Source organism: Sinohyriopsis cumingii, chromosome 1, assembly GCF_028554795.1.
Source record: "Sinohyriopsis cumingii isolate HCF-2022 chromosome 1, ASM2855479v2, whole genome shotgun sequence".
NCBI lineage: Eukaryota > Metazoa > Mollusca > Bivalvia > Unionida > Unionidae > Sinohyriopsis > Sinohyriopsis cumingii.
Window position 1 is genome coordinate 40,153,162 of NC_142961.1, and position 144,179 is coordinate 40,297,340.

The following is a 144,179-nucleotide window of genomic DNA, read 5'->3' on the forward strand; positions in this document are numbered from 1 at the left end:
ACGAGGTAAAGAACTTGATGCCTTGTTACAGCAAAACTTAAAAACAGTCATGTTAGTACAGCAGCTGTTTGAAATGCAAACGTGTCGGAGCTCCATGTATCACGGATCGGCTTGTAGCCGCTGTTGACACTATGAGTCTGAGTTTCGTAGGCAACCATGGCTATGCTGTTTTAAGCGTGTTCCACGCTGTTTGGCCTGGGAATAGTCACCTGATCAGGGTCAGATTCATATCTGTGGCAGTCCTGCTGTTTCAGCAGAAAGCGCGTTGTCGCGAACAGGAGAGCCAAACTTTTACTTGAGTTTGTCGAAATGTTATCTTGACAGCTGCAGTGTATGAATTGCCAGCAGTTTTCTTCCAGTCGACGAGATGTGGAACGTACTTACCGGTCATGTCATTAAAACTAGTCCGGAACGAAACGCCATCCCGCAGAACCGGTTGAACAACAGTTCGTGGATCAGTCCTATCTCTGACTCTTTGTCTCTGTCTCTCTCCAAAACAGGTGATCTGCACTTTTCCTGATACCAGCGTCAGGAGAAAAAAAAAATGTAACAATGTTTGACATATTTTTCTTAGTTGCTTTAAGAGTTCAATATAACAAAGTGTTTTGATGCTTTATGGAAACTTTACAACATTGTTACCTCAAGACATGTGCTGGAAAAAAAAAAAACAACAAAAACATGACATTTCTTAAATTTGTGATATGCGGCAAATGTTACATGCAGTCAGTCGACAATAAATATAACGCTACCTTTTAATGAAATTAATGAATAAAAGAAAACAATGAACATTTCTCACATTAAATATAGCATTCTCTTCAGAAACTCAAGGTAAACTCTTATTAATTTTTCATTGTTGCATAATATCGCAACAAATAACAATAAAAAATGCTGCCACACGTTTCTGTCGTTTACTACTATAATAGTAATCTCTCTCTCTCTCTCTCTCTCTCTCTCTCTCACACACACACACACACACAGAGAACACTTCTTTCCAGGCTAGAGAACCATCCCTTCTGTCGTCACTCAGTACTGTAACAAAGTGTAAGTGTGTCTTTGTGCGTGAGTATTCGTAAGAGTATGTGGACAACTCCAACTTAAAATCCTTACCCATTCCCCTTCGTATTTATGTGCGTGTCTTTGTTTATGTGTGTTTGTATATGCTTATTTTCTTATGTGTCTATTTTTTCATTTCCACCTGAGAACCCTTACCCAGTCCCCTTCGCATGTATGTATGTGTCTATGTTTTTAAACTTCACATAGAAACCCTTACCCATTACCCTTTAACCCATAAACCCTTTTGTCCCTAGAAACCTTTTGGTCCTTCAGATTTCATTCCCATGTTAAATTCCCCTTGTCGTTCGATAGACCCTCCCTGCTAAATTTCACATGTCGCTCTAGAGACCCTCCCCTAATTAAATTTGCCTAGTCGCTCTAGAGGCCCTCCCATGTTAAATTCCCCTTGTTGCTCAAGCCCACCCCCACCCCCATCAAGTTTTAATTCCCCAGAGGCCATCCTGTCGCTATAGTAGCACTTATTACTGTTCACATGTTCTTTGGTTTTATACAGACAAGAGAGAAACAATAAGAGTTATGTCCCCTCTTTAATTAAATGCCCCGATTTAAAAATGAACAAAACGAAGTTCCTTGATAGGCGTGATTCTCGTTAACAGAGGGACAGATCTGTGGGGAGGGAACTTTCTTCACAGTGGTTAATGTTTCACTTGTTTTGGTCACATTTCGATCTCTTCATTCAAGCGTCAATCTTTTGGTCACAACAGCTCATTTAGAAAAACCTGTAATAGAAGTAAAACGAATACACTACTGAATACGAATTCTGAACTTTCTGATCTATTGATTGGATCAGTCGGATGTTTTCTCACGTATGCGTGAAAAAATCTGTAATCGTGGACGCAGTGATAAGACGATTGTATTAGTTCCATTGATAAGACGACTGTATTAGTTCCAGATGAATTGAAGTAGCAATAGAGTGAGAAAAGGAAGCACTAACAAAATTAGTGAGTTAGCTCGGAGAGGGGATCATTGACCTTTGATTCATACAGACACCTGACAATCCTTTGTGTTTATTTATGGCACATTGAAACTTTCTTTCTGAGAATTCGTAATGCAGTATAAAGTGTACGAAGGCTATGATTATACACACTATCAAGTTTAATGTTTTTAAACTACCGTGTAAATGTCTTTCAGGAATCTATTTTTAAGCCTAAACCTACGTTCTCAGCTTCGATTAAGTACTACTTTGCTTTAATAACGTGCCTGTGTTCTTTTAGAAATGATTTTCACTTTGTTTTGCCTTGCATGTAGTTTTTAATATTCTTGTCGTAATTATTTATTCAACGACTCACGTGAGCTTCCTAGTATAGTCCCATTGAACTGAGGAAACAGACTCTTTACACAATGTTTAAAATAAGATCTTTATTTATAAATGTGTACAGTATACTTTCTTGTTGATGTCGTTGTGCATTTGTTGACTCTGACTGTGGCAGCTTTCTTTGTGGCTGGGTTTGTAATATACGCACCGAATCGGACCCGATGGAATGACTATGTTGACAATGGCATTGGTACTTCGCGACTTTATACAGCGATTCTACAGGTCGTATTTGGTTAATGCGACAGTGTGTGAGGCGGCTATAATTCGTTTAAATTTACTAAAGAAAGGAGGCTGAAACGGAAAATATGCCACTTTCGCGGTATATATTTTGTCCGCCTGTTATAGACAAGCAGCATCGTATGTTGATGGTGCTCTGGGAATAAGTCTCGAGTCAGAAGCAGACGTTGCGACGGTTCTGTCGCCTCTGTCGTTCTCATGGAAAAGATAACACTTACGGCGAATTTCTAGAAATATTTTTCATTTTCTCCTTGTGAGCTCTGACTGTTCGGCAGACTTTTAATTCTTTTTCCCCCCTCTACTTTATTAATTACATCTGAAATGTATCCTTTGCCCGAGGCAGTCAGTATTTCATTTTAATGGTTGTGTATTTTCTCGACTTCATCGAGGATAAGCTTTAACTCTTCCTGAGAGATAGCGCTGTCTTGTAGCGTCTTAGATCTGTGGTCCGCATTTGTGTAGAGCTTGTTTCGATCGGGACAAGGATTTCATCGTGGCCTTTATCTTTCATGGATATTGGGATATTGGCCGGCTGATAAAATTACCAGTTACATAAATCATACCACACATTAACGGTAGACGGTTCATGAGATATTTAAATTTAAATATCCAAATGAAAAAATCCCCATGGCCATGTACAGCTTGAGCAGTTTCCTTGACTTAAGTCCGCGTGACCTCACAAGAGGAACCTACATGTTCAGCACGATTGTTCATTCCTTGTCGAGTCTGAAGTTTTTATTGATTGTTTCCCGATTGCGTCATGGTAAGGAAATATGTCTTTGTGGATGTAGCAGTAAGAATGCGTTTTCGCCATCTTCACGTCACGAACAATTGAATAACATCAATCGCCAATTTCTTCATCAACTAACTCTCAAATAAAAATGTACAGTATGAAATATCGAATTCTCTTGCGAGAGAGAGAGAGAGAGAATATTTTCATAATACATACAATGCTTACATCACACTGATCAAACTAAATAAACAATATTGTACACTGAATGAGGAAGTTTGATATGCAACCGCTATTTACTATCCCCAACCCCCAACTCCCACAAGAAAAGACTAATAAAATAAATAAAACGCGTGATCAAATTATTTTAGGTAAATGTTGATCTGTTCATATACGTGTCTTTTGTGACTTGTTCCTTGTTCAAATATGTCTGACTCAAGCAAAGGTATCGACATTAAGGTGCCATAATTGGCGACGATGTTCTACAGGAATGTTAATATATTACGGAAAAAGACAACCGTATTTTTAAGTCACAAGAAGGAGTGAGATAGAATGTGAGCAATCGTTGGGAAATGTGCTACCGCATAACAAGTTTTCATTATTCTGAATTAATCATGATTCTGAGGGGATGCAAAATTGAACTACATGAACAAAAAAGACAAGGCAGGAAGAAATGGAGAATAAGAAGGATTAAAGTAGAGGTCTAAAAGAGTAACTTCGCGCGGTCTCAACAATACAAACTTATAACAAAAGAATCTTTCGATTTTAATATCAGATGAAAGTGAAGTTAAAAATTTAATTACTGAATCCTCGCATTTATGAGAGAGAGAGAGAGAGAGAGAGAGAGAGAGAGAGAGAGAGAGAGAGAGAGAGAGAAAGGGAAAGAGAAATAGATAAAAAGCCAAAGAATTGCCAAAGGCAGACACTAAAGCAATAGATGAATATAAGGGAATGTCAGCCTTGCGGTCTTGTGCTCCCTCCACAGCATCTCTCTTTCCCCACATTTTTATTCATTTCAGCAATAAATTTAGCTCAGTATTTACAAATATCTGTCAATAGCTATGATCGAGGCTGTTAAATATGACGCTCCAAATAAGATGTCTTCATGTAATAAAAGTGACATCGTTCCCAAATGCAATCTAAAATTATCAAATAAGAATTGTCAAGGTCATACTGCTAATTACTGCCATGTATGTTAGATGGCTTCGTGTAACATGAAAGACACATATACATGTGTAAAATTAATATAAAAGTGTTTTCGAAAGTTGTGTTTTCTAATCCAAGATATGACCGACATAAAAACGGTTGATACTTTCTTTTGGTATCTAGTAATTACTCTTGCGCATTAGGTTTGCACGTGTTATTGTAAAGAAAATGGTTCTGAAACAGATACTGGTTCCTTTTTGTGGCCATTCTAGCAAGATTTCGACACGCATGTCAGTGCTAAACATTAACATGGGCGCAATGTTGTAAAGGAAATATGTCACAGGAAGCCATGCATAATTATTAATGGATTGCCCTCTCTCTCTCTCTCTCTCTCTCTCTCTCTCTCTCTCTCTCTCTCTCTATATATATATATATATATATATATATATATATATATATATATATATATATATATATATATATATATATAGTTACGAGTCTATGCTCTTAAAATAATTAACAGAAAGGAGTGTAGACAACAAGCTTTGTAAAATATACAAATAATTTATTTCCCTAGAAGACAAATTGAAGAATTAGAAAGAAGAAAATTAAATAAAAAGATAATCAAGAATTAAAGACACAAGTCCTAGTAATAAAAAGTCCAGAATGAAACTCAGTTTTAGTCCCAAAGAGATCCAAAATAGAAGACGATGACGTGTCTGTTACGGCCTACGAAGAACTGATGTGTCAACAGTCCGGGTTGAATCACATAAATATTATTCCAGGTTTGAATTCAGTTTAAATTCCAACGAATTTGTTTATCCAAGAATTTTGCCAGAGCACTTTTGTATTTCCAAAGAATATAATCACTTGAATACAATAACTTGAAGAAAATAAAATTCAGCCCAAACTGGACACAACATAAAACAACTTAAAGTGCTAGACGTTAAATCACGACTGGTAAAATCTTCACGGTCACAAGATAATATAGTTCTCTGCTTGACCTCAGGTCACATTAGCATTTTCTAAAAACAACCATTACCTAATGAAAAATAACTTTCTAGAATGGTCTAATGAGCATTGTTTACTTACAACGCAATAACGTATAAAATTCACGTGAAATCTCCAAAACCCTGACCCTGATAAACATATTTACCACTTTTGTTTACCTGAATAATAATTTGGCTAAAACGCTCATACACATTGAGTATACTGAAGCTATTTTTAGTTGTTTACATAAATGAAATAAAAAATAAATAAAAAAGTCACTCAGATCAAGCAGAAATGAATTCAATTTTCGACAAGGTCAATTCCAGCAAACAATGTTACATTACAATAACATGTAATGAAATAAAAAAAATTGTAAAACTAACAGACAAACAATTAAATTAAATATACATAACAATATTTAATTTAAACAATGTTGTAAACCTTACGCAAACTTTTTTGGTACTTTAGTTAAATTCACACCAATAAGTCATGCTACTAGCCAATTTGAGGTTTCTCTTGGGACGTCGCAATCTCGCGTATGCGTGTTGAGTTGTTTACATAAGTAGCTCGGCTGCTTCCGTGAATTCCGAATTTTAGTGGCCATTAATTAGCCATATCTCCTAATCCAGTGAACAAATTTGCATCAAGTCTTCATAGTGCACATGAAATGTCTTACAAATTAAGATTTCCGGTTGTAGTTTATAGCATTTAGGTCAACAATTAAAAACTGTGATCTGAAGGGCAATAGCAATGGGGCAGTTATGATTGTTGACAGTGCTACAGTGTGCCCAGAGACACATCCGTCACTATGGTGCCAGCGTATTCCTCTGCCTTCACTACACGTGTGCACATTTTTGTACTGTGTGAGCTGCTGTTCAGTCTCTGCTCGTGAGAGGACACAGCCTCATAATTATTTTACAGGAAAATGTCACGAATCTTAGATTTCTAGGTATAGTGACATTGAACTTCTTCTATAATTAGTGTTGTTTTGAAAGTATAACGGACCTGGAGGGATGGCGGCATCACGTACCTCTAACTAGTAAGACTGAGTCAGTTTGCTTGATATCACACGATATTGAAATAAAACGGGTTTCAACACGCCAGCCAACAAGATTTTCAGATACCATTCACTCCATTCGTAGTTTCACCGACTGTTTGCTTTTGTGGCCAGTTGCAGTGGTGCAGCAGAGCGCGTCTCTTTTCCCGTATTACCCTGCTGGTGAGACAAATGATCGAGGACCCTACATACCCCAAAGGAAAGGTTATTGTCGGGGGTGTTTCGCCAAGTAGCTTGTGGACAATATATATTAGCAGTTGCGCCCGAACTGTCTTGTGGGCAGTAACTTTGAATATTAGTATGCATATAAAGACTATTAGTATACATATAAGAACTCTTAGTATGCAATCAAAGGTCTATTAGTATGCATACATATGCATAGTATGCATATGCATATAAAGGACTATTCGTATGCATATAATGGACTATTAATATTCATATAAAGGACTATTAGTATGCATACAAAGGACTATTAGTGTGCATATAAAGTACTATTGATATGCATGTAAAGGACTATTGGCATGGAGATAAAGGACTATTTGTATGCATGTAAACCTATCGAGCGAAAGAGTACAGCTGTGAAATATTAAATTTTAATTATTCAGTGCTAAGTGTGATCGCTGTCAACTTCTAGATTTTCACTTTTAAAATTGTTCGTAAAAACAGCTGCTTAGATTATGGAATGAAATGAAAACTTTATTAAATTTCAAATGTTTGAAAATGTCATTTGTTGGTAAATGTAATAATCTCCAGTAGTGCTCAAGTCAAACCTCAAACTAAGTTCACTTTTGTGTGCGCTACGCTTATACTAAAAGTGCACACGACTTTGATCGCTGAAAATGGTATACATTGAGTGAGCAACCGGTGCATTTCTAGTTAACGGTAATGGTGTAAGGTTTAGCTTGGGCACATGTGTAATTATAAAATATATTCAACATATTTGAAGAAAATTAAGAAAATTAAACTGAACTTAAAATTAAAATACGTAAAGAATTATTATATAAGTTCTCTTTGTGGCCTTTTCAACATGAGTTCCATGAATTCTTTCACTTAAGCGTCTATAGATAAACGGGACTAGATTTTATATACCGAGTGAGTAATAGCTTTCGAAATTTATTAAAAGCCTGCTGGTGTTTTTCAATCCAAAGGAAAGTTTTATCTCAAGGTGAGTCAGGTGAGACAATGTTTACAGTAAGGCGCCATGGATGCACGAGTTGACAAATAATGGGCTCCATAGATTGAGCAAACTTTCAACTCAAGAATGGTCAGATCTACTCGTTATTACATAATAGGCAGCCATTTCGGCACTTCGTGACCATCTGTTCAATTGGTCTTGGCAGCCATTTAAAATCTAAACTGGTAGCCTAATATGAATTAAATAATGCATCTCTGTGCCATTTAATCAATCGTAAGCTGTACTGATATCGGATGTTTTCTTCCGTTTTAAAAAACAAAACAAAAATCCCCAGTAACTTTTGGTGCATCTTACAATGGGCGATAACTCTGAAAAACAGATTACTTTTACATGCTTAATCCAGAGAAATGAGTTGTACATGTGAATGGATATTGACAGTCAGACGTTTCAAGACGCCTACGTTTTGAAATCAGTCAATTTCGACAAGAAAGAGGCCTGCATTTTAGAGCATGGCCATAACTGAAAAGCTGAAATAAAAGTTAATTAAAGCGAACCGATATTCGCCTTGATTAATCTGCATTTGCTTCGAAGAAAAATGTGAAAATTAGACGGCAGAAGTGCTGTATAAAATGTGCATGTATTGCGTGATATTTTAATTTTAATGCTAAGTGGTTAATATCCTAATTGTTCCATGCACGACACATTTCTCATTTCATCTAAGTATTTGGGATGTCAAATAATTACAACGTGGTTTAGTCCATACATTATACGGATATCTTCCTGCAGATTATAAAATGAAGGTTTTAATTCATATTTCTTAGATATTTATTCCCGAAAATACATTTTTTATTGGTTATTTTATATTTTAATGTGTGGGTGTGAAGTGTCGAAGTTTGAATTACAGAAACTTTAAAGTTGAATGCATTGAGCAATTAAAGTCTTATCACAGTTAAGCCAGAAAAGTCTTTCTGAAGGGTCACTTCGACCTTTCTTCGTTCATCTCTCCCCATATAAGTGTAAACTTCAAAAGGAATAGCATTCCGACCCAGTGAAATTGACCGGGGTATCTTAACACGGTCCTTAGAAAGTTAACATTTGAGCTACCAACCCTAACCGCTTGGTAGGAACCTATGTCCACTTATCATATTTTCAAAGGGAAAATTGTCACGCATTGTCGTACACAGGTTCTGAGCTGTCTAAACTTGATGAAAGGAATTATTTCTTTGGGAAAGATTAGGGAATCTTGCATACGATTGGGTATAATAAATTAGGGCGTACACTTTAGAGCAATCTGACTTTAAAGTGACGACCCTATTGAAATTCTTTAGTCTGTAAATTTCCTAGAAGAGGAAATTTAGTCTCGACTTCATGGAAGCATAAAAGTGGTTAGTGCTTTCCTCGTGAAACAAGGAAGGGACCAGGTGATCGTCGTGTAAAAAGAAAAGCATGTTTAGTTCTAGGACGCACAAGGCCTGAAAGAAAAACAACGACAAGGTTGCTGTGACTAGGTTTCTATATTATGTATCGTTTATTCAATTCATGGGAATGTGTTGATAATAGAGATGTTATGTAATTTATTTTACTCAATTTCATGGAAAGTGTTGATGATATAACTGTTATGCAATTTACCTTTTTAATTTTACAGTTATTAGTTCATTGGTAGAATTGATTGATGCGATCCAAATGTTCATATGTGTAGGATTTCATATGATTATATGAAATAACTTCCTCTGTTGTTAGGACGATACAGATCATCGTGAGTTAGCGATAATTACCTAAGTTTGTAATGCTTGGATAATCTTGTAGTTAAGGAATGCCGTGAGTTACATTTCTTTTGAATTTCAAGCAATAGTAATCGAACATGTAGTAGCATATGTAAATTAATATGGTAATATTTGGTAGACTTGCCATTGGAAGCGAGGTCAATGTCCTACCGTACTAAGTCAGAATTTACGCGGCGTATGGATAGCAGCATGCTCTGAATAACTTTAAGTGAATTGTATGAGCCTCTAAATAGTAGGTATACAGTATTATGGGGTAAATTTGTCCTTTAAGGAACAGCTTTCTGAGAGAAAGACGAGACACTCCGAATACAGGAGTACGGGGAAAAGAAAGAAAGAAGGACGAGGTCAGAATAAAGGGACCAGGAAGTCCATGAAGGGCCGGGACATAGAACTTAGGAAAGATGCACTATGAGACGTTCATATACTGTCAGACAGGAAGGTGATGCAATCGATCGTGAACCTTGCGCTCTTTTCACCTCTCATTATGATGATGTAATAAATCCAAATTGGACACACCAGTTAAATTCTACTTAAATAATCTAACCTGATTTGGAATTGCCGTTTTTAATTTGTTCTGATTAAATTTGTTATTTTCTTGTCAAAAGGGGGCTCGTATTGTTTATTTCTTCCCAGTATTCTCGCTCAGTTCTCTGTTGAAATTCCAATATTCTTTCACTCCCGCTGGGCTATAATATCGAGGGAGGTCATTCTCTGGATAACGCCAGCCAAACCAAATTAACCACCCCTCTTTCTAAGAGGGCGACGTTGCAGTGGGATTTATGCCGGATTAAAGAGTGTCCAGCAATATTACACTGGATACATTCCTTGCAAACTAAAGTATACTCTTTTAAGCTGTGAAACACAATGCTTGAAATATTTAAATTTCGTTTAAACTTTTTGTGCAAAAATACTATTCGCATGATTCTGATGTGTTCTTTTTTGAAGGATGTCTGTCAATTTTCATGAATAAGCAACCGCATTTAATTATTGAGTGTGAATTAGCTCTTGAGTCACATGTCTAATCTAACCATCCGGTAAAATAAATTTAAAGTATGAAAATTGGGCAATGTCAGTTGAAACACTTAATAGCCAACATTTGTATTTCCGTTAATTAACGCTAAATATGCCTCATAAGAGGCTCTCCATGGACGATATTTTTATGTCCTTTAGTTTACACTAAATGAGTGAAAAATAAACCCAACAAACAATAGCTGAATAAAGTGGTAACAACCGCTGATGTGGCCTAAGTGGTTAGAGCGTCCGCCTCGGATGCGCGGGTTCGAGTCTTACAAACAATTTTTAAAATGGTACTAGCTGCTTCCTCACTTGGCGCTCAGCATTAAGAGGTTAGTGTTAGGACTGGTCGCCCTGGTGTCAGGATAATATGACTGGGTGGGGCATGATGCTTTATGTATGCGGCATGATGCCTCAGTGCAAAATATCAGTATAAACTGCCACACTGCAGACACCATAGAGATATGGCTGGAGAATTGTTAAAGCTACGTTAAAAATCCAAACCACACACACACACACACACACACCTAATAAAGTGGTAACTAATCATCATATCATAAGAGATCACGATTCATTTAGCAAAGAATTTTCGCAGGGTCCTTTATTGGAAGAAATACAAAATGGTGTTGTGGTATGTTATGATATTTTCTCAATCGACAAGAAAATGCAGCTTTAAATTGTTCGAAAAGGACAAGCTCTTACTCAAGCGCAAACCACACGCTTTCCTGCATAGCTCAACCATTTCAGTCAAGTCGTCTATAAATAATCTCAGATGTCGTTGTATGAATACATATAATAATAATGGGTTTTGATGTGTGCACCACATATGATGCTAAAAAGGGCGACAATCTTCTACGTGTGACCTCCTCTCCTTCCGCCGCCACAATGTATCATGCTAGCAAAAGTAGTTTCGAGTTCAGGCCAAGTTAGACAAGTCGGGATTAATTTCGTGAACGCAACGATGATGTTTTGCATTACAAAGAAAAAGCACATTAAAGTTACATTTCAATTACTAATATTACGGATAAGAAGAGAGGCGTCTGAAACTGACATTTACCTGTTGCATATTCTGCTCATCGTGCATGTCCCATTCATTCTTGTACGTGCCACTGTTAAAAGATGTTACTTCATTTTAATGAGAGAACATATGTTAAAAGTTCTTAGATTCAGAGGAAAATATAAATATTTTACATGTTTTTTCTTGAGAGGAGAGATATTTGCTTGAAGCGAGTGAATAACGGTTATATTTTATCGAGTGGGTGGGAAAACTCAGCATTTGCGTTTCACACCCACGAGGTGAAATATTTCAATTATTCACTTGGAGTAAGCAAATCCTTTTTATCTGATGGTTAAACGGATTGGTTAGCAATATCTATGAGTAGACTGAAGTAGAAGATTTCTTACTGTATCCAGGGCGATAATATTAGCGGCGTAACGTTGTTTTTTTTTCTCTTCTGTGAATCCCCACAAATTCCTTCTCAAATAACGGTAAATCAGCACATGAAAAGTAGTTGAATAAAAAGATCTTTGTTCTTCTGCTGCCCGTCCCCCACTCCGACCATATTAACCATTACACCACGCAAGCGTTTAAAAAAATCATTTCTAATTTCCTGATCATAATGTTGTCGACACGGAAGTGAAAACAAATCTGGTATTTCATTTCAGTGAAGTCATCAAACTTGTTTTTCCAATAAAGAATGGCCTAGCAAAAAATGAACAGAGGATATTTCCTTGTCTCGAGTGAATAACACGTATTTCACTGAGTGCATGAAACTGCAAGAGTTTTCTTAGCTGTAATGTCAGCTGTTTATCGTCTATGCTCATTTGTGTTTGTCTGTATTCATGCACGAGATATGATATACTTTTTCGATTCGAGGTAACAAAGCATATACTTGGAAAAACTGTCAAAGATGCCCATAATGGGATTCGAAGGCGGTTCTCTGACGTGGTCGTCATGTATCACTCCACTAAGCAACTGAGAACATGGTCGATTAAATTCTGTGGTCATAATATTATCGATGTCTGTTGAACATTAGTTCCTGGGTTAAAAAAAAAGTAACGTCGATAATTCACTTCAATATTATTTCTCTTGGAAAGTCCACTAATTCACGGACTAGCAGAAAATAGAAAGGGATAAATAGTAGCAGTGATACTCATCAGTTAAAAAAGGAATGCGAATGATTTCTGAACATTATCAGTGAAAATCTGAATCTGAGTGTCTTTGCAATAAAGGTTATTCTCCTGATTTCATTGTGTACGTTTGTAAGCTAATTTGTACCAATATACCGTATATGCTCACTTCTTAGTCCAACCAAACTGCAAACAACATAGACCCTGATAAGTGCGTTGGCAGATAATAATAATAATCATAATAATAATAATAATAATGATAATGAGGACTTTGCATAGCGCCTAATCTTTAGAAGCTCTAAGCGCTTTACAACATTAGACAACACCTATAAGATAAAAAACATATATAATGATATGATTACAAACACAAACACCATGAAATTAGAAAATATAAAAAAACATGCTGAGAATATTTAAGGTAGGAAGCATTATTAGGTCTTTAAGTTTGTTCTTCCAGTCGAAATAAGTGAGTTTTGAGAGCACTCTTGAATGTGATCACTGTGTCTTTGTGTCTAAGTTCAGTGGGCAATTCATTCCACGTTGCTGGGCCCTTGTATGCAAAAGAACGCTGTCCATATGACTTTGTTTTCATAGTGGGAATAATGAGTATACGATTGTCAGAAGCGGGGCGTAAGTATCTTGCTGGTGTATACACATGGGTGAGGTCGGATAGGCATGTTGGACTAGAGTCCGTCAGTGAAACGTAGCTCAGAAAACAAATTTTGTGTTTGGTTCTGAATCGAATGGATAGCCAGTGTAGGGTACATAGCAGCGGGGAGGTGTGCTCTGATTGTGGTACTCTAAGTATGATCGGAGCAGCTGTGTTTTGAACTTTTTGAAGTTTCTGGAGTAGATACTGAGATGAACCAGCCAGAATTGAGTTACAATAGTCCAGTCTTGAAAGTACTAATGAACACACAAGTGTTTTAGTGGCATCAACTGAAAGATATTTGCGAATTGAGCTGATGCGTCTCAGCTCAAGATTTGCAGCCTTGCGTATGTTCATGACATGTTGGTGCAATGTGAAAGTACTGTCCAGAGTAACACCTAGGTTTCGTACTGATTGTGTGAATTTAACGTTGGTGTTGGTGATATTTATTGTTTGAGGCAAAGGATGTGAATGAGAAAGTCTTTGTGTTGTAATCAGAATGGCCTCAGATCTGGGTCTGTGTTCTTTTTTCTCCTCATTATCCTTAATAAAATGCAAAGACACAGATCTGCAGGAGCAATATGCGATAGCAGATCTTGGTCTTGACTAATAAACAACATTATACGATAAAGGTTCCTTTATTTTGCAAAATGTTAACATTACAAGCTTTATGAAATTCATCACCGATTTCTTCTATGGCGAATAATTCTAAATTTCTGTCCGACACATTCACATTTTTCTACTTACAGGTTTCGATAGGGATAATTCAAAATGCGCATTCATAGTACGGACTCTTTTTTCAGATTACTCACTTTGGGAAACATGAATTTTCGGTTGATAGCAACATTTTGACGCGGTTGGAATACAATTTATGAAGTTAATAAAGATCTGTTAATCTTATAAATAGCAAACTGCCCACTTGTCAGTCTTGCCGGGAAGTAAACGTCATGTTAGTAAGACAAATTTCGCTCAGCTGGTGCATTATGTAGTAGCTGATGCTCGGGGTATAATGACTGGCCTGTATCCCGTTGAAAGTTCGAATAAACGACAAGTGACTCACTGGTGGTAGACAGGTGGAGTCTTGTGATCCGTAAATTAACTTATTGCCGTATGTCATTCACACCATAAGATGTGTAGAGATGTTTGGTCACCTGACTAATTTTTTTAATTATTTTTTTAAAAGTTTTTTATTTCTTTTCATAGACGTCGCGATTGTAAACGCAAATATCCACAGTGCAACGCGCGGGCACCTTATGCCACCATTTTGAGTCCCTAACAAACCTTTCTCAAAATTAGTCATCACGTATATTCAAGATAATAATCTGATTTAATTGCCGATAAGGACATTTACTTAATCGAAATGATACATAGATTATACTTGAAATTAAGTGCCCCTATGGCACCAAAATAAAACTAAAACTGGATGTTCCCTGGTTTATATAGAAAGACAGAAAAGTGAAGTCGAACCGTAATCGTGCATATTGCTATTAAATATAAAAGCAGTCATTTCTTTTTACAAACTGACAATATTGACATTATTAAAAAATATTGTATGTGATGTTCCTACCCTTGTCATCATGAAGGAGTATTTCCGGACAATGAACTTTGGGATACAAGATCAGTTAAGGAAATACAATTTCATAGCATTAATATTATGCCAGAACCTTAATGAACAAATACTTCTCGCGAAAACAAGTGCTTGTGCCAAAGACAGCTGTCAATCCAATTTTAATTAATACGTTAAAATATTGTATTGGTGGCGAATATGATGTATGGAGGATGATATTGAATGAAAACGATAAATGTTCAAAGAAGCTTCATCTTCAGTGTATTAAAATGAAACATGTGCCTAACGGAACATGACTTTGTGCCGAATGTCAAAACCGATTATTCTTGAACTGCTTTTAGAAATATGAAATTATTTATTAACGATTGGCTTTTTAACTTGAACGATAACCAAATGATTGGTTTCAGCCCATGACAATTGAAAATCATTACATGTTTCTACTTGTTTCTGTATCCATTTTGTTTATGTATCCGCTTTTTGATGGATCTCTTTGTTTATTATAGAATAACAAAGATGGTTGAAATTTCAATATATTGCTTGAAGGAAAAAGGGGAAAAGTCACGCACTCGGTCTCGCGTGGTTGACATGGACAACATAACGTGATCTATTATTATATCCTTAGGCACAAAATGAGACGTGCGTTTATAATTATTTGGGAAGAACAATGTTTTTAGGTGCCGGTTTGCGTGGCTAGGGAGTCAAAATGGCTGATATAGAAGTACACACGTTTTGTGACGTCACGTGAAAACAACGGATGCTATAGCTGGCAAATGCGTGGTAGCTTGTCGCATTGCTTGGCCTAATGTCCGTCACCTAGACAACTCCCGCTATATGTAATATATCGTTCTGTTTTCAACGTTATTCGATAATTGTGTATGCAATTTTTAAATATGCACTGCAAGGTAAACTAATATACATCGAATAAGTGTCAACATAAACTATTTTGATTTGATATGATGTGTTATGCTATTAGTAGTATAGTAGTTCACTCTGGGAACAACCGGGTCACTCTAGGGACAACGGGAATTTAACATTACGTCGTGCTATTCAGTGGCACTGCGGGGCACGAGAAATGTAACCTTAATCAATAGGTTTAATATTTTTTTCCGGTCTTGGAACAAAGGGAAAAGTAATTTTTGAAATGTCCTTAGATTTATCCGCATGTGCCGATCTTGGAGAAGGGGAAAGGTTATGTCAAAAAGGGTCCAATGGTTTAACACAATCGGCCAGTCTGGAGACAAGGAAAAATATAAAGTTAACCATCTTCATAGGTTTAAGATGACAAGCACCTACACCTAGTGACCAGCACCAAATACACATTGTTACTGACTATCAAGCACGCTTACCAATCATACCTACACTACTGATCAACATACAACCTTAATGGCCAGCACTCACATATACTAACAGCCACACCTATTACACAATATGATTACCCAGCTGGTTATCTTCTTCCCAATCCCTCGTCGGTAGCAACGGTAAATGCAGACACAATAACAGTAGCCACAACCAGACAAACGGACATCACAGCAATCCTTTAGAACCGTTGGAAAGGATAATTTGACATCGAAGAAAAGAACAATCGAACTACGAATAAGCTATTTTATTTAGCAATGTGTTGTTTCCTGGCAAAATTACCTGTAGCAGTACCATTGGACCAAAAAGCTCACTGTGTAGTGGTTTTTGTAGAAATCATTTATTTTACTCAAAGCCTTAAATAACATAGAATATTATTTTTATTCTCGACATAATGTCTATCTAATTTGGAAAGTTTACAACGATCAGTTTCTTAAACGATCAGTTTCTTAATCACAGCAGAACCACCAAGACGTGTACTGGTCGAATACAATACACTCTCTTATCCCTTTAACAACCGATTTTCCTGTCAGAATACCTATTTCTAACAAATTTGCCCCACATTTGGCTGGTTATTCTGTGTGGAAATATAGTCCTTACTGCAACAAAATATATCATCATTCATCATCATCATCACCGTCATCATCATCATCATCATCATCATCATCATCAAACAAAACAAGAACAGCAACAAATTCAAGTGTTTTTCATATCCCATCGAATTGAACGATGTACTCAATTTGATGTTTGTGTATTCCGATGCAGTCGAGTATAGTATGATAGTAAGCACAGTTGTTCTTCTCAGAGTAATTCCCTTTAAAGTGGATTCTCCAATCACTACTAACGATAAAAAAAGAAACACCTCTCACACTCATGGAGAATGTTTGCGTCCCCATTACCTTCTGTCAGAAATCGCATGTCGACAGTGAATATTAATATAAATGAGATCTCGGAAAAAATATTATATTTTCCAAAGGAAAAATCGCCGTGAAACCATATTTTCGAAATTTTCTAACATCACCCGTTACTGTTTTAAACATTGTCCTCGACCAAGTTCATCCATTCTAGCAAGGTAGGTATGCATATATTGTAATATAGTTGTGCACATCGGACAAAGCTAAAACGATTGGACTGTACGCTTAGAATTTTGATTAGGATACGACTTTATCGGAATTAAGGTTAAAACAAAATTTAAATCATTTAAACTCATACTCCATTACATGTTTTGAGTTCAAAATGGCTAAATTCACAGAACAGAAGGCAGACTTTTGCAGAGAGAATGACCCTAGGTGTGGGAAGTTTGTAACGTTAGGGCTAGATATATGTGTGAACCTTCCTCTTGGCTCTATGAATTTGTTAATGTGGGAACCGGATATATAAAAATGTCTTGCTCAGCCGATAAATCTAAGAGCTGTGCTATTTTTTTGAAGATCCTTTTCTTATTTTTTCAGCAATCTCACCTTAGACCAAACAGTTGGTATACATAAAATACTCGCAACAGTAATTTTCAATTTGCTACCGTCTTTTAAAACAAAATTTGAAGCGGTCGTACAGCACCCAACTTTGTGCCATTTCAAGTTTAGCTTGATAGATTTTTATTCAGACATTTTTCAGCACAACATTAAAACAAATACCTAATATAACATTCTTACATGGTAGTGAAAATGTGTAAAAGGTGTAGACAAGCTACATGCATTGCAGCTGCACATGCCCTACATTCCGAGCGATAATCAGCTTAAACACACACACAGATAACACATCCGCGCTGAGTAAAACGATAAATCTTTGTGCAAAAATTAAGTTTAGATAAACTGTTAGACAGCTTTTCTGTGCACGTCACTAATATAAAGGTTCACATAGTGTGTATGTATACATAATGCCGAGAAAGCGGTGAAACATGTTGTAGCTACAAGGCAAATATTTATGCCAGTGTATGCGTTAACATACTTGTTTCGTACTTGCAACAATAATTTAACATGAATGAAGACTGGTTTACACACTGCTTTCATTCTAGGTCAGCTATTGATAAAAAAACATTATGTGCCATTCTAATATTCAACACATAGTACTAGCACAATGTACCGTTATAATTGTATTGATTTGTGCTACATCCTTGTTCGGAAAGCTACATGTAATACGGTGAGTTATCAAGGCGCTTATTTAATGATGTATTCGCGTATAATTTAAGGCACTCTGTTAACGACATCTTTGCATTTTGCATCTAAAGTATCTTTGCCTAACGCATAAGTCTGCCTTCTTTCGAAGATGTTATGTTAAAAAACTAGAATAATAGGTTAGCTGTAATCTGATGTAAGGTAACTTCCTAGTTCACTACTCGGTATTTGAAGCGCTCCTATTTAGAAAACAAAGAAAAAGAAACAAAGGTCAAGGGAAACCAGTTTGCCCCTCGTTTTATGTTACATCCCACCATCCAATCCCAGTAATATTTTCAAATTGGAAGGCGGGACTATAGTCGATCATCAGAAATATAATCACGTACTCACGACCAGCTGCTCATGATATTTAGGAAGAAAGGAATACTCAACAGATATCGTTGCAATGACAGTGCCAGTTTTCAGTAAGTAAATGATGTAGCATTTTTTCTCAAATTATGTAATAGCAAACTACTGTTAATCACATTTGAATGAGTCAGAATTGTTTGCCTTGGAGCAGGTATGCTTTCCTAATTTCCATATTCAGGCTTTTGCGTTTGTTAATTACAATATTAAAACAAGACATTGCAAATATTGGACACATAGGACGACACAACTTTGACTGGAATGGACTGTTCTAGAAACCAGGAAAGGACACTAACCTGTCGGTCTGATTGTTTCTATCAAGATCTTCCCGTTTGTTTTGAAATGCTTAGAAATCGACAGTGTTATTGCCCCCTTGGCAACAGTCAGGTTATAAATCATAAAACAATGAATGGAATGTCTAAGTTTTGTGCATTTTTATATCTTTGATGCTTTTTTAAAAATAAAGGGGGGGGGGGGCAGGAAACGAGGGATTTATTGCAAATACTGTAGCAGCATATATAAAAACATGACATTTTCTGTCATGACTGAAGTACACATTTTAGAAACTTCATCAGAGATGCTTATTATTTTGTTTTTAAGTAACACGGGAAGAGGTCACTGATTTTGCTACCGTTGTCGTTATTTATAAGGGTACTCTTCTTTGCAAGGAAATATAAACTATAAAATTGTTCCATAACTAAATGTTTAGTTGTTGAATTAATGACGGCACGGGAACTTTTCAGTGCATGCAATTTCTTTCAACCAGTTACCATGACGCTGAAGAAAATAACCAATTGCTAAGCATACATGAATAACTGGCTGTAAGGGTAGTTTGAACCAGCTTGGACAAACTCACTCATATAAGGTACTTCCGTCTCACTCATATACAGGACATCTGTCTACAGATGACAGTTTGTCCGCTTTAGTGTCTTTCTCAAAGGGTTTCACCGTAAAGCGTAAGCTTAGTAGTCTCTGTAACTTTTGTTATTGATTCCACATCCCCTTATCATACAATATACCTCACATAGAGCGGGTAGATCAAAAAGCAACGGGACCTTTCTGTGCGTCTAATATCAACATCTTGCAAATTTCAACATCTTGCACATTTTGGAACCAGGTCGGATAGGTTCTCCAACGTTTCGCGTATACGTCCACATGGAAAGAGAGAAAATATCTCATCTCGAAAGTCCATATATAGGCTATCTGTTTTTGCAGGTTTGGTTCTATCTATCTATCTATCTATCTATCCGTCCGTCCGTCCGTCCGTCCATCCATCCATCCATCCATTTATCTATCTATCTATCTATCTACAATGAATAGATATGGAATGGAATAAATGGTAGCCATATAGTCACAGACAAAAAGTAGAAGAGACAATTCAATATGTCAGTGAGGCGAATTCGCAAACCAATCAACCAACCAGCATGTATCGATCCATCAATCTCTCTGTCCATAACTGTACTAAATCGCATGTAAAAATATTTATTGACCAGTAGGTTGGTTAATTGTTAATTAATTAATTAATTAATGTATGTATGTATGTATGTATGTATGTGTGATTAGGATTTTTAACGTAGCATTAACACTTTTTCAGTCCTATCGCTACGATGTCTGCACTGTGACAGTTTATAGTGATGTCTAGCACTGGGGCATCATGCCACAGACATGTAGCATGATATCCCACCCAGTCACATTATCCTGACACCAGGCCGACCAGTCCTAACATTAACCTCTTAATGCTGAGCTCCAAGTGAGGCAGCTGTTAGTACCATTTTTGTAAGTCTTTGGCATGACTCGGCCAGGGTACGAACCCACGACCTCCCGCTTCCGAGGCAGACGCTCTAATCACTAGGCCACCGGAGCGGTGTATGTATGTATGTATGTGTGTATGTATGTATGTATATATGCATGTATGTATGTATGTATGTATGTATGTATGTATGTATGTATGTATGTATGTAGTTTGGTAGAAAGATAGTTTAAAAAATTTTGTTTCTGCTGCATACATTCATTAAAAATGAACGACATTTCGGTAAATATAATTCATTTTCAGATGTCATTGAGGGTGTTGCCTAATGGATTATATTTAATATCAATTGTATTTTGGCTTACATTTCGCACTGTCGTCTCCGTTTGATTAAACTCTTGTTGCTTTCAATCTATTTGTCTTTCTTTTTTCATGCATCCTTCTTCATTACCTTTCCTTCATTCTATTCATCTGTTTGTCAGACAGTCAACTGAAAAAAGCAGATTCATCCAAGAGCGCCGTGATCCAATATTGCTTCCTCAGGTATTTCATAACATATCTTGTTTTCATCAATTGTATTTATCTTTAGTGTTATTACACAAATACCTGAGGTAGAATAGATCGACTGCAAACACATGTACTAATAAATCTTAATGAACAAAGTTGCGTCTTTAACCAGTGAATAATTACAGACCTTATATCGAATGCAAAGCGAGGAGATAAATGCTATTGACGTTTTAACGGCCCATATTAAAATACCGAAAGTAACCTCCTTTTTTACAGTATAGGTATCGTATGTTTCAGAGGGAACGTGTGTAGGTCGTTTGGTACAGAGGTAGAATGCGATACTCGTATATGTATTTTTAAAACTGTTATTTCCGATACAACTTAAACTACTTTCAGGTTTTGTTGCATTTTTGTATGCTGAAGTGTGTATCAAATGACACAATGTGACTATCTTTCAGATATTCAAACACGTCGCCGATTTCTTTTCTAATTTTTGTATTGCTTGGGCGCGTTGAGCCACTCATAACTTGTATCATCATAAATGAGAAATTTCCAACTTTGGCCCTATGTAGGATTTAAAGACCTTATTTATAATTTAATTTATTTGTAGTTTTATTTAAAAGTAGTTTATAACTTGACTAATCTGAGTTTCGAGCGACTACGCTTTCATTACGTCACGCTGTGAGTAGGTTATATTCAGTTCTGATTGGTCTCAGGACGTCTGAACTTGAACATGCAATCTGACGAGACAGGCACACTGTCCATATTATAAAACTAGTCCCGGCCTATTTTTCGGCAGTCAATCTTGTGCATCTTTCATTGGCGTCATGGCAGTAATTTTTCTGATGGCACGTTTAAGTATTTTGAGAACTGGATATGTTTCTCACCCACCTCTTGTCAGTGGCGACACTAGGGTTGGTGTCAACAAGTGTGGTTACTCATGGTATCACCCTCATGGACCTCCTTCCTGCTCAAAATTTAAATCTTGTATGGAATGTCATGCGGTAACTCATGGTGTCACCCCCCATGGACCTGCTTCCTGCACAAAAATTCAAAATTTTTATATACAAGTATTTTGGTGTCACCCAGCTGATGGTGTCAGCCGGTGTGGTCTGCACCCTGATAGTGACGCCACTGCCTAATATTGCTCTTATGATCTGTGTTTGGAACAGGATTCCTAACGTTGAACTGAGAGAATGGTAAGTAGAAACTGACTTTTGCATCTAACACTGTTCTCAGAGTAATGAAGGAATGTATGGTAGAGTTACAAGCCCTTATCTCTCAGCAATTACAAGTTGCATGTGAGCGTAAATTTATCCCGGCAGTCAAAATTCGCAGAAGAGTCAACGATGGCGTGATAAATAGGAAAATTTATCAGCTCTAAAACATGTCAAATATTATGGCTGTGTGCCATCAAAAACTGCAATAGCAGCAATATATCAAGGGAAATGCGTGGAAGGAGGTTTTTGGATGTTTTGTCTTTTTTATTGTATGATTGATAGGGTCCTATAACAGAACGGGTCATGACGATAATCTGAGGTAATTATGTCACACGGTATGATAATTGTTTCCTTCAGGTTATTGCTTTTTGTCAACATTAGTCTCGCTCCAACCGCCTCTGCTCTAAAATACCAAAATATATGCGAAAAGAGACAAAATAATAAACAAATTAATGAATAAAATTATACAGGTATGAGCTAGGGCATCGGTCCCACTGTTTCAATACATTGTATTCACATGTGCGTCGTAAGGGGTGGGCAATACATGCGATCATCTTGGGCGCCACTTTCCGAAGTTTGTTGTGTTTTTTTCATACATGTAACCGAAGTGTGCCAAACAACGGGATAGTTAAGGTGTGATATATTTAGGAAGGAAAAATTTCAATACGGATACAAACATATAATCAGGTTGGAACTTTCCTAAAAATATGAAATCTAAAATAACATAAGTACAATTTTAGTTTGTGTGAGAAACTGAAGTAAAATGAACCATAAAAAGTCTGATTTATTGTTACGTGACATACAATCACATATTAAAATAACACATAATATATAAACGAGAATACAAACTTTTATATTTAATTACTATGATCCTGTGGGGTTGTACCGAATATGAGTAGCGTGATGTTATCACCGTACTTAGACTTTAGTGGGTAAAACTGAATTCGTACACATACAAGTCATTCTAACACTGCAGAGCGGTTTGGTAAATTTGATCTCTTGTTTTTCAGTCTTAGTAGTACCATCGTCATGTATTGATCAGCAGATTATGAACCATCGGCTCTAAAGATTGGTTTATAAACTAAAAGCTATCTACAAACCTAATCCATCTTTTCACATTTATTTATATACAACCCCTCATGAAGTCTTGCTACATAAAATATATTTCTCATCGTTATTCAGTAGTTTTATAACCTCTTCATCTGGAGCTCTTGTTTTGCAAATGTCTTGATAAACAAGTGGCTGCCATATCCTGACACGTTACGAATCTAGAGTGGGTTATATGTTAGGAAACGAAACTTCCAATTACTTTAGTTATTATCAACCACTCTTTATCTACTGGCTTTACAGCTGTGTTGTACGGTTTTTTTTGCAGTTCTTATTCACTGAAGTTTGAGTCATAGATACGAGAATCACGTTCTTGCCAAGTGTTGAGTCTTAGATACGAAAATCACGTTCTTGCCAAGTGTTGAGTCTTAGACACGAAAATCACGTTCTTGCCAAGTGTTGAGTCTTAGATACGAAATCACGTTCTTGCCAAGTAACGTTTACCAACTATCCTGCTTAAGCTGTTCGGCTTGCCTGTTAATGCTGAAACATGGCTGTGGTAGATGTAGTATTATCAATCTACCCTATCCTTTTTCTTTGCGCTAATTTTCAATTTAAATTTTGCAAGAATATTTTCATTAAACCTTCATGCTTTGTAATTTTAACGACAGTTGCCCTCTCAAACGGAGTTCTTAAAGATACTGTAACAACCGATTTGTTATGTTGCAAAATATGCACAACAGCAGCTTAATTTATTGGATTGATTATAACACATTCTTGCACAGTAGCTTGGTATTTCAATGAAAAAATTATTTTAGTGCTAGCGTACTTGAGAACTGTAGTGGGAGAGAGCAGCAGCTTTTTAAAGAATTTGCGCTTGATAATTACGCACTTGAATTCAAAGGTACTTATGTAATAAATCTGCTTACAAAATTTGAGATTAATAATTACTTTTTCGAATGTTCTAGTGTTAAATTTAATATTGGTTATGTGATAAATAATGAATGATTTTGATTGGATTTTGAATATAAGGCCGAATTTCTTTCTACATTGATGTTTCTCTATTACCGCTCGGACAGCTACATGGCAGGCACTGTCTGCACCCATATTTCCAGACTCTTGTTCACATCACATGACCACGACCTTAGCTAGCCAATCGATGCTTGTCTAGCTCAGGGCTAGCTACGGCGGTCACCAAGTCAACTGTTCGAACTGTATAGAAAGAAATGCCTTTGAACACAAAATTTAGACAGAATCAAGTCGTCCTCTCAAAAGTCCGTGGTGTACGTGTTTACTCTAAATCTTATTCGTACATTGATACCCATGATTTCGTAGAAATGGACAAAACGGAAAAGTGAATTTCGATGCGAGTTGAGCGAGACTGCAATTTACCGATGATGCAATGAATTGTGATGCGGTTCAAAATAGTCCCTAACAAATTCATACTATTTCGCATATTAAAATAAAATAAAAAGTTCTGCATAGAACTGACAACAATGAACAGTATCATCAATTCTAACTTACTGTTAAAACAAACGAATGTAGACAAACATGTTATTCTTCTGAAGTGGTAATTGATTCTATCACAATCCCGAGTCACACTGCTTCAGATGGTCGAAGTCTCTAATTTATGGGATAACAGCATATTTCTGGCTGATAAATACCATATTTTAGAAAGGTAATATAATTTGTTTCTTAAACTACTCATGAAAACGTGCAGCATGATGCACACATGGTCCAACTTGGAAAGAAGAGGGCACAATAACATGAGAATGTTTTTCACAAATTGTTGACCTTGCAGGCCTTGTAGAGTTGATGCCATTCGCCGAATTCCTTTATACGCGTCACAACAATATGGAAATACAAAGGCCAGAATAAGCGTTTATACTCATATTTAGTATAAAACACAGAGTACACATCCATAGAAAATATAGACAGCGTTCTAAGAAATAGTGGATAGGGGTGGGTTATACCTTTAGGAATGAAAAAAGCTGTTGACATCTGGTATGCATTATCAGTGATGAATTAAAACGATGTGATCAATGCTACAGTCTCATAGATGAAGCATTATTTCATACCGCAAACATTTAACTTGAAATCTTGACACAATAAATGAATAATAAACGATAATGCATGGAAAGTTCCATTGGTAATACCATAAAGTTATTACAATACCTTTGGTGAACGTACATTTTATAGCTTTGTTTTGTTTCGCTTTTGCTCTTGATTCTGTTATTTTCTGCGAATCCTGATTCTTTACCAAGTTGTAAACTATATAGGCAAAATTACAGATTATAACAAATATTGTTTAAATAATACTTTTGATATTTCTGTTTGCAAACTATTGAATGTAACAGACAGTTGGTAACTTAACAGAATTAAACGATAATTTTAGAAACATATATTCAAAAGTTAGAGAATGGTAATCACTGGGCGAACGGATAAAACAGCTATTTAAAGAGGGCTGTGTAACGATATTATTATAGCTATCGACATGATGGCAACAAATCTTGGTATGACCATATAAACTTGTGTACAAGATTTAAGTGGAGGTGTGGTGGAAGGACACGTGCATATTACAGGTGGTAGTGGTTGATGTAGTGGTGATATAGACACAGTCTGATCGCAAATTAAAATGAGGTATGAGAAAAGTTGCAGATTATTTGTTAAATTTTGTTAAAAACAACAATGCAGTTTTGCCTAGTATTGGAGAGTGCTACCAATTTGCTTTTAACATTCGCAGGAAATGTTTTCCTACCAATTATCCGATAATATCAGTTGCTATTTGTTGCATTAGCCAGTTTGTTCTTTGGAAATTTATTTAACAGCGTTTGTATTTTGGTAACAAAAAGGAACAAAATGAAAAGGTTCTAACAAGGTCAAAAGTTTTAAACTTTAAGCTATTCAGTTAAGCTATTAACGTTTTGGAGCTATTTAAATTAGTAAATTACACCATCCTCTGGGTCCATATATTCGTTACACCATGCTTTATAGTTCTTGTATCATTTTTTCTATACATGTCTTACCGATTTGTCAATATTTATTCCCATTTTAAATGTCTACGTTGACCAGTTAATGTTGTTAAAATACCAAATAATGCTGTCAGTATTCATTGTCATGTCAATAAGTAGCAAACATTTTTCCAACTATAAACAGCATAGGTTATGGTCATTGTTAAATTGAAATTCTGTTGCTGAAACCTTATTGCACATGTTTCATCTGAGTCATATTCCTCGTTACCCAAGATTAACTTTTCAAACAAAGCTTGTACATTGTCTTGATCAGTAGAAACAGACTGCATAATATCTTTTATGTTTTGTATTTGACTACATATTTTGTTGCCATCTAGTTTCCCCAGTTTGATTGAGCTGTTTTTTGAAATTTTCTTGTCACACTGTGCTCTGTTACCGTTTTTCAATAGTCATTGTAAACTTACGAAGTAAAATTATATTTGCTTTTGTCCATATAGTAAGAAATTAGTTTCAAGGTATCACAATTATATCTTGTTTGTGATTTACTTGTTATTTTAACTTGGTTAAAAACATCTAACCAGTTTAATATATTAAAGTGAGTTATGGGACAAGTGTAAGGTGCTATAAATGCTAGTGTTCTAAATCTGAAGTTCATTATTTATTTATCACCATTGTTAATACATTAATTAAATCATTATCTTTGTGCTTATAACGTTGTGCTCTCTGGTAATTTTATATGTTGATATATCCTCGATGCTTTGGCAAACGATATTAACGTCTGAAACTTTGAGCTTCATCATGAAACAAGAATATAATAAAGTTCAAATGCAGGAAAATGTATAGCTGTGAAGGGATCAGAAAACCGCACAAGGAACTGCATCATAAGCATGGTGTATTCACACTTCACAAGCTTCAGCCTTCTTCAACTACTGATATAACGAGTGATGGGTTGAAAATGTGTCTCATCGGTACTCAGACAAAAACAACAGAGGAAACCACTTCTTTTGACTAAAAGCAAAAGAAACTGAGGAGTAACAGGGAAATAATAACTTTTTGCATCAACATTATTGTTATCTTCAACTAGTTCATTGTCCTTTTCATCCAAATTGATAATTAAAATATCTTCTTAAATTACCAAGCTCGACTAATGCGATGTCTATTATTATGGACTGCTCTGTTGATTATCTTTTTATATATGTCTCTTTATATATTGTTGCGAAATTCATATTCAGAAGATAAATATCTGTTTTACAATCCACAGTGTCGTGTAAGATTCTTAATCCATATCGTGCATTACTCGAATATCACATTCATGGTGTTATTGACATCACATCGTGCTATGCATGAAAGAGACTGGTGGCCGTGTTACAGAGATACCTCAGGATACTGAACACTTTAGTTTGGCAAAAGTATTTGTTCAAACCCTTTTTTTGGTCAAGTTATTTACAATATCATTCATAGTGATATTTTCCCAGTATAGTCTAATAAACCTGGTGTATGTGATATTTGTATTTACATCTCCGTTTACAGCTTTTTGAGATTCTAATGCTTATTTGTTGATTATGGACAATCGGTGTTGGAAGATATTTTTTAAACCAGAGTATATAGCTCATTTCGTGGAGTAAATGCCATAATGTACAGTATTTACGTTACTTTATGACAGCATACATACTTTTTCGTAAAGTAGACTCTCCCTAATTTCTCAGAATTGGGAATTCGCCTGGTAATTTTTAGGTATACACGTTTAGTATTTTGAGGTAGGAATACTGTTTTTATCAGATGTCTGGTCGTGTTTGGTACTGTATGTCCTGAAGTATTAATGTTCATTTCAAAAAGGCTTACCCGTGAATCTACAAATGTGAACCAAGTAATAAAAACATGCCAGCGCGTAATTAGAGCTTCTTGTGATGTGTGGTCACTGGGTGATCAGAAGGAAATTATTCATAGTGTTTGGACGTTTAAGAACCTTTCAATTCAGTAAGGTCCTTGGAAATATTAGAACACATGGGACACACTTACAGAGGTGTTTGATTCGCTTGGTTTGTGACCCCTGCATGTAACAATATTAATCTAACCCGATATATCTTTCCCTCTGTCTGTATGTTTGTCTGTACAATAACGATGGACAGACCACTTACAGACTACAGAATCAGACTAATAAAAAGGTCCGTTTACGTACGTGTCTACGTTCCTAACTTCGTATATAATTATCAATGCATGATAGTTATTAACTTTTTAAAATTTAGAGAGCGTGCTATCTATGAGAATGAACTACACATCTTCCTGGTCAAATACATTATATTCGTGTAATATTTTAATTTTGTGTTCATGGTTGGGTACAGGCGTCAGTGATTCCAGACTCGTCACATTAGAATGGGTATGACGTCGATGATTTTAGATTCGTCACAACAGAATAGGAATCACTAGTCTCTCTTTTCACATACCGAGATGACGCTATGAAAGCGGACAAGCTCATCCCAATGCTTATACAACGTTGCATATTGTATGTTTGTTCTTTCATTACCCGAGTGGCCGAGTGGTCTAAAGCGCTCTTCGTTACGGATCACTGCCATCTCACCTCTGTCTGCGGCGGTTCGAGTCTAAGATTCAGCCAATGTGGGCATGTGAGAAAGCCTGCCAGTAGCTTCTCGTGGGTCCGTGGTTCTTCCACCACCATTAATACTGGCCGCCATGTATAGCCTATCGTGCTGAAAAATGACGTTAAACCCCACAACAACAATCATTACTGTTTTCATATCGCTAAAAGTGTTCATGTGTCTGTGGTGCCCTGTACTATGGATTAAGCATCTTTCATGACGCATTCTAGTACATATTTCTGATTGAAATAGGCAAATACACATTTGTCACTTTGACCAAAGTTAAAGTTGTAAATACAAAACACTTTATCTAATGTAAAATAGCTTAGGATATAAGTAGTGGGGGTGGGGACGAAGGACCTTGACTGCACGAACCAACTTCAAGGTCGCATATGGGTTGGTGCCTGCAGACAAGACGATTGTTGCCGTAACTGGGTTCTAATCTCTGTAGGGAGCGATCGAAAATATTCTCTGAATTGTAAGAAAATAGTGTTCCTTAATATATAATATTTTCACTTTATATTATCTCTCACGTTGTATTAGGTCTAGAGAAGCAGATGAGTCAGATGTATATTTATACATATCTATATTAATTTATACATGTCTTGATTTTATGACATGGCAACCCGGAATGACTGTGTCTTCTATGAGATTTAATTGCTGGGTAGTCATGCAGTTGTGACTGTTACGCACGAATGCTTATAGCAGAGACGCTGTTTCATATTTTTATTAGGATGTGTTCATGGTCGCGTGGATATTGGGGTATTCTTTATTAGCAACGTTATTTCTTTTAGGAGAAGGTTTGAAATAAAAGCATTACTAGAATCACATTTGTTGGTGTATGACTTTAGTGTTGTAAAATCAGAAATTACTGAAAGTATCAATACGTGTTAGATAAAAGAATGAATAATTTTAGACTATAAGATGAACCAGAAGAATTAGGAAACACAGTCATCGACTAGTGGATGTCGCTGGTGACTGAAAGCGATAGCTACCTCTGATCTTAGACGGTAACTCGCACAGAACAAAATACAGCAAATTGGAACTGAAAACTTCCCTACGTTAGCAGTCCCCATATATCTCTGGTAATACAGTTTATTGCTCATTTTCGCATATTAATGTCCACTTTAGTAGTGTTATGATAGCGGTTTGTATATATTTCTTACTATTTTAGGTCACAGCCTTCTACATCTTCCATGACCTTGTCCTCATTTGACGCGCGCAAGCCCACTTGGGAAAGTTAGAAAGTGAAAAGTCGCAGCATACGACGATGATAGAACCTGGTTAAAATATTCTGAAATTTGCAATAGTGCAACGAAAAATGATAGTAGTATAGATCATTAACGCCTACTTTGAATATCTTAACCGGTTTTCAGTAAAACACCACATACGTCCCATGCAAATATATATACATGTGTGTATATATATATATATATATATATATATATATATATATATATATATATATATATATATATATATATATATACATATACATACATACATACATACATACATATATATATATATATATATATATATATATATATATATATATATATATATATATATATATATATATATATATATATATATATATATATATATAATTCCTTATGTAGCTTTATTTAAAGCGCAATAACGAGATGTAAGCGTTTTGTTTGTGAGGGGGTAATAATCTATTTGATTTTTTTATCTCGTGCATGACAGATATTTTGACATGCACATTAACTTGATTTCTGGAGAAAATGAAAACAGTCTGGGTTCCATTTCAATCCGCCATTAGAATGTGCTCATAGGAAATGGAATTGGGTGATGAATATGTATATGATATAACCTGTCAGATTTTGAACTTCACTAATAATTTTTCGACCGAATTAAGTGTCATAGCTAGAGTCTTTTGAGAATATGTTCTTTAATGTTCCTTTAAGTTCTTTATAATTTTAAACAAAATCTTTAGCGCTCGACTGTCTCGAGAACCATATAGTGCACTGAAAGAAAAGCGACATTGCAATCTCTTTAATAAATGATAACGTTTAAGCAAATTTGATACATATACTAAATGAATGGGTCGTGTGGGTAAAGGGGGATGGGGATGGGGACAGTGTGTTGTGGTCAGATTGAAATAGGTATATGATTCGGAATAATCTTAGATCAAAATCTCAGTCACTGATATTTTGATTTTTTCACCTCTAAATTGTGGTCTAATATCATGTTTGGGAAGAAGAAAAGAAGATTACAGATTTGCACATGCATATCGACATTGATACTGTACGTTCAGCAGGACTGGTCGTGCAACTGTTATCTCCTTATATCAGCTTTCCAGTACATGAATAAATACAGACATTAATCATTACCGTAGGGCATGATTGGTTACATGGCATTTTCCTATCCGAATTTATATGATATACACCTCATCCGGCTACTCAACACCTCGATAATCTGATATACGACAAGGGTCAAGAGTACTGTTACCGTTGTGACGATATCGAAGAACGGTTGCAAAAGTATTCAGTTATCGTCGCAGTGCTAAAATGTTGAGATGCAACCGTAACTTATGTAAGGATAAATTTACCGATGCAAACGTATTTCTAAAACTGGTATTATTGCAGTTACAGGGTTAATTTGGTACCTTTGCAACGGTACAGGTAATTTTGATCCTTTTTGGCATGCCATAAATAACTTAAATATAAGGGAGTAACCGTTCTATGCCAATCCTGACATGTGAACTGAAATATTAAAAACTTGTCAATTACCACAACTCGGAGGTACTGTTCGTGACACCTATACAGATTATTGGAAATAATATGATTGGCTCTGTTCCAAACCGAATTCTGCATTCCACATTTATATCATTAATAAACAATTTGTTGTTTTTATTATGAAATCTTACAGAGGGTGTTTATTCTGGTATAGAACAAAACACATTTAAAATTGATCTCACTGACTAAAACATACGAGTTACACGGGTTTGACAATCTTTTGTAGACACGCTGTGATTCAGAATGAAGATGCTTTGGTTCTTCCTAGTGCTGCTTGCCCATACATGTTTGGGATCACACTTTCGTGGAGGTTATTTTTTCTGGAAGCCGACAGAGAATCCAGGGGAAGTAAGCCATGCAAATCAAACAGAGGATTATCTGATGATCTCCATATCTCTCTGTTTAATTTTAGTTGTCGAAAAATGCAGTTTGAAATTAGAATTTGTACGTACTTGTGTCATTGCTTAATTAAGGCACGGTTGTTCTTGCATGGCGCCGTATTGAAAGATAATGTAAAAATAGACTATGTGCGTTGATGTCGATCTACTTTACTTGCTGATACGAGACGATTAGTCAAAAGTAACAGGGATACATTCATACATACATTTTACACTGTATCTGCACAACTGTAACTCAGAAAAAAATGATTTTAATATAGGGCTTCGTTTACAACTGACATATTTGTACTCTGATATTAGGAAGAAGTTTACTTTTCTCAAATATTATGAACTTTAGAAGCTTTGTAAAATTAACAGATTTAAAAAAAATGCAATATCGTTAAATCCATCTCTTTATCTAGTGAAGCGAAAATTTGGTCTACATTACGTATTAGTACATATTTCATTTTAATGAAAACTATACATTATACTTGTTTTTAAATGTTCATAGTCCTTCTTCGGTAAAGAAATGTTTTCTTTATTTCTGGCAGATTGATATTACCTACAGAATGAGTTGGCGACGAACGTACAGCGCTAGTCATTTTTGTGACGATAGAGACATAAGGAATAAAACGCTTAAAAGCGGAGAAGGCAGCATAGTCTGCTTTGATGGATGCGGGGCAATGAACGTTATCACCCCTCTTAGCTACTATTGTACAGACTACAGCGCCACAGAGGATTGGTCGACGGGAATCAGGAGCCTTCAATATAATGTGTCGTCTGCTAATTCTACTATCGTCTTCGGGTAATTAACAATTGGTCTGCTTTGGGAATTGTAACATTACTGAGTAAATCATGATATTTCAAATTTCTGATGGAAAACATGGACACTTAACTATATAATAACAGAAGATGAGTTTTGCTTCCTGCTTGATCTATTACATATATACTTTCTAATTATCAACTCTTGTAATTCTACGATTTGTCACATTTTCAGACTACAAAAATCGAAATTGCTAAATTATTTTGCCAAGTTCAAGTATTTGTAAAGTCACGTGAACCCAGTGAACGGTACGAAAACAGAAAGGTGCAAAATAAAAAATAAAAACATGTTTCATGATAAGGTAGAAAGACTAGTAAGAACATTTAGAACATTATGGAACTGTGAAATATGGTACCAACCTGTGTACTGACCCGGTAACATCGAAACGATTGAACTGTTGTGTTTAATTATTAGAACTCGAGCTCGTTATAATATAATTTATCAACAGTAAGTTAAATTAACCTTCTTAAAGTATAATTAAATCATAAAACTCAATTTTAATAACAGCAGCTGGTGATACGCATGGAATCATCTTGACATGGCATGAAATGGTACGCAGACGAAGAGACGATTGATGGACTGTTAGAAAAGGTATGAAACCGAAGTCAGAAACTGAATATATACGGCAAGGTAAAAAACGGTACGGCAACAAAATGTGTCAGACGTTACAAGTAAAATATATTTTATTTTAGATTTACTGGAGGTGATTGGATCACGCTACTCCAAGGTGGTGGTTCCTGGTCTATGCGCGCTTGGACAAGTTTGACAATCCGCACTGATACCAAACGAATCAACCATTCTCCTGTAACCAGCGTGTCCCCTATTATCCGGGTTGTTCTAGGATGCAGACTAACAATCAGCCTCTTAGGTATAGACAATAATTACTAAATGAAGTAAGTTCTACAACATTCATTCCGAGGGAGAATAGACGGAAAATAAACTTCATTCAGCATTACCGTTACAATTCAGCGTACCTAATTTACGGAGTGTCGTTCATCCAGGATGTACATATAATATTCAAGGAAGCTTCTCTGATATCTGCTTCTTTGACAGATGATGAAACTCATATCTCTCACACCGGCCAGCATTTTTCCCCAGTAGAGCGTTCATATATATATTGACCACATGACAACTAGCACCAAACAGTTTCGCATGATCAGCTATGGAGTACATTTTGATTTGAAGTGACGTACATACTTTATTTCCATGTCGCTTCTTCGTTATTTACTGTGGAATCAAGTATTTATGACTTCATGTCGTATGTAGAAAAGGGCTATTCTAAATATGAATTACATCGGGTTCTAGACAACGTTTTGTCCTACAATGTGAATGAAAGGCTTTCCATTTTCTCCTACCTCTAGTGAGTTGGAAGTCGATCTTTTCCTGGTCCACTTTTTGATTTGTTACAATACTTTATAGAATGCAATGTCCATTGCCTTATATAAATATTATCTTGATTGTATTTAGTATATGTGTTTTATGAAGATGAAATCGATTTTGTTGGTATTTTCATGCGGTACGGGTTCAGAAGGTGGTGTGACTATAAATTGGTGGTGGATTAAGGATTAGCTTTGCTTTGTCAATGACATTATCAATTATTTTATGCATTTTCTGATGAGTCTGAAAATGTATAGATACTAATGCCTTTTTAACTGTAGTATGCTTTATTTAGTGGGTGGTTTCCAAGGTGAAATGTGGGTAACGTGAGAAAACTTGTTGGTGATTCTTTCCGTGTTTTTTTTCCGGGATTCATCCTTCGTCTAAATATACAGGCCGCCATATATGACATATCATGTGCTCAAAAATGAAGCAAAAAACCCCACAAAAACCAAAGTGAGAGGGTAAATCACTGTTTTATATATATATATATATATATATATATATATATATATATATATATATATATATATATATATATATATATATATATCACATATGCATAAACGTTAAATGAATTAAAATGAAGAATTGGATTTGATCCTGAATTCTCAGCTGTACGTAAGTTGGTTAGCTACTTATTACAGACCATCAAAAAGTCGTTAGAGGAGCTTGACGTTAGATATTGTTGAAATGTATCTTGTTTCTTCATACTTTGCTAAGATAAATCCAAGGCGGATATCCGCATCTTTGCTTCACTTCATTGCTCTAAAATATATCTACAATAAGTAACTTGGATTGACCGATTCAACATGTTCGAAGAAGGGACACCCATGCATGTGTAAACTGCTGCCCCCCTCCCCCATCTCATTCTCTTGTCTGATACAATGCATTGCTTTGTTTCCAGTAAAAAACTTTTCAGAGTATGGTGTAATCTTCGGATTTAAAAATGTTAAAACAATTTACTGTAAGGGAGAATAGAATCGACGATCCAGAAAAAATTGTGAACACTATGAAAGGTGAAGCATCTGTGATTGCCCTGTTGTAAAAAAAAGGAGTAACGCCACACTTTATTTGCAGATAATAAACGGAAACAGTGTAATGCTTCCTACATTTGTATATTCTAATTCTAAGAGTCGACCTATATGCAAACTTAAAGCTACCAATTCCAATTTACAGCAGTGAACAAACTATCATTCATACCAAAGATGCATATATTTTTATTTGTAACCATTGAAAGTTGAATAACCTATTGAGTAAAAATGTCTATTTTAAACAGATACTTTCTACCATTCGGAGGGCCAAGTTAGCAAAAGACCTTAAGTAGAAGGTACATGACAACAATCAGTTCAGATGTTCTCTATGTGAACAGGGTTAAGATTACAATGCAAAATTTTCTTTGATAAGATGGAAGAAAAACAAATGATATCGATATCCAGGGTTTCGTATCTATCTTTATATCTTCTCTTCATTGTAAATGTATTTCGATGACTGTAAATCAGGTGTTGCTTTTGGTAAATTCGTTTTTCTTGTTCAGTTTCCGATGCTGATGGTGATAGAGTGCGTTGCAGATGGTCAACTAGAGGTTCAAATTTTGATGAATGTGCTGGAATTTGCAATTCATTTCCTGGTGCCAGTCTCAATGAGGTTGTGATCATTTATAAATATTCTGATTTTGACCTTTAAATTGATAAAGTCTTAGCCACATATTAAATAGTACCTATCTTTAAGTGCGTTGGCAACTCCAAAAATAAATAAATAAATAAATTAATATATATATATATATATATATATATATATATATATATATATATATATATATATATATATATATATATATATATATATATATATATATATATATATATATAGGATAAGCCAAATTTTAGAGTTGATCATGAGTAAGATTCACCTGTGAACCATTTTTGTTAAACATTAGGCATAAAGAATCTAAGATTTCAAAATTCATTGAATATCTGTATCTAACTAAATTGTGTTATTTTATATAAATTAATTTATTCATCATTTACTGATCAGACCACCTGCACAATCGAATACACAGCAGCAGGGATTGGCAGTGGTTATTATGGCGTCGCAGTCCAGGTCGAAGATTTTCCAGTTTCCGGTGGAACAGTTCCATATAGTAGTGTTCCCGTTCAATTTTTAGTGCAAATATATTCATCGACACAAGGCTGCTTTAGCCTTCCAGTGTTTCTCCCACCAACAAGAAACAATGGGGATGTTGAATACCTCACGGATAAAGTTTTGTTTTCAGACAAGATTATAGCAAAAAGCAATTCTCTGAATGGTCGGTAATGTATTCTTTTTGTAAAATTCATGTTAGAAATACGGCAGTCCTTCTAGAAACCCAAGTGTATGACATTTCCAAGTAGTTCAAATTGTTTTATACTGTTAATGCAAAACTAAACACTTTCGGCACGACGTCTTAAAATATTAGAATTCTGGTAGGGCAAGATAATTGTTCGCACAGGAGTTTTTCTTTTAACTGTTTCATATCTGCTTTATTTCTGCTGTTTTGGAGCGTTCTTTATTTTCTAATTTGTAACCGTTTGTAATAAATTCCCTTTAGTTTTATTCGCAAATCTGAAGTAGTTATATTTTTATGTCTAGATAACTTTAAGATGCTATCCAAGTGCCATTTTGTAACACAGATGTATATAAAATATGCGTGTAAATTTACGTCGAATCATAATGTCAGATATTGATTTTAGTTTTCGCTGTAGTGTTGATAGATAGCTGAAGTTCTGTAATGTTTATGAATATACTTCTGAAGTTATGCTGCCATACTTTTCAGATCCAAAGTGTTTTATAATATGTCCTTCAACCCTTTTAGGTTTTTAATTTTGTTGAGGAACACGGACAGTTAGTGTGCTCTGATTTAGCAAACAGTTTAATAACAGGAACGTAAAAGAAAATATTACAAATTTTATTTCCAAAATATAATTAACAGCTATGGTGAAATAATATTGATTACGAATAGTTTATCAAGAATCGTTTCATTTTAATAGTATCATGTTCGATAATATACGTACACTGCATATAATGTTTATATACCACGATCGTAGCACTCATTTCCTTAAATTTGGGTCAAAATGACTAACAAAAGTTTCTCTCAATTGGATCTTTGCTTTTTTAAAAAATTATTCCATTTTTCTCCTGGAAATATTTTCCTTGAAAATAATTTGTGCTAAACGACAACTATTATGTCCTTCTAACACATTATGTGGCAGTGTTCTTTAGATGACTGAATCAAAGAAATGAATCTCAGCTGTTTAGATGCCATTAATACCGTCTCTTTACCGCAATAATGACACAGTTTCATTAGTTCTTAGATTGCTTTCAAAGAACTTCCCTGAAATCGAAGCAAAGTTTAAAAGGATTCTAAAATACACATTGAAAACAAATAGAATGAACAGTTGAGATTAAAACAGCCACAATATTCCTCCTCCAAATGCGGTTTCCCACGTTTGAAAAAGACAAAAATTGCAGCAAGTATCATCATGCTACACTGTGTTGTTTTTAAAATGTTATAGTGGCTGTTGAGTAGTGAACAATCTCTCAATTAACTCGAAGTAAGGGAGACAATTTGTTGTTTCAGCATTACAGAAATCACAACCGTTTCACCGGAGGGTATGGCAAAGTCATCCCTTGCAAAACATACGGATGTAGAGGGCGCTTGGTATGTCAACATCACCTGGATGCCTAGTACAAAAGATGTTGATCAGTCATATATATTATGTTTCTCTGCGACAGACGGATCAGGGTAGGCAAACAAAGGTTTTAAAAGGTGTACACATTCCTTATGAGAAACAGGCATGTAGAGATATATAGACTTAGAGATAGGGGCCATGTACGCATACTCTGTCAAGACATATTGAATGGTTATCATCAGACACAGACGATATAAAATATCACATTTCTGACGTCATACTTTTACAGATAATCTATAACATCTATAAAAATATATTCGTGTTTATTTTTACGTATAAAAATATTTATGCATTATTGATGTGAAAATCATAGCTAGGTAAGAAATTTGCTTGATTTGTTTACTGAGTAAAACCGGCTTGGTGTATAATGTTAAAAAGTTCTACTGAGTGCGGCTACCACAATCAGCAATTATCATAGAACAAAGGAACAGGAAAACAAGAACAAAGGAATAATACTGAGAAGAGGAAAAGAATAGCAGCCCTCCAAGCCGTGAACAAAGAAAATGTACAGAACAAAGGTATTCTCGAACAAAGGAACGATAGGAACACGAAGTAAGATCGTAATATAGTCCTGTAATTTAAGCCTGCGGGCAATTGCATTATCTGTGCTGTTTTCACGTATTTAAACTCATTACTCTTAACACTACCCTTATATATTTCTATGTTCTCTTAACTAACAATAATAATCTTATTCTACTGGCGCCATTATCCTAAAACAAGTTCACTTTTTCTTATCTCCACTAAGCAAAAATAAACTATTTAATCAAGAGTTAAAATCTTATTAAATAAATAAAATTCAATCAATACCTACATCAGATAACTGATAACTCTACCTTATTAAAATATTAATAAGCAATCCAACGTACATAGGAAATTAAATAAGACAATACTATAAAACCAAAAGTTACAATAAAAACCATTAATTGAAATCAGTCTATACACAAAGTTAACTAAACCTAAAATTATAACTATCCAAACCTAAGGAATTTGCAAAAGAAAGGTCTCAACTTAATAGCAACAAATCATTATTTCCACTTAATCAAACAACTAGACAATATGGCTCAAAACAAGTATACAAATAAAATGGCGCTCGACGCCAGAAAAAAAAACAATGATAGGCAAATTAACAATATCAGAAAAATGTCATTCACCAACCAAACAGAAAACAATTTCCCAATACCAAAAAGGACAACTAGACACTAGCTTGAGCCCTTCAATAAAATATATCCAACAAAAAAAATCTAACATTCACTACCATCTCCCCGCACAATCTGTTAATCGCAGCAATAAACGATCTTGATCCAACCTCACCTATAGACTTCATGTGCCCTGATCAGATATACGAATATGAGAAATTAGATGACACAATACCCACACTATACGTATATACCAATTGGCATCCTGATAAGCAAAGAACCCAAAACCACTATTACACCACCCAAACTACAGCTAAACCAACCTAATGTAAACGATTCAGCAACCAATCTAAACGTAACAGCTCCAACTACAACTACACGCCCCTCCACAATCAGTACCATGGTGGGATGATCAATGTCAAAAAACACATAGAGATAATCAAAAACCACTTAACAAACATAAACGAACAAGAGACTCATTAGATGTTTGCCAATATAAAGACAAAGAAAAACACCTTAAAGGGATCATAAAACTAGCCAAAGAAAAAAACATGGCAACGTTTCTGCTCCAAACTGAACCTCAAATCTAACTCTAAACAAGTATGGGATAAAATACAATCTATCTGGGGGAAAGCTATCAACTTAACACCTAAGCTGAAATATGCTACAACCAACCATGACAAAGCTGACCTACTTGCTAACCATTTCTCAGCCATGAGCAGTAATGCCAATCACACTAGGAACTTCCAAGAACACAGACAGAAAGCTGAAACCACACTTCCTAACCTCTTTAAAGACATAGGGTTCAAGAATTCAGATTTAAATTCCGAAATCACCCTATAAGAATGGAAAATAGCGCTAGGGTCTAAAAACTAAACCTCACCTGGGAAAGATCAAATTGGATATATCATATACAAAAATCTTCCAAATAACATTACAATAACCATTATAAAACTTGTCAATCAAATTTGGCGATTTGGAAAACTACCACTAGGCTGGAAACAAGCAATTGTCATCCCAATCCCTAAACCGGGTAAAGACCCTAATACATTAACTCGTATCGTCCCATCTCCCTCACTTATAGCATATGTAAAATGAAGGAAACAATCCTAGCCAACAGATTTAAACACCACCTAGAAAGTAACAAACTCCTATCAGAAAAAAATGTGGCTTTCGTAACAGGCGCTCTATCACAGATCAACTTTTAAGACTAAAAGTGAATATCAAACTTGCTTTCAACTCCAAAAGAAAGTCAGGCAACTTATAGCAGTCTTCCTTGACCTTGAAAAAGTGTTTGATCTTGTCTGGACCAAAGGATTGATTGCAAAATTCAACCACTTCCTAGGTATGTTCTTCGATAATCATTTATCTTGGAAACACCAGATTGAACAACTAATTCAAAATTGCAATAACGATATTAATCTCTTAAGAAATCTTAAAGGGACCACCTGGGGAGCCAATCAAGAAACCCTATTAACCATCTATAGATCACTTATACGGTCGAAACTAGATTATGGATGTCAAGTTTACAACTCAGCGAAACAAACATTACTGAAAAAACTGGATACCATCCAAAGGAAAGCATTATCTGTTTAAAATGGCGCTCTACCATCGACATCATTGGACGAACTTCAAGTCCTCACCGGTGAACTGCCATTAAATATAGGAAGACAGGAAATGCTCATCCGATACTCCAATCGATTAACAAATCACCACGACTAGCATGCTACAGAAGTAAAAATTTGCAAATGCAACAAACCGTTTAGCCGCAAACTAGTTCCTAACCCACCAGGTGGCAAACAAATCCTAGAACTCAGGGAAAAGCTGCCAACACTTGCTCTACAAGAAGAGTACACTCACTTCCCTGATCCCGCCATTTGCACAAACCCTATCCATAGGATCAACACTAGAGTCACCAATTATGGAAACAAATTGGAACAAGAATCTCCACTGCCAAAGGCAGGATACTCTACTCAATTATAAGAGAAACCAATAGGTTCATCAAAAAACCCAAAGTGAACAGCCTGGACCAACAATTTATCAATCGCATCGTAACCGGAAAAACAAAATTAACAGGACGTTTTTGGCAAACATCTAGGACCCAAGTCTGCTAATATCAATTGCTATCACTGCAAAACCATTGAAGACCTGCCACATATATTCAATAGCTGCTCAAAATATCAGGTAGCTAGAATGGAATTTCAAAAAGCTCCACAAAAAAGTTTGGATCCCCAACCACTTACCCAGATTTCCTTAAAAATAACAACCCCAACATAAATCTGACCTTCCAAAACATACTTAAATTCCTAGACACATCCAAGCTAAAAGAAAAAATATAAAACACCCTAAAAGCATAAAATAAACAACCCCACCTCACTTATAAATAAATTTCCAATAGCAGATGGGCACCCTCTACAGGTCCTGAGGGACCTGAGTACTCAACAAGGGTGTCCCTCTAGCTTAAACTAACAACCTGTAAAACATACATAACCCACCCAAATGCTCTCTAAAATCAGATTAATATACATAGACAGACTGGCGCTTTTAATACATCCTAGGGACCTCGATACTCAGAAAAGGTTCCCGTGTTCTTAAATCCCAAGGATATGACTTAAAAATCAAAAAAAATATTTTAATAAAATCTTTTTCTCTGCTCTCATCCTAGCTCTAACATGAAAGACAGCCCAAGTAATACTGCGGCCTAATTATATGACACAGACCATACTAACACTAAAACAGGACAGAGTTTTCCATCCAATACAGCCTAGCTCATCTTTAGAATAATTTCAGACACAAGAACCAAAACTCAAAGTTCGTGCAAGTACATCCATTTAGACCAGTACCCTGGAATGAGCTGACTCCTGCCTGCAGATGGTCGCCTGTCTTCCTGGTCACTACCTCCCTTGCTTCAGTCGGACACAAATAAGCGTGCAACGCGCGCATGAAACACCTAACATAAATAAAAGCAAATATAAATGAATAGAGAGTGGCACTATGGTGTCATAATCCTTACACAATACTATCAAGAGGTCTACAAGAACTACCCAGTCCAGCAGCTAGTAGAAGCAGCTAACTACAATCTTACGCTACACAGCTACCATTTCCCCGACATTAACTGAGAGGAAAAAGGACTGTGGAGAAATGTAAAGAAACAGAAGAAAAACGGGGAACTTCTGCTTATAAAGCCCACCTAAAGGTTACCAATGTTGCCTCTTATCCAGGGAACCATTTTGGCTTGGTATCCCGTTTCGATAAAACTGTTATGTACACTAACTTGATCCTTAAATCCACTGGTTCAAAATTCAAACCCTTTATGACCTAACAGCGACCAAACTTTTTATATGTCGCTCAGACATATTAGTCATTAAACATGTGTAGGACATCTACAACGTACACTATGTACTAGAATTTTTACGATTGTTATGACGTAGGAAAAGTTTACAACTTGTTTTGATTTGACCCAATCGCACAGGTGGCTAACACATTATTGGCATTTTTGATCGTCCATTAGTACAACTAGACTAAATTTGACTAAGTACGGGCTGGCGTTCTTGGGAGTGCACACCTTAATGGCTGGCTTGCCGAGTTCCTTGCCCTCTTGCCTCTCTCGGACATCGTATAACGGCAGAGATGTGGAACAATTTCCACCCGCCTAAAGCTAGGTGTCCCGACGTGACTTCATCGTTGCGACCAATCACAATGGGCGTTACATACTGCTTGGGCGACACATAGTACAGTCAATAACGGACTGAAATCAACTCTTTGTTAACATGAGTGTGTGTTGGGGCCGATCCCACTCATGAAAGCCCTTCTTTTAGGTCGTTAGAGACATATAGCCCTACGACCTGACGGCTAAATTAGCAGTGTTCCTTGAGCACATAAACGTCTGGAGAATGTGGCATTAATTCCTTCCCCCAGGAACATTTAGCATCCCGCTGTGCGGGAATACACCCGTTGTACATGCCCTTCTGGGCGCACGCGACGTAAATCCAATTAATCAATCCATCAAAATAGCTACGTAACATTTAATTCTTATAAGGATTTCAAAATGTGTAGAGTTTATGTAACATTACATATAAACTTTTTGGAAACGTCTTAGAAATGAATAAAAGACACGCGAGCTCATAAGTTCTCATTCATTTCAGACTAACAAGCGAGCAGAGGTGTATATTTCTAATTGTCACTGCAGGTGAGTCATCCGAATACTGATGATAACCGGTACTATTTTAAACTGTAAACATAATTTACACAGTAATATATTTCTAATCAAGACAGATTATCCATTTGTACTTGATGCAAGACAGATATTATTATTATTATTATTATTATTATTATTATTTTAATATTATTATTATTGCTTAAACAAGGGGAACGTTGACTGCTACTGATACAACTTCTTCTAGTGTTGGCGTCACCATCATCACCACTACCCCACAACAACAACTACTACTACACATATTACGACTATTATAAACTACAATCTGTTTATCTTAATCTATGTAATAAATGATAAATTATAAAATAAACAACAGCAATACGTAGAATATGTAACCGGTTTCGCTTTAATGCTTCATCAGACTGAATTCAAACTGAATTCAATAACATTGCTTACGTCATTAAATATGTTGTTTCTAAGTGATCAATGAAATAATTAATATGACATAAACAAGATGAAGTCATAGCTTACATTTTTAACCTAACTGTCTTATACTTTAACGAATAATTGACATGGAGATATGCATATACAGCACAGATTAATGATATTTTAATGCATAAAAATACATAAAACTGGATCTTAAAGATACATATATCTCTATTGATAACTATCTCTAAAATTTATGACTAAATAGAGATAAACAGTTTTATTAATATTATTATTATGTATAATGCACACTTATTAAAGATATAGAAAATAAATAAATAAATAAATTTAAAAAAATAATATGTTATATCTTGATGTACTATTGACGAATATATAACAAATTTAACAAAACTTTCCATACTTTGCAAGATTTCTCCTTCCAACCTATTATTAAAGCTGATTCTGAGATGGAACGTCTGATAAAGGAAACCTACTGGATTCACCGTCTTAATACGGTATATCCAAAAGGTCTGAATTCAAAATACGACATTCATTAATATTGTTTTGGTTTTTCTTTCTTTCTTCTGAATTATGTCCCCTGTTTACAATCAGTTAAAACAAAATGTGTATTATTCTACTTTGCAGAATAACTTAATTAGTGAAAGTATAAACTAATATCAAAAACATAAGTTTGCTAAGTCTTTAAAAAGTTAAGTTCATTTGTAAATTAATTCTCATTATATTATGAATAATTATTTATAAAATACTTGATAGTAAGTATTATGCACGCCATAATTTTTTATTATATAAATTGAGTTCTGATGAAATATTGAACGTTCGTCAATAGTACATCAAGATAATATATTATTTTAAAAAAATTTATCTATTTATTTATTTTCTATATTTTTAATAAGTGTGCATTGTACATAATAAAAATATTAATAAAACTGTTTATCTCTATTTAGTCATACGTTATATGTAATAAATGACTGATCAGTGATCTTTTTACAGAATCAAGAACTGAATGTGATAAAGGGTACAAAACGCCAGGTAAGCGCACTGTGAGTATTTCAAATTACTATTATTATTTCACTTCGATGATACACCTAAGGAAACCCTTCTCCAAGGTACGAGTACTATACGAAAAGTAGCTTTGAACGACTAATAGCTTTCCAACCCATTTACTTATATTGGTGTCTCAAATGGTGTAATAAATTTAGTAAGTAGCGTAACAGTTGTGATTTGATTTTGAAGGTGAGAAACGTTATCGTTTAGGGTATAAACATATTATTTTCAGCGTTTTGGTGTCTCCAAATATTGACACCATCACCGTTGTAAATGTGTTTGTATGTACCAAAATGCATAATATAATATAATATAATATAATATAATATAATATAATATAATATAATATAACAAAGATTTTTTCTAAGGCTAATGTATCGTTATATTATTTGCTGTGAAAACTGTTGTGTAAGTTAATCTTATTAAACAATTCGAATGTGCAATATCCAACATAATTGTTGCACAATTTTGATAAAGTTATAAATTTAGCATTGTGTAAAGCTTTTACTATAAGGACCTCCCCCCCCATACAAATCAAAATAAATGTGCGATAATTACTGTTTCTGTATTTCTGATATAATATTATAATGATATAATATATAATACAACATAGAATGCTATACGAATCAAATATTTTCACACTTGCAGAGCACTGGTTTGATGAGGGACAAGGCTTACTAACTGGTAATGAGACTTGCACTCTGGTTTCATCTGACTACAGTGTTCCCCTGTTCCAGTCAAGGCACACGAATATTTATGCAAGTATCGATTGATGTGTCTCAAATATAGCACAACTTGCATACATTGTTTTCAAGCTTTTGTGCGAACGTATAAATGAAGTTCATCTCTCATGGCTACACATTTGAAATATGTCAAATATCTTAATACGGTCTATATGCATGCAGATGTACATTGATACAATGATATCGGCATATGTATGCATGATTGAATTTTATATATATATATATATATATATATATATATATATATATATATATATATATATATATATATGTATGTCTGTGTGTACATGCTTAGACAATCTCTGTAACGATTTTTCTCTTTTCATAACCATTGAACATATCTTAGAAAAATATACAATAATTCTATCAAATTGTTTAAATTGTTCATATATTTAAGTACAAGAGATATCGTCCCTTTGATTTGATACGAAAAAGAACTGATTTGAAGGAAAGAAATGAGTAACTTTTAAATGTTGTTTCGTGCATAGTCGGATCTATACAAAGTGAATATTCATTATTTTCTTCAGCTATGTTTCTTTACATAATAATTTATATATTATGTTAGAATAAAATATATTTTGCTACAGATCTGATATTATAATTGTTGCAAGTTGTTGCTATATTGATCTAAGACTTAATCTAAAGGTCGGTTGATCTCATGGAATGTTTGTGAGTAAGCTTTACATTTTTTTCATTCCAATAACGTATTTTGATTCTGTATTTCGTGAATAGGTGTGTGCCAATGGCATTGTTTCCTTTGACCATCCCTTCGAGTCTCCAGGTATTCAACACGAATCTGTTCTGCTTGGAAAAAGTATTTTGGCACCCTACTTGACCGACATAAGTCTACAAAGTTTGAAGAATGGAGGAAGGGTAACCTATAACATCCACAACAGAATCACGACGAAATTTAACCCATCGGACTTGAAAGAGGCTGCAAACAAAATTAAAGATATCCATAAAGAGTTTAAAAGCTTCGACCCCCAGTTTCTTCTAGTTGTTAATTGGATTGAGGTTGCTTCAAAGACTTCTGGGGTAATATGCTTTTCACAAGAAAGAAAATAGATACTGTTTAAGTGTGTACAATAAAGCATCATGATTATAACGAAGAGGAAAACGTAAGGACCATAACAAAGAATGACTAAACCCATGCAATATACAGGTTGCACTTGCTTGTTAAGTCGAGTCTAACTGCAAAAAGCAAAGACTCTGACTTATCGTCGCATAATGAGCTGGCAGCTCAAGGTCTATTTTAGTTTGCTCTACTATTTACGTCTATCAAACTATATGAACCCAGATCTGCCGGTACTTTAAGTGCAGTTTTAAATTGTAATCGACCTATAAGCTCCTAAAAATGGAAAATTGAATATGTTTTGATATAGTAACGACAATTAAATAAACGTCAAGGAACATGATTCCATTCGTGTAGTGCTCATGACTGATTATGTTTTCAGTTATTTATTGTAAAATAAGTTAATGAGTTCAATGATAATCAGTTTAAGTTTGATCAGCAATAATGTTTGACTGATACTCGATCTTGTTAATGACCTGCTCGAAATTAATACTATTTTAATTTACCATAATAAAATGAAAAAAAAATGTTCAGCATCATCTAATCGTTTGGAAAATATTTAGTATTTACCGATGTTAAAATCATCAAATTGTATGAGCTCTTTGTCGTTGATATGCTTTATTAATGAGTAGGATTCCTATTGATACCCGAATGAGTTGTTTAGACACTTAAGCCGCTTAGAACATCCTTTTTAAAGCATTAAAATTCACATCTAAAACATTATATGGCATGTTACCGAATACACAAGAGTCCCTGTTAATCACTATTCAATCATACTATTGCTCCAATAATTTCGTGGAAACTCAGCGGATTCATAGCCAATAAGAACCTCAAAGGAGTGAAACATATTCATTATCGCTACGAATGATATATCCTATTTGAACTCAAGTCTTGGCTGAATACTGTTCTCTGAAAATAAGTTTCACTTATTCCACATGGACTATTGATACAATTTTGGAAACAATTAGCAGCGAAAGTAAAATTGAATTAGATGAAGTTGAAATAAAAAGTTGAGATATTAAGCTTACGTATGGCTATGAATCTATCGAGTAAATAACCTCATTGCATGTACTTAAGGTACTTTAGATCTATATAGACTCCAACGAAATTATAGCAAAATGTGGAGCGATTTTAGACTGTAATTCATGACTTTTATACTTTCCTCCTTTTTTTCTGGTCTGTGTCAAGTTAATACGGTAGGCGAACCCATACAGTACAAAATGACGTTTTCTTGATCGTATTTATTTGAACAAAATTTGATTCAATTTTGCACTTTTAATTAGCGTTTTCAGTGTAGAGCTCACATGCATTTACTGACTGATCAACTTGGACTTGTATAAATATACGATGGTGACAACATTAAAGCTTGAGGAATATGAGCCCGATGTACACGACCTGATTAATAAAAACCATTCCAATTGTGTCGTTCAAATTGTAATCAAACACGCCTGTGCAAAAGGTGAATTTGAGGAAGGTGCTTTTATAAGCTTGTCGCGCTTATGGGCAAGTAAATATGCAAGACAATAAGCATTACCAAATATCTAATTCATGATGACATTTTTCAACCAACCTGTATAAAGCGCTGGCAGTGGTATGCTATGAATACTGACATGTTAGACTGCGCTAAAGCTGTCGCTCAATTGCCAATGTTTGAAGTTTGATTTGTTCATCAAGAGCCTTATCACAAAGTCAAGAATATATTTATTTACAAAATCCTGATTAAAAAGAAGAACGATTAAATAAGTCAAGATTGTTTTGATTTTCCTTGTAAACCTTATATCATCAAAGCAGAACAAATTCAGTCAGAAAACAATCGAGCAGGAAGAATAGTACTGGACTGTATAATAATTGGTATCACTTCGCGATGGAATATAATTTTTGGTTGGGGTCAAAATTCATCTCACTTCAATTAGGAGAGTTTATTGGGACTAACAATTTCATCTTTCGTCAAAGCTACGTTCTTTTTCACTGCAATACCTAGATGACCCCGGCACGATAAATCAAGAACGACATATGAGAACAAGGTATCCTTAAGAGACGGCAATGGTATAATACATCAAAATACAAATTTCTCGTTTATAAAATCATTACTCTTGAGTTTAAATTCAGCACATTAGATATATTTAGAATTAAAGTACCTGCAGTTTTATAACAATGAATTGGACAGCAATGATTTTCTTTTCAATGTATTCGAAAAAAAAAATCTCATTGTGAGCCAGATTACGTTCCAGAGACATGTAGAATCACCACGTATATAAAAAATAATCGATTAAGCATGTTATGAATATAAATCTTCACGAATTCAACAAATATGTTCACTTCTAATTTCTTTTGTTTCCTCAACCAAATCTCGGAATTTATGTTTTTAAACTTTCTTCACAGACAATGACCTTCCAGCTTATCTTGGTCACAGATGGGGTTGACACATTTGTTTTCTACCTTTATGCGCCAGTAGCGATGAATCTTGAGAAAGGAGACGTATTCATTGGGTATGCTGCAAAGTCAGGACAGATCCACAAAAACTACATGTCGTTTACAGACCTCGCCTATAGGATCGATGAAAATGCAAAATCGAATGGTAATATCTTCATTTTATCTTAGATAAATGCTGGAAACTTTATTTAGGAAGTTGTTATATTTGCACTGACTAACATCTGTAGACTTCGCTTAATTTTAATATTTGCGTATTTAGGCAATCATTGATTTAATTTCTTTCTGGTATTCCTAGTGATTAATGGATTTATGTGTAAGAGTAATGCACCATATTGGAGGTTTGAATTTGAAGGAACCAGTGACATGTTTGGTTATTATTTGTTTTAAAAACTCAGTCCAGCAAACGGTAAAATAGATAATAGAGAAGTTGGAGCACGTTATAGCTTCTTATGTAAAATTCTGCCCATGTGTTTAAAACTGTTAAGTATTAGGAAAATTATACAGAATCATGATCCAAGTAACTACAGTGGCTCCGCGAGGGTTCGATGGTCCGGGAGGTACTGATCGTTAGTGGCACCCTTACCGAGACGTCGCCTAGGGTCAGTTTCGATTGTGTCCCCACCCCCCAGTTAGCCATAGGAAATATATTTCTCCTCGTTGCCAACCTTTTTCATGGCCCCTCCTACCAACTAAATATAAGCGTTAGGACGAATCGCGCCCGTTATACTAAGGTGAGGTGAAATATAAAATTTTCAGTTGGAAGAAAAGAAGTTCCGAACTTTAACATCGTATAAACTGGTTTAGCGTTTTAGTAACCATACCGGTAATATGTTCTATTTTGAAAGATATATGTTTTGTTCTTTTAATTATTTTTTGTGAGACTTGGCAAACTGCTAAAATCATCGGCGACTCTTGTTTATAAACGTATTGCATAAAGTGTATAGAAAGAGAGAAGCTTGTGTTTCTAGTGTACTTTGATTGATGATATAACATTTTGCATTTTTAACAGTTCTTTAAATAAGTTCGTATTTACAGTATATTTCACACATCGCTATAATATGTATCATACTATTCCATATTGGCGTGGTTTATTCAATCACAGAACCAAAAATAATAACCAAAATTCCAAAATGAGAAAGGCAAGAATATGTAATAACATTTCATGAAGGTATTAAATATTGAAGAAAACTTCAATATTCTTTAAGGGTATTGCGGACTACTTCATTACCGTCTAACATATCCGTCAGCCCAGACTCCAAGTCCTCGCCAAATGTGCCTAGACTGGTACCTTTCTGAGAGGCTCAGCAGAGATGCATATCACGACGGAATGAGAAAGATGCCTCTCTGTCCATGCAATCGTGGTTTACTTAATCAAGACCAGTTCTTCACAAATGGGAAAGTTTATAAATCAAGCGGTGCAGATTGCACATACATCTTACCCAACTGGCAGTTTCAACCTGAGAACTCTGGCAAGGTAAATACGATTCTTGTCCTTGTACGACAGTTGACACAATAACCCATCAGCTGAAGAAGACGTCGGCTAATGGTGAAAATTTAAGAATAATCTCTCAATGGGCTAATTTCCTTGACTTCATATAGAAAAAGTCAAAAGTGTTACCATCTTGAAAGAAAACTGAACGATTTTATAAGGACCATTTCGTTAATAAAAATGTAAAGAGTGAACACAAACATAGCTACATGATCGTCAAGAAATGTAGAGTGCACGACTAATTCATTTCGATGCAATTGCGATTTCCGAATAACACAATTAAGAGAAAACCTTTCATAAATAATATAATTTAGTTTGGCGTTCAATGAACGAAACGGAAAGGATAAATAAAAAATACATTGTTTTACTTTTAGCAGCACGGAATTGCAAGAAAATGGTCATAGGACGTTTTGAAGGAAATATTACAATGCATTTGTTATTTAGGGTGAATGATCGAATAATTTATCATTCAATCTATCAAATTGTGAACAAAGACCTCTCTGTATCTGTCAACAATTTCAGATGTGCTGCTATAACGAACAAAACGGTTTTATTAAAGATGGGCCGTTTGGATTTATTCGATATCACAGAGACACTGAGGCAAACAAACACAAGAAATTCGACCTTGACATGAAGTCGGCATGTTGCGACAAAGATGCCAGCCTCTGTAATCTTTACTACGATGTTAGACCCCGAGGACATTGCTACACTTCTTTCCCTTCATGGCACAGTAAGTTTGCCAAAACAATCGAAAATATGATTTTGCAAGTAATTTCAAAAATATTCATTGCTGCAAACATTGAAACTTTTCTGAGACATTATTAATTGTTCCTTATAGTTCTTTACCCTTCATACACTTTCACAATTATGCTCTTGTAGCAATGTATAAAAATATTCCCCTTCATAAATAGCAATATTCACCTTCATACATAAGACTATTCACCTTCATATATAACAAAATTCACCTTCATATATAACAACATTCCCTTCATATATGACAGTATTCACCTTAAAATATAACAATATTTACCTTCATATATGACAATATTCACCTTCATATATAACAACATTTACCTTCATAGATAACAATATTCACCTTCATAGATAAAGATTCTCATTAAACAATGCAAACAAAAACGTGTTTGGCCTACATTTAAGGCAACATATACATTCAGATATCACACACTGTGTGTTTGTCTCATCGATTCATAACTCTTTTAAGGGAAATGATGTATGTAATATATATACCATGTCACAAGTAGATGGTCCGATATTAGTATTTCACATTACAATCAATCGTATCTAAATTAGCGATGAGATGCGCGTGAATTGTTAATTGGCGACTTATTTGTATCTTGTTAAATACATCTATGAACCAATACAAATACGAGGTGCTGTTAAATATTTCTTATTGAAAATGTTTACTATATTGACTGAACTTCTGGTAAATGTGTGATACCATTTTTTATTTTGTTGCTAAATCCATAATGTATTAAGGAGCATGCATCCCTCCAAAAGAATTTGAACTGTAAGTACGATTTGTTTAATCCTGATTGAGACATCGTATACTGTATTTAAAACTGATTGCGCTCATCATTTTTCTTGTTTTACTTAGCTAACCTAAGATTATGATCGCAATGAATATACAAAAAATACATTATATATAAACACAAGTATTAAATATAGTCTTACTGGCTAAATAATTTATGTATTCTTTTTTCATTCCTATATATTCTTACACTTTCACATGTGAAAATATAAGATATCATATCATGCCATGCGACGCTTGATTGTGTGTTCCCACAAAACTTGTACCTGTTGAAACAAAAGAGGAGGGTATTTTGAGCTAAAACAAATACAAGAGACTGCCTCATATTACAGACATGGAAATCAAACGTTGATGACGATATTCGACCAGATACCGTTCACATCTCTCTCTCTATAGTTAATTCTCCTTATTTCCTTGACAATAACGATAACTCGTTGCGATGCTTTGCTGAATCGGACTCGCATTGTTTTCAGATAGGATCATATAGTTTTTAAAATGACAAAAATGAAATGCAATGTGACACAATGGGTCAACCAGACCCCACCGCTTTCTTAGGTTACGTATAATTACATTCATATGTATATGATCAGTCGTTGAAAGTGAGGTGAATTTACGTCAGGGGTTTGGGATTAATGTGTTCTTTTCCTGCGTTAGCAAAAGATATATTTCATCTTGTGGAATGAAAAACGATATATCGCCACTCGTTCAAACACCACGTTTTGGCTATTACACAATGAAATATATCCGATATCAACTTAGGAAAAGACCCCCCCCTCTCTCTCATATATATATATATATATATATATATATATATATATATATATATATATATATATATATATATATATATATATATATATATATATATATATATACATTAGTACTCAGTGATGATTGGTATGTTTGGTATTGGTTAGAAATACATTTAAGTTTGAAATGTAACCATTTCTAGTCGATGTTTCTTATTTAATCGTTGTAAATGTATTTAGCCGTTGCACGCGGAGATCCCCATATGACCACGCTTGATGGAAGAGCATATACTTTCAACGGATGGGGGGAATATACACTTTTAACAGTTAACACCACCATGACCGGCATCTTTGACCTACAGGCCAGAACTGCTAGAGCAGAAAGAGAAAATGACTCACCTAGTGATGCCACTATTTTTTCTGCGTTTGCCGCAAAAGACAGCATTGGTATCAACATGCATGTGGAATTAAACAGATCCAAAACTGGTATTTAAAACACAACGTAATTGTAAACTTTTAACGACTTTTAACGACAAACTTTTTTCACAAGCTTATAAATTAGATTGGTTTTACATTGTTGTCAACCTATTTATCGAGAATACATTTATAGCAAATTTGTTAAACAAAACTTGTCAATGTAATGTGAGCTGTGCCTCACTTAGAATGTATCAGTTCAAATAGTTGACTGAATTTGCGATAGAATAAAGAAAATCTGGACAATTATATTGTGTAGGAGAAATTATTTTTAACATTTAATTAGATTTTCTTCGTATAAATATATTGGCGGGGATATAATATCCATTAAATGAAATCAATTTCCTTCCGCTGACGTTTTCTTACAGGATATTGCTTAAATAAGGGGCGATTATGATGACAAACAAGCTCATAGTTGCTGCGATAATTGTAGAACGCCATGACTGTCTTATGTTCTTCATTTCAAGTATAAGCAGTTCATTTACCATTATATGCAGTTCATTTACCATTATATGCAGTTCATTTACCATTATATGCAGTTCATTTATCTTAATATGCAGTTCATTTACCAATTTATGCAGTTCAAATGCAGTGCAAATAATTTAATTTGCAGTGCAGTTGATATTATATGCAATCCATTTATCAATGTACAAGCGCAAGCGCCATTATATGCAGTGTATTTATTATTATATGTTGTCCAAACGCCTTGATATACAGTGTATTTGTCATTATATGCAGTCCATTTGACATGATATGCAGTAAAACTCATTTGTATGCAGTGCAACCACCTCTGTATGCAGTGCAACACCTATATACGCAGTGCAAACGCCTTTATATATAGTCCATTTATCAATATATAAAGTGCAAACAGCTTTAGATGCAGTGCAAACACCTTTATAAGCATTGCATTTAACATTATATACACTCCAGTTATCATTATATGCAGTGCAAACACCTTTGTAAGCATTGCATTTAACATTATATACACTCCAGGTATAATTATATGCAGTGCAAACACCTTTATATGCAGTGCAAATTTCGTTACATGTAGTACGTTTAGCAGTATTATGTTGAGATAAACTAAATTAGAAATCTTACATTACCGATATCAGCCAAAATGAAACATACCGAAAGAGGATTATTTATCACGTAGGTGTTGAAAAACGCCGTTGAAACAAAGTTACAAGGCTGAGTTCTCCTAAGGCGCGCTTCATCATTGCAGACGACAAGTTTGACGGTGAACTGATAAATGCTCCTCTGTCGGCCTGTTTTATTTTGGTGCTTATCGGTATTGTCAGTAACTTTTACGAAGTAGTCTACCTCATCATGATACTACTAAAAGAACTGCATATAATGACGTGTACTGCATATATGGTGTTTGAACTGCATATAATGACGTGTACTGCATATATGGTGTTTGAACTGCATGCAATGACGTGTACTGCATATATGGTGTTTGAACTGCATAGAATTTTAAATGGACTGCATATAAAGACGACTGTGCTGCATATAAAATGTATTTGCACTACATATAATGATATATGGACTGCATACAATGACAAATGTACTGCATATAAAGATGTCTTCACTGTACATAATGATAAATGCACTGCATATAAAGGTATTGCACTGCATATTATGATAAATGGACTGTATCTCTCTCTCTCTCTCTCTCTCTCTCTCTCTCTCTCTCTCTCTCTCTCTCTATATATATATATATATATATATATATATATATATATATATATATATATATATATATATGTGTTTGCAGTGCATATCAAGGCATTTACACATATAAAATGTGTTTTAACTGCATATGTTAAGGCGTTTTGCACTGCATATAAAGGTGCTTGCACTGGATATAATGATAAATGTACTGCATATAATAAGAACTGCACTGCATATAAAGGCGTTTGGACTGCATATAATGACAAATGTACTGCATATAAAGGCGTTTGGACTGCATATAATGACAAATGTACTGCATATAAAGGCGTTTGGACTGCATATAATTACAAATGTACTGCATATAAAGGCGTTTGGACTGCATATAATGACAAATGTACTGCATATAAAGGCGTTTGGACTGCATATAATGACAAATGTACTGCATATAAAGAACGGCATTACATATAAAAATGCTTGCACTGCATATATTGATGAATGGATTGCATATAATGACAACTGAACTGTATATGAAGGTATTTGAACAGCATATAATAATAAATGGACACCATATTACATATGCACTGCATATGAAGTCTTTCGGACTACATATGAAATAAATGGGCTGCATATAATGACAAATGAAGTGCATATACTTTATATAAACAACATCAGACAATCATGGCGTTACATACATAAATAGTCGTGGTAAAGAAGATACACAATACCATATTAAAGTTTAAGGAACTCAGTGTCAGATAAAATTGTCTCTTACACATGATACACAACGCCAGATACAGTTTCTTTCTACAAGGTACTCATTACCAGATACAATTTTACGTTATAGAAAGTACACTTTACCAGATAAACTGTTATGTATACACATAAATCATGAATCATCAGTAGTAAAGACCAACCAAAGTTGATTTGTTTCAAAATACTGTTTTTGTAAAATCAGGAACAATTTGGCTTTTTAAATTGACGTAGTCATTACATCGACAGACATTTAAACAGAGTACAATACTTTTATCATGGTATGAACATTTTTTTATGATATAGACATATTTTGTGTATCGTTCTTACTTGTTTAATAATTTAGATACATTTACGGGAGACCTTTTTACCATTGATATGTGTCTTTTCACCTGTTTTATAATTTAGACATATATGAATGGATGATCTTTCTTACTTATTTCAACATACTTTTAGGTCTGACAGTTTATGCCAAAGCATTTCCAAACAAGCAACATTTTGATGATTACACGAAGGAATTCTCTGATACAACGAAAGAGTTTGACTTCAACTCTCCATACCTTACCCTGACCAGAAGTAATCACACAGGAGCACTCAGAGCTTCCTTCTCATCAGGTTAGTTGAAAGACTAATTTGAGAACAGATTCATCTAAATTGATTATAAGCAATTTATATAGCGATAGTTATGACAGTTTTGATTATTTGTCAGTCTGCTTCAATAATACTGGGTATGATTAAGTCCCCTTGATATATAAATTGTCTCAATGTATTTTGAAGCACCTGCACATTTACATATTTGAAAAAATGCAACCTTTTCAAACTTCATCGATATATATATATATATATATATATATATATATATATATATATATATATATATATATATATAATTATTGTTATTACTAGTCAAGCATTTAAATATCTTCTTCTCTTCGCAGGCATTTCCATCATTGTCTCAAACGCTGTGAAAATGTTGAGCATTGAAATAACTATTCCTAACTCAATGAAAGGGAAAACACTGGGGCTGATGGGAAATTTCGATGGCAATAAAACCAACGATTTCATATTTAGAAATGGAACCTACCTTGGCGATTCCGCGAGTGAGAGAGAGATATTTTGGTATGGGCAAACATGTAAGTTTACACAATATGATCGAGAGGTCTGAAGTAGTGTTTGATTTTTTAATGAATGTACATTTCAAGTGAAAGTATAAACTAAGCTTAGGTTAATAATTTCTTCCAGACCGCAACGTTGTTAGCGCCTTTATTTATGTACAACACTGGAAGTAATGTAAACCTGATAACGATAAGATTCTAGAAACATATAGAAATTGAAGTATCTTTCGAAAAATGTATAGAAAGCCATGCTCAGAAAGTCAACAGGTCAAGTTGAAGCCCTTCCCATCACTTCGGTATAAACTGAACACAGAAAAAATTACACATCAGTCTTGTTAAGAATACAATTAACAGCATCGTTTTAAAATATGTTGTGTGGAATATAATAACTTTATTTGACTGGCCTCCAAACATTTCTTCAGGTGTTTTAAAACCTAGCGTGCATGGTATATCCGTTTGAATTTTTTATCTTTAAGGAATCTATACATCCTAATAATACATTTGTAATTTGGACCACTTTCATACTATTGCCTTTCTTACAAATGAAACTAACATGTTAGGGACTGAATTGTTTATGTTTCGTAAAAGGGATGATTAATCCTAGTGAATCAGCGTTCAGATACTCGCCTGGAAAAAGCCACAAGGATTTCGCACATGCAGACTTTATACCGAAGTTCTTGGATGAGGCAGACCCCGTAACGATTGAAAAAGCAAAACAATATTGTGGAGAGGACATGGAATGTATTTTTGACTATACCTTTACCGGGAGTAAGGATGTTGCAACCGAAACAAAAAGGATTGGACTTGAAGCCAACGCCGTTGAAATACAGATAGGTGCGTTTGGAGAAAATTGGGTTATGCGTATTTACTTCATTAATCTTGAATTTATAAAGTCATTTGAGATTTCGATATGAGCAATTTGAAGCTGTTTTAATAATAAAGCTTATAAACTTATTCATCGTCACTATTTCTTAATTGTCTGTGATACAGAAAAGAAACGTCTCAATTAATATGACACTGCTACCTTTTAAAGTATTTGAAAGCTAGGCTTGAAATCATCTTACACTTTCGATGGTATCCAATTTATGCTGTGAACAAATCTACATAGGTAGGACCTGCTTAAAGATCATCACTATTACATAGAAAATAAAGAACAGAATGTCAAAACGACTGAAAGAAATGAAAGGAAACATTTAATTTGGTTTAATTTTATTTTATGTACAGTTCTTACATATTGCTTTCATTATGTTTTATTTTCTACAGTAAACGTAGTTCCAAGTATAAAAGGACCAGAGGTGGTGTTTGTAACGCTTAACAAAGAATTTACATACACTGTGACCGGTTATGATGACGGTTCCTATACATATTATATGCTAGACACCAGTGTAAAAGCTCACATTATCAGGAATGCAGATGGCTCAGCAAACGTTACTGCAACACTCAGTGACAATGATGTGACCTCATTTGAGTCGGTCATGTAAGTATCTTCATTTTCTAAACAGAGAGAAAGGAAAGATAAAAATACAGATTGAATGTACATTTAAATCTGCAACTGGAGCTTTATATAACCATTACGTTTCGCCTGTAAGAATCCCATTTCGGATATTGGCTCCATAAATGTTTTCCATTCTTTCTCTGTGATTATATCTGTCAGAGCCTGCTTCTGCATAGATGCAGTTGCTGTAGCTCAAATCAGAGATACATGTTTTTAATAGCTAGTCCCAGTTTCCTCTGACATGTCGCGCTACATTATATATACATGCATTTGGACAGTTATCTAAGGATCTAATGTCAGAGTGTATTTCCTATCGAAAGCATGCAATCGTCGAAATCAGTCAATATCATGGGATAGTTACCTTAAACATTGGCTATTAAGAGTAAGCGATCTTTCAGTCCATTTGTTCGCTGTTATCGATAAGAAAATTATTTATCAGACAGAATAATTAACATATAATGTGTAATTTGAATGAACATAGGAATGAGACGACTATCCAGTACTTAAGAACAATATACTTTTCTATATACCACTGCATTGTGAAATGATTGCCAAACTTCTTGGAAATAGTAAAGTAACATGACCAGTTGACTCGTGCGTTGGCTTACTTTTAAGACAGACTATGTTTTAATTATTATGAAGAAGATAATACCAATATAATCCATGTGTCGCCTTGATGTAAGAGGGCTCGATACAATATCGCCTAATTTTGTCAGCTCCTTTTTTCCAGCTGATTTCAAGTAGTTACATAAGAAGAAATTTTGTAATTCATTTATATGTTCTTAGTAGTACAAGAATGAATTATGTGGACAATCGTTAAATTGAAAAGTATTGTTCAATTCCATCAAATCGGATTTATCCATAATTGATTTGTACACACAATTCATTGAGAAGAAAGTAATTAGTGGATATCGATCGGACTGATTCATAGCAGCCTTGTCAGCCATATTACGTCCGCATGCATACCGATCCCTTAGGGTAGGATAGTTTTAAACAAATATATATGCATGCTGATTTATAAGGAGTTTCTAATAATAAATTTAAATACATTTTTCAAATTTCGAAATAAAGAGTGTAATCATCTCTTGATGTAATAGCATACATGTCACGTAGAATAGTGCCGTGTTGAAGGTATCATTGGGTGATTAGTAATTTAATATAATAATTGTAGAATTGTTTAGGTTTAAAACTGAATCTGGGTCGTCGAGTATACTACAAAAAGACTACGATGATGCACAGAATTTAAGGGTAAGTATATATCTATATAACACTGAGGATTGTTTCGGTTAGAGTGTGCTTTAAGGCTTGTGCAGAAATTAACATTAATGATGTTAGAAATAAAATATACAACTAGATAGCGTGTAATTATAAATGAGGTGGAAACACTTATTGCTGATGAAACATTGTCAACTGTATATTTGTAGAGAAAACGATTACGCAGATCGTTGAAAAGGTTATCTCTGATTGTTTGAAGAACCTATCACAGATTGGGTTGAAGAGACTATTAAATCCCATTTCAAGAGTGTATCACTGATTGATTAAATAGACTATCACAAATTGTTTGAAAAGACCATCACATATTGGTTCTGAACAGACCATCGAACATCGTTTGAAGAGAGTATCGCCGATTGTTTTAACAGACTATTACAGATTGGCTTTGAGCAGACCATAAAGATAGTTTGAAGAGAGTATCGCAGATTGTTTAAAGAGACTATCACAGATTGTTTAAAGAGACTATCACAGATTGTTTAAAGAGACTATCACAGATTGTTTGAAGAGACTATCGCAGATTGTTTGAAGAGACTATCACAGATTGTTTAAAGAGACTATCACAGATTGTTTGAAGAGACTATCACAGATTGTTTAAAGAGACTATCACAGATTGTTTAAAGAGACTATCACAGATTGTTTGAAGAGACTATCACAGATTGTTTAAAGAGACTATCACAGATTGTTTGAAGAGACTATCGCAGATTGTTTAAAGAGACTATCACAGATTGTTTAAAGAGACTATCGCAGAAGAATCTTGTGGAAGAATAAAACTTACAGATACTATCCAAGGCAAACAAAATATCACCAGTGATGAGCACGTTTGTAAAGTTGTTCTACTAAACAAAAATGACGGGAGCGATTGTTATAAATAAGATGTTTCCAGAATAATCTATTTCAAAATCATGAAACAGGAAACATATGCTTCACAAATGTGTGTAATACTTCTTTGCTTCTGTTATACAACTTTGCGGAGATGACGTAAGCAAAACTTTGAATATGTGTTTACCCTTTAATAAACCGTTGGTTTTACTTCATTCTTCTGTATTTTATCTCTGCTTTATAGATTTCCACACTGTTATTCGAATATGCAGGACGGGCTGTGAAAGAAAACGCATTTTATTCACGGCCTATAATAATAAAACAAGTGAATTATGTTTCATAACAAAGATAGTCCTATGCACTATGCAACTAAAATTATGGGCACCACTAAGAATCTCCAAGTTACCAAAAGAGAAATAGAAGAGGAATAGTATAATAAGTACAGGAAATACGTAGTATCTGCACAACATAATGACTTTGTTCCGACAATGTGTCTTGGATATGGATGGCTTTTCTGTAAGCACTAATCATAATAAGCACATCGAGACGAACAATACACATCACTGTGATTTAGCTAACCTTTCGAAGTAATACATGAAACTCAAGAAACTAAGCTGAATATATATATGCACGCTTTGCATGGAACACAACAATTGTTTGAATCCCTAGCATTGAAATTTGTACGAGAATAGATTCGAATTTGTTTTACGCTAGTTACCTCTCGAAATCATTACATTGAAGCCAGGGGTTCGAAACCGCGTCCTACCACATCCGAGGCTGACGCTCTTGACACTTAGTCCACCGAAGCGGTCTTAACGCTTGTAATCTCGAGATTAAAAAGCAGCATAAATAATGTAAAACTTCAGCTTTTATCATACCACGTCTTCATGTTTGCTCTTAAATGTTCAGTGGATATCCATCCGACTGACGATTTTCTCAAACATGACTTATCTCTGTTTGTTTGTAATAAAATACAAAGAAGTAATGAAGTAATGTTGCATTGGAACACAATAGAGGGAGGTTCAAAAGTTGTTCCAGCACTTAAATATTATTTCTGTAATATGCTTTATTTAAGAGAAAAATGGAAGTGCTTACCTTGAATATAGAATATATATTTCATTCCAGAGTCACGATCATAGATAATAAAGGCACACAAGGGGCCTCGTTTTCACCATATTTTGCCATTTGTTCGGGATGTTCTGATCATGGGGAATGTGATTACAGTAAACAACGAGACGACATTACAACTTCAGCATTCTTTAAGTATGCCGTTTGTGTATGCAGGCCTTACTGGGACGGTAATTAAATTTAAGTGTATTTAATGTAAATAATATATGTACAGGATAGGAACATCTATTACTAATATGTATGTTCGTGATAATTTTGTTGTCCAAAAGATTTTTTTATCTTTGCACATTCGGTAAAACAATCATTCCCAAAAGAGTTGGATAGTAAAACATATATCAAAACTGTAAGCCAATAGAGAAAGAATTTTGATTCCTTGGCAATCTTACAGAAAAGCCATAATATACATTTCGCGTTGTATAAGTGATTGTTATTGCTTGTTTGTCGGATTTTCGCTGTTTTGTGGAGGTTTTTCGAGTCATTCGATATTTTCAGAGAAATATTGTCTAATGTAGAAATGTACGTTCCAAACTACCTTACAGGTCAAAACAGTTTCCACCATCAAGACAATTACTATATTTCTTTGAAATATAAGATAGAAACAAAGTTATATTTTTGAGGAATAAATTTGCTTTTTGAGACTCATCGATTATTATACATTTATATGAAGAGGGATACAAATGTGGGGAAAAACTGGTATACGATAAAACAAATTCAGTCTGATATAATGCAGTCAAATTCGATTTATTTCCCACTCAGTTGTAATTTTGTTGCTTGTATCATCAAATAAGGTCCAGATTGTGAGAGAGATAAGGATGGGTGCGCTACAAATCCATGTTCCCAGCTGCGAAAATGTACTGACAATCCTGTACAGATCCACGAAACCCTGGGAATTGGATACAATTGTTCAGAATGTCCTGCTGGATACTTGACAGTCAGCGATGGGCGATGTGAAGGCATGTCGGTTATGTAACAATAAATCCATCATCTATAGGATCGTACAAATATTATAAGAAAACTACACTAACTGTTTCTTCAAGCTTTCTTTACCTAATGGCTTTCGTTTACATTGCATGCACAATGAATACACTATATCCTAACTATTGATCCGAATGTCATTTCTTTATCAGTATTTAAAGTTAACTAATGACATAATTTAAAAAATGGGCGGATCTTTATGTAGTCATCATTGCAATTTAATATGGATACGAAAGAGGTCTGGAGAAGAATACAGTAAATAACATGCTATGATAGCCTCAATAATGAATAGTGAATAAAAACTAGCTACCTTGATGTTTTGAAAAACATAATTGCGGTAAAATTTTATTATGAATTTAATATTTTTTCATGAACTTAATATTTTGTTTTAGACATAAATGAGTGCAATTCTACCACAGAACGCGCATGTACACAAAGATGCATCAATACTGAGGGGAGCTTTCTTTGTGATTGCAACGAGGGGTTTAGATTGGTTTCATCTGACCAGAAAAGCTGTAGAGGCAAGTTTATTAGTCGTGCAATGGATCATAATGTAAATGTTTTACATTAAGTGTAGTAGCTACTAACTTTAAATGACATAATCGTGTGTGATTTAATTTTGCAGTGTGCACACTAAAATGCACACATAGTCATTGCATGAAGCACATGACCATATAAAACTGTACACGTCACTTGCAGTCTACTCTCCTTAGCATGACAGTAATTAACAACATAGTTGTCAGCTTCATGCAGATCACACACACACGCGCACATTTTATATACATATATATATATATATATATATATATATATATATATATATATATATATATATATATATATATATATATATATATATATATATATATACACACAATGGATTATTGTGGTTTTACATTTGCCATAGTATAATAGAGGCTAGTATGAAAACAAATTTTAAGACTTAGTAGGAAATGTGCATGATATTTCAAACATGATTATCGTGATAAGATTCGATATGGTAAAATAGACTTGCATTTCTGACTTTATTCTTGATAAATACATAATGGTTTGAAGACGATACGACAAGGACGATAACTCCTTTAAATTGAAAGGCATGATCTTTACTATGACATATTTGTAGCTTCGCAATTAGGGCTGGAGACGAACTTGGTCTTTGTAAAGAGAGTCGTATGTTTGTTGAATGTTCCTTCAATATTTACATTTGGTGTAATCCTTGTATTTCTCAGAGTACAATTTCTCAAAGACAGTTAAATATGCCTTTTTTTAGTTTCGGTTCCAGGTTTTGAATTTGATCCAAGTTGCATATGTTCCTGTTTTTTTTATTTCACCTTTAAATTATCATCGATTTTAACTCAGAGAGGCATATTTACTAAACCATAACATGTTTATGTAATACAAAGACAATTTATTAATTTTATTCTGTGTTGGGATAGAGATGCACACAATAAAAGATTGTCTCGATCAAATATGCGTTCCAGATATCAACGAATGTGAAGAAGGAACGAGCACGTGTAGGCAAGTTTGTAACAATACTTTTGGTGGATACAATTGCAGCTGTTTTGCAGGATTTGTTTACAGTGTTACTACACGGAAATGTGAAAGGGGTGTGTATGATTTATCTAATGTTATAAATATGAATGATGGTCTTAGTTGTGGAAAGTGAACTTACCTCAAAAACTTTGATATACAATTCAATTTTACTTCGAACAAATTTGTTTAAAACATTTTGTGTTGAAACTAAATATGTTTGAGAGTAAATATCAAGATAGGTATTTATTTTTACACATGCAAATGCTAAAGATTGAAATATTTATTTTACTCAATATTTAGCGGTTTCAGTAAGCAAACATACATATAGTGGTATGTAAATCACCACTGAATGCAGTAGTTGCTTTGTAAAATCAGCTAAACCATTTATAACTGACTTTAGTTTACACTATTCTATTTTATATTTATTCATTTGAGATAACCTGCATATTTTTATGCCACTCAGTTTTTTCAAAGCCTTTAATGAAACAATGTCAGAAACTCACATCATTCCTGTTTGGCCATCATAGCAATATAGCGATTGGCGTCAATGATGGCTGGAGAGTTATGGACGATGTTTGCGTCTATGTTCTAACGTATATTATACCTGCTTAGTGAGTGTGTTTTGTGAACGAATAATAATAAATAATTATCTTGAGTTACTTATTTCGGTCTTTATTCCTTTGTATTCCCTTTCAGTTTCAGGTTGATCTCAATTTTATCACGACCTATTCTAGACAAAAGCGTTTCTAATGTATGTCACCATCGTTAATATCTTTTCTCTGATTCTAACAGCTCTAATAAAGACAATTTGTCGCTAATAGTAACAAACTGGGTTATCATTTTTAGGTAAGACATAGATGAAGATATGTAAGCGTTGATAAATTACATTTCCTGAAAATAATTTATTCGATCAACAGGATCGAGGTCGTTTTTGAATTCTGTATAGAGTAATGTCGATAAGGATGTTTCTGTGTTAATAGTAAAAAAGACATTGGTCTATCAGTTCAGTCGAGGCAGTTTCACAGGTGTGTTTTTGTCTAAATCCTGATCCGGAGCGATATACTGAGATATGGAAAGCAGTGAGTAGCAGTGTATATCATAGCTAGTTTTGAAATCATTTCATTGGTCGGGATAGAAATATGTATGTACTTTGATTGGTCATTCTTGGTTCCGTCTTGAAATAAATAAACAATGTTTGGCTTCTTCACTTCATGAGGAACAGCATCACTTTCTCAGCTATTAGCGAATGTAGACTATTTTGATAATAAGGAACATTTAACATGGAATGGAATACTATGTAGTGTTTTGTATGCATCCCGTTGGTTTTTGTATATATGTGTAGGATTGTGTTACTAACATATCGTTTATTAAAATAGATTCGATTCCGCCTTCCTGTGGTTCAATTGATTGCTCCGCCACTGACGGCTGCATGCTAAATCAAAATGGCCAACCCACGTGTTTCTGTAATATGGGATACAAGCTGAGCACAAATGGAATAATCTGTGTTGGTAAGTGATATCTCCCAGGAGTTAAAGTTTGTGAAATAACGAATAAATTTATCGGAAATTTGTACCGATGTTTTCTGCTACCACAAACCATGAATGTTTCCTTCGAAAAAGATGAAGCGGTTAAAATGTTTCAAAGATACATTCCATGACCACAACTTTAAATTGTGATCTAATTCAATAACAAATTAAACGTCAGGTTAAAAAAGAAGGTTTTTACACAATTGTTTTTCTCATCAGTAGATAAAACGTGACTTTTTACATTTATCTCCCTTAACTTGTTTTTTTTCACCAATTTACTGTTGATACGGTTTCTCTTACCTCGCTTATGTTCCAATGAAGATTTGGATCGTCCTGCCCAGTAAAAGTTTAGAATCGTGATTTTAAAACTTTTAATTATATTTGGAATCGAATTTTTGAAACTTTTCATTCTGTCATACAAATAGCTGTGGTCAGAGCATTACAGAAGGAAGGCCATTGTTTTGTTCTCGACGACGTTTACATTGTGTAGAAAGCCTTGCTGCTAGTTCCCTTTAGAAACCTTCATGTTTACGACGTTTGCGTACATCTGTTTCAAATTATTTTAAACTATTTTATCATATTTATTCAAAGTGATGATATGCTCAGTCTCATACAATAAAGAGAAGATAAGTGAGAAATAATCTTTCAGTGAAAATATTGAAAGCCAATGAGACTATCAGTTGTTCAGAGAATTGCAGATTTTCTCTATACTGAATTTGAGGGCCAAATTTAAGTTCATTCTCTTGTCATTATTTTGGTACATTGAAAGTTTCGTAATGATACCCAGTACTATTATATTAGTAAACTAATAAAATACATGTAAACATTTGGAATGGATAATAAAAGAGTCTCTGACAATTGCAAGACTTAGTGCATTTCCCAGAACGATATTAGACTGGGGTATATGGGTTATCCACTTGCTGAGTTACTAAACTTCAGATGTATTTTTGTTATACCATATATTTTGTAATGCTATCCATATAGTATGTATTTATAAAATGTTTTTACAAGTATTACTATGTTTATAAAGAAGTTCTATTGATTTTAAATATCTAACTTTTAGAAAAATATTGTTTAATTTGAATCTTTAATCATACTTGTATGATCTTTAAATTCTGATTGATTTCAGATGTCGACGAGTGTGAAGGCAATATTTGTCAACAGCAGTGCAATAACACCCAAGGAGGCTATGACTGTTCTTGTTTTCCTGGTTACAAGTTAGATATGGACAAAACTACTTGTATTCGTGAGTACAATTTCTAATGCCTCTCTATAATCGAGTGAACTATTGGCTAAATCTTGCATGCACAATTTAAAGCGATAAACGTTGCTGTGTGTGTGTGTGTGTGTGTTTCGGTGTGATCTGCTGTCTCTGCTATCAGAAAGAGGTTCGGACAAGGGTCCTGTGGTTTTAAAGGCCATGAATTACATTATTTTTTCCTAGCCTTAACCTACTAGAATACTGGCTTGCGAATAAATGGAATCATATTGTGGAGTTGGTGAGAAAATGTCCTGAATAACAAAATAACAAGCAAATATACATTTTTTTTTCCTAAAGTTTGGAAATAAAGAAAATAAATTCCGTCTTAAATTTAAAAATTAATGATTACCATATTAGATTTGCAACTAGCATCAACATTTTTCGTACGTATAATCTTCTATTGTGACAAACTCTACTTGATACTTCTTGTATAGCGAATTCGGGACATAGCATGATTTATTAGTGATAACATTTTGTCCTTTAGAAGCTACGCGTTTTACATTCATACCCTTGCAAACAGAGATACATGTTTTTTTCATATGGCTTCTTTCAGTTTTGGAACGGAATGGTGCAAATAAAGAGTAAATTGTACGAAATCTTCCAAGGAAGATTTAATAAGGATAACGGACTGTACTGGACGAAAATATAATACAACTGAAAATTAATGTATTTTAAAATAATGACAATTCTAATTTAAATGTTGCTAGATGCCTTTTGAAATGCAGAGTTGTCGATGCTACTCCATTAATAACTACAAAGTAAATATCGAAATCACCTGACTAGTTTTGTTCTTGCGAGGTTTAAATGAAGAAAGGATTTTACAAAATATTTTATTATGAAGTGGATATTGATTAAAGTGCGTATTAATTATTTCACGCTTTAAGTGATGATTCAGCATTAGCTATCACTTGATATTCAGTGTCTGTATCTCTCAGTTTCCGCTACACGTATCTTTTTCAGCATGCAAATTCCCGTACTATGGACATAACTGTGGCTCTATTTGTGCTTGTGGTCAAAGTGCAAAAGATTGCGATCCAGTGATAGGATGTGTTTGTGTGGAAGGCTGGACGGGCACAAACTGTGATGAGGATGTTGATGAATGTCAAGAAAACCTAAAAATCTGTGCAGATCCTTATAAGTCTTGTATAAACACTAATGGCTCCTATACATGCCGATGCAAAGATGGATTCCATCTCGGTGTTGATGGGTTATGTCAGGGTACTTATTATTTGCTGCACTACCAATTTACATATTTATATATAAACATCTCTAACTATCAGTGTTTAATTGTGTTTTTTTTATTAGAATAAAGCTTCGATATATATTGATTTAATCCATTTAAAATATATATCATGAAAGACTTTCATACACGTTATTATTATTGTTAGAATTCTTCGGGTACTATGCACCTTACAGTTTATGCAATATTATAAGCAACTGATACATTTAACATAGGTATTTAAGGTAAAAGGTAATGAATTTGTGGCAAAAATAAACTCGTCAAATGTTCCAAGTTATCTAAGTTAATTGTAAATCAGCTTTATCAGTCCTATGGAAAATAAATTTGTCATTTTATTCATTAAAACTGCACCATTTAGTCAAATAGTTCAGAAACTGAATCACATGACTGATTGTCAATAGTGTGGTTGCACATGTTCCCGCAGAGACTGCAGACAGATGAGTCTCAGTCATTGAAGCATCTGCATATTAGACGTAGGAAGAAATAAAAATTTTCATGATGTCACTTTGTTTTTTATATAGAATGGAAAGATAATGGCATTAACAGCTATACTAACATCAAATTAAACTAAAACGTTAAGTTATTTATTTTCAGAAGGCTGTGAGGCCAACTGATTCTATAGTAATTAACCTGCGTATCTCGTTCTTCGACAGTATCTCTCATCTTTCGTCGATTAACATTTGCTGTTGTAACGTTCTTTTAAAAAATAAGCCAAAATGCATCAGATTCATCACAAAATATAATGTAATCAACCCGTGTCGAATTTATTTGAACGAGGCTGTTCCATTATCAAATATGTAAAACAAATGGGAAAATTAAATGACTTCTAAAATGAAACAGCGTAGTAGATTTTGGCCAAATCTTGTATCTTCAATGTCTACGATATTTCGTCAAATGATCCTGATATTACCGTTGCTGAAAAAGAGAATCCTTCAAACAAATTCTTCTCTGAAACCACTCAACATAATTTAATCAAAATGCTATAAAATATGGCCACTGTCACTAAATATAAAATCTCTTAAACGGTTTATTCAATAAAAGTGCTCACAAGAACTCAGTTAAATTTTATTGAGAGCATTCTATCATCGTATTCATTCAAAGTTAGGCAATAAATGCCCCAAAACCATCAATATCGATTCTGTTAAAAAGTATTTCAAGAAAGCTTTCCCCCAAACTGAGGAACAGGATTTGGCGAAATTTAAGCAAAAGCATGAGTGCATCCTGACTTTTACTTCTATAAATGATGTCTATTCGCTAATAGATATTGTCACTGTTGCTAACAAAAGAAAATATTGACTTTTGGAAATGAACATTTTGTAACATTGGTCCAAAGTATCACAGAGAGCATCCCAGGACACTCTCTATTATTTTTTTTCAACTATTCAATCCCACAATCGAATGACAGCTAATAAAAAAGCAGTAAAACGCCAATTTCATTCCTTGTCACATCTGCCGTGATGAATAGCCGCAATGAGCAAACATGTAGAACAACATGAAGAGAGGAGCTTCTCAAACTTCGCCCCAGAAAATTGAGACAGAGAGTATCTTTGTATAAAGGTCTTTTATATTTACTCAAATGACACGAAAATATGATCGAACAGTGTCCGCTTTTATTATAAGGATAAAGTCTTAAAATCACCTTTGAATACAATATTTGCTCAATAAATATTTGACTGAATTTGATAGGTATAATTGATCTTGTATTTGTCTATGAGGTAAAAGTCGGACATGGCATATATCTCTGGCTTTTTCAACTTCTGTTATCTTGTTTAGATATACAGGAATGCGAAGATCCCAATCTGAACAATTGCCAACAAAAGTGCATTAACGAAAATGGGGGATTTTCTTGCAGCTGTAATAAAGGTTATGTAATCGATCCACAAAACAGTAGTTTATGTAAAGGTAAGTATGTAATGGTATATTTGATATGTATATATTTGTACACTCATATATCTACAAATACATTATTGATACATTTGCATCGATGGAACGTAGGTTTTTGGAAAAAAAATAATTTTGCATTTTTATTTGTTGAATCACTCAGAAAATAAACTAAAGAATGTTTTCTCACAATAACCTTTACTTGTTCGAATTTCTATAAATAAGGCTAGTGGGTATATATATATATATATATATATATATATATATATATATATATATATATATATATATATATATATATGTGCGTGCGTTATATGGTACGTTTACCTTTTCTTTAAAGAGGTAACTAAGTGAAATAATAGATACGAATTCCTCTATCATTTACTCATGCAGAGGATATGAAAAAATGGTTTAAGTTTAATCCAAACTATCTTAAACGTATGACGTACTAAAACCACGAAGTAACTTTTAATTGCAATATAAGCCTATTTCGTTAGTAAACAATGTCGATGCACTTTTTCAGACATAGATGAATGCTTACTAGGTATAGCGGATTGCCCTCATATTTGCCAGAACACAGATGGAAGCTTTACTTGTGACTGCTTCTTTGGATACATTCTGACGTCGGACAGAGAAAACTGCTAGAAAGGCGAGTTTGCGTGAAAAGAAGTATAAATTAAATGTACTCGTAAGCAACCGTATTTGAAAATTTAATGATAACAGCAGCTACATAGTCACTTGGTGAGTTATGCACGATATTCTTAACTCACTTTTTTCGCAGGTGTGCTCAGTGGAGTTACCATGTTTGCGAAATATATTTTAAAAAAATTAAGAGTGTTGTGGTCTTGAGCTGCAGTGTTTAAAGATGCGATAAAATGTTTTGATGTTATCTCACGCTGACGCAGAACGTGCTAACCACAAAAGACTATTTCTAAAAGAGATCATCGAAGTGTCTTACTCTCCCATGTTGTTGATCTCTATCCAAAGACTGTGAATAGGTTAGCGTGCAGTGTGTCGAAAGTGATAGGTGGCTTCGCAGCTTCGCTATTGTGCTAGGAGATGCTGTGTTCCAGATTTACACAAATAAAACACATATTATCATTGAACTCCTTGATTATGGTGTATTGATACTTATATCGTGTCAGAGTATGGCGAAATATGGTCTAGTCGTAATTTATTGATGTACTACAGTAGAAAAATCGTAAAGGTATTTATGTTCCTAAATGACATCCCACTTTTGATACCTTTGCAGTGGAAGATCCTTGTCGAAGATACAAAACTTTAAATTGTAGTGATATTTGTCTTGTGCACGACGGGGGAGTCTCATGTTCCTGTAACAAGGGTTATAGATTGGGAGCGGATAATCAAACCTGCATAGGTAATGTATCACACACACGCACACACACACATTCACACACACACGCACACACACACACATTCACACACACACACACACACACACACACACACACACACACACACACACACACACACACACACATATATATATATATATATATATATATATATATATATATATATATATATATATATATATATATATATATATATATATATATATATATATATATATATGTGTGTGTGTGTGTGTGTGTGTGTGTGTGTGTGTGTGTTTGATAACTCTGATATTACAAGGATGGGCGTTTACATCGATTTTATGTATTCCTTTGCAGCTTCGAACGGATCTAATATTGGTATCTTAAATATGCTGTTTCTTTTGAGTACCATGCGTGTTAATAGATATTAACTTCTGACTAAATCATTTATTTTTTGTCCACAGAATGCTCGAGATGCTTTATGTGCTTCAGTCATACATTATATTGCTCGAATTGTCTGTCTATTTGTTCTGAACATTAGAACTTTATTTGTCCATCAGTCTGTCAGTCCACCCGTGCCTTCCATCTTTTTGCTTTCTAATTGTGTACGTTGTGTAAAAATACATGTCTTTTTCTCTGTAACTGGTACTAATGATTAATAAAGTAAAATAATTGTATATTATATTCCAGATATCAATGAATGTGACCATCTAACATTGAATGGCTGCAATCAAAAGTGCTTTAATATTGAAGGGGGATACATCTGTTCCTGTATCGATGGTTTTAAACTTGACAATGATGGAAGAACATGCATAGGTAATTTCTATCATGAATGTTGTAGCTAGCAAGCATCTTAAGACATTTCAGACTCATATTCACTAATGTTCTAAGCAGTCGATCAAAATGAAATGTGTTTTGGCAATAACAGGACTCCATTCTTATTGCACTTTAGGTGGTCGAAAAGGTGAAGTCGACTAGATACAGTGTTTTACCATATTATCGTGTTATTAAATGCGATGATATATGCGATATATATATCTTTTCAGCTTAATCTTTTTTAATGCATCCAAAGGCATTCCGAGGAAGTGATATATCTCATTAACAAGCATGCAAAGGAAATGAAGAATCAAAATTCAAATGACTGTATATGCTATATATTTACCTACCCATTCATCAGTTCTTATTTTTATTACATTCATCAGTGCATGCCTTACTACATGTATGAATCATATGCGAGCTGACGAACAGCGTAATTGCAAGTATCTTTAGACTGAAAAATAAATACTTTTAAGACATAGTCAGGCAGACACATACTGATACTGAACTATGTACCGCTGTAAGTCATTTTTTCTTTATCTAGCCTGCGATGGATTTCATTATGGACCAAACTGCACCCTCGAATGCAATTGTGGAGTCGGAGCAGAAGCATGTGATCCAGTAAGCGGTTGTGTTTGTAGAACTGGTTGGATAGGCAAGCAGTGCAACGTTGATATAGATGAATGCAGTTACAGTCACTGCGTCGGTCAAAACACAGTTTGTGTCAATACATTTGGATCGTACCAATGTACATGCAAACCTGGTTTCATACAGTATAGCAATGATTGTACAGGTGAGGAGAATATATATTATATACTATCTTTTAGCTACCTGGTTATTTAATTAAAATTTACCCGAATAATTTAACAGATGTTTATATATATATAAGATACATTTATTTCCGATCATGCGTATTTGGAATATATAGACCATAATTAATGTACCGGAAAGGTATTGCTTTTCCTTAAGAAATTGCTGTTTCTCAAAATGAATCATTGGTCTTGTCTATGAATCAAGGGATGAATGTGAAAATTGTTATGTTAACATCATGCAGCTCTAAGTCCTGGAAATAAACGACTTGAGTTATGCATTTTAATTCATGAAAAACCTTCACACCTTAGATTTTAAATCATATAATAAACCTTGATTGTGTCGAAGGCTTGGATATTATCTATCGATACGTTTGTGTAAATATAACACCTGAATTGTATGGTGAATACCTAGACAAATTAAATGAACTTTGTTTGCAGATATTGACGAATGTATGGACAGCAGACAGAATGATTGTGAACAGCACTGCATCAATACAGCGGGTAGCTATGTATGCACGTGTAAAGAAGGTTATATGCAAAACGGAACGAAATGTCACGGTATGCACTGAAACTTAAACATATTTTATTCATGGATTTTAAAGTGTAACGGTTATCGAAACTGATTTTTTAGAACCGATTTACAACATAAAAGGGTGGTAAATAAAGCAGTTAGATATTTAATCTCTCTCTCTCTCTCTCTCTCTCTCTCTATACATATATATATATATATATATATATATATATATATATATATATATATATATATATATATATATATATATATATATATATATATATATATACCTTCCGCCGATAAAGGCAAATATTTAGAGAAAGTAAGAGAAGAAGAAAATATCCTTTATCTGAGCTCATCCAAACAATGTCTTACTAATTGTTCCCGCTGTATATATCTCTTCGTTTCTATATCTCTCTTTGCATGATATTTTATTAAATGTGCCGATTGTTTTCAGATATAAATGAATGTTTGGGTAGGAACGACTGTTCGGACGAATGTGCAAATACAATTGGCGGTTATAGATGTACGTGTAGAGCTGGATTTAAGCTTAACATAACAGACAAGCGGACATGTATCCGTAAGTACATTCTGATTATCTAAAAACGATGTCGAGATCTGCATATAAAGTTACGTTTTCAAGTTTACTTTGTAAATTTATACTTATATAGATTCTTGAATGTATGCATCTAATAAATAGAAAGGAAATATTAGGATAAATTTATTAAGAACGATTGTAAAACCAAATCTGGTTTATCTTATGATGATTGAGAAAATAATTTAATTATAGTTGAATTTTGTTTCTTAAAGTTAATAACATTGCAAATAAAAATCCGATTTATTCGCATTTTGTCATTGAGCAAGTTAGAATATTGTTAGATTTAGAAAGCTTTGTTTACTGAAGCCTAACTAATTTTGCATTCAGCTTTCAATGTTATTTTATTTCTATGTGAAACTTTTAAAACTAAATTGCTTAAGTTGCCAACTTTCACGTTGATACCGCAGCTGAGACAGTTTGTCAGACGAATGACACAACCTTTTGTTCAGCGAAGAATGCCCAATGTACAGTTGTGAACGGCCAGAGTCAATGCTACTGCAATAAAGGATACAGATTTGACATAAACAATACAAGATGTGAAGGTTTGTTTCAAGGTTTGAAGAATATGTAGTAGCTGGTCACTTACATTTGCACTAAAGCAGTAAGTCACGTGATTCACTAATTCAACGCGCCTGTTAGTTATAGTTTGAGGATATTTTCAAATCATGAACGGGTTTATACTTGCATTACCTTATTTCGGTATGTAATGGAATGTTTAATTTGCACTAGAAAGATATTTGGCCATGTGGAGCAAAATTAATAGACGTTGATTATTCTTAAAAGAAAACAGAAACAAAATATCTCCTTATAATCTAGTGTAATGCAGCCCATCCGAACTAACCGAGGATTTTGAATAGTTTATATGTATCGGTTTACTTTCAACTTTATTTTTATGTCTGTATGCGTTTTGATATATCAGTGATCTTGTTTCTGTAATGACCCAGCTTTACAATCTAGGGGTCCATTTCCATGTTATTGTTTTCAGGCAATATTATGTTTACTAAGTTTGATTCCTTTGGTACGGTAATGTGGGATATCAATCTTGTACACTGTACAGTCATCGAAACGAGCTAAGGCCTATTCGATCATATGCCAGAGAAACTACCTCATCGGTCATTTTGAAATAATATTTTAATGACATTATTGGTGTTAATACAAATTCATGACATTTTTTTCAATCATTAAATCGAACCTATCGAAATTCAATTATTATCTAGCATGATTTTTAAAAATAAATATCTTTGAATAAATATGTTTATCTGAAAGTGTGATATTTTTATTTGGGTGAAGCGACAGTTGAATATTATCATCAGTAATTCTCTCTCTCCCAGAGGCTGTATTTGTCTTATAACTAACCCAATATCTATACTCTAAACTAACCAAGAATTAAAATAGTATGCAGATACTCTCTGATAATATGACGTCATGAACATCTTTGTTTTGCTAATATTATGTTCCTTAATCTGAAGAAAAAAATTAGTCTTTGTGTTTTGTTTTCACAAAACAAAATATTTCAGATATCGACGAATGTAAAAGCTCTCTTTGTGAATCGAATTGCACGAATACAAATGGAACGTATGAGTGTGGTTGTTATTTGGGAAAGAAGCTAGCATCCGATGGAGTTACATGTATCGGTATGTATTCCTTTGGACAAACTCTTGATGTTGCTCTATATATATATATATATATATATATATATATATATATATATATATATATATATATATATATATGAGTAATGATGCGTGTGTTATAAAGTAGTCACCTTATGCATTATCAATGTGAGATATTTATCTAGTTTAACCGGATTTTTACGGTATAATTACATCATATTCAATGAGTACCGTTGTCCCAGAACCGATAGTTCACTGACGTTAATTTATTTAGGCAATATGGTCCTTGTTTTGTTCAATTTGAAATTTCAGTAAGACAAATATCATCTTTTCTTTATCTGGCATAGTTAGTAGTTTTCAAACATTATTTCTATCTTTACTGAGAATACAACTAAAATAGGTCTTAACTCCCAAAATAACTTTCTCTTCATCTTGCACATATTAAGTGCTTTTTTCTCAAACTTTTTCTCGTAAACAAAACTAATGCCACGCCTTTATATTATTTACCACGACTTACAAAGAAGAAAATTTAAATTTGTCTCTTCGAGACGCATTAGGCATGTATGTGCAAAATAAAATAAAAGATATTGCAAAAATAAGTCTAGGATACTACTTTAATATGTTTAAAGGAAACTTACTGTACAGTTTGATTTATGTTTCTGCTCTTCTGCTGTATAATTTGGATGTCAGCTGTCTTAATATTTTTCCTCAGATTTTAATGGTTCCCTTTGACCTTTCAGGCTGTACAGAAGGAACATTTGGTCCAAATTGCAATTTGTCGTGTTCTTGCATTCCCGAAAATACGGTCAAATGTGACAAGAGAACGGGTAACTGTACGTGCCATGAGGGGTTTACCGGTGTCAAATGTGAATTAGATGTCAATGAATGCGAGGAGCACAATGGAGGCTGTCCAAAATATTCCCAATGTAACAACACTAAAGGATCAAAAGAATGTATATGCACGATGGGATACATAAAGACGGAGTCTGGAAAATGCGAAGGCAAGTAACCATATGAGAATAAGCATCTATTTGTCATCCACCGAAAGAATCGCCAGATAAGGTAGAAGTAAAGCCCTTGGCAACGTTATGCGGTTAAGATCCCTTTGATGATCGCATTGTATTAGTTTTATTCATCAAATCTTCATCCATTTCATTATCTATTGGTATAGATAAAACACAACTTTGTGATGACGAATGTTTAAATATAAATTAAAGTAGTGCTGTTTTAACGATATTGAATGTCGGCAGACAGACTAATAACCTTTCCACTTCGTACATACTTATGTTCATGGCTTTAGGTTGGCAAGATATAATGTTTCATAAACAATTAGTGCAGTAATGAATCAAATGGGAAGAAACTTTTCTTATGTTCAATTTATATGCCATTATATACGACAAGATTAATGAAACATTGTTGACAGGCCACTGGAATAGAACCATTAGTCTCAATTTAAAATTTTTACAGCATGTGATGGGAAACACTATGGCAATGATTGTGCCAACGAGTGCACGTGCTTCTTGAAGAATACTAAGGAGTGTAATAATGTTAACGGAACATGCATCTGCCGTGACGGCTGGCAAGGCACTAACTGTACGCAGGATATGGACGAATGTGAAAGTCCCACTGCTTGCAGTAAACCGAATACGAGATGTAGCAATACACACGGGTCCTTTGTATGTTTATGTAACGAGGGGTATCGTATAAAAGATAAACTAGAATGCCAAGGTATGTATACTGTTTTTAGATGAGTCAATTTCCACTTAAAACTTAAAGTTAATCTGAATCATCTTTCATGGGCTCTCTCTCTCTCTCTCTGTATATATATATATATATATATATATATATATATATATATATATATATATATATATATATATATATATATATATATATATATATATATATGTGTGTGTGTATGTGTGTGTGTGTTTGCGTGCTAGTGCGTATGTGTGTGTGTGTGTGTGTCTTGTTACATGGAAGTTTATTCAAATGTTACAGTAAACATTTTCAAATCAAACGTGATACTGTAAGTACTACCGCTGATTCGTATGAAATCAGATAAACAAAGGCAACTGTATGAATATTTAGACTTTGGAAATAAAGTTTTTTTCTAATAGATTTACCAATCGGTATATTTAGGAAGATGTTGAGTGACATGCGATAAAAGAGTAGCGACGAGATCGTTGAAATGAACAAGCACATAAACGTTATAAAATGCCAGACTTGTAAAGTGTGTATGAATGCATGGTGCCAAATGAAAGACATAATGGTAGCAGTTCAAGCTTTGTTGAAACGTTCTGGCGATATTAAAATAATTAAAAACATCCTTCCTCCAATGGACGTAATGAAACAAGAACTAATATATTTAACTAATGAATTTTGGTGGTACATTGACGGACAATCACAATATGTCTAAAATAAAGGTTTCTTTTTTATATAAAAAATCTAACAATAAATTGCAGATATCGATGAGTGTTTGGAAGGAATAGATAATTGCAGTCAAGCGTGCGAAAACACCCTCGGATCATTCCATTGCGCTTGTGCCTCTGGATTCAAAGGAGATGGGGTTACGTGTACGGGTAAGAAGTAAAATTAAGTCACAATTATCACGTGAGGTCAAAATCGCAAACCTGTAATAAGAGAAACATCAATATCTTATTAACCTATCAGCGTTAAGGGATTCTGCATTAAACGCATGCATAATAAACCTAACCTCATCTTCCGACTATTTGCTTACATGGACATTGCAAATACTAATGCACGAAGGCGTAGACTCGTCCATAAAAGGAACATTAAGGCAGCTTGGAAGAAATCGTTCACTCCATATACCTCAAATAGTTGAACACATTTGAACATCAATGTTAAAGATGACACATAATGTCAAGAATAGCAACTTTTTTGGTCTGAAGTTGTATTTCCAATTAGAGCAATATTACAATATGTTTACATTCAGTTGAAAATATTTTAAAAATTTTCAAACTGCAAGTTAGATGCGTCGAACCAATCTCGCAAAAATGTGCAGTTCTGACATCCATTTAATAGTGTTCACTGAACGTTCTCTTTTGACAGAGTGTGAAAGTGGCCACTGGGGCATCGGATGCATGAAGGATTGCAGCTGTAATGTGACAAACAGTTTGGGTTGTAGCAAGTCCACGGGATGTCTGTGTTTTGGTAACTGGACGGGTATAGACTGTAGTCTGGATACAGACGAATGCTTAGTTCCAGATGTTTGCCCGAAAAACTCGCACTGTGTTAATAGCATTGGAAGTTTCTCGTGTTTGTGTAATCCTGGTTATACACAAAATGGATCAAGCGGTTGTGAACGTAAGATATTTATTTGTTAAACATTATATTCAACGGCCCGTGACGTATTAAACTCAACAGTCCTTTATGTCAGTAACCATATGCACTGTCGCTAAACTATTCATGTCAGTGTAGATTTAAAATGGCTTTAAAACTGCAAACTAAAAGTGTCCACAAAGCGAACAAATGTGTGGCATCAATTTATTTTGCAAAACCATTTGTTTTGCTAGTCGTGTTAAACTTAATGTTTTTAGGAGACACAATTTATTGGACAATGCTAGTAACTCTTATTATAAGTTTAAAAAACGTCATGAATACAAATTCGATAGTCTAGAATAGCGACACAATCCTATTTAAAGGTTAATGAATTACACAAGCATGTGTTTAAATAGATAATATTCTTATATCCAAGTTGAATTTCTCCTCAAGGTTCCATGCATCTTTTATCTCTACTCTGGCATTATATATTTATGCTTATTTGTATTGTTTTGATTATATTTTCTTCTTAAATGATTTGCTGGGCATCTGCTACTTCGTTAATTACTACAACCAATTCTATCGTTATCTAAGTTGACCATTCCATTTCTTCAGCATGCTCGGGCAACAGGTACGGAGAAAATTGCAACAAGACATGCAGATGCGACAAGACCAACAGTATGAGCGTTGAACAATCGTGTGACCACGAAACCGGCAAATGTATATGCAAATTTGGGTGGCAAGGAAATTGTAGTGTTGACCGAAACGAGTGTGAAGACCCAGAAATTTGCTCCAGTGATCCAACTAAACAATGCTTGAACACATTGGGTGGATTTGAATGTGTCTGCATCATAGCGAAGGATGACCGCACTTGTTTAATAGGTATCGTTGGGGGAAATATTTTGGTAAAGATCAACCCAATTGCATATTATGTCCACTTATTTAGCATTCTGTATCAAGAGTTCTTTCTTGGACTAGTTGTCTTTCAATGTTCGTATGTTTGTTTGCTCCTATCACATGCTTAAAATAGTTTCCTAAATTTTAATCCCTATTCAATTTAATCGGTTAACTATAGGTTTTATGAAAAGAAAAAGTCACTGACCATGCCTAAATAAACAAAAAATAAAAGTTTTCAACTTGGAATAATCGGGGTTTGGAGTACTTAATTTTATTATTAAATCAATGTTTGAAATCAATTTCATTTATGCTTTACATATTTGGAACGATGTCTAGAAACTGCCATATCTGAAAAAAGACCAAAAAATTAAATCTCGGTTCTCTGTGAACATTAGCAACTATATGTCAAATTGTTGCTCCTTAAGTCTGGAAGCATACGCTGTAAGGTGCAATTTCGGCTTATTTTGGTCTTGCATTTGATTTTTGTGTTCCTTTCTTGCAGATGTTGACGAATGCTTAGACAGTCCATGTGAAAACAACGGTACTTGCCAAAACGTTTATGGCTCCTATGTTTGTCATTGTGCAGCTGGTTGGGAAGCCAAGAATTGTACTAAAGGTTTGTCTCTAGAACGTCGGCAAATAAACGATTTCTGAGAAAACGTTTTGATACACACGATTTTCGCAAACTATTGTTTTTCTTCGTTCAATCACTTATTAGAAAAGGTTCGATAATAATAAAAGATATTTGGCATGCTGATCAATTTAGTGGATAAGAAGGAAGCATAAAGTTTCACATCATTTACGTCAATTTGTGTGTGTATGTGTGTGTGTGTTCGATTTGGATTTCAAAGTAGTTTTATCAATGATTCAGTCATATCGTTGCGATAGATGCATGGTGGCAGTTTATAGAGGTATCTAGCACTGGGGTATCATGCCGCAGACGTGTAGTAGCATGTCCCACCAGTCACATTATCCTGACACCAGTCCGATCAGTCCTAGTACTAACCTTTTAAAGCTGAGAGCCAAGCGAGGCAGCAGCTAGTACAATTTGTATAGTATTTAGTGTGACTCGGTCGAGGTTCGAACCCACGTTTTCCCGCTTCTGAGGCGGATGCTCTAACTACTTTAGTTTATCGGAGCGGTCTATTTACGTCTATATAAAGACCCTTTACATGATGCCCGATGTTTGTTGTAGGAATTTGTGTAATGAAAAATAAAAATTGTAATCCAAGAGGCTGTATATTTTCAAAAAAGTACAGTGCAATTTAATGCAAGAATGGCATTATTCCACATTAAGGCAAAGACGAGCAGAGCCGTAAAAGTCGCATAAGTATAGCAATCCTCCTTTCAACACTTGCGGCTTCAAACTTGACGGTAATATGAACATCCATCAATATTAACAAATACTGAAAAAACTATTTTTGAAGTTAATTCCTCTCTAAACTATGACCTTTAAACGATTCAACTTAAAAGGGTTAATCTGGATCATAATCTTTATACTCGTTGTTCAAAAACACGTAAACAAGTAGGTTTGATCCAAAGATGATTTGCTTTGAAATATTGCAGGTGGCAGCACTTGATTAGTATCTGTCCAACGTTGTTTCTTTTTTTAAAAAATTAATCTGTTTTTCCGATAAATTACGCCTTGCCAACTGTGTTTGAACAAGCCTCGAATCTGCAAGAGCGAGAAAAGTAAAAGGAACAAAACAATTATTGTCATTGAGCAATATTTCTCTGGTGAAATACATGTATCTACAACCATCTACATGGCTGAATGACACAGGCGTTCAACGCCATTTACAACTTCGAAGTCATCAAACAACATAAATATGAACCCGATCCCTATTTTTTCTTCCTTCTTTCCTTCTTTTTTGAAAAATAATTATTTGTACGTTTTAGAGAGACAATTCTTGTATTCCGATATGGGGAAGATCTTTATATATATATATATATATATATATATATATATATATATATATATATATATATATATATATATACGGATTTCTTTTATATTGAGTCGGGTTAATTCACATTTTCGTTCTTAATTTTAGTACTAGTAAATTTTAGTCATTTTCCAAATTCACTTTTGCTCAAATACTTTTTGTCTTTGTATATATATGATTATAAAGCATGATAATAATATATTCTCTTAAGGTGGTGGACGGTATAGAGGATTCTGGCCACTCGTGCTTGTTTTAATCGCTTAGTGCAGAGCTCTAACTTCAATAAACACTTTCTATTCCTATTTATTGTTTCATATAAGCGAATCCTTCTATAGTTGTGTACATTTTCCATTATTTGTAAATAGTGCAAGAGGATTTGTTTACAAAGCTGTTGGAATGAAGATTACACTATCAAGGGTAATTTTTATTTTAAATGACAGACATAAAAGAAGATAACATTGTACAGAAAGAACTTGTCTGAATGAAACAGTATTATCTCAGATCTATTTCTTAATGAATTTGCTATTTAAGCATGTACGGCAAAGTTTCCTATTTATATGAACTTTCCCGTTGGTAAGTACTGCACGTGCTGGGTGCCCAATAAGTTCAATACCTTTATAATATGGCGGGATATATATACTCGTTTTAATGTTGTATTTTTTCACAATGGATGTGAAAGATTACACAAAACCAAACCTAACAACAACAAAAAAAAATAGTACGAGGCAAAACTACCTCTCAAACCCTAAAAAAATAAAAAATAAAAATTCAAACGATATATATATATATATATATATATATATATATATATATATATATATATATATATATATATATATATATATATATATATACCTTTTAAGCTTGTGGATATACCTGCTGCATTGTTGACGCAAACGTTGTATTAGAATCAATAATATGCTATTGCTTACAACGGATAAATTAGATGCATTTGTTTACATATTACAGTCCTTTCATACCTTTCTTTTAAGAATGCTCCAATAACACATTTGGTCAGGACTGCCAAAAGGCATGCAATTGCAGCTCTAAAAATGCGAAGGATTCTAACCAGACATGTAATGCGACAGATGGAAAATGTATATGTAAAACGGGGTGGAAAGGTGACTGTAGCGAGGATGAAGATGAATGCATTCTGAAACCTGGAGTTTGTGAAGGAAAAGAGAATTCCGGTTGCTACAACTTTCTGGGTGGACATAGCTGTCCTTGTCTCAGGGGCTATAAAAGCGGAAAGGACAATATCTGCGAAAAAGGTATGATTCGCATTTAACTACGTCAATTCAAACCGCAAACATCTCTCGAATAATTTGTTTTCTTATTATAATTATGTTACAGTAAATTTCAGCTTTTTTACCCCAGTCATTGACCATTGATGTTTAAAGGTAGGTTTTACCGTTAAGTTCACGAAATTTCCAGCAAAGTTTGTCATTGCACTTTGGTTCCATCACAGAGTAGGTAGCTAAAAGTAATAGTCAATACTACATACATTGACTAAAGAAAAAACTAACGTATTTATACCCATTTTTCATTTAAGTCAATTAAAATGCACTAAAATGTAAATGAATTGCAATGATCATAAGGTTCACAAAATCGCCATGGATAAGGGAAATTCTGATCATAACGATGTCCTAAACCCATTTGTATTATATAACAGCTAATATTGTTTAGCAACTGAAACAATTTTCATTACAACACTTCCGATTATATAACACATTTGAAATGTAAAAGTCTGTAATAAATATCTTCCATTTCATCCACGTTGTGGCTTAATTACATTTGCTGAAACACCTTTTTCATTGATTTGCAATTTTAAGTTGTGTCATATTTCGATTATTCGTTCCACATATACACTTTATCCGTATGCGTATTTTGTATTGATTTCCGTGAAGAGAATCAAACAAGTATTACTTTATATACACAAACCTGGTTACTTGTATTGTTTTGACTCGGCTAAAAACACGAATTTTATATATAAGTATAGATACGCCGATGCCAGCAGGGCTGGACTTATTCCCAAGGCATAATAAACGGGCTATTTCCCCGACTCAGTACAAAACTGGAGTGTGGTTGTGTGTTTACTGTGTACACCTTTTATACACTTTCTAAATATTTTGGCTTTGCTGTATGAATGAAATGCAAAGATACATTTTATTTGTAACATTTTAATTTACTGCGTCTAACAATATTTAGGTGCGGACGTCAAAGAAGGGTCCTAATAATTCGAATATCAGTGTCTGACACAGAAATACGGATTGAACATTTGTATCGAAAGCTATATTACTCCAGTGGGAATAAATGGGTATGTAATAAAATGAAAGATTCACATCGAAGTGTCCAAAATGTATTGCACATTGGCCTCCAGAAAGGTCGACGTGATAGGCAAGCATGTTATTTGGTTCATGATAAGCATGTTCTACATTTATCCAAATAAGACATTACTAATGTGATATGCACATATAAAAAAAAATGAATTAACACGTTTAATTATTTCAAGAGGATGAGAGATTTTAAAACTGAGTTTAGCACGAACTGATTAAATTGTTTTCCTGCACTTTCAGATGTTCCAAATATTACTACGCCTGTGCCTGATATACGTAAGTTTGAGATAACATACATTTTACACCTGTGCCTGATATACGTAATTTTGAAATAACATACATTTTACACCTGTGCCTGATATACGTAAGTTTGAGATAACATACATTTTACACCTGTGCCTGATATACGTAAGTTTGAAATAACATACATTTTCGAGGATTCCCGTCTTCCAGACGTGGACAGAGGTTTCTATTAAATTTGTTTTCTTTCAAGTTTTAAATGGCTATCAATGTAACATTTACTACACATAGTCGTTTGACCAGATGTGCAACATACTGCTAAAGGAATAAATATTTTCCATATTTTATAATTTTTCTATGATGTATTTGCCCGTCTTGTTCCCTTTACAACTATATACAAATAACTCAAAAAGGTGAGTTAAGTTGTATTGAAAAATATAAACAGAATACAAAGCTTCCTGTTGTTTCTCAGCTGGACAGAAAGCCATCGAGAGCACTGTGACCTTTGACATGGACATTTCAGACTCTATCAACGTCAACGTTCCAGAAATCTACCAAAGATACGAATCAGCTATAAAACATGCAGTAAGTTTGAACATATATATATATATATATATATATATATATATATATATATATATATATATATATATATATATATAACAAAATGTTAAAGTATAAATATTGGTGCTTTTAACTTTAAAAAAAAATTCTACTCGTTACTGGTCTTTTAACCAATTATTCGTAAAAGCAGCTCTGGTGTAGTCAGTATTTCCTCAAGTTAATATAAAATCGATTATCACCTGAGTTTTATTGACCTGTCAGTTCTACGTAAAGTGGAGGACAATTAACAAAGGTATGTTCCATTAGGTGATAGATATTGCAATGCAGGCAGAATGAATGAATTGTGCGGCTGCATCGCTAACTCCACCATGCACAATGCACGCACATCGCTATACATAACTGACCAGTGTACTAATAATTTACCTGTGTTAATCAATGGTTGATTCTCATGTTGGTCGAACTGTGTCTAATTCATCATCTGATGCGCGTAGCAAACTAACAGAGACGTAAGCAGACATAAATGTTGTGGACAAATATGAATAATCAAACGATGCGGATTGTAATAGTACGTAGACAAAATAAATCTCGACTATTAAGGACATTTTTAGTTAGAATAATTACTGTTCAAAGTTGTATTGGTGTGAAGTAATTTTATGCGTTGAAATTCATACAAACAAATATGTTCAAGCGAATCAATGTGTAGTAGTACAAGAATTTCGACACTTGACTGATATGTTTTGACCGGCCAAAATCGTCTCTTAAAGAACGATACAACGATGCAGCTAATAAATTACATGTTCTCTATTTTCTCAATTTATTGTATCTCTCATGTATCGCTCATTATCATTTATACATTATGTATCTACCGAATCTACCCATCAATTTAGCCAAGTGGTCTTTCTGCGCATATGTATCCTAAGTGGAAGGGGAATGCTTTAATCAAACCAAATGCTAAGCATGCGTATAGTTTTTTATGTTCTGAAGAAAACGTTAATTGAGCTCGTTTTGGTTATAAAAGTTGCAATTAATGCCGCCGCCATAAAAATCATTTCATCTCCCCTGTAAGTGACCCTGGGTCTCCGGAGATGAAAATATCCACATGATGAGTCAGTGATGTAGACCAGAGTCTACTGTTCAGTACTTGGAGATTATATAGTATTATGGTTTGAACGAAGTTTTCATTTTGCATGACATAATTCAATGGAGATCTGTCATTTTCCAATGTTTAAAATGTCTCAATCGTTTTTGGGACGTCTTCGCCACAGTAATACATGAAGGCGACGATTTATCTGCGAAACCTTGCCAGGGTCTCAGACAAAGGTTCCCAGTTTGGAATAATAATACAAAACGATACCGCTGAAGTGGCATCTAAATCGAGGACAATATTGGAGTTTGCAGACACAGTATATGTTCTACTTTACGGTCGGTCTGAACGACTGGTGTACCACGTGACTGGGCACCTTGCTCTGAATTCTCGCGATAGGTTACAAGAGAAAACCTGACACTAGAAAACAATAGGAGCCCAGCAGAACGACAAACAGTCCATACTCCAGTGATGTGGAACCATCATCGGGAATTGCTGCCAAATTTCTCAGCCATTATATGGAACCTGAGGTGAAAAGTTGACAACTGTAGTGCCAAATCCCCAAGAGACACGACGAGGTTTGAGGAACTGTCACGGGAACAAAAGTCTCGAGGAGACAGAAACATTCATCAAGAAGCGATGCTGGCAATACCGTATTGGATGATTTCGAAAAACGGACTAAGCGATTTAACAAAGGAAATGACTCAGTGAAAGAGCCTTTCGATTTGTATGATATGCAGGTAAGATATACGGCACCCATTTCGGAGAGTTTCCCGAGGTCGTCATTGCTGGTTTGAGGACAACTGCCGTGAATATAAATTTAAAGACTTGAAAAGAACACTTTTGCAAAAGATTTGAGCTAACAATGATGTAAGGTTTAGGGAAGCATCTTTGGCTAAAGGATGAACTATTGCAAAACAAAAATAATATTATACCTACAAATATAAATGAGATGCTTACCGAGGCTGCAGATACCATGCAGATACGTTCGCTCCGGTTTCGCGACGTGTCGCAAAAACGGAAAGATCTAATAAAAATTATCCCCATGTTCGTTGTCAATCTTCTTGCGGGTCCCAAAATATTAAATATCTAGGCTTTTAAAACCAAGGATATTGCAGACGCTAAATTAATGCAAAAGTAAGATCAGCGACGTTTTATGTTGCAAATGGTGAAAGAAATATCAATGTCAAAGGTGCAAAATCATTTTATTGGTGATGTTGGCCATATCTGGACTACTTCAATATCAACCATGTCTAATTAGATTACATCATTATCCAGTAATACGCAGGAATAAACGGAGTGACCTTCCTTTGCACACAAATCGTAACAGTTTTTCTTATCATATGCACAGTTTCGTTTTCTTTACTATTACACAATACACCAGAAATTTTCTTTCATTTGTAAAGTTCTTTATGTGCTGGACAATGAGAGAAGGTACCATCTAATAAATGTTGTTAACTCAAACTTGATAGCAATCCAGTCTAAATATCATCTCCAAATAACATTACTTTCTGAAACAAAGACTGTTTTGATTAAAACAGAAATTATTAAATTGCTAAAGATGGGAATCACTGAGAGAATAAATTAAAATTACACATATTTTGATGAGAGAAAAGCCTGATAGTCTGATCAGGGTTAAGCGCAATGCACAATCACCCTATCAAAGTGGACAAATTAAATGCTGACATTTCTGTTGTTTATAAACACTGCTACACTGATTTCAACAAACCGATAAGCTGCTTAATACTCTGTTTCTTGCCACGTTGCTAGCCATGCATGTGTTTTAATCACGAAAATTGTTTTGTGTGATATTATTTTCTTAATTCTTTAAGCATGAATGTTTCATTGACAGAGGGATATGCTAATTGCTCGGTAGTCGTACATTTTTCAGATGCTTCGTATCCTTGTGACCTTATATCAGGTTTCACACAAGCAACAGTTGAGGAGGCAAGCTGTAGTTTTATTTAGATAGCTTTGCTGCGTAAATGCATATCATGACTCTATGCCAGTGTATTCCTTGTTTCGGGGAGAAGATTATCTAGGATACACTGCTGGACATATCCAAAACTGGTTTACAGTGTTCAGCCAAGACGCATCGATCCAACTGAAAATAATGAAGATCGTGTTAGCGATGTACATGTAAACAGATTTTTGAGAGCTTTTACTCATATACCAGGCTTACGGAGGTGTACAATGATATGGGATTTTAGAAACCTCTTGAGCATTTTGAAACTTATTTCGTTGCGGTCATTTCTTTCACACAAATGGCTCAATATTTGGTCATTATCTAAACATGATGTAATGGTAAGTGGTAAGTGGTGCAAGTGTTTGCATGTGTTAACGTTATTGACATTAGTATTTCATCAGATTTGATCTAGAAGAGAACATTTGAAACTAGTTTAGCCTGGTACACGTTTATCATAATCGACTCTTTCTGCTTCTCAGGATAAGACACTATCCATATTTGAAACCTGAAAATTTAGAAACTTATTTCCATCGGGGATCTGGGGAAGGACAGTGAAAAGTATGTACATTCTTTTCAAAGTGATTGCTAGGAGTACAGTTGCTAGATGACCTTTATAGTGGATATGAAAGAAGCAGGAATTGATGCGTCCATTTGGTTCTCATAGCACTAGAGCTCTTTCCATTCGTGCTGCAACTTTGGACCCTGTTGTAAAGACAGTATGGTGGATTAAGACCTTACTTGTCGTATAACCATATCTGATAGGATAGACCTCAGCAGAACAATATTTGAAGTATGTCAAATACATGAGTCATTCTTGTGGATGTTATCCTCGGGTGCTTGTTAATGTACAGTTTGCTTTTACTTCTTGGTTTGTGCCGTGTTTCCTTGAATGCATCGTGTCTGAAATAGCATGGGATTCCGAGGTACGTACAGTAAGTTTATTTGGGATCTTTTGCTCCTGACGGATCACATGTCCATCCATGTGCATGCAAATTACATGCATGCACATCCCTCCATGCAATCCGTTTCTTAGAATTATCAAAGCTGATCATGTTCTTAAGACTGATTCATTGCTGTTTAAATCCATCCTTAGGCACTTAGATCCTTATCAAGCTGCCCCTTTGTTTATTCCTCTTTAACTGTGAAAGCATTATTATTTTCCTTCTGTGCGATATTTCATATTTGCTTCTCATTAAGTGCTATCACTTACTTTTTCAATCAGGTGTATACTTTACAGGTTCTAAAATATTTTAATTGACCAACGTATGTATGCAATAAATTAAAACGTAGCAAGAAGTAAAGTGAAATGATCACGCGGTGGAAGTGTATATAAGGCTACTTATGAAAAAAGGCTTAGTTCTGTTTGAGCTAAGAAAGCGGAAGTTCGGTAAGATCTGTTTATAGCAAAGTATGAGTAATTTGTAAAGTGTTTCGTAATATCATCACCATTGTCATGGATAATCTTTGTTTTATTGTCAATCACAGCTGGATGAAACGTACAGAGCTTCCATGGGAAGTGCTTATGTGTCCATACACAACATTTCAACAAGGTGAGCATAACCATATATTGTTCCTGATTGGTTAGATTTTACCAATAATATCGAAATACTTTAATGAGTTTATTAAGTACCAGTTTTTCATGGTTTGGACATATTTAAAACCTCAGGGAAAAAGACCACTGTTTCCTTGAAACAACATGTTATTTTCAAATATATATGTATAAGATCCGATACAGTGTTAATTGAGAATACGTGCAAAAGAGATTTTAAAAATATATTTGTGTGAGGTTATATATATATATATATATATATATATATATATATATATATATATATATATATATATATATATATATATATATATATATATATATATAAGATCCGATAAAGTTTTAATTTTTTAATTTAGAATGCGTTTATACTTTTGTATCTTCAAACGTATCACAGAAACAATGACAACAACCTATACGAAAACCTTCCCAGACAGAAAACAAACGAACATATCATGTCATTTTCTCATTTTCATTTAATATGTTGTAGTACTTTGCATCTTTACATATTGGCATATTACATCTGTTTCAGACGTGGAAGTCTGATTGTTGATTACAGAACTGTATTTCAAAACACTGATGAAACCGTTATAAGTTTTGTCAACACTACTTTGAAACTTGCAGCCGGTGAACCACTACTTATCAATGGACACGAATACACAGCGCAAACCTTGGTTGTTCAGGGACAGCAAGGTACATACATCAGACATACATGTTTGAAGCTTGTGGGCAATAATTACCATTAAACCCATGATAATTGTATTTAAGTGCAATATATGTGAAAATTATTTATAATGTTATAGTTTGTATACATTCAATAAAACTATAAATCTTCATGGCTTTATTGGCCTCGAAAACGGTATAGAAATTATACTTAAATCATTCATTTACCAAGACAAGCACACTCTACTTTGATCGTTTTACATAATCTTTAGTTAATTCTTGCATCAGTTCCGCCAAGTGGTGAATCATCGAATCTCTGTAACATATACCAATCAGTAGCTGGAGTGTGCCCTTCTTCCCACCAATGTGTTGTAGAAGACACCAAACCCAAATGCAAGTAGGTTGTCGTTTCTAATATTTGTTTCTTTAAATCTCTTGTTACTCTTAATGCATTTCATGTCTCTTGTCTTTCTACTGTTTATTTCACTCCTCATTTCTGTTATGTAATATATTTTGCCAGAACTTAATAAATGTGTAACACAGCAATATATTTAAAAACTCTATCCCTGTGGTCTTTAAGAACACTGTGGGGTTCTTCTACATACAAACGTATGAACAAGTTTAGATGTTTATGTTTTGTTAATAATAATCTCAGGTTGTTCGTTAAGATGTAGGTTTAGAGACTATAACTCAGGGAAGACTTACAATATTCAAAATTTAATTGATCAATTCTTTTCGCCCAGTCATTTTACTCATGGAAAGTATAACGTTTGGATTGCGAAAACAGTGTACGTCGAAAATCTATTTATGTAAGCGATATATAATAAATGTACTTGTCTTTATTGCTTTTTTTATTGCAACTGATGCTAAAAAAGTATTACACAATGTAGGGTGAGAATTGTAAGAAACTATAGTGGATAACACATTTAAATCGTCACACACTATCCATTCCATTTTTTGGGCAGGAATAGATACAAAGTAGTTTAAGTACACAGTAATTTGAATTGATGACATTAATTTGTTATTTACTTACAATCAAAATCTGCGTTATTATTTATATACTTGATTTGGTAATTCACGTTAAAATGAACGACGTTGTTTACATTTTTCTCCTTCAGGATCATCCCGACTGAAGGTAATGCAATATATTTTTAAAATTGAATGGTAGATGAAAGGAACTTTTTCTTAAGCGAAAGTCATTTGACTTAGTCGTTCATATAGGTATTACCAAAACTTATATAGACATTACCAAAACTAACACTTTTCTGAATTACAGCTCCTCTTACAGTTTCACTTGTTGCTGCATCATTTATCTTAGAAGTGCATTGACATGCCTGCTTATGTGCACATTTCCGTCATTTGCTCCTGTTACATCAAAAATATTGTTATCTTCTGTTAAAAGTCGTTATATCTTAAAACGTGAAGCATTTTCTACATGATTGTTGTATAAACCTTGGCTAAAGACAACTTTTTAATTGCAATAGAAAATATAAGCCTTTTTGTTAATTATAATTGTTAATGGAGCAAACATCTACTAATGTTACTAACATTCTTGAATGTCTTTCTTCTAATTTTGCTTTTCAGATGGTGAAGTTTTGGTTGGACTCGGTGTAGGCATTCCATTGTTAGCCTGTGCAATTGTCTGCCTCCTGGTTATAGTTTATGTGAAGAGGCAGAGAATAGAAGAGTTGATTATCACACAAAGGGGCAAGGTTTGTGATTATAATAGTTATAATTGCTATGTTATATGTTATGTGACTAATTTCTAGGAAGTTAACATACTCTCGGCATATGTAAATAAGCTGAATTCAAAAACACAATTCATGTCGTATTTTTGTGGAAACATTGTTAAAGGACATGGATGTCATATTGTTCAAGGAAAAACCTAAAGGTATTCGATGGCAAGATGGTAGAAGCTCCTATTTTATCAGAAGGTGCAAAGATTTCACTAAACAGATCAACGCTCGGACGTATATCCTAAAAGATACACCTTGTGTTCCTGGCATGAAAACTCGACGAACAGCTTCTGCTTGGCTAATAACTCATGCCAGGTCATAGTGTGATCCGGTGGTTTACGCATTACAAAAAATAGTCAGTTTAATGATTTCTGACTGCCCCTTGTCATTATGCTTTAGTGAATGCAAATGCTGTCTTTACTCGAGAAATTTGCATAGCATTTCCTAATCTTTTCAATTATACGAAAACATTTTACATTTATGGATGAATTAATACATATGTAATGGAACAGTAAGAGAACAAAACATAACTGCTATGGATACCCACATTTAGTCAGAACTGATACCACTTTCAAACATCTTTAAAGTTATTATTGGGAAGTAATTGACCATACGCAAATCGAAAGATCAATTTGGCAACTTATCACGTGTTCCGCTAAAATGAACCTTTCGACAGTCAACTCGACATACACAGCGACATTGCCTAGATTCGACTCTTCTTCCAACTATTTACTCGATGTTCAATCGCACAAAAGACGCAAGTTGCCATAAAAATAGAGCATTTGCAAAGATGGATATTTAAACTCGGGGAAATGCTGTCACGTTGGAGATAATTATGTCGACGTTTGTGTCAGAATATTTCTCAGTCAACGCATGTCTAAGAAACCAGATACAATTTTCATGTCTGTGTAAGCAGGTATAGGAGAAATGACAGAATCATATCACAGGTCCAAATGTAAGGTATGTATATTGTTTTGTCTGTGCTGATTTTTTTTTATTTTATTGTAAAATGTTTCGAAGCCTTGGGTTAGATTGATGCGAACAAGTCTGAAAATACAAAACTCTTTCGCTTTATTTCATGATCCTCGAATTTATTATTATTTATTGCAGCCTGTACTGGATTTATATTTTATTTATATACTAACTAACTGATTAAAAAGTTTTCATTCGTTGACTATAAGCATGGCTTAATGATCTCCAGCTATACAATGCAAGAAAATTCTGAATTTTCGCTTTCTTGTAATTAAAACTATGGTTAAGGTATTAAGAGATATTAAGTACAAGAAACAATATTCAGCCTTGATCTTCTCCCACAGTGTGTCCGTGGGTAGGGCAATGAAGCCTCGTTGGTTGCCATGGCATTAAACCTTTTGAGCTGATTAAACACAGACCAACCACGTAAGACAATTCAACCATAATTGATTAGATCAAAATGCATGGCTAAAAATTCATTTAGATACATATTATCGGGACTGTTTTTGAGGGACTACAATTTAAGTTTGTTCAGGACTTTGAGAGTGTGCACGTATTTGTGTCCTGCATTCGACCATCCAGGACTAGATTCTTGTTATGGTTAAATAAGTCGCAAATCATCCGTCCTGTACTGGTCTGTCACAGCAGTGGAGAAACCAATATATACAATTGTTGTAGAGAGAACCGTGATGGTTCAGTGGTGATGTGTTAAACTCCTAATCTAAGAAGTGGAGTTCAATATCTGTTCAGACCACCCTGGGTTGATGTGCAGGTGTGTCCTCTGAGCGATGTACTTGATTGTACTAGCCACTGCTTGCGCCATATAACCTACAGCTATTTATGTGTCATTAACTGAAAAACCAGCCCATATCTCTGATTGATCTCGACCTAATTGTTGTGAAAAGTCTCAAACATGCCTTTTGAAATTATGACAATAAACATAACACGATTTCTTTTAAAAAAATGTGTATGAGCCACTAATCTCTTATACTATTGACCTCCACTTTATGTGGCTATAATTCCGAGATTTCTAGGCTACACAACATGTAATGTCTAATTACAGGCATCAGAACGGAAAACAATAAAATAATAATGTCAGCTCAACACTGATCAATTAAACATTTTAAGTAGTATAAATAAAACTCCAGTCTCATAAAATTCAATAATAATAATGATATCAATATGATACACACAAATAAATCAAATGACTTTTGTTCTAACTTTATTGACTACACATACCTCTTTTTAAACAGGATTAATTCTGCCTAATGTTTTGTTTAAGAATAACAGTTGGTCATATATTTTATTTGCTAAAAAGCAGAATTATAGCTACAATTTGTTTTTTCATCTGTAATTGATGCAATAAAATCTTTTGTTTAGTAAGAATAAAGCACCACCAACAGTATATTCTGTGCTGTTGTTTGCCATACACAATGAAATATATATTTGGCAATTTCAATTAGCACGTATATGTCTGAAATTACTATTTCTAATAGTGGTGACCCAACGAATGAATTACTTGAAGATTTCTATACTCACACCTCCATCGGTACTGGGTCAGAGAGGCAAACTGTTACAAGGGAACAAGCAGAATTAAAAGAAAGTGAACGGTGCAATGCAGGCAGAGTTAAACATTGTTGATGATTTTATTGTTGTATTTTTATTGTTTGTATGACAAATACTGTCACATTTTCTATTTTCCAAATGGAAAGCTGATTTTGGAATTAGTACTTGAGTCTTTGCTTAGTGTGACGTGGGTTCGATCCATACTAGCATATGCCTGCTGTCTTTGTGTATCCTTGGACAGGTACTTAACTCAGAAATTTTACTTAGGATATCATCTTTCTGTGTTTATGTGCTGTACATGATTTAAGCAAGTATAATAATCGTGCCACTATGCTGAATGGATCATTAAACAGACATTGACTATCCAGATTTCTTCTTATGAGAGTATATTTGTCGTGACATGTCTTCGTATATACAGACAGGTGACAATTTATATCAACTGTTTTCGCGATCAGCTAGCCAACTGCCTATAATATTTATGTAAGCTTTGACGAAGATTTTGTAACAGAATAGATTTTACACCGACAACAAGAGGTATGGTTATCAATGGGCTGCAATGCAAAGTCCAAATGAACGTTTTTGCACCGTTATCGCAAGTTAAATATGATGTATCATGCGAATTAACCATATTAATGCAGCATTGGCAACACCGTGTTTCTAATCAGCTGTCACAGGAAAATGGCGGATGCCTTAGCCACTTGAGGTGTGTCGCGTAAAATTGATAGCTCATGCATATAAACGTATTTAGCAGCTTACGTATGGTAAATTTAGCTCGAGCTATCAACAATGTGTATGCCTTATACTTGGTAATAAAAGGTGCCGTCGTGTCTGTGCTTAATGTTTCAAAAGCGTACAAGATTGTAGGAAGTCAATGGAAAATAATTCATCGTATTAAAATATAGTATTTTCGGGACACTTATTCTGTCTATCGGGTATTTTGAGCGACATAAAATTGAACCATTTTGTTAACAAAATCAAGTGACTGTAAATTTGGCTGGGCATATATTAGCAAACACTGATCTAGACAGGTTACAATATTTCAGGTGTATATTTTTGACGATATTCTTTTCTTGCATTCTCGCTCTGAGATCGTTAAAATTCCCTTGGGAAAATTTAAATCAATTAAATTTTCTTTAATTGAATGTGGTCTTCACGTTTATAGTATAATTATCATAAATTTCCACATCTAAATATTCCTTTTTAGCTACGCATAGGAGTACATCAAATTGCAGGATACGTTCTAATAGCCTTAAAATGTATTCGTATTTTTTATGCTTCAGATAAGAAGACTTAAGAGTTCAAGTTCCACCTTTTACAATGTAAGTGCGCCTTGTGATACATAACTCAACACAAGTTTAATTCCTAACTGTCCAAATAATACATTTTGTAGCACGGAATTTTTAAACAAAACCTGAAATTAAATGAAAGTTACATCACTCTGCCATCAATGTCATGTTTTTCCAAAAGAGAGATTGTATTAGTAAGACTAAATGCGGCAAGGAAGTTGACAACAAATAATGAATATCAAAATACAAGAGATTGTTGCAAACGTTACTTATATTTTCGTATAAACTATGGAAACTTTTAAAATACACACACACACACACACACACACACACACATATATATATATATATATATATATATATATATATATATATATATATATATATATATATATATATATATATATATGGTTGAGTGCTTTCTGCGTCGTTTGTTTCTTTACTGAATAACTTTGCAAATATAACGATAGATGAAGTAAATAATCTTTCATTATGCTTCTCCTCATGCTTGGCTGAAAACAAACATTCAATATTATGTGGCGTTAATGGAAAGAAACACTACTTATATGCTTTCTTTACAAATCTTTGAGTGAATTTGTTGCTGCTTTACAATCGAATTGCATTACATAAGTTGACGTTGTAACATGATTACGGTCTATTGTTTTAAAGAAAATGTTGATCGCAATTGACATTTTTTTCTATGAATAAAAAGTGATCTGTTTAAAACTATTCATATTTTATTCAACTTGATCTTTCAAAAAGAGTGTAATATGCAAGATTGATTAGGTGAAATCATGTTTACGTTTCAGGTAACATACCAAAGTTCAATAGAGGAGACTTCGGACAGCAGACCCGGAGTAGATGCTTCTTGAAAATTTCGCTGGTGCGGAGTCATAAAGAATGAAATAAAGAAAATATATTTGATACTCATCATACCTTTGAACAATAATTATTGTCCAACATTTCGTTTATCTTGCCATATCGGATGATCAAAACAAACGAGAGTAACTGATTCAAATTCAGTAGAAATCTGTTGCAGAATTACATTGTACATTAGAAATGTGAAGTCTACACTCCTGCTATGCAAACTATAAACCCTTATCTACCAATAAATGAGAAAAAGTTCATATTTAGATCATGTAAGACATTATGTTATCGTGCACAAATTTTGAACAACACTTCCATTCAAATATTTACAAAAGAATTAGTGTAAGATTTGTACCTTTTATACTTTCTTGAATTCCGTACCTATACAGTATACAACATGTCCGAAACTGTCAACATTTCTGAGCGCACAGTTTTCAAGTGTTTATTAGCTTTTCTATTATGCTGTCAACTCTACTAATTTATAGAGAGTAAACGAGAGGAGCACTCGTCAATTTTAGTAGAAAGAAAGATGAGATAGTTCTTTCTATTATCAGATATATATTTGTATGTAATTATTTGCATTGTTTTGTTTGTAATCAAATGGTATTACTATATGAGTACGGTATGTAATTATTTGTATTGCTTTGTTTGTAATCAAATTTTATTTCTACAAGAGTACTTTATGCAATTATTTGTATTGCTTTGTAATCAAACTTTATTTCTACATGAATACTGTATATATTTATTTGCATTGTTTTGTTTGTAATCAAATTTTATTTCTTCATGAGTACTGTATGTAATTATTGTATTGCTTTGTTTGTAATCATCTTTTATTTCTGCCTGAGTACTGTCTGTAAATGATTGTACTGCTTTTTTGTTTGTAATCAAATGTTATTTCTGCCTGAGTACTGTCTGTAAATGATTGTACTACATTTTTGTTTATAATCAAATTTTATTTCTGCTTGACTAACGTATGTCAATATCGAGGTATAAGGATACAATAAAAGGTTGATGTGGCAAAGTAAATAAACAACCAGCTGTTGAAGATAAGAGTAAATGAAGACACATTTACTGTCGTCTGGTTGGGGGCGATTAGTGACTTATGTAATGTGTGGATCCGGAGTCGACAAGGAAAGAGAATTGTTTTATTGTTACTTATAATAAAAATACAGAATCCATATTAAAACGTAATGTCAATTAATCTTGTAATGTACACCGGAGTTATTAATCAATTTTCTCTTGTTTGTTCTCAGTTTTGTTTGAGCATTCATATATTTCATAATTCTCTTATTTGTCTCGTTTCTTGTACATTAATTCATTCTCATACTTACCGTCTCACTGCTTATACATCCATTTGTTCGTCCCTACGTTTTTAGATTACTTTATGAAATTAATATTAATTTAAAGGATGGCAAGTGACGTCGTAGTTTTCAGTAAACATTTTTTGCATATAAGCTATAGTCCATACTTCTTTCTCCTCCCTTTCTCTCCCTCTCCCTCTCTGTCTCTCTCTCTCCACCTGGATTTGCACATTGTAAATTAAGTTATGATTGTATACGTTTAAGTACTAAAGAGGAAGCACCATCACAAATATGCCCGATAGCAAGCTCTAAACAACAAGAAGTAAATTTTAGGTATTACCTTTTTAAGAACAGTTTTCTACAGGAATCACGAAATATCACTGCCAGGAACTAAATATACATCACCTGTTTCTACTAGGACAAATGGTAAACGTTTAAAGAGTACAAATTTCTTCAATAAAAAGCCATATATATATATGATGAAGATCATGGCCAAATTTGGATGTTCAGAAGTCTTCATTGAAATGGTGTGACAGTTTCATGATGGCATGCTTGCCAGAGTCCAGGACCAGGGTAACTATTCCAAACCCTTTGCAGTTACGAATGGTGTAAAACAAGGATGCGTCTTAGCCCCCACTCTCTTCAGCCTCATGTTCTCCGCAATGTTGATGGATGCTTTCAAGGACAGCGATGTTCAAGTAGGTCTCCGGTACCGTCTGGATGGGAAGTTGTTCAACCTGAGGACGCTCCAAGCCAAAACCAAAGTCCAAGTTGAGAACATTAGCGACCTGCTGTTTGCAGATGACTGGGCCCTCAACTCCAGCACGGAGGCAGGCATGCAACTGAGCATGGACCTTTTTTCCACATCGTGCTCCAACTTCGGACTCACCATCTCTACCAGGAAGACCGAGGTTCTGCATCAGCCAACTCCTGGAGAAGATTACCTGGAACCATCCATCACTGTCAATGGCCATAAGCTCAAAAATGTAGACAGGTTCACATAACTCGGCAGAACCTTCTCACAAGAAGTCCACATAGACGATGAGGTCAACACTAGGATTGCCAAAGCCAGCATAGCATTTGGTAGACTCCGCTCAAATGTCTGGGATAGGAGAAGCATCAAGCTTGCCACCAAACTCAAAGTCTACGCAGCGGTTGCTCTCCCCACCCTCCTCTATGCTTGCGAGACATGGACTGTGTATTGCCACCATGATAAAATACTGAACCACTTCCATATGAGCTCCCTGAGGAAACTATTGAAAATCAGATGGCAGTACAAGGTACCAAACACAGAGGTGCTCACTAAGGCAAGCATCCACATCATGCTGTGCAAGGCACAACTCCGATGGGCTGGCCATGTTGTCCGCATGCCGGTAGAACGCCTACCTAAGAAGGTATTTTATGGAGAGCTACAACAAGGCAAAAGATCTCACGGTGGTCAAAAAAAGAGATACTAGGACACCCTCAAGGCTTCGCTGAAGAACCTAGGCATTGATCCTGATGTCTGGGAGAGTGTCGCTGCTAACCGATCTGCTTGGCGCAGTCAAGTCAACGCTGGTGCAGAAGTCATTGAGCAAAAAAGAATGGTGGACGCAGCTGAAACACGTGATCTGCGCAAATCCAGGAACATCAATTCCGCAACTCCCGGCCAGCAACCTGCACATCCATGTCCCCACTGCAACAGACTCTTCCGGGCCCGGATCGGACTGATCAGCCATCTCCGGACCTACCCTCAGCGAATCGATGACATTAAATAGTCCTCATCAACACCGATGGACGAACATCATATATATATATATATATATATATATATATATATATATATATATATATATATATATATATATATATATATATATATATATACGCCCGTTTGTTCGTCCAATAGTTCTAGATTCCTTTTAAAAATTAATAGTAATTTATCGGATGGAAGTTGAAATAGTTGTTCTAAGTAAAACATTAATGCATATAGTTATAATCCAATTAATATTTCTTGTGCCCCCCCCCCCATTAACATATTTCGAAATATGCCAAGATTGTATGCATTTATGTCAGTAAAGAGGAGGCACCATCAAAAATGTGATTTAAAAAAGACACCAAACAATAAAAATTCTATTTCAGGTGTAGCTTATTAAGAACAGCTTTCGATATGAATCATGCATATCACTCAAGAAGTAAACACAACTGACCACTTTCTACTCCAACAAATTGTTAAACGTTTACACATTTCGTACATTTAGAGTACACATTTCGTCACTATATATATATATATATATATATATATATATATATATATATATATATATATATATATATATATATATATATATATATATATTTCTTTTTTTTCTGGACATTATACCGTATATTACCCATACTTCAAAGTCTCTGAATGAAAATATATGAATTCATAGAAAGATACTGCAAGAGGAGACATATCGCGTCACGTGACCCAGCCCAAGCTCAACTTAGCTCATGGATCAGCTACAGCATCCTAACCAATGAAAATCCAGGGATTCAGACAAACAGGCAGATAAACATGCTGCGACCGGTAGACTGAGGGATGAAGACATTTAAATAAGACTTTACCTGTATTTTAGGTATTTAAAAAAAGTTTAATGGTTTATGCATCTAATATTTTGTTTGCATTCTTTTTATTTACATTTTTTAAACTTTTCTTTAAATCTCCACCATATATTCAATATTGTGCTCATCTGCTATTAAAAACTAATATATAGTACCTGAAACACTTAATGGACTTTATTATCTCAGCAATCGATAAAAAGGGAAAGCATCGAAGTTGACAACGCATTAATTGAATATAGTCTCCCTTATAATGTTCTAATTGTATAAATAGTACTACCACATTCAAAGACAACAAATAGAACTATAAAGGCAGGAAAAAACACTTATAACGCTAGATCAATCCACACCCTCTCCTCCATGAAAAGAATAGATTTTATTAGTTTGTTTGAAATTAAAACGAAACGATAAAGGTATAATACATTAAGGTTAGATGATAAATAAACATACGCATTATAAAATTAAAATGTTATCAGCAAATCGATTTACATCTCTATGACTATCGAGGCTAAATACAGTAAAAATTTATATTTTTTAAATCTCAAAACGATTACCATTTTGCAAGATAATTTGTTTGAAACCTGTTTGAATTGTAGAAATGTTACTCCTTTAAATGCGTATTTTAATATTATCTATTTCATCGTTATTATAAGTCACGAAGTTCTGATTTCAAAGCTTAACTCCTGACCGTGTCGGTACAAAATTAATCAGAATAACTATCTAATGACGCTCCGTAAAATGCTATTACATTCATTCCGAATTTTAAATGCAACCGATCTGATACCCGATTGGCATTACCCGATCACTTTAACTCCTTTACTTATATGTCACTCCATTTATCTATGAACTCATTCAGCTATGCGTCCATTATCAATTACTCGATCATATGGTCTATTAATATGGTCCATCAATGAATACAATTCCTCCAACCAGTTAATCAATCAATTAGTTATTTAATCTAATCATTTGTTCGTTAATCACTCAATAATTTGTTTTCAGCTGTTAGTTAATGTATCGAATAGGTTGATCGATCTAAATCTAATTATACTGAAAAAGTGACCTGCTTTGAATGAAATTTAAATGTATTACACCATATTCCAGGGAAGTAACACTGCTTAAACTTGTTAAGTCCCATTTTAGTTGTTGCCCTGGAGTCAATCACGTTCTTGGTAAAGAGATGTTCGTAGATACTATTTATGCTAATTAGCAGATAAACTGGAAAAGGAGTCTGCCTATGTCATATCGCCAAAAAAAAAAAAAAAAAAATGGAATGGAGATAAAATGAATATCTTTAAGTCATAAAAACTAAAAACATAAAATCTGGATTCACTGAAAAGCCACTTTGCAATTTAAAGTCTGGGTTAACATGAGTTTCAGGCCGGTGTGTATAATTTGCCCTGCTGCTTGCATACTTTGTCGACACCATAAATTCAGCAGGTAAATTCATTACTACTGTAATCAATGTTACATGAATTACAACAGCATGCTGCGCATATTTTGAGACCTTTCCCGAAGAATTTAATGCACTCGTCAACAATCACGTTAATGCAAAAGCTGTTTGATATGCAATTGACAAAGGCTGTCGCTTATGCATATGTTGATAATTACTATATCTTTGTGGTATATACTTTGGACGTACCCCGACTGCAGCCAGCTCATACTCTGGAACTCATCCAAATGCAGCCAGTTTATACTCTGGAAGCCGCCCACCAGCTCATACTCTGGAACTCATCCAAATGCAGCCAGTTTATACTCTGGAAGCCGCCCAAATACAGCCATTTCATATTTTTGAAGTCGCTCAGATAGAGCAAGTTTATACTTTGGTACTCGCCCAAATACAGCCAGTTCATAATCTGGAAGTCGCCCAAATACAGCCAGTTCATACTTTTGGAAGCCTCCCAAATGCAGCCAGTTAACACTATATATATATATATATATATATATATATATATATATATATATATATATATATATATATATATATATATATATATATATATATATATATATATATATATATATATATATATATATATATATATATATATATATATATATATATCACCTAATGATCACACTTGCATGATTGTTCTTGTTTCACATTTGCATGTAGTACGAGTAAGCATTTTCATGCCGAATATTAATACTTTGCGAAACAAAACAGCGAAAATGCAAACAACGTTTACGATCGCTCTGGGGGCCTAAGTGCTTAGAGTGTCCGCCTTGGATGCAGGAGGTGGCGGGTTTGAACCCAGGCTGAGTCATACCAATGGCTTATAAAAATGGTACTAGCAGCTGCCTTAGTGTTAGGATTGGTTTGCCTGGTGTCAGGTTAATGTGACTGGGTGGGACATCATGCTACATGTCTGCGGCATGATGCCCCAGTACTAGACATCACTATAAACTGCCACAATGCAGACACCGTAGCGATGTGACAGAACAATTGTTAAAGCTACGTCAAAAATCCAAATCACACATACTCACATACACAAACAGCGTATGCATAGCTTTGTTACAATATTAAAAATGGCTGACGAATTTATGCCCGTGATTTGGAAATATATTCCACTGTGCATCGAGCATCTTCGTCGATTGGCGCCTTCAAACCAGACATCGGTCTTTCAGAACGCGTGTCATATTCCATGGATTTGCGCCGGTGTATAAAACGATGAAACCGCCATATAATTGTAAAGTATGACCGAGAAGAGTATCCTAAGTCCGCCTGGAATTTACAGTATGCTTTTGCAAAGTAGCAAAATTGTTCTCCGAAATTTTCTTGTCACACTCATTTATCTGTGTTACATCACACGCATATATCTGCAGGTGCCCGGTGTGCTGCACGAATTGCTGTAAAACGTTTTATACAGCGTTATTTTGTCTATCGATCGTTATTAAATATATTGGCCGTCTCAAAGAATGAAAACAGTTATCAAAATATGTTCAGAACCTGTCAATACCGCTCGTACATGTTAGTCAACGACTAGCTAACGCTCGAAACACTGTTGTTTTCAACAATATGAGCGCTTATGATACGTGCATAGAGACTCTCATATGAGATTTTAAAAAAATATAAAGAATGTCAGTGATGGAAAGATGTTTATCGGCCACTGTGGTATGGGTTCGTGATAATAAAAATATGTCGAGGTCTCTATCTTTGCAGATAGATATAAATCAATTAAATATGGAAATGCCCATCAAAGGGAAATGAGAAATATCTAAAAGCGCTCTCTGTTACGGATCATTGTCATCTCACCTCTGCCTGCGTGGGTTCGAGTCTAGGATTCGGCCAATGTGGATATGTGAAAAAGCTTGCCAGTAGCTTCTCGTGGGTCGGTGGTTCTTTCCGGGGTTTTCCCAGGTTCTTCCTCCACCATTAATACTGGCCGCAATGTATAGCCTATCGTGTGCTGAAAAATGGCGTTAAACCCCACAACAACAACAACAACGATTTTTATTATAATATTTGTTGAAGTTACCTACCGTCCTTCTCTCTTCTTTAATGTAGTTTCCAATGATCAAATTATTTATGTTGTCTTTTAAAAGTTGAAACAAATTGATAACTGTGATTTATAGGCTCCTTTTCTCAACACTACAATAAAACTGAAAACACCACTTGCAAATTGTTAAGTAACATGGACGAGTTCTGGCACAATATTTATTATTAACTACTTTATTTTCAAACAAATAATAAAGTTACTAATAAAATATATTTCCTGTGTTGAGATTTTGCTTCATAATTTTCAAACTTTGCCACAACTATATTAAAAGGTTTTGGAAGCAAATGAATTTCGCTTTTTGCTAAACAATATTTCATTTGTCTTCGCGTTTTATCACAACATACACCTAGTATTACTTGAGCTGATCTTTTTTTTCCCTCTCTGATTTCAACACTTTAAACATTTTAAGTCTGTGCGAACTGCATAACCTACGAGATCTGAATTTACCTGTAACACAGGAAAAAAACGAATGAATCTACTTAATTCAATGATTATACCATAAGTACACATTTTTCAATATATTTGTCACGAAAGATCGTTTTAACGAGGGCCATTTTATTGGTATGCAAGAGACATAATCATAAATCACTCGTATAAGTGTTGAGGAGTGCATACAAATGTGTTGCGATGACCAATACTAAGCTCTTGAAGTCTGATTACGTGTTATAAGTGTTTGTTAAATGCTTGTGAATCACTGGGCTAGATGACGGTATACTACCGTCCCATATAACACAATTCACTGATGGTACCAGTAAACAAGGACATAGTATCAGAGGAAACCAAGAGACCCTACCCCATGGAACAGCTCCTTTGGCGGATCGAGATAAAATTGAATCCCCTTGATAAAACTAGTGCAGAGTATGTTTGCGATACTTGTCTTCAGTAATGAAGCTTGATGAAATAGTATGTATTGTTATAACGTGAAACCTGTTGCAAGGGCTGCAGCTAACACTGTGGATACCGTCCAACTACTACTATCTTCTAACGGTTCCATTTCAGTTTCATCATGTTTAGTGCCACATTGCTACTAATAAAAGTTGTACTTATTTATATAGAAGACTTTATAAACATACATTTTGCACATTAGTACTGACCGTGTCATCTAGAGACAATATACAAGTTTACCAAACTATCAAAATGTTATGTTTATATCAATATATGCATGAATACATACGTCTAAATAGCGAGTGAAAAAGAGAGACGTGCTTGCATGCATGCTTACACACACGCAGATATACATGTTTTCACGGTAAAATGCGTATTGTTTTCATTTAATGTATATTTTAATATGCAGTGGCATCAGACTTGATTTCCTCGAACATTTTAAGTTACGAAAACATGCATTGCAGAAATCTAAAGAATGAGTGTCAAGCCATCTTTGCCTATCACAGGTCTTTCAGTAACACCTCTCAGCCCCCACCCCGTACCACTCATATCAGCTAGTCTAACTATCCGCCGATTCATTTATATTGTTTTGTGTATAATTGTATGATACAATATGTGTAAAATGAGTTATTGAAACGACTCTTTGCTCCAAACGCTCTCATTAGAGCGGACATGTAGACTCATGATTGCAAGACAGTAAAATATATTCCCTATTGATAAACACTTACATATTATACACGTATGTGGTATGCCGACTGAGTTCAAAGGTACTGTCGATTTGTAAATATCACCGATGTCACAACTGATGGATATGTACGGGGAAATAACGCAATATTACACTCGAAAGTCGCTAATATAGCAAAGTACAGCTGTTTACAAGCCCATTTCCGTTTATTTTATTCTCATGGCGGTTGTGCATAGGTCCAATTCACTGATGGGTTTTTAACATTTTTTGAACTTTTACTGCGTGAAGTATCATTGCCATCACACAAACAAATCTGCGTTATGCGTGATTGTCGGGGAGTTGTTCCATGGTCTTGTTATTTGCCAGGACATAAAGCAAATGTTTACTGTTGCCAAGTAACGATCCATATAAACATTATTAGCAAGTCACTCAGTACTGCATTTGTTAGGACAGATTTTGTTCGTACCTTTATGAAAATTTACATTATCTATTAAAATAAACATTTAATCGTGAACTAATAGTTTAAGAGGCTAAAATGTCTAGTCTCTGGAATGCGTATTAAATTATAACTTTACCTCACACAAAAAACAACAACAGTTTGCGTTATCAATTGCTTGTTGATGGTGTTGACTTTACTGCAATCATCGTCATCACCACTGAAACTTTTACTATTACTGCTACTACCAAAACAAAAACTGCGACGACGACGACGATAATGATGATAACAATTATTAAATAATATATACATTCGATTAACAGCACACATAGTCTATTCATTTGTAATCTTTAGTTTAGTCTGGCTGTTGTTGCATTATGCAGTTTTAAATGACGAATGACGTTGATTATCATCCTGAAATACGTTAGGAAATCAAAGATTATTAGCTTAATCAACAATCATTATCTTTATCAGCGATAATTAGCTTGCTATTTGATTCTATATGCCAGATATTTCACTCTTTTGAATACCTAAATATAATGATAAAGTTACATTTATTGCTACATTTGACAGATGCCACAGTAAGAGCTGGTCAATCATGCTTCTCTAAATTAATATGGCATTACATTTGTGCATGAAAACTGTCCCTTGCACCCTGAGCACATTAAATTGCACCGTTCGGGCACATTCGGGTTTGTAAAGCATAAAGCACGATCGCAGCTATTCTCATTTCGCGAGATTTTAAATATGGCGACATCGTTAAGTCTAGATATGCGGAGATCGTTCTGAGTTGGTTGTCGACATTGGATAGTCCATGCCAAATGATGGAACAGGGCAGTCCGAAGCATACAAAATCGAAGTCGGCATCAAGACTCCTAATACCATCAAAAAGTGCAATGCTGTAAAACATTACAGGAACCCTTCAGTCTAAATGACTATTATAAATTATTTTGTTTATGTTTGCTTTGGTTTGAGTAATGGCGACTACGGCGATTTTTATTAACTTTAGAGGCTCAAGCCGCCATCTTTCTATACAAATGATTTCATTATCTTCATTGCTCGTGCGTTATGTTTGAAACTAAGGTTGAAGATAAATGTAATTAAGTGTCAGAAGATAGGTTACATTTTGTGAAAGGTTGAGGTGTGTACTATTACAAAATATCAACGGAAACTGCTAAGCCTAGGCAGTTTTGAATACCAGTTTATAATGGGAACAATTGCATTTGTTCCATCTGTAAACACTTGATGATAAGTGTTTACAATACAATGTATTATCCTTCTCGGGTAAGAACTGACATATTTATATCCCCTCGTATCTAATTTTAGATATAGTGTAATTAAGACGCGAGTGAATGCGGGGAGATCTAACATATTTCGCGTGAAAAGCGGTACCACAAATAATAATAATGAGATCTCAAATGACAATAAGGCAAACAAATGGATATGTAATATTGGTCGTAGAACGCCGCTATCGACTTTCTGGATGCGATACTCAGTTTACCACACCTGAAAACCAATTAATTAGTGAACAATGACCGTTTATTAATAATAAGGGGATAATATGAAAAATAATCGAGTGATTGAAGAAAGAGACATGTTTTCTTACAATATTTCAGATATTCATTTTAATACAAAATTATAAATGCATGCATACTCATGCTTTGCGTTAATTGTTAGCATGGCAGGAGTTGCAGGACGACATGTGTGCCATACTTTGTATAACAATAATGGCAGATCATATCTCTCCGTCACTTCTTCCTATTCCTCCTTCTTCATTATATATATATATATATATATATATATATATATATATATATATATATATATATATATATATATATATATATATATACATGTATGTTTTGTTTTTATAGTCAGTAAAATAGTTATTGAGCTAATGTTCTTTTTAAAACCCCACATGCGTTCGTTGAGAAAACCTTTTTATCTTAGAGTTGGAATAGATTACATCTAATTTAGAACAAACAGTATGCTTGCTAATAATAAGGATGAAATAGGTAAATGCCAGATATACAATGATTTAGATGAATATTATAATGAAATTGAGTTGCCCTACATCTTCGCGTGTTTAACATATATTCCTACCACGAGAAAAATTTTAAAACTGGTCTGACAACCATTTAAATAAACGTGCTCTTAAATTAATTGATGAACAAGCTGAGTATATATACCTCTCATTTGATAACAACTAATTGTCGTTCACACGATCACCCCTAAGGAAGTAAAAATTGTGGTTTTTAATTTTCACACCTGCATGGTAGGGGATCTGTAAATGCTGTTTGCATGATTGGTGCTCTGTTTTCATATCAGTTGGAAGTAAAATGGTGGCGCATGCTAAAGTGAAATAGTACAATTATAATGCATGGGGTAGTCATCCCACTTGAAAATATAATAACTGAATATAGGACTCATGCGTATGCATAATAGTGCTAGCTATGCTTGACAAAATGTAAGAAAGGTATTCACATTTCTTGTGACAGATGTAGATGAATTCAACCATTCTCAAAGAATTATGGCATAAAGCGCCAGCAGCTCTGGGTCTGTGCAGCTTTTAGATGTAATCAGTAGAACAAATAAAATAGACCCTGATCTGCAGGCAGGTAATGATACGGCAGGTCCTGATCTATGTTGTTTGCAGTTGGACTCGACTTACATGCGAGTAAAGACGGTAAGATCAGGACCATTTGTCCAGAAATAAACTTTGATCAAATACTCAGTAAGATCTGAATAGATATTGAAACATCTTGTGAAACTGTACGTGCTAGGTGTCATAAATGCCACGAAAGCTTTATCATTGAATGACTGATTAACTGATCTATCAATTTATTTAACAGTAAAGTTGCACAGCAAAAACGAATATATAAATCAATGCAAATAAGAGCTTAAAAACAACATCCTATTTTAATACTAGTCAACTGATTTCTAATCGTTTTAATATGTTCACGTGATACGTGACCTGGTCTTCTCTGTATCTCATACCAAGTAGTTTTTATATCTGAACACTCATTTGCTGTTATTATACATTGCAATCGTTGGGAAAGTCGGTCGAAAGCATTGCTGTCAATTTTCAGCCATGAAACGAATAGAAACTACGGCTCTGGTAAGGAGTTTTATTAAAACATAAAAAATATGATCATCGATCGATGCCCCATTCTTGAAGTCCCGTTTTAATATGGACCATTATGTCTGGAGTGCAATGATCACAAATCATTCATGCAAGTGCTCAAACCTACAAATAATTATGCGTCAACGAGCAATATACAGCTCTTGTGGTTTATATACGATATATGGCTGATTGTGTACAGTTGTAAAGTACTTGCCAATTACGTGGATGCACGCATAATAAACGTATGTCTGACATCATAACATTTGTCAAGAGTAATAAGATATGATAAGAACCAAAGTACACCAGAAAGAATGACGGGTTATCTATCAAACTCCCCTTCCATTATAAGACGTAGAATGAATCATTGTTATTGCAAATGTACTATAGAAAATAAAATTTCCTTTCTTGCATTTTCTCCCTTATTTAACTAGTAGTCGATGATTTTAGCCATATATCGTATATAAACAAGGCCAGAGAAAATATCATTGCAGGTGCTGCCTTGCAGGTGTCAAGCACGTAAAATAGATTAAGAAAGATTCGCACGTTAGGATGATAAAGGTGTTCTTCGGTTCAAAGGTAAACGGAGGCAACCTAGAGGGTTACCATCCGTGACTGAACAATTTGTATCCTTAGGTATGCAAATGGCATCTTCAATTAGACAAAACGGGTTGGAAGTCACGTATGTAAGGACTTGAAAGCTAATATCAATTGTCCTATGCATACAAGAGCCTATGTCGAAAGGACTTACTCTTTCCAGGAATATTAGGGACGAGGCCCAATCAATGCTGCCGATAGCAGTGAGACATAATTCAGAATCCAAGTAGAGCGGGGAAAGAATTTAAGAATTCTTAGACCTAGCCCATGAATGTGTCTTTTAAAAAGAACGTCTGGCAAAAGGCTGTCTGAAGTGAAATCGCAAAGGAAGAACCTAAGGACCCTGGATATGCCTTAACATAATAACTTGAGAAAGAACGATAATTAGACAGCGTATATCGAATAAATTGTGGCAAACAAGTATACTTAATCAAGGCGTTGCACAACTGTTCAGAATTTGCACAAAATAGATATGGGATAGCCAAGCACCTGATCTGTCAATGCAGGAAGCTTACCTATTGTGAGTGTACAATTAGGGACGGAAAACAAGACATAGCAGTACATTGGAAGCAATAATTGTATATTAACTTGAGCGATGCGATCACCAAGGTCCTATTTTATTTCATCGCCCAGACCCAAAATAGGACACACCACTGGTGGCCAGTAATGGTACATGTTTCCAAAAGAAATTATATATATATATATATATATATATATATATATATATATATATATATATATATATATATATATATATATATATATATATATATATATATATATATAGATATAGATATATATATATATATAGATATATATATAGATATATACATATATACATATATATATATACACACACATATATATATATATATATATATATATATATATATATATATATATATATATATATATATATATATATATATATATATATATATATATATATATATATATATATATATATATATGTATGTATGTATGTATGTATGTATGTATATATATATATGTGTATATATATATGTATATATCTATATATCTATATATATATGTGTGTATATATATATATATATATATATATATATATATATATATATATATATATATATATATATATATATATATATATATATATATATAATATGACTCCTGAAGTACAAAGAGAGCGAGAACAACAAGTTTTGTAAAATTCAACAAACAATTTAATCCCTAGAACAAAATGTGAATGTTAAAGAGCACTTACAATAATGCGAATGAAATCCCAAATAGTCCTAGAAATTCTAACACGAGTCTAAATTAATAAATGTCTGAATAAACTTTAGTGGCATTAAATAAAATTCAACGCTGAAGGTGTTGTTGTGCCTGTAGTGGCTTGTAGTCTCGAATGTACTAAAGGCCTGAAGTGTAAATATATTTCCTCACACATTATCCAATGTAGTTAATTAATATTCTACCCACCCAGATTTTACCCACCCTCTTATTTAATAATAAAAGCCGTTTAATAATTACATTGATCATTGACAACCATTTACAACACTGGAACCTGTCGCTATGGATATGGTACATACAAATGTGATGAAGAGCGCCCAAAAGTCACGTGAACTCGATTCGATTCTGACATCATAGCTACTTAGATTCGTTATTGTCTTCACTAACTGATCAGTACTTCTTTCTCATCCGGGGAATTCCCATCAGTTTTCAAAGCTACATTGTTAAGTCTCTGTTGAAGAAAATGACACTTGACCAGAACGATTTAAAGAACTACCGATCTGTTTCTAGCCTCTCATTCATATAATAAATCTTAGAAAATGCTATCCCAACTTGTATCTCATCTGAATTCAGATAGTCGTTTCAGCAATGTACAGTCAGCATATCGACCTCGCCATGGTACTGAAACTGCCTTTCTGAGAATAGTTAATAACCTTCTCTCTGCTTTCGATAGTTGAAATAGTTGAGTCCTCACCGTCCTTGACTTGAATGCGGTATTTGACACTATAGACCACGATATGTTACTTCACCGTCACCAGCAGGATTTTGACATTAATGATGCAGCCTTACTATGGTTTAAGTCCTGCTTACTGAGCAGGACACAAGTTGTGTCTGCAAATGGAAAGCATTCCAGCCCAGTTGATCTATGTTTTCGTGTTCGACAAAGTTCTATTCTCGGCCCAGTTCTCTTCATTATATACACTCAGTTGCTCTAAAGTATCATAGATCGACATCCGGTGACTCATCCAACTCTTAATTCAGTCGTCGAAGTCGCTCGTAAGTCTGTTCTGTTTCGGGAGTGCTCCAAAAGCAGTGATTTCATTCATCCGACGAGTTATGTTAGTGACTAATGCAATAACGGCAACATTGCCATGTGGCGGACAAACTGACTCGTAAGGGAATGAATATGTGAACGTCGTTTAAATTTAACGTCTTGAAAACGGTTAATTGACATTGATAGCTTTTTTAACAAATCACATACTTCCCCCAAAATTCAGTTAGACTGGAGAAATGATGAAAATTTAAAAAAGCTGCTACAGTGGACTTTAAAGTAAGTAACAGAAAGGAATGAAATCAACAGTTTAATAAAATCAACAAATAATTTATTTATCAAAGTTACAAAGTGAACATTTAAGAAACACTTATAGAATTGTAAATTAAATTCCAAATACACCTTCATGTCTTATTACAAGTCCAAAAGTATAAAATATTGCGAATGAATTACAATAGTTTTGAATGTCTTTATCTAATAATAGTGATGCACTGATGCACTAATATTCCTGAATATCTTTGAAAGAGTTCACTATAATTGCAAAATGATATGCTAATCCAAAGTCAAGGAGCACTTAGTAATTCAAATGAATAATGTAAATATTAATTCCTCTCAAACTGAATCTGAACACAACTGTAAATTTTGATAGCAAATGGATAACAGAGGCTTATCTTACAGGAATGAATAATTCGTTTGTCAAAACCCTATCTATCTACCTATCTATCGATCTATCTATCGATCGATCTATCTCTCTATCTATATATCGATCTATCTATCTATCTATCTCTCTCTCTATCTATCTATCTCTTTCCGTCTATCTATCTATCTATCTATCGATCTATCTATTTATATATCTATCTCTTTCCTTCTATCTATCTATCTATATATATATCTATCTATATATTTATCTATCTCTTTCATTCTATCTGTCTATCTATCTATCTATCTATATATCCATATATCTATCTAACTATCTATCTCTTATCTATCTATCGATCTATCTATCTACCTATCGATCGATCGATCAGTCTATTTATCTGTGTGTTTGTGTGTGTGTTATGTAGAATTGTATTTTGGATTTTACCTTGTTCAAAATTAAGTTCTTTGTGTACCTGATCAGTAACTTTTTTGTAAACAAACAATACAAAGTTAATATTTCTGTCTGACTGTGTATTAAATATCAGGATCATTATCAATTTAACTAAACATGTTTATTTGGGTCTGGGTCTAGGTCATTGGTATTCCCATGAAAATACCTGGTCTAATTGTTGTTTGTGATGTTTTTAACTATAATTTTAGTAAGCAACCTTATCCTGTCACAATTTAGAATATTCTAAAAGTGAACTTTTGACTTTTGTCTGGGTTCAAGTTGTGTGTGTTGGTTTGAGAAATTACTCATTCTTGCATTTAACATCTGAGACAGAATCAACCGTATTGTTGTGTTGAGTGCTTCATTGGGGTCGAATTATTTTTCAAACTATTTTTCGTTTCAAATACAAAGAATTCATTTATAATATTCTTGCAATGGAAAATTAATTTGAATTGAATTATGTCAAGTCGGTGGAGATAAAGTTCACAAAGACTTGAACCGACTAGTCCGACTAGTACCTTAGCAAATTTGGACAAGGTTCGATACTGCGCGATTTTGCCCCCGCCCCCCCCCCCCAAAAAAAAGCGATGATTAAAGTGCGTGTGTGAGTATTTGTTATGGTTAAGGTGTATCCACTATATATCAACTGCAACATATGTGATATAACGAAATAGTGCGAAATTAACAGTTGATTTTGCGTACAAATAGACTGGTGTTCAATCAAAAACTCAAACTTTGCCAGATTTCAGCCGCTTTAAGTCTTCAAAAATGAACAGCGCATCGAAATCACATTTGAATTTTGAAAGAAGATACTTTTTGTAAACATCAAAACGCGTATGCAAATTTTAAACATGTTCTCGTTTGCTCTCTTCACCAACGAGGAGAAAATTTAAGCCAGTCTGCGTAATTTAGACCATATGTCATTTTCGTCTCCGTACAGTTTTAGGACTTCACAACACAGTAACACAAAATGCCTTTTTATGTTTCTTTATTATAAAAATCAAATGTCAAATTCCTTTTTTTTGTATGGGCGATTGTATTTTCTGTCTTTTTATTTTTCTGGTTGCATTATGAGGCATTCTTTAGCACAAATTATAATCAGAATATTGGCATGAGAAATGCTAAATATTGAATAGGTGCATTGATGAGTGATGTTCACGGCAATTAAAATAAACACGCGCAAATGAAGCAGCCAGTGATGTTATTTTTGACTAAAACGGTATGTTAAAATGGAATGAAAGTAAGAGGCAAAATCTCAATGTATTTACTTATCATTACCTGAAAAAGTCGATAGCGATCAGTAATCTTCGTCTGAGAGCTTTTCGATAACAAAAACTGCAGATCATTCAACACTCATAATTAAATAGACTTTGTTTAAACTATATTAGCATTTCGTTTTAGAATAACAATTAGTATTTGATTCAGTCTGAGTATATTCGCATGTATGACAATATAGATATCTTCTTTAGAATGGATAGAAATGCAACCAAACTTTGCAGCTACGCTTCGGTGTTGAAACATATATATAATTCTTTTCTTTATTGTTTTAAATATGTGTACCGTTTGTCATTTCTTCAAGGACGTTGTCGAGATGGTTACTGCATTCGTACGTATGCGTTCTTCATTGTCTAGGGTCTGGCATTGTCTATGGTCTGGCATTGTCTGGGGTCTGGCATTGTCTAAGGTCTGGCATTGTCTCAGGTCTGGCAATGTCCAAGGTATGGCATTGTCTAAGGTCTGGCATTGTCTAGGGTCTGGCATTGTCTAAGGTCTGGTATTGTCTAAGGTCTGGCATTGTCTAGGGTCTGGCACAGTCTAGGGTATGACATTGTCTAGGGTCTGGCATTGTTTAAGGTCTGGCATTGTCTAGGGTCTGGCATTGTCTAGGGTCTGGCATTGTCTAGGGTATGGCATTGTCTAAGGTCTGGCATTGCCTAGGGTCTGGCATAGTCTAGGGTATGGCATTGTCTAGGGTCTGGCATTGTCTAGGGTCTGGCATTGTCTAGGGTATGGCATTGTCTAGGGTCTGGCATAGTCTAGGGTATGGCATTGTCTAGGGTCTGGCATTGTCAGTAGTGAAGTGGGGCACTTTAGCCTCAATGGGAATTAGCATTAAAAACACCCCTGGGTCACTTTAGCCTCAATGGGAAATTTAACATTACGAAAACACCTGGGTCACTTTAGCCTCAAGGGAATTTAACATGGGAAAATTTTTTGGGTCTGTTGAGCCTCAAGGGGAATTGAACATGGGAAAATTTTTTGGGTCTGTTGAGCCTCAAGGGGAATTGAACATGGAAAATAATTTTGGGTCTGTTGAGCCTTAAGGGGAATTGAACATAGGGAATAAATCGTGGGACTGTCTAGGGACAAGGGGAATTGAACAGGGGATTTTTTTTTAAAAATAAAAAAAAAATGGGGTAGGCAATTGAAAGTCTATCTCTTTTCGAGAGATGTGGGTGGCCCTGAAAAGGGCCTTTGGGTTTCTTCTTCTTCTTCTAACTCCTCCACTTCTTCCACCATCCCCTTATCTTTCCTAAAATTCCTTTCTTCTTCTCCTTCGTCTCTGGCATCCAGTCAGGATGGCCTAGCGCTCTGAATTTCTCCTGTATTCGTATCCAGTTATGGTTGAGTTTGTCTAAGTTTTCTGTTCTCTTTCTATTTTCTTCTTCTTTTCTTTCCTTAGACCACTTTTCTTTGATATTCTTGACCTCTTCGGTCAGCACTTTCCTCATTACTTCTTCCGCTTTCTTAAGCTTGTCTAAGCCCCACTTGACAAAAGACCAATCTGTCCATTCTACAATGTCTTCTAATAAACACCTTACACTCGTCACATAAACTATGGCTTCTTTCAACTTGCCCACTTTCACATACGGTGGGTTAATGAAACCTCTGATTCTCTTCTCATCCTCTATCATTTCTTTCACAATATCGATGGCTAAGTGGAGGCTGGTTACTTGTCTTGAGACGAAGTCTTTTGTCAGTGCATGCCTCCATTCCTGTTCAAGCCTTTCTGCTACATTCAATCCATCCACCATCCAATACCAACTTCCCATAAGGTTGTTATACAAAGCTGAATCTGCTGGCATCTTCTTGTTTGCTTATTCCGTGGAATGGGCTCCAATGGCAAACACTGTTAGTTTTATAGTTAAAGCGCGGACGTGAAGGAAAACATCCCCTACTTTTCTCATTTCATATTATCTACTATCCACATACGTGAAGCAGCAATAAACTAACCCCAAATCTACTATCCACACACGCAAAGCATTAAAATGAAATCCTAATCTACTATCACACAAACCAACTTAAGCTCTTACATAACCCAATAATCTACTATCCACACAAACGTACGTGATCGCTTACAAACAAACACACACACACACACACACACACACACACAAATAAAAAAGAGTGTTTATATTCACACTACTCTACATACACACACATTGGCAAATCGATTACTATTTCTTTTCTAAAGGTTTGGGTAGCCCTGAAAAGGGCTGTTTGTTTTTGAACTCCATGGCACCTGGTTAATGATGGCACCTTCCAGGCCTGGCACCACACACACATCTTCTTCCCCAGTCTCTTTTCACTCTTTTTTGGGGGAGAGCAGAGGCGGGATAAGTGGCTTCAGAATCCCAATTTTCTGTCTCTGGGATTCTGAAATTTCCTCTCTACTTTTTCTCCTCTTCTTTTTTTCTTCTTTTCTCCTCCTCTTTCATCCTTCCCTCTTCGACAATGGCCTCCGCGGCCAGTTCATTTAGTATGCGCCTGGCATATTCCAGGTGCATCTGGAGTTCTAGATGCTTTACAATTCTGGTATTCATTGTCTTGTTAACGAATGAACAGGGTAGCTAGACTGCCCAGCGATTTTCAATTTATACTAAAAGCGCGGACGTGAAGGAAAACATCCCCCGAAAACAAAATTGATATTACCTAGATCATGACCAAACAACGCGCGGACCTAAAAGAAACACTCACTCACTTTTTTATACTACCCATTACTAATTTAAAAATTTTCATTAATCACTTCAATATACTATCCACATACGCAAAGCAATCAAACCCCAAATCTACTCTCCCCACACGTCAAACAGCAAAAAAAACCCCCATAATCATAATCTACTATTCACACAAACTTACGTGAGCACTAACAAACACACAATCATATACACAAACACATACACTCACACTATAAAAAAGAGTCAGTGTTTATATTCACACTACTCTACATACACACATTGGCAAATCAATTGTTAATTCATTTCTAGAGTATTGGGTAGACCTGAAAAGGGCTGTTTTTTTGTTTGCTATGGCAATCTTTTAGTTTCTAAGAATGCGACGTCCTCTGACGATGGACTTTCTGACGATAGGTCTACTTCTTCGGAAAGAGAAGAAGAACTCTTTGGTGTCGATACGACAATCGACAAAGCCTCTGTCAGGTTCAGGTTCCTGCTGCTGCTGTTGTTGCTACTGTTGCTGCTCTCTCTGCTGTTTCTGAAGTCTGTACTTCTCTGTCCATTCTTCTTTCTCCCTGTTCACTTCTTCTCTGAAGAGCTCTTCTATCAGGTCTTCAGTGACTTTTAGCATTCTCACATTCTCTATCTCTTCTGGCTTCGGTATCAGACTGTGTCTGACCCTATGCAAATTCACGTAGGCTTCGTTTAGCTTAGCTAGTTTGGAGCACATCTTCGTAGAAGGATGAGTCGACAATGGATGGTTAGACTGGAGGCTACCCCGGCTTTAAAGTCAAAGCGCGGACGTGAAGGAAAACACTCCTACACGGTTTTCGAGCTGGAACGTTCAATGAGTGCCATGAGAGGGATAGTAAGAAGTCAAAGAGCATGAATCAAAATTCTTATAGCCAAACAAAAGACAAAGGCATTTTTTTTTCAAAACACAACATTTTTTTATTCAAAATCGCTTAACACTAACAAACAACTCTAAGATTTTTTAACAATAACTCAACAATATAACATCAAACATATTTTTTTTAATCACAAACATTTTTTTGCAACTCACACATTATTTTGGACAAGGTTGACAACGTTGTGAATGAAATTGTGTTTTCCACTGTTGGAAGTCATTAGGCCATTGATGGACACTACGTTTCCTAGCTTGAGACAAAAGATAAGCATAATGGTCACAAAACCATTGATCTACTTTCACATCGTTTCTAGAAGAAGAACGAGGATCAAAATGAGTCACTAAATGTTCTAAGGAATAACCCAGGCTGCGATGATGCAGAAAATACACACAATATTGTCCACACACCAAGGAATCTGTGCCTTGTAATTTCACATTATTGAATCGGGTGGTCTGAGCATTTCTTCTCATAAAGTCAATGATATCGTCTTTCAAAGGAGGCAATCCATACGAATCGAAATATTCCACACTTCCTTCTTGAGGAAAGTAGACGGCTAAAAAATGGGTTCCTGGGAGATGACTGTCGTCCGTGTTGATCACATAAGCTAGATGGTCTTGAGGTTTACGATGAGGGAGTTCATCTTTAGCACAGACGACAGGATTCCAAGAAGCCGTGTGCGAGCTGTGGCTCAAAAGGTAATAAAGTTCCCAGGTATCCATTGATTTGTGTGGTTTTCTTTTCTTTTTCTTCTTCACAGGTAATGATAAGTGATCAATTCGATCCTGACTTTTTGCTTGAAAATGTCTGACAAATAACCGTTTCTTCGCTTCGTCTCACCACTCTAATTCAGGAGAGCTTCGATACGATGAATCTCTTGAGTGGTTAATGGTGGACAAGAATGTTCACGCAAGTCTTTATACCACTGATGCAACACGACTTCGTCCGAGATGAGACTCCAAGCTTCGTCCAGATACTCGTCCAATTTTTCTTCTTGACTCAGCATCAGACATTTATCGTGTTGAATTTGACTGGGATGATCGTTTTGACATCCATAGCAATCTTTCTTGATCAATTCCGTCATTTGTTCGACCAAGTGTTTGGCAAAACAGGAGACTAAATGGGCTTCTTGTTCTGGCCATCTCGACTTCATCATGATAACCTCTTTGTCTTTGTCTTGGGATTCTTCTTTTTCCACAGTCTCCTCACATTCCATGTCCAAAGTTTCTCCACTTTGTAAAGAGGGATAACAGTCTTCCATCGCTTCTAATAATCTAGAATGACTTCTCTCAAACTGTTGATTTCTATCGTATTGTCAAATTCTGCATACAGGAGGACGTTCACTTTGTCAGGTAGAGGATTAGTAAACTGAAGTTCCACACGAATCTGGCCGGATTTTATAGGGTGGAAATGTCACTCGTCACTGCCTTGGTCTGGAGTGAAATCGAAAGCCCACAAAGTGTAGCCTACTACATAATCCTCGTACGTAATACCGTGACTGGTATTGGTTCCTAACTGTCCGGTGGCTTCGTACAGGGACAAGTACGATCTCAAATAATTCCTGTCACCAAACTTAGGCTCAAAGGATCGGGTACACAAGGTCTTGCCATCGCGACTGACTTCAATCTTGGACACATTGTAATGATGAAACTCAAAAGGATTTTCCTGGTAGAGTCCGTTGAAGGCTGAATTATTGACCATACCAACGATCACACGTTTGGATAACTGTCCTTGGAATAGATGATCTTCGATCATGGATCGCTGTCCAGCAGGAATGGTGAACGTTTTCACTTCCACTCTTCGTATCGGATACTTGGCAGTCGTTCTGCTCAACGTCTGACTGACGTCGTTTCCCACTTTAGGTAACACTTCCACACGACGCACGTAGAGTCTGGCGTCTTGGATGATGGTTTTGTAAGTGGAACCATCAGCAGCCATCAAATGGAAAGCGGCACTGCTGAGATTCAGTCTCAAGCGGATATCCACCCCGTTCAGCAAATACTTTTCTTGTAACCACATGTCTAGATGCAAGCGATCCATCAGTTCTAAACTACGACTTAGATGAATTTTCATTCGTCGTTCTACAAATCCCGTTGTATTTTGAGCATCCCCAGCAACTGTAATGCTGTTGAACTTAGTCGCTTTGTCTGGTTTCCATACCACGCAAGCATCCAGATGAGTGTTCTTGGCTTCTTTTCCGTACGTCAAGAGATTTTCCAGGTAGGCACGGTAAGGGTAAGTATCCATACTGCTGCTGACCAGTTTGTTATTCAAGTACAAGTCTTCGCTAAACAAGGAATGCATGAAATTATTGACGGGAGCTACTGCATCATCATTGTCTATGTTAGCGTTGGGTGGTTCGATCACTTTCACTTTCAAATACAGGTAACTGCTATTCAGATCGATGTAATCTTCGGGCTAACCTTTGATTTCAAACTCGATGGGAGCAGAATCCGTCAAAGAGGAGACGGGATGAAATTCCACCCACTGGGATTCTTGCATCGTCGTCATGGTGGGGACATGGCAAACAGATCCAGTTCCGACTTGGAACAAGCGTAAGACTCTCGGTGCATCATTTTTTCTCTGTGTCTCAATAATCGAAAACGTCTAAGTCTCGAACGGTTCTTCTTTTCTTTGTCTTTCTAGCTTTAGAAGTGTGAAGTCTGGTGAAAGGGTGTTTTCTTCGTCGTCTCTTTCTGCCTTGTCCTTGCTGAATGCCTGATTCGGTAGCATGCAGGGCATTTATAGGTGTGTCTCGTCGGCCCAAAATGTCTTTGTCCGTTTCCAGCAAGAGATTTTTGCCTGCCCTCAAGAAAGCTTCTTTAGGGTTTTGTTTGTCGATGATGACATTTTGGAGAAATTCTTTGCCTTGAGTCAGTGCCGCATCTTTCAAGGCGTGCAATCTTCGTGTCACCATCGGTTTCAACACCGGGGCCACCGAACGAAAAGCCGATTTTAACATATCTCCTAAACCGTGTCCTCGCTGTCGAGCAACCCCTCGGTACACTGGATACATGACTTACAACTCGTGAGAAAACCGTTTTCGAAATTGGAGTTTCACCGTGACTTTTCCTTTGGTGAATGGAATATTTTGTCCCAGATCTCCTTTTATAGCAATGTTGACCGTGTCCAAATAAGACTTGCTGACAGGCAAATAGTGAGGATGTACAAATTCGCGGTGAATGTAGTAAGTGTTTCCACCTTCCTCGTCAGCGGTCGTGGCAGAATCCACTTTGAAAGGAATGACACGCAGTATTGGCACAGAGGTGTGTCCCACCACGTTGTACTCCACCACATCGGAGTACACAAACATCAAATTCAGTCCTTGGTTCAGTTCTACCGGGAACGAAATAACTTGCTTAAAGACTCGTTGTCGTAAATGATTGGTAATTCGTTTTTCTTGAGCATGGCCATTCTCATGTCCATGTCTCCGCCCAACATGTCAAACAATTCAGGACAAAATAAAATGGACACGATTTTACTCCCGTCAAATTTCATCAGGAAGCGACGAGCTGCTTTGTGGTACTCCATGGTGACACTTTTTTTGACACTTTTCAAAGCTTTCAGAAACACAGCATTAAACCTGGAGGTTATGGTGCACACCAAATGTTGACCACTAAAATAATAGCATGAGGGAAGGAACAAATGATAGGTGGTGTACTTTTGATTTTGTGTGCCAAGGGTTTTTATGTTATATTTGCCATGGGTATCCAAGTACTGTTGCATTTGCTCGTCATGAACTTCCACATCAAAAAAGTTTTGATTGGGAAGGACATTGAGGACTTGAGTCGGGTGAATGATTTCTACTAAAGCCACTTCCCAATGGGCTTCGTGATCTAATGGGATGGTCTGAGGTAATTTGGTCGTGTAACAGCACAACGTGTTCTTGGGAAACACCTCCATGGAACTGTCACTGGGTAAGGTTAAGTAAAATTGGTTTTGGTGACTCATAATTCCAGAGTCCTGTAGCTGTCCGAGGGGTTATTGGACGTCAGAGGAGTGTCTCCGCCCAAAATGGGATTGTTGTTGTTGTTATTGGAGTGGTGACTGACACTGGTACTGGACACAAGGTTCCCGTTGTTAACGTTCGAGGAGAACTTCATGGAGGGATTGGGAAGCAGGTAACCGATGCAGCTGCTCAATAAAATGGTCCACAATTGTTTGTCTTCTTGTTGCAAACTTAAATTGGCGATGGCTGCCCCGATGTCACAATACACCACGAAGATTTGGCAGAAAAAGACGATTTGCGTTTTAGGCACACGTTCTCCGCACCACACCCACAAAAGTTGTTTTTGTAAATCTTGCAGAGAAGAACTAGCTGAAGGAGTGGTCGACGTAGTTGCGTCTGTGTGAAAGGGCATGATGGTCACTTCTTTTTATAGTCGATGACTTGCGAAGCGTCGATCCAAGAATCAAAACTGGGTGGATATCCTTTCCAACGTACTTTGACTTCTTTGACACGTCGTTTGCCCACTTTACGGGTTCTGCGTTCGAGAATGCTTTCGATGTCGTACACGTCGTCTTCTTTTTTGGTGACACGTTGTAACTCGGGCAAATAAAACGTTCCTTTGAGCACTTCTCCGTTCATGTCTTCCAATTTATAGACGGCAGGATGACGGCCATGCACTCGTCCAGTGACGCGAAACAATTCGGTCGTCCAGTTAGGTAAGTAACCTTTGTCGAAAGTGCGTTTGGTTTTACCAATGCGCACCCAATCTCCTGCTTCCAACACTCCACTTTTCTTGGGAACAGCCCTCGTCGGGGACGCACCAAACAGGCGCTCAAACACCAGCACTTCGTTCTCGGGAGTCACTTCTTGCGGGGCACGTCCGATGATTCGATGGTAAGATTGGTTGTACGCTTGCACCAGGTGCGGTAAGATGTCGATGTACTTCAGAGTGTGGTGATGCGTAAAATATTTCCACATACGTTGTTTCAAAGTGCGTTGAAAACGTTCCACGATGCTGGCTTTGGTTTCGGGATTCTCGGTGGTAAAAAAATGAATGTCACGTTTCTTTAATTCTTTTTGGAAAGCTTGGTTCAGAAATTCGGTGCCTTTGTCCGTTTGCCATCGAAGAGGGTGACGACCGCTTTGTTTCAACACTCGTTGCAGGGCTCGTACTAACTCGCTGCTCGATTTGGAAGTCAAGGGTACGACCCAGGCAAATTTGGAAAAGACGTCGATGACACAAAACAAATATTTGTACCCGCGATTGTAGCTGGCCAAATGAGAGACATCGGCTAAATCGGCTTGCCATTGATGATCGATGCCTTCCACTCGGGTGCGACTTCTGGCAAACTTGCGTCGAATGGGTTTGTGTAAAGTGTAGGTAGCTTGTTCTTGTAACCATCGTTGCACTTGAGGTAAACGGAGACTTTTCAGTCGAGTTTTGGCAGCACGATACAATTTTTGAACTCCTGCGTAACCTGCCGGATGGGAGGGATCGTAGTAAATGCTGGATAAGACTTTTTCCATTTGTTGGTTTGTGTGTTAATAGGGCACCCACTGTTGGAGGATGCTACTCTTTTTCTCTTTGGGTACTTTCTTGGATTGAAATGCTTTGCGTGTGCGACCGGCAATAGGTGTTGAAGAGGAGGATGTCTGAGCGGGGGATATCGGTTCTGTCTTCACTTCTGTCTTCACTTCTGTCTTCACTTTCTTTTTCTCTTCTGATGAAGAAGGGGTGGTCATCATCTTTTTAATCCATCCAATTCTTGAGGTAGGTGGTGTTGTTAACTTGCCAACTTTTTCTGGTGGAGTTTGAAACCCTTCTTCTTCTTCTTCTCCTTTTTCTGTCTTGGTCACTGGTAGTAGTGGTGGTGGTAATGGTGATGGTGCTGGACTTTTCATCAAGGTCTTAAAATCTTTCAGAGTAGGAAGAGCTGTTTCGTCTGAGGCTATCTGGTGAAAGAGTTGCAGTCGTTGCAAGAGCTGACCGTACTTTTGCGATTTTTCTGTTTCGGACAAATCTTGGCGATCCATCAAGGACTGCAGTTCGTGTTGTAACTAGGACATCTCGCTCAAATTGGGATTGGGAGGTAAATGCAGGGTGCGTTGTTCTTGCCAACGATGGTATTCCATCCATCGTTTGTAAGGCACTAAAGCTAGTTTTCGTCCTTCCATGGGGTTGTCAGGGGTCGATTCTGAGATCTTGGGACTCCAGAGGGCTTTTTATCTTGCTCCCATCAGTCCTTCCAACATGGTTCCCAAGACTCCTTTCAGCAATGGGTCTAATAAGAGGGGTAAAATACCTCCACGTTGGACCAACATCTTCTTCTTTTGATGAATGGGAATTTTCTTTTGAACCATTTGGCGAAGAACGTGACGATGTTTGCCGAAGTATTGTTTTTGGTGTTTGGACAAAGGGATCGTGCCTTTCAACACGTTCAAACAACATTCGCACACGGTATCGATGACCTCTTTGGAGGCTGAGTGAATGAGTTTTTTTCGTAGGGGTGAAGAAGCTTTGGACAGGACAGATAACATGTCCCCATGTTTGACTAAACGTGGAGGCAGTCCTTTCCTTTTCTTTCCTTGGGGTTGTTTAGAAGAGGAATGTTTTCTGGAGGGTGACATCTTCAGGAGCACCAAAACACTGATACCCCTACTCGGTCACAGGCTTTTTTTTATACTGGAACGCGTCGCCACTGGTTGTCTTTACGGCGTATCAACTTCAGGACAGGCATGACACGTCGTGCAGGGGTACGCAACGGACTAAATCGAGCCAGTTCTTGCTTGGACAAATCCAGTAAACTTTGTAACATGCCCGATCTTTCTTGAACTTTGATTTTGGGAGAAGGTACTTTGTGAGCAGCGGCCACTGCCACTAAATTGGAGGGTCCTGGCGCTGGGGAAGTTCTTGGGGTTATCAACGGAGAAGTTCTTGGTGTGATCAACGTCTCCAAGTACTCTTCAGTTCTTGGTGACATCAACGGGGAAGTGAATGAACCTGAGGCTAGCGGAGACGCGGTCACCGCCTTTGCAGGTCGTGGTTTGCGAGTGTAAGGTTGCGTCCTGGCCGAAGTGCCTCTCTTGCGACTAGTTTTCTTCTGTGGGCTTTTCTTTTTCTGGGGACCTTTTCTCTGTTTCTTTTTCTGGGGGCTTCTTTTCTTTTTCCGGGGTGGTGACTGGTAATTGGAGGGTCCCGCCACTGGAGAGGTTCTTGGAGACACGGGTCTCCTTGGGGACTTGGTCTTGACACCGTGGCTCTTTTTCTTCTTCTTGGAGCTTCGTTTGACTTTTTTCTTGGGGAGAAGTTTGGGAGCATTAGGATCCCATCTTAAGAGGGAGCGAATGATGACCCCTCCTAGAGTACCGCTCCCTCCAGGTTTCAAAATGATTTGTTTTTTGGTTTGAGTGTCGATGCGAAGATCGGCCAGTTGGGTCAAAGCGACTTTGTTTCGACTCGTGTTTGTGGATTTTTTTCTCGACTGATGCCATACAAGGCACGAATCAATTTGACAGGGAGATGTGATTGAAGGGACGTCATGTTGACGCTGTGTGAAACAGACGAAAAGGGTTTGAGGTTTTTATAGATTTTTTTTGTGGAGTGAAGTTAAGTCGAGGACGGAGACGTGTACAGGACAGGCCCTCCGTCTTGACCCCAGTGGTGAAACAAGTGGGTACGAAATCGCAAATCATCGGGGGTCGTAGGTTTCAAATCGACGAGTAAATAGGCGTGTGGAGTTTGAGTGGCATCGTCGTACGCCTGAGTCAGCCAAGGCGTTCCTAACTGTTTGGCTAAGACTTGCACTTGCGATTTATCTCGAGGGCTTTTAAACAAGACCACATAATGCGCATTGAGACTGATGGTGCGATGGGCTTTACTTTGTTGAAACAAATTTTGAGTGATGTAAACGACACTGGCATTACGGTGATGCCCTTTGCGCGTGAACCACAGTTTAATTTCTTCTTCGTCTTCTCCTAACATGTCGTCGAAAATGACCAAATGGGTTTGACGGGAGTCAGAGACGATGCCGTCGTCTTCTTTAGGAATGCCTTCCACAAACACGATGGAATCGCCTTGACTTTCTCGCAAGAGGCTGTACGCCGATTGCCACTCTTTGTAACACCACACGATCCGTTGAGGTGGGCTATCGATCAAATGATGTTTATGTTCGATCAAACGTTTGACGAATTCGGTTTTGCCTGAACCGCTGGGTCCAGCAATGAGCATTTTTAAAGGGATGGCAAAGATACAAAGCCTCCCAACTGGCACGATCGAAGTCTTCGTCGATGACTTTGACAGTGGAGGAAGAGGGAGCAGAGACAGCAGAAGTAGCCATAGTGTTAGGAATGTCACTTGTGACACGAAAACAGACAAGACAAGAGTTTATATACTTTTTCCAGGACACGTTTATTGAATGTTTTAAACATGAATACGAAAGACAAAAATACATAAAAGCCAAAGGCTTAAGTACAACGATAAAAGGCACATGAAAATCATTAACGTGGAATAAAAACAAGTGTCTGTACAACATGTTTTGGGTAAAGTTCTGACCAGTTCTATAGGGGGTAAGGTCACACAAGTGTCCTCCCGAAAGGGTCTTTCAGGCATGTCCACGACAGTCCTGTCCTGGGTGACGGCTTCTTCTGGCACCGTCACTAACACAGGTTGAAAAGTAACTTTTTTCCTTGAACAACTCTCGTGCATACTGGGCCACTTCTTGGGTCCAAGCCTCAAAATCCCATTCTTTCCAGGCACGGACATCTGTCCAGTGGGGGTGTAAGTCACAAGCTACACACATCGTCATACACGTCTTGGGTAGCTAAAAGTTGACGAATCTTTTTTTCCCGTAGAGGTCGAGAAGTATCCAGATGAAAACGCAAAGCTTTGAGCAAAAGGAGTCTTTCGTGACCATTTAAGGCCATTGGGGTGGTAAGTACTGATCGTAAAGAGCCCACAAAGAATCGGCTGGTAAACGAAATCCCAGAAAACAAGTCACTAAGATACACACCACTTGTCGACCCAAATTGAATGGATACAGTTCTTGTAATAATCGATGGTAATGATCCACGGTTTGAATATGGTCATTGAGTTCCTTCCACGGAATTTGTTCAATTACATGTGATAAAAGTCGTGGCATGGCAGCCTGTTTTAATACTGTCTTTGTTTCGGAAACAATACACGTACTTTCTAGCCAGAGATCTTCGTTCTCCAGTGGGGAATCTAAATCTTGCATACTGTAACCGAAACGTCAGAGTTTGTTAAGAAGTTTCCTCTTCCGCTAAGTAGATTCCACGTAAAATATGTTGGTAATCCTTTAACTTGTCTTCCTCAATGCGTTGCACTAGGTGAATCTCGAAGTAACCAAAATGATCAACACGTGGATCATCGGGGCCCTCGAAGTATTGAACAAAGTCTGACCACTGAAACAATTTCTGACGAATCAGTTCTCTTATACCATTCAGGTACCAGTGGTTAAAGATATGGTGACGTAACGGATGCAACTGTTCTTTACGTTTGACTTGTATTTTGACCAGCTCTCGGTAAATGCGTTCCCTCAACTCCACAGGCAAAGCACGAATGTTCTCTTGTAAAGTATCCATGAATAGGTCATACTAAATCCTCTTTCTAACACAAGAAATGTACCGTTTGCACAAACATGGTTTTACTTCAGTGTCGAATTTAAATCGTTTAGTCACTAATTTACACATTACAATTCGTTCAGAAGTTTCCTCTTTCACTAAGTTGACTTTGTGTAAACGATGTTGGTAATTCGTTAACTCTTCCTCTGGAATTCGATGCAGTAAGTTTACAATGTAGTAAATAGAATCATCAATAGCAAACCAATCCTCTTTAAAACTAGGGGGCCGTTGATCAATGTCTGTCCAATAGAACACTTTGAACTGAATCAGTCCTTGTATAGCATTCAGGTACCAGTGGTTCAAACACCGGTGACGTAACGGATGCAATTGTTCTTTACGTTTGATTTGTATTTTGACCAGCTCTCGGTAAATGCGTTCTCTCAACTCCACAGGCAAAGCACGAATGTTCTCTAACAAAGCATCCATGAATAGGTCAGTCCGTACAATTCACAATCTTCTCCTAGAGCAAAAGTGATCCACATAGTGAGTAATTTCTGACCACTGCCACTCAGGGTAACGTCCAAGAATCTCATTGAACTCTTTTAATGTAAACGGTCTAGAGTAATATAATAGGACAAATGCACACTTGACCCAGAGAAATCTAACACACTGGTTGACTTTTTTCACTTTCCTCTTGTGAATTTCTCGGTACAAAAGTTCTACAGTCACCCATTGAGAATTCACTCCTGCCAAACTTCCTTGTAAATCTTCTCTTGCAGTTCTTTAGGTAATGATTCAATATCGTTTTTGAAATGAAGTTTAAATACTGGTCTCGGTGATGTCCAACATTTGACTCCTAACCAGTCTGGTTTCTTCTTCTTCGTCAACGACATGGTAAGTTACTTCAATGTCTCGGTCCCACTGAGGGTAAGTAATGACAATTCGGTGACCATCGAGCATGTTCTACGTAGGCCGAATCTTGTGGTTCCCAGTGGTGAAGTGACACACCGCAACTGAAGCACTTGACTTTATCTCCTTCGCCCAAGTAGAACAATCCGGCTCTGGCTAATTCTTCGGGGGTCGGTCCTCCCAGATACTTATGCCATTTTCCTTTGAACGATTGAAGACGATTTTCAAAGTCGCAGTATTCCGACAAACGCTCAGGGAACGAATATTCGTCTTTCACAGGTTCGTTTCGATGAGGGTTGGGTGACATCGATAGGAGTTTGCTCAGGGCTGGATGACATCCGTAGGGAGGTAGACGTGAAGGTGGACATTCACCTTTAAAACGAAACCCAGTAAAGTGTCCAAGAGGACGAGCGGCATCGCTTTCGCATCCCTCAGGTTTGGCACGCACAGCATCACTTTCCATGATAGGGGCAGTGAGAACAAAGTTCCCATGATGCTTTACGGCATCGCTAAGGTCACAGCGTACAGCATCGTTCCCATCGCAAGGCTCGCAATCGCATTCCACTTCAGAAGCCCCAAACTTGAATTGTGCCTGTCTGAAATTGTTGTGTGTTTCTCTGAAAGTATTCATCTTGTTAGCTTGGTCTTGGTAGTCACAATGAACTATCTATCGTGCCTAGAGTTCCTTTTTATATACAGACCAATACCGACGTGTCCATACGGTAAAGTGAAATGATTGGGAAGTCGCACTCGCTTCTGGTAAACGATTTGATAGACTTTTTCCAAGGGTCGACTGACGATGTGGTGAGTGGGTAAACGTACAATCTTGTTGGGTTGATAGGTGGTCACTTTAAAGTGTTCAACCTCTCCAGATTGCAAGGCTTCTTTCAATACCCCAAAGTTGACCACACGACTGGTACGATAATTCAGAGTCAATCCTTTCACTTTACACTTCGTGTGCACTTCTCCTTGTGGGTCCCGGTATTCGTAGCCGTAATTTTTTGGACCGCCACTGACGAAACTTAGAATCTTGTCGTCGGGATGCTCGTCTGTCCAGGCTCCTAAACGGTCTCCTTTGATGTCAGGGTGATGTTGACTCGGGTGATGGATGTAAATGCAACTGTCCGTGTCAAAGTACAGGAGGCGTTCCCCTAACAGTTCTAAAGCTTCGTACAATTTTAAGCGAGCATGAGCTGTCACGTAAGCCGCAATGATGACATTTCCAAAAGGGTCGTCTTGTACAAAGTCCAGATCTTCTTCGTAATTGACCAAGATCAAATCCTCGCGAACGACGTCCACGTGTTTGATGAATTTGGTTTTGTCGTGAATCATCTGAAAGTAGCGGGAAGGTTCTGTCAAATACACGGACGTTGTGCCATTTCACCCCCCAAGCAATTTAACATCACTTTGGCAAACGATCGCCTGCCTTCGTTTTTCTCGATGTGATCTAAAGTAATGCCTTCTTGTGCCCAGTATTTCTCTTTGAATGTCTTTTGGTCTTCGGGAGTGTGACACCAGGAAGGATAGCCACTGGCTTCTTGTTTCAGTTTCTAAAAGGCATCCACGTAGTCAGCGAAAATGCCTTTCTGACTGGGGTCACCCTTGTGGTATTGTTGTGTCTTGGGAATGTGACAAATTTCGTTCACTTCTAACAGTTGATATCCCATTTCCAGAGCTTTGAACAATTCTACGCTGACCCAGGTTCCCGTCAAGGCCCGTTCTTCCTGGGTGTGCTGACAAGGCTGATCTTGGTTGCACGTTTCGGCACAAGTACGGCACAAAGGAAACATCAGTTTGCCTTGGCAATGGTGAGGTAAGACGGGATGGTAGAAGTCCTTGGGTGGCAAAACTTTGCACTTGATCAAGCCTTCGTATTGTCGAATGTTTTTCAGGTCGATGTGTTCCGTTAACAATTGTGGGTGCCCTGCAGGAAAGCGACACTATTTGCATACGTAGGGATACAGCGAACACACGTCCAAGTATTTGATTTCTTCTCCTTTCTCTTCGTCGGCTTGGTACAGCAAACAGGTGGCATTGGTCCTTCCTCCGTACAAACTATCCCTTGGGTTCAGGGGGTCCATGAACTGGTAACTTTCCACGAGCCGTTTAAATTCGGGATCAGTTTTCAAACGGTGGTCGTATTCGTGTTCCCACATTTTCACCACTTGGTATCCTTCCTGTTCTAACTTTAGGCGTCGCTGACAAGTGGCCTGGTACAAGTCTTCCATGGTTCGTTGTAAAAACTGATTTTTAGTGCCACGGTCAGGGTAACAGTCGGGACATCCGTGAAATAAGCAACCGTTAAACTCGTACACGATCTTGGGGTTTTCTAAGTCCCAGCCATCGACCGAATGCGTTCCAATGGTCTTTTCGCCCCCTCCGTTGCGGGCATGCTGAATCCATTTGTCTTCCTTGTCGCACAAGTAATGTAACCAGGGTAGGACTTTGACCGAGTATTGACGTTTGACATAGTTGGTCGTTTGAGGACTGATGACAGCCACGGTGTTTTCAGGCATGAATCGTTGCCGGTACACTAAGGAACACGCTTTGGCAATGGTGCAAACTTCTTTCAAAGGATCGACCCCTCCGTGTTCCATGAACAGTTCTCGAAATTTTCCACAGCAACGTCGTAAAATGTCCACGTCGGAACGACAATACTTTAACATTTCTTCCTGAAAGTCGAAAGGGTCCAAGGCGTGAGCCTGGTACCAAGCGTAGAAAGCTTCTCCTTGTTCGGTACGCATGTTGTCAGGGTCGTAATAGTGAGCCTCAGGCAAATGGGGTAGAACGGCGTGTTGATTGGCTTCCGTATTGAAAAAGTGTGGAAAGTACCCTTTATCCATTTCTGTCATTCCAAATCTTTTAGGCATTCGACTCAATGGCATGGCCAAGTAACCCATCGAATCTTTAAACTGTACTTGTCCCACTTGCATGAAAATGATTTTGGCTCCGTTCAAAGTGACTTTAGGACGCTCGGTACCTTGTTCCGTATAGTATCTGAGAAGAAACTGCCCATCGTATCCGGAGAAATTGTGAGCCATCACCGTGGCATGACGATGACAATCTCCGTAACGTTCGATGTCCTCTTGGCTCCACGTCTTGTCGATGGGGTCTAAGACCCTTTTGGCAAAAGCGTGTAGCATCTTTGGTCCCCGAAAGATTTTTTCACGCCCTCCGGGAATCTTACTGCAGTGAGGGCAATGACTGAAGATAGGTTCATGAATGCACTTCTCGCACGCTCGATGAGCCACGCAGAAATTAGGAATGTGAATACCGGTCTCTTGGATGCATTCGAAATCGAAAAAGTTGAAATTGCCTTTCTTGTTGTGTCCATCCTCTTTCTCTGGTTGGGATTGGTATTTTTGCACGTAGCATTGGTGTTCCAAGTCCACGATGTGGTGACAAATGTGACATTTTTTCTTTCCTGAACATACGTGTGCTTTGGCATTATTGGTACGTATGCCTTGTCCATACGTAGGGCACAATCTCAGCAATTGACAAGCACATTTCTGCTGTGAACCTTGCGTCTTCAAATGTTGTTGGTAACAGGCAGGGCTGACAAACGTGCGCAGACAAGCAGAACAATGCACTGGTTCTTGCCCTTCGTTCAGACAGGGTGGAGAGGCCAAACATCCTGAGCATTTCGATCCACAATGTTTGTGTTGTTCTCGATTGTTATAGCCATATTCACGTTTCTAACAGTAATAAACATATCCCAGGAATCCGGTGATACTGGTAATGGTATCGAAATGTTCATCGTGATAATAGACATGAATGTATTTTCCATCCTTAAAGTCTTTCCCTCGAAACAACAGAGGCCCACATATTTCTTGAGGGTGCACTTTCAAGGTGTAGCGTGGAGCTAGGACATCTTGCAATGTTTGCATTTCAGGAATGCCACAGGGTGTGTCTTTGGACAGGCCGGCTTGTTGCAACAGGAGTTCTGCTTCACTTCGTTGTTTGGCTCGGTCCGATTGTCGAATAGTTTTCCAGGCTCTTTTCCATTCTGCCGTGTCATTCTTGTTAGCATAGGTTCGTCCCACCACGATAGCCCTGGCTAAACACATGTGGTCTTGAGGGTTGTTAATTCGGACGAGACTCTTTTTGGTGCTGCGAAGGTCGTTCACCAATAAGATCTTTCTGCGGCCAGTCCCTTGAGGAGGAGAGACGTGGGTCATGTCCAATGTGACTTTTCCATCGGTGATGTCAAACTGGTCATTGGATTGTTGCACGTGTTGAATCTTGTCCATGACTTTGGAAGCGGTCAATTCTGCTAAACTCGATCCAAACAGGGGATTTCAAACCGTCGTGTTGTATGGAAAGTCTCAAGCGATCGTCTTCTTTGGGTTGACATTGTCGCTTGAGTGTGGTGAGTAAAAAATCCCACACCCCGGTGATGAACCCTTCTGCTTTCTCTAACGGTACTTCGGACTTGAAATCTTTAAACTTCACCGTGTATTTGTAAGCCGTGGTTCTAAATTTTCTAGAGGAGCGCTTTTCTGTCTCTCGAATGGAATAGTACTTTTCAGGGTTAACTAAGGGTGGTGAACTTGGTTTAGAGGGTTTGGATTCTGGTTCACTCATGTCCTCTTCAAAATCACTGGCATGAATTTGTGCCAAGACTTCAGCCGTGGTACGAGGCGATACATCACGTTTCTGCCTCTTACTTTCTTCTTTCTTCTCAAATGAATTGGATCGTTTCATCTTGAGTGAAAAACGTCAAATGACTAAAATTTACACAGCATGGACTAATTTATAGTCATGGCAGGCCAGCGTGTATAAAAGGGTGTGTGTCTTGTCCTTTCACTATCCATTTCACTCTCTAACCGAGCACAACGATGGAAGAGACTACCCAGATGGAACGTTTCATCAGAGCTTTGCGAGGGGTCATTAGAAAATTCTCTTTAGACCAGCCTTCGGACTACTCTCCTTCTTTTCGAGATAAAAGTGAAGATACTTGCTATATCTGTCAGAAGAAAGGGCATTGGTCTTCAGAGTGTCCAGACCGTCAAAAAAGAAAAACAAGGGTTAAAAGAGACAAAAGTCAAGATACCTGTTATCATTGCCAAGAAAAAGGACATTGGTCTCCAGATTGCCCAAAAAAGAAACAAGAGGAGTCAGAAGAAGAGAGGGATTCTTCAGAGGAAGAAGAAGAAGAAGAGGAGGAAGAAAGCAGACAGGTGAAGAAAAAGAAACAGGAGAAGAAAAGAAGAAGGGAAGAAAGTGAGGAGGAAGAGGAGGAAAAGACTGTGGCGGTGAAGAAATTTAAAAAACAGAGAGACTAAACAGTGAGACAGAAGAAGTGAATGTACTTTTTAAAGTGCTCTGTTGTGAATTGTGAATTGGATTGTAACTATTTATAAAAGAATAAATTAGGTATAAAAAGGTAAGTGTCTGTGAGTTTTGATTTTAAATAAGAAGCTACTCTCACGCACTCATATACACGTTCTATAGGGGTAAAATGGTTTTTCTTTTTTGTTGAGTTATTGGCAATTGAAAGTCTATCTCTTTTTCGAGAGAAGTGGGTGGCCCTGAAAAGGGCCTTTGGTTTTTGGTGTAGGGGTGAGTTTAAGCAATCAACTTTAACTGCCGTAAGCCTTTGCCACGGCCGAGGCCTACTTCTGATGATGATGATTTGGTTGAAATCACTAAGGGTGGTACGTTAGGCTTAGTCACAGGGTTGGCGTGTTTAGCTCGGGAAGGTCGTATTCTCTTCGGTCGTGATAAAGAAGTCTGATACATTTGTTTCAGACTTCTTAACTCCGCTAAAATGTCTAACAGTACCGTGACCGTTTGATGTTCACCCTCTTGTTTCTTTGCTGCTTCTTCTTCTTGTTTTTTTCTTACCTCTTCTTGCTGTTGTTGCTGTAGGAGAAAAGCTTGTTCCGCTTCCTTTTGTCGTTGTATAAATTTCTCCAATTCTTCTTTCTGTCTCTGTCTAAAATTCTCCACGTGTGGTAATGAAGGTGAAGAAGGTTCCGGAACAATTTCTTGCGAGGAAAGAAAATCCACAAAATCCCAATTCACCTCTTCTGAAAGTAAGTCCGGGTTCCCTTGTGTAGTCTCCATTGCTGGTGCACCCCAATTGATCGTTTTCTGAGCTTCCGTCATGTTGAATAACTGTCGCATGGATTGACAGCGCACAGGCGCTAGCGAATCTATATAAACCACGTGACGTCACAGACTGTTCTCTTCGGATTGGATGCGAGCTGACTGAATTTTGTAACGCGTGTTTGGATTGGTCAATGAACTCAATCCGTTTCAATCCTTCCTCTACCTATAAATAAGCGCAGTTCACTGCATTGATTTACCTGTTCTCATCGCCTCAGCATGTGGACTGACGTTGAATCTTCCACCTTGTGTCAACAATGATGTTCAGGACGGACATACCGATGTATGTCCGATCCGAATGGACAGTTGTCCATAGGACCGCCAGCAACCTATGGATACGTAGGATTTACGTGGAGAGGCAAGGATGCCTCAAAAGAGTCCTGATTTACGGTCCTACAGTGAGACGAAGCCTAACGACAAGAAGAAGTCACAGATGCCCTTTATGTTAAGGGCATATATAAACCCAAAGGCCCTTTTCAGGGCCACCCACATCTCTCGAAAAGAGATAGACTTTCAATTGCCTACCCCATTTTTTTTTTTTTTTTTTTTTAAAATCCCCTGTTCAATTCCCCTTGTCCCTAGACAGTCCCACGATTTATTCCCTATGTTCAATTCCCCTTGAGGCTCAACAGACCCAAAATTGTTTCCCATGTTCAATTCCCCTTGAGGCTCAACAGACCAAAAAAATTTACCCATGTTAAATTCCCTTGAGGCTAAAGTGACCCAGGTGTTTTCGTAATGTTAAATTTCCCATTGAGGCTAAAGTGACCCAGGGGTGTTTTTAATGCTAATTCCCATTGAGGCTAAAGTGCCCCACTTCACTACTATTGTCTAGGGTCTGGCATAGTCTAGGGTATGGCATTGTCTAGGGTCTGGCATTGTCTAAGGTCTGGCATTGTCTAGGGTCTGGCATTGTCTAGGGTATGGCATTGTCTAGGGTATGGCATTGTCTAAGGTCTGGCATTGTCTAGGGTCTGGCATAGTCTAGGGTATGGCATTGTCTAAGGTCTGGCATTGTCTAAGGTCTGGCATTGTCTAGGGTCTGGGATTTTCTAGGGTCTGACATTGTCTAGGGTCTGGCATTGTCCAGGGTCTGGCATTGTCTAGGGTCTGGCATGACATGATACTATTCATCATGTTTTATGAGTGGTCAGAATTGGACAATCAATCTATTAATAGTTTGCTTCCCTTAACTGGCCATGAATTTGACTTTTTATGATTTTTAAAATTCAAGATGATATAGTTTAATTTTAAGGTTTTTATTGCACTTATTCGTAAATATTGTTTCATAATGTTTTAAACACATTGTTTCAATTATTGTACATTGTTGGAAGTTTCAGAGGAATTACACAAAGGGTTATACCCAGTTAATTTAACAAGATAAGGATTCGATGTGGGTTGCTATACCAAGTGTTAAATTTGCATACATGGGATTCAAGTCCTGACTCTAGCGATTTAACCCACTCACATACACTAATTTACCTAGCTACTAGTATTAGACAATTATTAGAGTTATGTAATCATTATATTGGCTGTTCCATCAAAACAGACAATAATTGTGATGGACGGACATTTAAAGGATAAAAATCAAGTTCTTTTCCTTAATTCACACACTGACTCATTCAAATTACAGAGTGCAAAATTGTAATTCAATGTTAATAAGATGTACAAGTTTAGATTTGTGACATAATTTCTACATTTCTTCATTTTGAACGTCATGTACCCCATTCACCTACACTAATAACATTGTCTGATTATTATTAGCGATGAGTAATCCTTTATACTGGCTGTTCCATCCTTATGGAGAACAGCTGAGATGGACGCAAAAAAGAGACAAAAGTATGGTTAGGGTAGGGGTATTCAACACGGCCGAATTCACAATCCAAATTGCAGACGTGTAACTTAATGATAAAAAGATGTGCAAATTTTAGATTCTTCCCGTGATTTTTAACATTAACAATTTGAAGTCTTGTCAAATTAAATGCATGACTCAGAAACATGACATCGAAACTTTATTTCAAATGAGAAGTTTCATCTGCAAATTACAAGCTTTAGTTATTTATAAAATGCAATACTGTGAGAGGTGCCATGCTGTCAACAACACTAACAATGCGAGGGAAGTGTATCAACCATCAGCACTAAGAATGGGAGTGAAGGGTATCATTCATCAGCTATAACAATGGGAGGGAAGGGTATAAACCATCAGCACTAACAGTGGAAGTGAAGGGTATCAACCATCAGCACTAAATATGGGAGTGAAAGGTATCAACCATCAGTGCTAACAGTGGGAGGGAAGGGCATCAACCATCATCACAAACATTGGGGGTGAAAGGTATCAACCATCAGCTCTAAGAGTGGGAAGGAAGGGTATCAACCATCAGTACTAACAGTGGGAGGGAAGGGTATCAACCATCAGCACTAACAATGGGAGGGAAGGGTATCAACCATCAGTACTAACAGTGGGGGTGAAAGGTATCAACCATCAGCACTAACAATGGGAGTGAAGGGTATCAACCATCAGCACTAACAGTGGGAGTGAAACGTATCAACCATCAGCACTAACAGTGGGAAGGAAAGGTATCAACCATCAGCACTAACAGTGGGGGTGAAAGGTATCAACCATCAGCACTAACAATGGGAGTGAAGGGTATCAACCATCAGCACTAACAGTGGGAATGAAAGGTATCAACTATCAGCACTAACAGTGGAAGGGAAGGGTATCAACCATCAGTACTAACAGTGGGGGTGAAAGGTATCAACCATCAGCACTAACAGTGGGACTGTAGGGTATCAACCATCAGCACTAAATATCGGAGTGAAGGGTATCAACCATCAGCACTAACAGTGGGAGTGAAAGGTATCAACCATCAGCACCAACAATGGGAGTGAAGGGTATCAACCATCAGCACTAACAGTGGGGGCGAAAGGTATCAACCATCAGCACTAACAACGGGAGGAAAGGGTATCAACCATCAGCACTAACAATTGAAGGGAAGGGTATCAATCCTCAGCACTAACAATGGGAGTGAAGTGTATCAACCATCAGAACTAACAGTGGGAGGGAAGGGTATCAACCATCAACACTAACAATGGAAGGGACGGGTATCAATCATCATTCGTAACAATGCGAGTGTAGTGTATCAACCATCAGCACTAACAATGGGAGGGAAGGGTATCAATCATTATCACTAACAGCAGGAGTGAATGGTATCAACCATCAGCACTAACAGTGGGAGGGAAGGGTATCAACCATCAGCACCAACTGTGGGTGTGAAGGGTATCAATCATCAGCACTAACAGTGGGAGTGAAGGGTATCAACTATCAGCACTAACAGTGGGTGTGAAAGGTATCAATCATCAGCACTAACAGTGGGAGTGAAGGGTATCAACTATCAGCACTAACAGTGGGTGTGAAGGGTATCAATCATCAGCACTAACAGTGGGTGTGAAGGGTATCAATCATCAGCACTAACAATGGGATGGAAGGGTATCAATCATCAGCATTAACAGTGGGTATGAAGGGTATCAATCATCAGCACTAACAATGGGATGGAAGGGTATCAACCATCATCACTAACAGTGGGAATGAAAGGTATCAACCATCAGCACTAACAGTGGAAGGCAAGGGTATCAACCATCAGTACTAACAGTGGGAGTGAAAGGTATCAACCATCAGCACTAACAGTGGAAGGCAAGGGTATCAACCATCAGTACTAACAGTGGGGGTGAAAGGTATCAACCATCAGCACTAACAATGGGAGTGAAGGGTATCAACCATCAGCACTAAATATGGGAGTGAAATGTATCAACCATCAGCACTAACAGTGGGAGGGACGGGTATCAACCATCAACACTAACAATGGAAGGGAAGGGTATAAATCATCAGCACTAACAATGGAAGGGTCGGGTATCAATCATCATCCTTAACAAAGCGAGTGTAGTGTATCAACCATCAGCACTAACAGTGGGAGGGAACGGTATCAACCATCAGCACTAACAATGGGATGGAAGGGTATCAATCATCAGCACTAACAGTGGGAGGGAAGGGTATCAATCATCTGCACTTACCATGGCAGTGAAGGGTATCAATCCTCAGCACTAAGAATGGGAGTGAAGGGTATCAATCATCAGCTATAACAGTGGGAGTGAAGGGTATCAACCATCATCACTAACAATGGAAGGGAAGGGTATCAATCATCAGCACTGACTATGGGAGTGAAGGGTATCAACTATCAGCACTAACCGGGGGAGTGATGGGTATCAACCATCAGCACTAACATGGGGGTGAAAGATATCAACCATCAGCATTAACAGTGGGAGTGAAGGGTATCAACCATCAGTACTAACAGTGGGGGTGAAAGGTATCAATCATCAGCACTAACAGTGGGAGTGAAGGGTATCAACCATCAGCACTAACAGTGGGAGTGAAAGGTATCAACCATCAGTACTAACAGTGGGGGTGAAAGGTATCAACCATCAACATTAACAATGGGAGGGAAGGGTATCAACCATCAGCACTAACAGTGGTAGTGAAAGGTATCAACCATCAGCACTAACAGTGGGAGGGAAGGGTATCAACCATCAGTACTAACAGTGGGGGTGAAACGTATCAACCATCATCAATAACAGCGGGAGTGAAGGGTATCAACCATCAGCACTAACAGTGGGAGTGAAAGGTATCAACCATCAGCACTAACAATGGGAGTGAAGGGTATCAACCATCAGCACTAAAAGTGGTAGTGAAACGTATCAACCATCAGCACTAACAGTGGGAGGGAAGGGTATCAACCATTAGTACTAAAAGTGGGGGTGAAAGGTATCAACCATCAGTACTAACCGTGGGGGTGAAAGGTATCAACCATCAGCAATAACAGTGGGAGTGAAGGATATCAACCATCAGCACTAACAGTGGGAGTGAAAGGTATCTACCATCAGCACTAACAGTGGGGGTGAAGGGTATCAAACATCAGCACTAACAATGGGAGTGAAGGATATCAACCATCAGCACTAACAGTGGGAGTGAAAGGTATCAACCATCAGCACTAACAATGGGAGGGAAGGATATCAACCATCAGCACTAACAATGGAAGGGACGGGTATCAATCATCTCATTAACAATGGGAGTGTAGGGTATCAACCATCAGCACTAACAGCGGGAGTGAAGGGTATCAACCATCAGCTTTAACAGCGGGATGGAAGTGTATCAACCAACATTACTATCAATTGGAGTGAAGGGTATCAACCATCAGCAATAACAATGGAAGGGACGGGTATCAATCATCATCATTAACAATGGGAGTGTAGGGTATCAACCATCAGCACTAACAATGGGAGGGAAGGGTATCAATCATCAGCACTTACTATGGAGGTGAAGTGTATCAACTATCACCCGAACAATGGGAGGGAAGGGTATCAATCATCAGCACTATCAATGGGAGGGAAGGGTATCAATCATCAGCACTAACAGTTGGTGGGAAGGGTATCAGCCATCAGCACTAACAGTTGGTGGGAAGGGTATCAACCATCAGCACTAACAATGGGAGCGAAGGGTATCAATCATCAGCAGTAACAATGGGAGGGAAGAGTATCAATCATCAGCATTAACAGTGGGAGTGACATGTATCAGTCGTCATCTATTACAGTGGGAGTGAAGGGTATCAACCATCAGCACTAACAATGGAAGGGAAGGGTATCAATCATCAGCACTGACTATGGGAGTGAAGGGTATCAACTATCAGCACTAACTGGGGGCGTGAAAGGTATCAACCATCAGCACTAACAATGGGAGTGAAGGGTATCAACCATCAGCACGAAGAGTGGGAGTGAAAGATGTCAACCATCAGCAATAACAATGGGAGTGAAGGGTATCAAACATCAGCACTAAAAGTGGGAGTGAAAGGTATCAACCATCAGCACTAACAGTGGGAGGGAAGGGTATCAACCATTAGTACTAACAGTGGGGGTGAAAGATATCAACCATCAGCACTAACAATGGGAGTGAAGGGTATCAACCATCAGCACTTACAGTGGGAGTGAAAGGTATCAACCATCAGCACTAACAGTGGGAAGGAAGGGTATCAACCATCAGTACTAACAGTGGGTGTGAAAGGTATCAACCATCAGGAATAACAATGGGAGGGAAGGGTATCAACCATCAGCACTAACAATGGGAGTGAAGGGTATCAACCATCAGCACTAACAGTGGGAGGGGAGGATATCAACTATCAGCACTAACAATGGAAGGGACGGGTACCAATCATCGTCATTAACAATGGGAGTGTAGGGTATCAAGCATCAGCACTAACAATGGGAGGGAAGGGTATCAATCATCATCACTAACAGCGGGAGTGAATGGTATCAACCATCAGTACTAACATTGGGAGGGAAGGGTATCAATCATCATCACTAACAGTGGGAGTGAAGGGCATCAACCATCAGCACTAACAATGGGAGTGAAGGGAATCAACTATCAGCACTAACTGTTGGAGTGAAGAGTATCAATCATCGGCACTAACAGTGGGAGTGAATGATATCAATCATCAGCACTAACAGTGGGAGTGAATGGTATCAACCATCAGCACTAACAACGGGAGGGAAGGGTATCAATCATCAGGACTAACAACGGGAGGGAAGGGTATCAATCATCAGCACTAACAGTGGGAGTGAAGAGTATCAACCATCGGCACTAAGAATGGGAGGGAAGGGTATCATTCATTAGCACTAACAGTGGGAGTGAAGAGTATCAATCATCAGCACTAACAATCAGAGGGAAGGTATCAACTATTATCACTAGCAATGGGAGGGTAGGGTATCAGCCATTGGCAACAGTCAATGGGAGGTAAGGGTATCAAGCACAAACACTAACAACTGGAGGAAAAGTCAGCATGAGACCCTCTCAGCAAGCAAAGCCTTTGTTTTTGTTACACACAGGTATTAAAGAAAATTCATCCCACAACTCTAACGGCCATCAACTTTCCAAGTTAAAGTATTAGTAAAGGACTAAATTAAAACAAAAACAAACAAAAACTTTAATTCGTGAAATCATATTTTGCATTATCCAAGAAAGATACGATAGCAATGAGAAGAAAAATTCTTTACGAAGACAACTTTGTTCTCTTCCACTATAATTATTGTTCAAATTATCCAGGCAAGGTCCATCTAGAACATTTTGTAGAATAAGAGAGCATGATTATTTTTTTCTTTGAAAAATTATTTTCGGGCAGTACCAAAAATTATTTAAGAAGCATTTTTTATTCATGTTGTAGCATGAATGACATAGGCCTCTATTTTCACGGAACTATAACCAGAACTATAACCATATACCTTCTGATATGCGACTCAGTTACATCACAGTTAGCTGATTTGTTTACTCTCTGTTTGGTTAAGGGATATCTCTTTAGCCAAACACGAAGATTTCGTGCATGGCAGACTCTAGATAGGAGCAATAGTCAAATATATGTATGTATATGTATATGTGTATATATATATATATATATATATATATATATATATATATATATATATATATATATATATATATATATATATATATATATATATATATATATATATATATACACGCACGTGCATGTGAAGAACAAGCCAGAAAGTCAGACAGACAGAGCGGACGGATTGATGGTGTCCGTAATGTGAAAGTTAGCATTATCGTTCACATAGTCCAACTAGACTCACAATCGTACGTATAAATGGATGGACATTAACCAGTTAGATTTCCGAATTTATTCTTGCTGATTCTGATCATTTGTATGTGCATGTAACCAGATTTTTAGTCATTATGTCTTAGTTCTGGTTGGCTAGTAAAGATGTGGATAAGAAGGCTGAAGCTATTAAAAAGTACCAAACGAGCGGACAGTACAAGTATTTCTGACGCCTTGCTTCTGCAAATGCTGAATAGAGATCTGCCAAAAATAAATGAATATAAAGTATAATATAAAGTTTTCTAAATTATGCCTGAAATCCATTTATTGCAGACATTATTTGCACACTGAGAAATGATAATCTCCCCTTATTTTATCATGGTTAAAGTTATGGTTTGTCTTTTTTAAATTTCATGATTGAAGTGTTCTTGTTTTAGCAATTACATTTGCGCTTGTTCAAATCTAGAGGGAAAGAAAGAGAAAATAATGGGCCAAAGAAATAAACAAATCTTTGTATGGATGGACGACCAGCTTCTCGAAATTATTACCTCTCCTTTCCTTCATATTTTACCATGACGTGTAGTTTTTTTAAAACCATACAGTAAGACAAATTCTGTGTGCACATTTATTATTTCCACGACAGCCTTCTTGACCCTTTGATACCTTTGTCATAGATTAAACAGATTAAACAAATCTTCCTTCAACTGATAATGATTTTTTTGATTACATTGCGCCTACAAAATGAAAATGGGATACAATGGAATCCGTAATAGGAGTATCATATTTTTAAGAGTCTCGATTGTGACTTTTCATTCACAGGTATCAAAAGACCTGAAATACAGGACATGCAATGTCAAAATCCATTTCCAGCAATGATTATGTTGCCTAAACACATTTAAGGCCTTTAAAGAAGCCTAACTAGTCTATACAGTGCTGAATGAAATACAACATAGAGTGCCTTATGAGAAAACGAAGTGTCATCAATGACATTCTACGCAATACTAGGACAGTGTCGCTTTTAGATGGATTGTTACAAATGCATTTATCTGTAGTGTACACATATAAATCATAAAATGGACTTCCATGGCTAATGGTCCACTATAGAAGGCAAACAAAAATCTCGTTCATTTAAATCTGATTGCAGTATATATATACTTTATGTTCGAGGGCGCCATCATACACAGTCTAAAAGTAATACTTATTTTCATGCTAAAGTTCCATGAAACAATAAACAAGCAAACAAACAAATCTTATTTTTTTAATTTATTCATTTTGTTTTGAACACCAATTTTGTTGAGACATATACAGCAATAAATAAAATATAAAATAATTTTATACAATGTGTGGTATGTCATCGTCCGAGATGAAGGACGGTTTATTTGTCTCTTAGGAAAGTAGTTGCGTTATAAATAACTCAAAATCCTACCTGTGAGACAAAATAATTTTATACAAAATAATTGATATGTCATCGTCCTAGAAAAAAAGACGGTTTATTTATCTCGAAGCAAAGTTCTTGCTCTCCAACAGCCAAAATATGAGATAAAACAATTGTTTACAAATATTTGTACATCATCATCCTGAATGAATAGACTATTTATTTTATTCCAAGCAACTTTGTTACACTATTAAATATCAATAGAAAAACAAGTAGATGTATTGCAGATAACCCAAAAGCAAATATATGGCAAAAAATCTTTATACAAATAGTTGGTGTCATCGTCCTGGATGTAAAGACGGTTAATATGTCTCAGAGGAAAGTAAGAGCGTGGTAAATAACTCAATAGCAAATCTTCGAGGCAAAATAATTGTATACAAACAATATTTAGTGTCATCGTCCTGCATGAAAAGACGGTATATTTATCTCAAAGCAAAGTTTTTCACTGTAAATACCTCAGCAGCCAAAATATGAGACAAAATACTTTTTGCACAAATAGTTTGGTTCATTATCGTTCTGAATGAAAACGTGGTTTATTTAGCTCCAAACAACGTATTTGCACTATAACAAAATCCAACAGAAAATCAGGACTGGAAACCATTTTCTCCGGAAGCTAGGTCTAATATTTCAAGTTAGATCAATACAGGATATTAAAAAATATAATAAACTAAGCTGTTTGTTTGTTTTTTCTTTTTCCTTTGTTTTGTTTTTTTAACACAGGGGCTACTCTGACACCCTCCTTAGACATGAAGTGGG

At 36.0% G+C, this 144,179-nt stretch overlaps 3 protein-coding genes across 6 annotated transcripts in view; 2 read left to right on the top strand and 1 right to left on the bottom strand.

The window, feature by feature from the left end:
* The first annotated feature begins 18,665 nt into the window (after window positions 1-18,665).
* Window positions 18,666-70,466, top strand: LOC149806757 (mucin-like protein). Its single transcript, XM_089957184.1, has 28 exons — window positions 18,666-18,762; window positions 31,782-31,903; window positions 32,484-32,737; window positions 33,448-33,623; window positions 35,670-35,779; window positions 36,170-36,444; window positions 37,752-37,916; window positions 43,145-43,188; window positions 44,593-44,631; window positions 45,295-45,404; window positions 46,122-46,424; window positions 48,844-49,039; window positions 50,100-50,368; window positions 50,906-51,113; window positions 52,922-53,167; window positions 56,033-56,191; window positions 56,515-56,709; window positions 57,280-57,525; window positions 57,955-58,168; window positions 61,403-61,575; window positions 62,194-62,358; window positions 62,773-62,901; window positions 63,862-63,987; window positions 65,290-65,421; window positions 66,569-66,685; window positions 67,661-67,918; window positions 69,714-69,842; window positions 70,345-70,466. The coding sequence occupies exons 2-28, from the start codon at window positions 31,799-31,801 to the stop codon at window positions 70,464-70,466; spliced, it is 4,665 nt and encodes a 1,554-aa protein (XP_089813310.1). The 5' UTR covers window positions 18,666-18,762; window positions 31,782-31,798.
* Window positions 70,467-71,053: 587 nt separating this feature from the next.
* On the top strand, window positions 71,054-97,919 carry LOC149806758 (uncharacterized). Its single transcript, XM_089957192.1, has 23 exons — window positions 71,054-71,199; window positions 71,849-71,974; window positions 72,519-72,767; window positions 73,225-73,344; window positions 73,758-73,880; window positions 74,306-74,440; window positions 75,416-75,532; window positions 76,252-76,512; window positions 76,979-77,239; window positions 77,977-78,093; window positions 78,584-78,838; window positions 79,409-79,675; window positions 80,193-80,306; window positions 82,629-82,907; window positions 84,213-84,248; window positions 84,685-84,797; window positions 89,312-89,376; window positions 89,908-90,068; window positions 90,327-90,435; window positions 91,157-91,173; window positions 91,623-91,750; window positions 95,593-95,631; window positions 96,408-97,919. Exons 4-23 carry the CDS (start codon window positions 73,239-73,241, stop codon window positions 96,468-96,470), a joined length of 2,766 nt encoding a protein of 921 aa, XP_089813318.1. The 5' UTR covers window positions 71,054-71,199; window positions 71,849-71,974; window positions 72,519-72,767; window positions 73,225-73,238; the 3' UTR covers window positions 96,471-97,919.
* A 45,349-nt stretch (window positions 97,920-143,268) lies between these two features.
* Window positions 143,269-144,179, bottom strand: part of LOC149806759 (uncharacterized) — a 15,268-nt gene continuing 14,357 nt past the window's right edge. For 2 of the 4 annotated variants that reach the window (XM_089957205.1, XM_089957200.1), the window contains exon 9: window positions 143,269-144,179. This exon is cut by the window's right edge and continues 98 nt beyond it. In XM_089957205.1, the coding sequence (XP_089813331.1) occupies window positions 144,147-144,179 (33 nt within the window). In that variant the 3' untranslated portion in view covers window positions 143,269-144,146. The other 2 variants (XM_089957215.1, XM_089957210.1) reach the window with 1 other exon arrangement.

Coding starts and splice junctions, on each gene's coding strand:
- LOC149806757 (XM_089957184.1), top strand. CDS start 31,799: ATGAAGATGCTTTGGTTCTTCCTAGTGCTGCTTGCCCATACATGTTTG. Junction 61,576..62,193: donor ATGCAGGCCTTACTGGGACG/GTAATTAAATTT, acceptor TCATCAAATAAG/GTCCAGATTGTGAGAGAGAT. Junction 67,919..69,713: donor TGTTGATGGGTTATGTCAGG/GTACTTATTATT, acceptor TATCTTGTTTAG/ATATACAGGAATGCGAAGAT.
- LOC149806758 (XM_089957192.1), top strand. CDS start 73,239: ATGGACAGCAGACAGAATGATTGTGAACAGCACTGCATCAATACAGCG. Junction 78,839..79,408: donor TGGATCAAGCGGTTGTGAAC/GTAAGATATTTA, acceptor CCATTTCTTCAG/CATGCTCGGGCAACAGGTAC. Junction 91,751..95,592: donor TTATCACACAAAGGGGCAAG/GTTTGTGATTAT, acceptor TTTATGCTTCAG/ATAAGAAGACTTAAGAGTTC.